General features: G+C 44.7%; 1 protein-coding gene across 3 annotated transcripts; it reads left to right on the top strand.

Annotated features, from left to right (window-relative positions):
- The first annotated feature begins 36,674 nt into the window (after positions 1-36,674).
- Positions 36,675-140,171, top strand: LOC115207228 (sarcolemmal membrane-associated protein). Of its 3 annotated transcripts, XM_029774201.1 has the most exons (22): positions 36,675-38,277; positions 51,963-52,110; positions 61,998-62,070; positions 68,107-68,143; positions 75,308-75,370; positions 82,961-83,056; positions 86,651-86,722; positions 93,599-93,739; positions 97,632-97,769; positions 98,087-98,255; positions 98,510-98,560; positions 105,177-105,236; positions 110,608-110,682; positions 114,030-114,110; positions 114,621-114,680; positions 116,594-116,794; positions 120,137-120,442; positions 128,564-128,681; positions 129,414-129,585; positions 130,386-130,520; positions 131,753-131,840; positions 137,386-140,171. In XM_029774201.1, the coding sequence occupies exons 1-21, from the start codon at positions 38,080-38,082 to the stop codon at positions 131,834-131,836; spliced, it is 2,478 nt and encodes an 825-aa protein (XP_029630061.1). In that variant the 5' UTR covers positions 36,675-38,079; the 3' UTR covers positions 131,837-131,840; positions 137,386-140,171. The 3 variants fall into 3 exon arrangements, with proteins under 3 accessions (XP_029630061.1, XP_029630062.1, XP_029630063.1); XM_029774202.1 differs by lacking the exon at positions 105,177-105,236 and having other exon boundaries at positions 36,676-38,277; XM_029774203.1 differs by lacking the exons at positions 105,177-105,236; positions 110,608-110,682 and having other exon boundaries at positions 36,676-38,277.
- Positions 140,172-144,179: the final 4,008 nt, after the last annotated feature.

Raw genomic sequence — 144,179 nt, 5'->3', positions numbered from 1 at the left:
TCTCATGCTATGACTCTCACAGCTGACTCTCCTCTCATGCTATGACTCTCACAGCTGACTCTCCTCTCATGCTATGACTCTCACAGCTGACTCTCCTCTCATGCTATGACTCTCACAGCTGACTCTCCTCTCATGCTATGACTCTCACAGCTGACTCTCCTCTCATGCTATGACTCTCACAGCTGACTCTCCTCTCATGCTATGACTCTCACAGCTGACTCTCCTCTCATGCTATGACTCTTACAGCTGACTCTCCTCTCATGCTATGACTCTCACAGCTGACTCTCCTCTCATGCTATGACTCTCACAGCTGACTCTCCTCTCATGACTCTTCTGTTTGTCTGCTCTGTGGTTCTCTCCGTCTCTTCTCATCTCTACTTACATAGTAGTATGTTAATATAAAAGTATATACATATCAGAGTACTTACATAGTAGTATATTAATATAAAAGTATATACATATCAGAGTACTTACATAGTAGTATATTAATATAAAAGTATATACATATCAGAGTACTTACATAGTAGTATATTAATATAAAAGTATATACATATCAGAGTACTTACATAGTAGTATATTAATATAAAAGTATATACATATCAGAGTACTTACATAGTAGTATATTAATATAAAAGTATATACATATCAGAGTACTTACATAGTAGTATATTAATATAAAAGTATATACATATCAGAGTACTTACATAGTAGTATATTAATATAAAAGTATATACATATCAGAGTACTTACATAGTAGTATATTAATATAAAAGTATATACATATCAGAGTACTTACATAGTAGTATATTAATATAAAAGTATATACATATCAGAGTACTTACATAGTAGTATATTAATATAAAAGTATATACATATCAGAGTACTTACATAGTAGTATATTAATATAAAAGTATATACATATCAGAGTACTTACATAGTAGTATATTAATATAAAAGTATATACATATCAGAGTACTTACATAGTAGTATATTAATATAAAAGTATATACATATCAGAGTACTTACATAGTAGTATATTAATATAAAAGTATATACATATCAGAGTACTTACATAGTAGTATATTAATATAAAAGTATATACATATCAGAGTACTTACATAGTAGTATATTAATATAAAATTATATACATATCAGAGTACTTACATAGTAGTATATTAATATAAATGTGTGTATATATATATATATATATATATATATATATATATATATATATATATATATATATATAGATATATATATATATATACAGATATAGCCCGTGGTTCACTCCAGACCTGACTGCCCTTGACCAGCACAAAAACATCCTGTGGCATAAGAATTTAGCTTCAAATAGCCCCCGCGATATGCAACTTTTCGGGGAAGTTAGGAACCAATATATACACAGGCAGTTAGGTTAGCCAAGGCAAGCTTTTTCAAACAGAAATTTGCATCCTGCAGCACAAACTCCAAAAAGTTCTGGCACACTGTAAAGTCCATGGAGAATAAGAGCACCTGCTCCCAGCTGCCCACTCCACTGAGGCTAGGAAACACTGTCACCACCGATAAATCCACAATAATTGAGAATTTCAATAAGCATTTTTCTACTGCTGGCCATGCTTTTCACCTGGCCACACCCCTACCCTGGTCAACACCCCTGAACACCCCACAGCAACTTGACCAAGCCTCCCCCATTTCTCCTTCACCCAAATCCAGATAGCTGATGATCTGAAAAAGCTGCAAAATCTGGACCCCTACAAATCAGCCAGGCTAGACAATCTGGACCCTCTCTTTCTAAAATGATCAGCTGAAATTGTTGCAATCTCTATTACTAGCCTGTTCAAACTCTCTTTTGTGTTGTCTGAGATTCCCAAATATTGGAAAGCTGCCGCAGTCATCCCCTCTTCAAAGGGAGAGACACTCTAGACCCAAACTGCTACAGAGCTATATCTATCCTACCCTGCCTTTCTAAGGTCTTCGAATGCCAAGTTAACAAACAGATCACCGACCATTTCGAATCACACCGTACCTTCTCCGCTATGCATTCTGGATTCCGAGCTGGTCATGGGTGCACCTCAGCCACGCTCAAGGTCCTAAACGATATCATAACCGCCATCAATAGGAGACAATAACTTGCAGCTGTATTCATCTACCTGGCCAAGGCTTTCGACTCTGTCAATCACCACATTCTCATCGACAGACTCAACAGCCTTGGTTTTTCAAATGACTGCCTCGCCTGGTTCACCAACTACTTCTCAGACAGAGTTCAGTGTGTCAAATCGGAGATCCTGTTGTCCGGACCCCTGGCAGTCTCTATGGGGGTGCCACAGGGTTCAATTCTCGGGCCGACTCTTTTCTCTGTATACATTAATGATGTCGCTCTTGCTGCTGGTGATTCTCTGATCCACCTCTACGCAGACGACACCATTCTGTATACTTCTGGCCCTTCTTTGTACACTGTGGTAACAAACCTCCAGATGAGATGCAATGCCATACAACACTCCTTCTGTAGCCTCCATCTATATATTTCACTGGTCACCCCCAAAGCCAATTCCTACTTTGGCTGCCTTTCCTTCCACTTCTCTGCTGGCAATGACTGGAACGAATTGCAAAAATCGCCGGAGACTCATATATCCCTCTCTAACTTTAAGCACCAGCTGTCAGAGCAGCTCACAGATCACTGCAGCTGTACATAGCCCATCTGTAAATAGCCCATCCAACTACCTCATCCCCATACTTTATTTATTTATATTGCTCCTTTGCACCCCATTGCTGCTCTTAAATGCAAGTAAAACTAAATGCATGCTCTTCAACCGATCGCTTCCAGCACCCGCCCACCTGTCCAGCATCACTACTCTGGACAGTTCTGACTTGGAATATGAAGACAACTACAAATACCTAGGTGTCTGGTTAGACTGTAAACGCTCCTTCCAGACTCATATTAATCATCTCCAATCCAAAATTAAATCTAGAATCGGCTTCCTATTTTGCAACAAAGCATCCTTCACTCATGCTGCCAAACATATCCTCGTAAAACTGACTATCCTGCCGATCCTTGACTTCGGCAATGTCATTTACAAAATAGCCTCCAACACTCTCCTCAGCAAATTGGATGCAGTCTATCACAGTGCCATCCGTTTTGTCACCAAAGTACCATATACTACCCACCACTGCAACCTTTACGCTCTCGTTGGCTGGCCCTCGCTTCACATTCGTCACCAAACCCACTGGCTCCAGGTCATCTATAAGTCTTTGCTAGGTAAAGCCCCGCATTTTCTCAGCTCACTGGTCACCATAGCAGCACCCACCTGTAGCACGCACTCCAGCAGGTATATTTCACTGGTCACCCTGAAAGCCAATTCCTCCTTTGGCCGCCTTTCCTTCCAGTTCTCGGCTGCCAATGACTGGAACGAATTGCAAAAATCATTGAAGCTGGAGATCCATATCTCCCTCACTAACTTTAAGCACCAGCTGTCAGATCACTGCACCTGTACATAGCTCATCTGTAAATTCCCATCCAACTACCTCATCCCCATACTGTATTTATTTTATTATCTTGCTCCTTTCACCCAAGTATCTCTACTTGCACATTCATCTTTTGCACATCTATCACTCCAGTGTTTATTTGCTAAATTGTCATTTTTTCGCCACTATGGCCTATTTATTGCCTTACCTCCCTTATCTTACCTCATTTGCACACACTGTATATATACTTTTTCTCTATTGTGTTATTGACTGTATGTTTGTTTATTCCATGTGTAACTCTATGTTTTTTTTTGTTTTTTTTTGTGTCGCACTGCTTTGTGTCGCACTGCTTTGCTTTGCTTTATCTTGGGCGCAGTTGTAAATGAGAACTTGTTCTCAACTAGCCTACCTGGTTAAATAAAGGTGAAATTAAACTATTTTTAAAAATTGGCAAATCTGACCATATTTCTATCCTACTGATTCTCACAAACAAAAACTTAAGCAGGAAGCACTAGATCTATAAAAAAAAGTGGTATGATGAAGCAGATGCTAAACTACAGGACTGTTTTGCTATCACAGACTGGAATATGTTCTGGGATTCTTCCGATGGCATTGAGGAGTAGCCAGTCAACTAGCCATCCGGCCTGTGCACTGACCTAAAGGCTAGAGCTGCCACTTTCAAGATGCGGGACTCTAACCTGGAAGCTTATAAGAAATCCTGCTATGCCCTCCGATGAACCATCAAAAGGCAAAATGTCAACACAGGACTAAGATTGAATCGTACTACACCGGCTCTGACGCTCGTCGTATGTGGCAGGGCTTTCAAACCATTACAGACTACCAAGGGAAGCACAGCCAAGAGCTGCCTAGTGACACGAACCTACCAGACAAGCTAAACTACTTCTATGCTCGCTTCAAGGCAAATAACACTGAAACATGCATGAGGGCACCAGCTGTTCCGGAAGACTGTGTGATCACGCTGTCCGCAGCCGATGTGAGTAAGACGTTTTAAACAGGTCAACATTCACAACACCGCAGGGACAGACGGATTACCAGGACCTGTACTCTGAGCATGCGCTGACCAACTGACAAGTGTCTTCACTTACATTTTCAACCTCTCCCTGACCGAGTCTGTAATACCAACATGTTTTAAGCAGACCACCAAAGTGCCTGTGCCCAAGAATACTAAGGTAACCTGCCTAAATGACTACCGGCCCGTAGCACTCATGTCTGTAGCCATCAAGCGCTTTGAAAAGCTGGTCATGGCTCACATTAACACCATTATCCCAGAAACCCTAGGCCCACTCCAACTTGCCTACCTCCTTAACAGATCCACAGATAATGCAATCTCAATTGCACTCCACACTGCCTTTTCCCACCTGGACAAAAGGAATACATATGTGAGAATGCTATTCAATGACTACAGCTTAGCGTTCTTCACCATAGTGGCCTTAAAGCTCATCAATAAGCTAAGGACCCTGGGACTAAACACCTCCCTCTGCAACTGGATCCTGGACTTCCTGACGGGTCGCCCCCAGGTGGTAAGGGTAGGGAACAACACATCTGGCACGCTGATCCTCAACACAGGGGCCCCTCAGGGGTGCGTGCTCAGCCCACTCCTGTACTCCCTGTTGACTGCATGACCACGCACGACTCCAACACCATCATTCAATTTGCTGATGACACAACAGTGGTAGGTCTGATCACAGACAACGATGAGACAGCCTATAGGGAGGAGGTCAGAGACCTGGCCGTGTGGTGCCAGGATAACAACCTCTCCCTCAACATGATCAAGACAAAGGAGATGATTGTGGACTACAGGAAAAAGAGGACCGAGCACGCCCTCATTCTCATCGACGGGGCTGCAGTGGAGCAGGTTGAGATCTTCAAGTTCCTTGGTGTCCTCATCAATAAGAATCTAACATGGTCCAAGTACACCAAGACAGTCGTGAAGAGGGCACGACAAAACCTATTCCCCCTCAGGAAACTGAAAAGATTTGTCATGGTCCTCAGATCCTCAAAAGGTTCTACAGCTGCACCATCAAGAGCATCCTGACCGGTTGCATCACTGCCTGGTACGGCAACTGCTCAGCCTCCGACCGCAAGGCACTACAGAGGGCAGTGCGAACGGCCCAGTACATCACTGGGGCCAAGCTTTCTGCCAACCAGGACCTCTATACCAGGCGGTGTCAGAGGAAGGCCCTAAAAATTGTCAAAGACTCCAGCCACCCTAGACGTAGCCTGTTCTCTCTGCTACCGCATGGCAACCGGTACCGTACAGCCAAGTCTAGGTCCAGGAGGCTTCTAAACAGCTTCTACCCCCAAGCCATAAGAATCCTGAACATCTAATCAAATGGCTACCCAAACTATTTGCATTGCCTCCCCCCGCCCCTCTCCCCCTCTTTACACCGCTTCTACTCTCTGTTGTTGCCATCTATGCATAGTCACATAATAACTCTACCTACATGTACATACTACCTCAACTAACCAGTGCCCCGACACATTGACTCTGTACTGGTACCCCCTGTATATAGCCTCACTATTTCTGTTTTACTGCTGCTCTTTAATTACTTGTTACTTTTATCTCTTAGTCTTATCCCTATTTTTTGAAACTGCACTGTTGGTTAGGGACTCGTAAGTAAGAATTTCACTGTAAGGTCTACACCTGTTGTATTTGGCGCATGTGACAAATACAATTTTATTTGATTTGATTTATCATGAAGCCTGTTCACTGGGACACAAACCTGACCTATATTATGAAGCCTGTTCACTGGGACACAAACCTGGCCTATATTATGAAGCCTGTTCACTGGGACACAAACCTGGCCTATATTATGAAGCCTGTTCACTGGGACACAAACCTGGCCTATATTATGAAGCCTGTTCACTGGGACACAAACCTGGCCTATATTATGAAGCCTGTTCACTGGGACACAAACCTGGCCTATATTATGAAGCCTGTTCACTGGGACACAAACCTGACCTATATTATGAAGCCTGTTCACTGGGACACAAACCTGGCCTATATTATGAAGCCTGGTCACTGGGACACAAACCTGGCCTATATTATGAAGCCTGGTCACTGGGACACAAACCTGACCTATATTCTCTTCTATTGAAATTATTTCTTCTTCTTCTGTGTTCAGGATTTAAAATCAGTGCTTTACTTTTCTTCATTGGATTGGAGTAGTTCAAAATGGAAAATAAAATATTACAGTTTGTTGTTATGCTTTAGATTGAGATTGTGTGAGTCGGAGTCTCTCTCCTGTTTCCCTGAGCATTTAAAGACTAATAAAACTAACACACTCACTCACTCTCTTTTCTCACACGTCATCAAATCTCATCTGCTCTGAAACCTTGGGTTTTCGAAGTGCAGTATGGCGTGAACACCTCCGGGAATGAGTATTGTGTTTTCGTACGAGGTGAGGTATGCTATTGGTTGTTCAGACTATTCAGGTGTAAAATCTTCCTAGCATGCGATGTTTAGTCTGATGTTCTCTCTCTAAGCAGGATGTGTCTGGGTGTTTCGTATCACACTGTGTGCACGTTTTGGTGCTGAAACTGTCTGACCTCATTTCAGATCAAACAGAGATGGTCAGAGGTGACTGGCTGACTCATTGGCTGACTGGCTGCATAACTGGCTGACTGACTGACTAACTGGCTGCTGACTGGCTGATTGACTGGCTGACTGACTGACTAACTGGCTGGCTGGTTGACTGGCTGACTGACTAACTGGCTGGCTGGCTGACTGGCTGATTGACTGGCTGACTGACTAACTGGCTGGCTGGTTGACTGGCTGACTGACTAACTGGCTGGTTGGCTGACTGGCTGGCTGACTGGCTGACTGACTAACTGGCTGGCTGGCTGACTGGCTGATTGACTGGCTGACTAGCTAACTGGCTGGCTGGTTGACTGGCTGACTGACTAACTGGCTGGCTGGTTGACTGGCTGACTGACTAACTGGCTGGCTGGTTGACTGGCTGACTGACTAACTGGCTGACTGACTAACTGGCTGGCTGGCTGACTGACTAACTGGCTGGTTGACTGGCTGACTGACTAACTGGCTGGCTGGCTGACTGGCTGACTGACTAACTGGCTGGCTGGCTGACTGACTAACTGGCTGGCTGGTTGACTGGCTGACTGACTAACTGGCTGGCTGGCTGGTTGACTGACTGACTGGCTGACTGACTGGCTGACTGGCTGGCTGACTGGCTCAATGACAGGTAAATCATGGGATGTGAAGTTGTGTTATTATTGCCATTGCTGCTTTTCAGATTAAGATGAATTCTGTTAATTTACCATGAATGTGATTTCTGAGGATGTGGTCCTGTACAACAGTCTATATGTCCCTGTATGTTTCTGTCTTTCAGCAGGTCAAATTAAATCAAACTTTATTCGTCACATGAGCCAAATACAACAACCTTACCGTGAAATCCTTACTTACAAGCCCTTAACCCACAATGCACTCCAATTCGCATACCACCCCAACAGATCCACAGATGATGCAATCTCAATCACACTCCACACTGCCCTTTCCCACCTGGACAAAAGGAACACCTATGTGAGAATGCTGTTCATTGACTACAGCTCAGCATTCAACACCATAGTGCCCTCAAAGCTCATCACTAAGCTAAGGACCCTGGGACTAAACACCTCCCTCTGCAACTGGATCCTGGACTCTGCCCCCAGGTGGTGAGGGTAGGCAACAACACATCTCTCTCACAGCCACGCTGATCCTCAACACTGGGGCCCCTCAGGGGTGTGTGCTTAGTCCCCTTCTGTACTCCCTGTTCACCCATGACTGCATGGCTAAGCACGACTCCAACACCATCATTAAGTTTGCTGACAACAACAGTGGTAGGCCTGATCACCAACAACGACGAGACAGCCTATAGGGAGGAGGTCAGAGACCTGGCAGTGTGGTGTCAGGACAACAACCTCTCCCTCAATGTGTGCAAGACAAAGGAGCTGATCGTAGACTACAGGAAAAGGAGGGCCGAACAGGCCCCCATTAACAACGACGGGGCTGAAGTGGAGCGGATCGAGAGTTTTCAAGTTCCTTGTCCACATCACCAACGAACTATCATGGTCCAAACACACCAAGACAGTGGTGAAGAGGCCACGACAACAACTTTTCCACCTCAGGAAACTGAAAAGACTTGGCATGGGTCCCCAGATCCTCAAAAGGTTCTGCAGCTGCACCATCGAGAGCATCCTGACTGGTATGGCAACTGCTTGGCATCTGACTGTAAGGCGCTACAGAGGGTAGTGGGAACGGCCCAGTACATCACTGGGGCCAAGCTTCCTGACATCCAGGACCTATATACCTGGCAGTGTCAGAGGAAGGCCCAAAAAATTGTCAGACTCCAGTCACCCAAGTCATAGACTGTTTTCTCAAGTGATACCAAGTCTAGGACCAAATGGCTCCTTAACAGCTTCTACCCCCAAGCCATACGACTGCTGAACAATTAATCAAATGGCCACCTGGACTATTTACATTGACATCCCTTTGTTTTTACACTGCTGCTACTCGCTGTTTATCATCTATGCATAGTCACTTTACAAATTACCTCGACTAACCTGTGCCCCCGCACATTGACTTGGTACCGGCACCCCCTGTATATCGCCTCGTAATTGTTATGTAATTTTCTTGTGTTACTTATTTTTTTATTTTTTTTCACTTTACTTTATTTAGAAAGTATTTTCTCTGTTTCTTGAACTGCATTGTTGGTTAAGGGCTAGGAAGTAAGCATTTCACAATAAGGTCTACACCTGTTGTGTTTGGCGCATGTGACAAATACAATTTGATCCAACAAGACTCCAGCTATAAATCCTTTGGCAGGTGCCCTGCTCCGTAGTTCAATTGTATCTGCTCAAGTCGGACTTCGGCTGCATATTTTCCGCCATTTTCTTCAAATCTGAAAACGTTGTGAAGCCACGGCCATTTTCTGAATTGCATTATGGGCCCTAAAAGCACGGAAATAGTGTCCACTGCTTGTATACTTTGTGTTTTGGCGAACATCCTGGAACTTTTGGCATACAAACTATATCCATACCATGACCAATAAGCAGACTCTACATACTCTATTGTTAGTGTGGTTCGTATGAGTATTCGTACACAGCTTAGGTTTTGTATTGCTACTACTCTATGGATTGAGATTATGGTTAATTCTTTAGCTAGCTAGCTGGCTACATGTCTAAACAAAAGACCCGAAGTTAAAGTGTACTGTTAGCTCGCCTGCTAATGTTATGTGCATGTAATATTATCTCAAAAAGCCATTTCCATTGCTAGTTATAGCCTAATGTTAACTAGCTAATTAATATTAAACGTAGCTGGTTAGCTTTAGCTAGCTTTGACAATCGGTTTGTATTGCTAGTACTGTATGGGTTAAAGTGCTTAGATGTCCACACACAATGTGTTATGGTTGTGACCAGGGTTAGGTGTTATGGTTGTGACCAGGGCTAGAGTCAGGGGCATGGTTAGGTGTTATGGTTGTGACCAGGGTTAGAGTCAGGGGCATGGTTAGGTGTTATGGTTGTGACCAGGGTTAGAGTCAGGGGCATGGTTAGGTGTTATGGTTGTGACCAGGGTTAGAGTCAGGGGCATGGTTAGGTGTTATGGTTGTGACCAGGGTTAGAGTCAGGGGCATGGTTAGGTGTTATGGTTGTGACCAGGGTTAGGGGTTATGGTTGTGACCAGGGTTAGAGTCAGGAACATGGTTAGGTGTTATGGTTGTGACCAGGGTTAGGGGTTATGGTTGTGACCAGGGTTCGGTGTTATGGTTGTGACCAGGGTTAGAGTCAGGGGCATGGTTAGGTGTTATGGTTGTGACCAGGGTTAGGTGTTATGGTTGTGACCAGGGTTAGGTGTTATGGTTGTGACCAGGGTTAGGGGTTATGGTTGTGACCAGGGTTAGGGGTTATGGTTGTGACCAGGGTTAGAGTCAGGGGCATGGTTAGGTGTTATGGTTGTGACTGGGGTTAGGTGTTATGGTTGTGACCAGGGTTAGAGTCAGGGGCATGGTCAGGTGTTATGTTTGTGACCAGGGTTAGAGTAAAGGGCATGGTTAGGTGTTATGGTTGTGACCAGGGTTAGAGTCAGGGGCATGGTTAGGTGTTATGGTTGTGACCAGGGTTAGAGTCAGGGGCATGGTTAGGTGTTATGGTTGTGACCAGGGTTAGGTGTTATGGTTGTGACCAGGGCTAGGTGTTATGGTTGTGACCAGGGTTAGAGTCAGGGGCATGGTTAGGTGTTATGGTTGTGACCAGGGTTAGGTGTTATGGTTGTGACTGGGGTTAGGTGTTATGGTTGTGACCAGGGTTAGGTGTTATGGTTGTGACCAGGGTTAGAGTCAGGGGCATGGTTAGGTGTTATGGTTGTGACCAGGGTTAGGTGTTATGGTTGTGACTGGGGTTAGGTGTTATGGTTGTGACCAGGGTTAGAGTCAGGGGCATGGTTAGGTGTTATGGTTGTGACCAGGGTTAGGTGTTATGGTTGTGACCAGGGTTAGGTGTTATGGTTGTGACCAGGGTTAGAGTCAGGGGCATGGTTAGGGGTTATGGTTGTGACCAGGGTTAGGTGTTATGGTTGTGGCCAGGGTTAGAGTCAGCAGCATGGTTAGGTGTTATGGTTGTGACCAGGGTTAGAGTCAGGGGCATGGTTAGGTGTTATGGTTGTGACCAGGGTTAGGTGTTATGGTTGTGACCAGGGTTAGGTGTTATGGTTGTGACCAGGGTTAGAGTCAGGTGCATGGTTAGGTGTTATGTTTGTGACCAGGGTTAGGTGTTTTGGTTGTGACTGGGGTTAGGTGTTATGGTTGTGACTGGGGTTAGGTGTTATAGTTGTGACCAGGGTTAGAGTCAGGGGCATGGTTAGTGGTTATGGTTGTGACCAGGGATAGGTGTTATGGTTGTGACCAGTGTTAGGGGTTATGGTTGTGACCATGGTTAGGTGTTATGGTTGTGACCAGGGTTAGGTGTTATGGTTGTGACCAGGGTTAGGTGTTATGGTTGTGACCAGGGTTAGGTGTTATGGTTGTGACCAGGGTTAGAGTCAGGGGCATGGTTAAGTGTTATGGTTGTGACTGGGGTTAGAGTCAGGGGCATGGTTAGGTGTTATGGTTGTGACTGGGGTTAGGTGTTATGGTTGTGACTGGGGTTAGGTGTTATGGTTGTGACCAGGGTTAGAGTCAGGGGCATGGTTAGGGGTTATGGTTGTGACCAGGGTTAGGTGTTATGGTTGTGACCAGGGTTAGGTGTTATGGTTGTGACCAGGGTTAGGTGTTATGGTTGTGACCAGGGTTAGGTGTTATGGTTGTGACCAGGGTTAGAGTCAGGGGCATCGTTAGGTGTTATGGTTGTGACCAGGGTTAGGTGTTATGGTTGTGACCAGGGTTAGGTGTTATAGTTGTGACCAGGGTTAGAGTCAGGTGCATGGTTAGTGGTTATGGTTGTGACCAGGGATAGGTGTTATGGTTGTGACCAGTGTTAGGGGTTATGGTTGTGACCATGGTTAGGTGTTATGGTTGTGACCAGGGTTAGGTGTTATGGTTGTGACCAGGGTTAGGTGTTATGGTTGTGACCAGTGTTAGGTGTTATGGTTGTGACCAGGGTTAGGGGTTATGGTTGTGACCAGGGTTAGGGGTTATGGTTGAGACCAGGGTTAGGTGTTATGGTTGTGACCAGGGTTAGGTGTTATGGTTGTGACCAGGGTTAGGTGTTATGGTTGTGACCAGGGTTAGGTGTTATGGTTGTGACCAGGGTTAGGGGTTATGGTTGTGACCAGGGTTAGGGGTTATGGTTGAGACCAGGGTTAGGTGTTATGGTTGTGACCAGGGTTAGGTGTTATGGTTGTGACCAGGGTTAGGTGTTATGGTTGTGACCAGGGTTAGGTGTTATGGTTGTGACCAGGGTTAGGTGTTATGGTTGTGACCGGGGTTAGGTGTTATGGTTGTGACCAGGGTTAGAGTCAGCAGCATGGTTAGGTGTTATGGTTGTGACCAGGGTTAGAGTCAGGGGCATGGTTAGGTGTTATGGTTGTGACCAGGGTTAGGTGTTATGGTTGTGACCAGGGTTAGGTGTTATGGTTGTGACCAGGGTTAGAGTCAGGTGCATGGTTAGGTGTTATGTTTGTGACCAGGGTTAGGTGTTTTGGTTGTGACTGGGGTTAGGTGTTATGGTTGTGACCAGGGTTAGAGTCAGGGGCATGGTTAGGGGTTATGGTTGTGACCAGGGTTAGGTGTTATGGTTGTGACCAGTGTTAGGGGTTATGGTTGTGACCAGGGTTAGGTGTTATGGTTGTGACCAGGGTTATGTGTTATGGTTGTGACCAGGGTTAGGTGTTATGTTTGTGACCAGGGTTAGGTGTTATGGTTGTGACCAGGGTTAGGGGTTATGGTTGTGACCAGGGTTAGGTGTTATGGTTGTGACCAGGGATAAGGGTTGTGGTTGTGACCAGGGTTAGAGTCAGGGGCATGGTTAGGTGTTATGGTTGTGACCAGGGTTAGTCAGAGGCATGGTTAGGTGTTATGGTTGTGACCAGGGTTAGAGTCAGGGGCATGGTTAGGTGTTATTGTTGTGACCAGGGTTAGGTGTTATGGTTGTGACCAGGGATAGGTGTTATGGTTGTGACCAGGGCTAGAGTCAGGGGCATGGTTAGGTGTTATGGTTGTGACCAGGGTTAGGTGTTATGGTTGTGACCAGGGTTAGGGGTTATGGTTGTGACCAGGGTTAGGTGTTATGGTTGTGACCAGGGTTAGAGTCAGCAGCATGGTTAGGTGTTATGGTTGTGACCAGGGTTAGGGGTTATGGTTGTGACCAGGGATAGGTGTTATGGTTGTGACCAGGGCTAGAGTCAGGGGCATGGTTAGGTGTTATGGTTGTGACCAGGGTTAGGTGTTATGGTTGTGACCAGGGTTAGAGTCAGGTGCATGGTTAGGTGTTATGTTTGTGACCAGGGTTAGGTGTTTTGGTTGTGACTGGGGTTAGGTGTTATGGTTGTGACTGGGGTTAGGTGTTATAGTTGTGACCAGGGTTAGAGTCAGGGGCATGGTTAGTGGTTATGGTTGTGACCAGGGATAGGTGTTATGGTTGTGACCAGTGTTAGGGGTTATGGTTGTGACCATGGTTAGGTGTTATGGTTGTGACCAGGGTTAGGTGTTATGGTTGTGACCGGGGTTAGGTGTTATGGTTGTGACCAGGGTTAGAGTCAGCAGCATGGTTAGGTGTTATGGTTGTGACCAGGGTTAGAGTCAGGGGCATGGTTAGGTGTTATGGTTGTGACCAGGGTTAGGTGTTATGGTTGTGACCAGGGTTAGGTGTTATGGTTGTGACCAGGGTTAGAGTCAGGTGCATGGTTAGGTGTTATGTTTGTGACCAGGGTTAGGTGTTTTGGTTGTGACTGGGGTTAGGTGTTATGGTTGTGACCAGGGTTAGAGTCAGGGGCATGGTTAGGGGTTATGGTTGTGACCAGGGTTAGGTGTTATGGTTGTGACCAGTGTTAGGGGTTATGGTTGTGACCAGGGTTAGGTGTTATGGTTGTGACCAGGGTTAGGTGTTATGGTTGTGACCAGGGTTAGGTGTTATGTTTGTGACCAGGGTTAGGTGTTATGGTTGTGACCAGGGTTAGGGGTTATGGTTGTGACCAGGGTTAGGTGTTATGGTTGTGACCAGGGATAAGGGTTGTGGTTGTGACCAGGGTTAGAGTCAGGGGCATGGTTAGGTGTTATGGTTGTGACCAGGGTTAGTCAGAGGCATGGTTAGGTGTTATGGTTGTGACCAGGGTTAGAGTCAGGGGCATGGTTAGGTGTTATTGTTGTGACCAGGGTTAGGTGTTATGGTTGTGACCAGGGATAGGTGTTATGGTTGTGACCAGGGCTAGAGTCAGGGGCATGGTTAGGTGTTATGGTTGTGACCAGGGTTAGGTGTTATGGTTGTGACCAGGGTTAGGGGTTATGGTTGTGACCAGGGTTAGGTGTTATGGTTGTGACCAGGGTTAGAGTCAGCAGCATGGTTAGGTGTTATGGTTGTGACCAGGGTTAGGGGTTATGGTTGTGACCAGGGATAGGTGTTATGGTTGTGACCAGGGCTAGAGTCAGGGGCATGGTTAGGTGTTATGGTTGTGACCAGGGTTAGGTGTTATGGTTGTGACCAGGGTTAGAGTCAGGTGCATGGTTAGGTGTTATGTTTGTGACCAGGGTTAGGTGTTTTGGTTGTGACTGGGGTTAGGTGTTATGGTTGTGACTGGGGTTAGGTGTTATAGTTGTGACCAGGGTTAGAGTCAGGGGCATGGTTAGTGGTTATGGTTGTGACCAGGGATAGGTGTTATGGTTGTGACCAGTGTTAGGGGTTATGGTTGTGACCATGGTTAGGTGTTATGGTTGTGACCAGGGTTAGGTGTTATGGTTGTGACCAGGGTTAGGTGTTATGGTTGTGACCAGGGTTAGGTGTTATGGTTGTGACCAGGGTTAGAGTCAGGGGCATGGTTAAGTGTTATGGTTGTGACTGGGGTTAGAGTCAGGGGCATGGTTAGGTGTTATGGTTGTGACTGGGGTTAGGTGTTATGGTTGTGACTGGGGTTAGGTGTTATGGTTGTGACCAGGGTTAGAGTCAGGGGCATGGTTAGGGGTTATGGTTGTGACCAGGGTTAGGTGTTATGGTTGTGACCAGGGTTAGGTGTTATGGTTGTGACCAGGGTTAGGTGTTATGGTTGTGACCAGGGTTAGGTGTTATGGTTGTGACCAGGGTTAGAGTCAGGGGCATCGTTAGGTGTTATGGTTGTGACCAGGGTTAGGTGTTATGGTTGTGACCAGGGTTAGGTGTTATAGTTGTGACCAGGGTTAGAGTCAGGTGCATGGTTAGTGGTTATGGTTGTGACCAGGGATAGGTGTTATGGTTGTGACCAGTGTTAGGGGTTATGGTTGTGACCATGGTTAGGTGTTATGGTTGTGACCAGGGTTAGGTGTTATGGTTGTGACCAGGGTTAGGTGTTATGGTTGTGACCAGTGTTAGGTGTTATGGTTGTGACCAGGGTTAGGGGTTATGGTTGTGACCAGGGTTAGGGGTTATGGTTGTGACCAGGGTTAGGTGTTATGGTTGTGACCAGGGTTAGGTGTTATGGTTGTGACCAGGGTTAGGTGTTATGGTTGTGACCAGGGTTAGGTGTTATGGTTGTGACCAGGGTTAGGGGTTATGGTTGTGACCAGGGTTAGGGGTTATGGTTGTGACCAGGGTTAGGTGTTATGGTTGTGACCAGGGTTAGGTGTTATGGTTGTGACCAGGGTTAGGTGTTATGGTTGTGACCAGGGTTAGTTGTTATGGTTGTGACCAGGGTTAGGTGTTATGGTTGTGACCGGGGTTAGGTGTTATGGTTGTGACCAGGGTTAGAGTCAGCAGCATGGTTAGGTGTTATGGTTGTGACCAGGGTTAGAGTCAGGGGCATGGTTAGGTGTTATGGTTGTGACCAGGGTTAGGTGTTATGGTTGTGACCAGGGTTAGGTGTTATGGTTGTGACCAGGGTTAGAGTCAGGTGCATGGTTAGGTGTTATGTTTGTGACCAGGGTTAGGTGTTTTGGTTGTGACTGGGGTTAGGTGTTATGGTTGTGACCAGGGTTAGAGTCAGGGGCATGGTTAGGGGTTATGGTTGTGACCAGGGTTAGGTGTTATGGTTGTGACCAGTGTTAGGGGTTATGGTTGTGACCAGGGTTAGGTGTTATGGTTGTGACCAGGGTTAGGTGTTATGGTTGTGACCAGGGTTAGGTGTTATGGTTGTGACCAGGGTTAGGTGTTATGGTTGTGACCAGGGTTAGGGGTTATGGTTGTGACCAGGGTTAGGTGTTATGGTTGTGACCAGGGATAAGGGTTGTGGTTGTGACCAGGGTTAGAGTCAGGGGCATGGTTAGGTGTTATGGTTGTGACCAGGGTTAGTCAGAGGCATGGTTAGGTGTTATGGTTGTGACCAGGGTTAGAGTCAGGGGCATGGTTAGGTGTTATTGTTGTGACCAGGGTTAGGTGTTATGGTTGTGACCAGGGATAGGTGTTATGGTTGTGACCAGGGCTAGAGTCAGGGGCATGGTTAGGTGTTATGGTTGTGACCAGGGTTAGGTGTTATGGTTGTGACCAGGGTTAGGGGTTATGGTTGTGACCAGGGTTAGGTGTTATGGTTGTGACCAGGGTTAGAGTCAGCAGCATGGTTAGGTGTTATGGTTGTGACCAGGGTTAGGGGTTATGGTTGTGACCAGGGATAGGTGTTATGGTTGTGACCAGGGCTAGAGTCAGGGGCATGGTTAGGTGTTATGGTTGTGACCAGGGTTAGAGTCAGGGGCATGGGTAGGTGATATGGTTGTGACCAGGGTTAGGTGTTATGGTTGTGACCAGGGTTAGGGGTTATGGTTGTGACCAGGGTTAGGGGTTATGGTTGTGACCAGGGTTAGGTGTTATGGTTGTGACCAGGGTTAGGTGTTATGGTTGTGACCAGGGTTAGGTGTAATGGTTGTGATCAGGGTTAGGTGTTATGGTTGTGACCAGGGTTAGAGTCAGGGGCATGGTTAGGTGTTATGGTTGTGACCAGGGTTAGAGTCAGCAGCATGGTTAGGTGTTATGGCTGTGACCAGGGTTAGGTGTTATGGTTGTGACCAGGGTTAGGTGTTATGGTTGTGACCAGGGATAGGTGTTATGGTTGTGACCAGGTTTAGGTGTTATGGTTGTGACCAGGGTTAGGTGTTATAGTTGTGACCAGGGTTAGAGTCAGGGGCATGGTTAGGTGTTATGGTTGTGACCAGGGTTAGGTGTTATGGTTGTGACCAGGGCTAGGTGTTATGGTTGTGACCAGGGTTAGAGTCAGGGGCATGGTTAGGTGTTATGGCTGTGACCAGGGTTAGGTGTTATGGTTGTGACTGGGGTTAGGTGTTATGGTTGTGACCAGGGTTAGGGGTTATGGTTGTGACCAGGGTTAGGTGTTATGGTTGTGACCAGGGTTAGGTGTTATGGTTGTGACCAGGGATAGGTGTTATGTTTGTGACCAGGGTTAGGGGTTATGGTTGTGACCAGGGTTAGAGTCAGCAGCATGGTTAGGTGTTATGGTTGTGACCAGGGTTAGGTGTTATGGTTGTGACCAGGGTTAGAGTCAGGGGCATGGTTAGGTGTTATGGTTGTGACCAGGGTTAGTCAGGGGCGTGGTGTTAGAAACTGTCATGAGTGAAAAGCCCAGGAAGACTGTCGTTTCTGAGACACTGGATCCGGCGTGCCTGGCCCCGACTAGCGGGGAACCTAACTAACTGGCATGTATGTATGTGCAACATGTAAAGTGTTTGTCTCATGTTTCATGAGCTGAAATAAAAAAATCCCATACATTTTCCATTCGTACAAAAACCTTATTTCTCTCAAATTTTGAACACAAATTTGTTTATCGCTGTTAGTGAGCATTTCTCCTTTACCAAGATAGTACACCTGACAGGTGTGGCATATCCAGAAAATGATTAAACAGCATGATCATTACACAGGTGCACCTTGTGCTGGGGATGTTAAAAGGCCACTTTAAAATGTTCTGTTTTGTCACAGAACACAACAGGTTTTGAGGAAGTGTACAATTGGCATACTGACTGCAGAAATGTCTGTAATAAACCCCTTTTGTGGGGAAAAACTGATTCTGATTTGCTGGGCCTGGCTGCCAAGTGGGTAGGCCTATCCCCTCCCAGTCCCACCCATGGCTGCACCCATGCCCAGTCATGAGAAATCCATAGATTAGAGCCAAATTCATTTATTTCAATAGACTGATTTCCTGATATGAACTGTAACTCTTTAAAATATTTTAAATGGTTGCATGTTGTGTTTATTTTTGTTCAGTATTGCAATACTGATACAGTATACACTGAGTTTACCAAACATTAGGAACACCTTCCTGTGATGGACTAGACAAGACAGAATAGGGTTAACACTGCCATCTGCTGGTCATGTGGTGGTACTGACCTTCACTCGTCGCCCTTAGAAGAGCCTCAATTAGTCAGGGCATGTACTCGACAAGGTGTTGAAAGTGTTCCAACATGAGATGCTGTCCCATGTGGACTCCAATGCTTCCCACAGTTGTCAAGTTGGCTGGATGTCCTTTGGGTGGTGGACCATTCTTGATACACACAGGAAATTGTTGAGCTTGAAAAACCCAGCAGCGTTGCAGTTCTTGACACTAACCGGTACGCCTGGCACCTACCATACCCCGTTCAAAGGCACTTAAATCTTTTGTCTTGCCCATTCACCCTCTGAATGACACACATACACAATCCATGTCTGAAGGCTTATTAAAAATCCTTCTTTAACCTGTCTCCTCCCCTTCATCTACACTGATTTGAAGTGGCTTTAACAAATTACATCAATAACGGATCATAGATTTCAACTGGATTCACCTGGTCAGTCTGTCATGGAAAGAGCAAGTGTTCTTAATGTTTTGTATACTCCGTGTGTGTGTATGTGTATATATATTTACAGTTGAAGTCGGATGTTTACATACACCTTAGCCAAATACATTTAAACTCACGTAGCTAGCTAGCTATCTAGCCAACTTTACAGTTTTATCTCAATCTCTTCATTCAAAGACTCAATCATGGACACTTACTGACAGTTATGGCTGCTTTGTGTGATGTATTGTTGTCTCTACCGTCTTGCCCTTTGTGCTGTTGTCTGTGCCCAATAATGTTTGTACCATGTTTTGTGTTGCCACCATGTTGTGCTGCTACCATGCTGTGTTGCTACGATGTTGTTGTCAGTCTGTGTTGCTACCATGCTGTGTTGTTGTTGTCTTAGGTCTCTCTTTATGTAGTGTTGTGTTGTCTCTCTTGTTGTGATGTGTGTTTTGTCCTATATTTTTATTTAATTTATTTTAATTTTAATCTCAGCTCCCTGCAGGAAGCCTTTTGCCTTTTGGTAGGCCGTCATTGTAAATAAGAATTTGTTCTTAACTGACTTGCCTAGTTAAATAAAGATTACATTAAAAAAAGACATACTGTATAGATAGGTAGCTGTTGATATTTAATTATCTTAGCTAGCTAACTTCATTTTAGCTAGCTATCATAATGTATTTATCACTGTAAAACAAACTCCAAATGCATTTGTACATAGCTAGCTAACAGCCATGGAGAGTGAAAGGTTAGCAGCACCAACTGTCAGTGAGAGAGGAGGCTGTTCTGGATAGGGCAGGTACTTGTGTAGTTCCTGTCCCTAGAAGTGAGGACAGAGATAATAGTAACATAATATTCAGTGTGGTGTAATTTGACTATAATGAAGGTCTGTTTCTTGTGATGTTTTCTGTCCTCAGATACAGAGAGCTGTGAAAGCCTGTCTACAGACGAAGAGGTCGCAATTAAGAGCAGTGGTTCTCAGTCTTGGTCCTGGGGACTCAAAGGGGGGCACATTTTTGTTACACAGCTAATTCAAATGATCAACTCATCATAAAGCTTCGAGTGGTATTTATGTATTCATTTGTGATGTTATCCTTGATATGATCCTGTCACGACTTCCACCGAAGGCGGCTCCTCTCCCTGTTCGGGCGGTGCTCGGCGGTCGTCGTCGCCAGGCCTACTAGCTGCCACCGATCCCTTTTTCCTTTTTCGTTTAGTACTGTCTGGTTTTATACACCTGTGTCTTGTTGTACTGGTTTAGGTGGGTTTATATTTCCCCGCTGCAGGTTAGGCTGTGTGCGGGATTGTTACTGATTAGTACTATAAAGGGGTGCGTGCCTGCACCACGGGATTCGTTTCGTTTTGTGCGGTATGTGTTTACCCAGGGGCGGAAATCCCAGGGGGGACGGGGGGGACACGACCCCCCCATCCTGGGAAAAATATGATTTGTCCCCCCCAATATATCACTGTAAACATAACTATGTAATTTAAATAATATGAATAATACGCAATGAAAGCAATTGTGCTGATTATAGACACTTAATAGCGCATTTTTAAGTTTCAAAAGATTGCGACCCCCCCCCCCCCGCCCTTTGCCTCACAATGGTTTGATCCACTGCCAGTTCCTTAGTTGGCCAGGTAACAGAGTGTTAGTATCTACTGTCTGAAAGGCACTCTATGCACGTAACTGACGTGAGGTTAATCCAGTCAATCGCGCACACACACTAGCTGAATATGCAGAGCTAGCGCGCAAATATGAACTATTAAGCTAGCTAGTACCTATTCCATTTATGTGGCGTCGTCAAAGATGGAATCTTTGCTATCGTCAATTTATTCCAAGATCAGCATGCATGTAAATTAGTGCTTCAAAGTCCCTGTGATAAGGTTAGTGATAAACTGAACAGAACTACACTCTCTTCTACCATTGTTTTAAATATATTTAATGGTCTCGTTGCAAAAGCTAAATTGTCGCAAGGGAACTTTTATTTATTTATTTTATTTCACCTTTATTTAACCCGGGTAGCAAAGATTATAGCAAACACCACTGAATTGGTGCTCGCTAGCTTTGCAAATTCAGCTATTGTTGGAAGCCAGCCAATATGAAGCAAACGATTAAAATTACAAAAGGTTGCAGCATATGTTGTGTAAATGGTGAACTCATACAGCTGTCAACTCTTGTCACTGCAATCCGTTTCACATTTGCTAGCTACCTTTTAGATCGAAGCCCATATAGAATGATAGAAGATAAGATGATAGAAGCCCATCTCCTACTGTAAATAACCTACACACTGTGTGTGTGTGTGTGTGTGTGTAGCCAGCCAGCCAGCCAGCCAGGTAGAAAAATGGCAGAAAAAAGACGGACATCAGAGTATTTTTCAGTACACCAAAAAGCAAAGTAAGAACCCTAGTAGCCTAATATCTCAGACTAGTTGATAAAATGTTCATAAGAAAGAAATGAAATGCTAATGGAAATGTTTCACAATGATGTCATTAGGCAGAGCAGGCAACAGATGGCACACAGACAGCAGAGTTGGGGACAGATATGCAGGGACAGACTGGCAGAGACAGGGAGTCTCAGGTCAGTTTGTTGAGTCTTTGTTTGGCAACATTATGAAAGGTTCTCCATTTTTTTTCAAAAGGTTCTCAAACACCTTATTTCTTTGGTTCCTCAATATACATTTACCATATTACAACGTAGGCTATGTGTTACAGCACTACTTTTGGTGTCCCCCTCAGGAATTGCTCTTGAGAAAATTTCATGTAATTGTCCCCTCCAAAGTTGATATCAGATTTTCGCCCCTGTGTTTACCGTGGACATTTTTGCTCGATAGTTAGCGGAGTCGGGGTTTCTCCTCTGTGCGTAACTAATTCCTTCCCTGTGGGTGGATGCTACATTTGTACGGTTTCCCTTTGTGTTTAGAGGCATTGTTACAGATCCTGGTATTGATTCCACCCCCCTCTTGCTAGAGGCATTGTTACAGATCCTGGTATTGATTCCACTCCTCTCTTGCTAGAGGCATTGTTACAGATCCTGGTATTGGTTCCACCCCCCCCCCCCCTTGCTAGAGGCATTGTTACAGATCCTGATATTGATTCCACCCCCCCCCCCCCCCCCCCCCCCCCTTGCTAGAGGCATTGTTACCGATCCTGTTATTGGTTCCACCCCCCTCTTGCTAGAGGCATTGTTACCGATCCTGTTTATGTCACATACACATGTGTGTGTGCACATGCATCTATCAATCCAATGTTATCATAATTTGTTATCAGGGATATTATATTTTAGTAATCCACACTGACCTGGTGATGTAAAAGTCTAATAATGTCATTATGTTCCATATTCCTACAGATACCTTGTAACTGGAGATTCCTTCAAAACGATTGCCTACAGTTACCGTGTAGGGCACTGCAAGGTTGTGTGACCAGGGCCATCTGGGACTGCCTCCTGGAGGAATTCAGGTGTGTGAAGGCTACCTGTGTCCTGTATAACTTCATGAGGACACAAGGACCAGGAGAGGATCTGCAGCTCGCCGCCGTGTGCCAGAGGAGAAGTCTGATGCTCTACAGGATGTTTCAAAGATGAGGTCCAACAACGCGACAAGAGAGGCAATCCGTGTGCGGAAGATCTTCACCTCCGACTTCTTCGAATAGGGTGCTGTTCCCTGGCAACACCACAGACTACACTATGCACAACCAAAGACTCTTTCAAGAGCCAGTCACATTGCAATAAGAGTATTCTTCCATTTACTTAGCTATGTCAATCGCCGCTGGTGATTTTAATAAAATAGGAAATGTTTTACTTTTTCACCGCCTCCCACGCCACATTCCTTTCTGCTTCTCACCACCTTCCTTCTAAAATTAATGGGAAGCTGTGTTTCACCGCACGGCAAGCTGGCGTTGTCCAGGACATGCTACAATGTCTAAAAAAAATTTATATTACCTTTATTTAACTAGGCAAGTCAGTTAAGAACAAATTCTTATTTTCAATGACAGCCTAGGAACAGTGGGTTAACTGCCTTGTTCAGTGGCAGAACAACAGATTTGTACCTTGTCAGCTCGGGGATTCGATCTTGCAACCTTTCAGTTACTAGTCCAACACTCTAACCACTAGGCTACGCTGCCTCTAACCGCTAGGCTACGCTGCCTCTAACCGCTAGGCTACGCTGCCTCTAACCGCTAGGCTACGCTGCCTCTAACCGCTAGGCTACGCTGCCTCTAACCGCTAGGCTACACTGCCACCCCAAATTTGCTGATTCTGGACGTCCAGCTCAGAGATATATTCCTCAATAAGCTGACAGTTTCCACATTGGAAATTTGTCCAGACAATATTATCCCGGAACAGTGAAAAATAGGTGCAGCTCCTACATGGGATGAAATGTTCACCGTAGTCTCTGAAGGTGGTTGCTGCCAATCAGGAAGAAGTCCGTTTCCCCGTATGGCAGAAAGTGGAAAACGCCATTTTGGAACAATTCTGTTAAAATCCATGCAAATAAAATAGGTTGTTGGGGAATCAGCTAAAAGTCAATCAATCCACAGTGTGATAGTCAGTTAGATTGAATCACACAGTTTGTAGGAGTCACCACAGTCACCACAGTGTAAGGGACCTTTAGGTGGACTGGATCTTTACCACTTGTATCCTGTTTCTGTCACGTCCTGGCCAGTAGAAGGGTTAATTGTCATTGTAGTTTGGTCAGGACGTGGCAGAGGGTATTTGGTTTATGTGGTTCAGGGTGGTGTTTTTGTAGTAAGGGCATTTGATTTAAGTATTCCGGGGTTTTTGGGCACTGTTTGAGATTGATGTAATTCTATGTTTAGTCTAGGTAGTCTGGTTCTATGTTTAGTTAATTGGGGTGGGGACTCTCAATTGAATGCAGGTGTGGTCTATTTGCCTTTGATTGAGAGTCCCATATATTAGGGTGTGTTTGTCATTTGTGGGAGATTGTTCTTGTCTAGCGTATGTGAGCCTGAGAAGACTGTCTGTAAATCGTGAGTTCGTTTTGTTATTTTTGTATGTTCATTTTGAGTTTATTAAATGTTCAAGATGAACAATCTCAATCCTGCTGCATATTGGTCCTCCTTTTCCGACGATGATTTCGCCATATCGTCTGACGACGATAAGTGTGACAGTTTCAGTAAAAGTGAAATCCGACCTTATTGCTGATTATCTAATAGTCTACCATAGGAGTAGTTAAAACATGTTAATAACTGACTTTCGAGTACATGGAGAAATTTTTTTTGAAATACTGTCAGCTTTTATGACGCTTTTTTTTAATGATGAAGACAGATGGTATCTGAGCATTGCATTCTTTCAAGATGCAGAAATAAATCAATCATATTTCTCCACTCCTGTTCTCAAGTCCAAACTTGGCCTACTTTTGGTGTATAATTTTACTGCAAGAAATGCTTAATTGTGCAGGAGTTCATTATTATTATTTTGTTTTATTTCACCTTTATTTAACTAGGTAGGCCAGTTGAGAACAAGTTAATAATAAGGGTATGTGAAAGGATATGAGCGGCAAACTCAAAACACAACACTAAACAACACATGAATTATATGATGACAAACGGTGCCCACAAACTGTTAGGGCCTACATAAAGCTGTCCCCACAGCATAACTTTCTTTTCAGCACCATGGAGTGAATACTTACCACTGCTACACCTGGCTATCAGCAGAGCCTTGTCTGGCAGCAAGACAGTTAATTCAGCCTCATTTACTGCCTTTTTAAAAAAACATAGCTGATATGGCTGACTTGCTTAAACAAATGTGGTGGATAAGAGGCAATACTTAATTTCGATTAAGGCATTAATGAGCAAGCTAAGACGGATGTAGTCAATATAAACATTTGTTCAGCACTTTTGAAATGTACCGCGACAGAATTCCGAACATGGGCCGTTCTTAGAGTATTCTCCCTGTACACCAAGTCAGAACCATAGGAAAAACGGCGGCATATAAGCAGACAATGAAAGCTCTTACAATATTCAACAATTACATTTCTCTAAAACAGGCTATAGGCTACATGTGCACCACCAAGTCAGAACAGTTGGCTAAATTCTGAAGGGGAAAGGGACCAAATTATTAGGGTGAAGCACATGGGATAGTAACAGCTTACCACACAACATACACTTCGTATGACTTTCTTAGCTACAGTATACATATCTCCCTGGCAAATTCCATCCTTTATGCAGCAGCATACAAGACATGATTGGACTCCCCTTGAGGCGTGGCAGTCCTTCTTGTGGGTAAATTTTCATCAAAGTCCGGCATTCTCTAGATTTATGGTGCTTTGAAGAATCATGATGACGTCAGTGATCTTCAGGTCGGAGCTCTAGTAAGAAGCCCGAGTTCCCGACTTGGAATTCTGAGTTGGATGACCGTTCACAACATATTTTCCCAGTCGGAGCTCGTTTTTTTCAGAGTTCCCAGTTGTCTTGAACTCAATGAAGTCTGATATTTCCCAGTACTGAGTTTCCAGTTGTTTTGAACTCAGCAGAAGTCATGCTGGATTGAAAGCATGGCCAATGTATTCAACCTTTTCTGGCCTATGGTGTTTCGTGTAAATGCTTATCCTTTACAGCTTGGAAAAGAGACCTTTTCAGATAGATGATTTAAACCCAGAGTTGGACCACACACCCTCTCCACCGAATAGCAGAAAGGTGAAGCAAAATAAGGATTACTTTGCGACACTTGCAGTTAGCCATTGATTCCTTCCAAACCGCTCATTGTTGAATTTATGATTTCCGACTTGTTGTGTAATGTTTATGTCCAATCGCCGATGAGCACCAATACGTTTTATCTATAATTTCTCTTCATATGACAAGGACTGAAAAGGATTTGCCAGTAGATTGTCAACATGATTCATGATGACAACTGCTTGTCTAGCTTGCTAGCTGAGATTTGTAAGTATGATGTTGACATGATCAGTCCAATCAAAGCTGAGGCAGATATAATGTGATTTGACGTCATTTTATCTGTGGCCAATGACCTTGAGCCTTCTTGGATGGGCACTTCTAATGTAAATCTATGACAGCAGCCAAAGGGGCTTGAATTTTCTAGCTCTCCCTGTAGATTTTGCGGTGACGTCCCCATGAGTGACAGAACACTGAGCCAATCAGGCCGCAACTAGAGAAGATTACCAACCCCTACGCTCTGTATTTTCCGCTAGTTGCCCCATATATAAATATATGGATGAGCGGGTGATACCAGCCAGGGGAGTAGATTCATTTTAATCACAGCAATACGTCCTAACCAAGAGAGTGACGATGACAACCAACTAGTCAAATCATCCTTAATCTGTTGCAAGATTGAATTTAGATTAGATTTAACCATATCGTCATGGCAGTATGGAACCCGTATTCCTAAATATTTAAACCCATTGTATGAGAGCTGAAAGGGTGATGTCACTGGATTTTCTGGGTCCTTACATATGCCCAATGGTAGGGCCACAGATTTCACTGTTTTCATTTATACTCTGAGAAGGAACTTCATGAATGAAAGACCTCCAGGACAGCTGGGACAGACTCGTTTGGGTCAAGAACAGTAATACATCATCAGCATATAATATAAAATGTTATGCTCCTTCTTTTTACTCTCAATACCCTTGATGCTACGATGGGTTCTGATGGCTTCTGCCAGGGGTTTCATGACTAGGGCAAACAGCAAGGGTGGTTGTTCTACTGGATATTATAGGTGAATGCACCAATTTGTAAGTCGCTCTGGATAAGAGCGTCTGCTAAATGACTTAAATGTAATGTAAATGAAAAGGGACAGCCTGGTCATGTGCCCCTTTCCAGAGAGAAGGGGGCAGATGTTGTTCCATCAACCATAATAGTAGCCTTAGGGGAAGAGTACAGAAGTCTAACCCTGTCTATAAATGTTTTACTAAGCGAGAAACGGTTGAAGACATTGAATAAGTACGGCCACTCTATTCGGTCAAAAGCTTTCTCTGTGTCGAGTGACACCACAACAGATTTTAACTGCTTTTATTTTAGAATATTGAATTACTCTAAGAAGCTCCATGAATGAAGCCAGTCTGATCTGGGTCAACAATGGACGGGAGAATTGTCACGTTTGTGTGTAGGAACGGACCAAGTCGCAGCGTGTGTATCGTTCCACATCTTTATTAATATGTGAAACTATGCAAGACAATACAATACAACAAACCGTGACGACAGAGGTGCAACATGCACTAACTCAAAATAATCTCCCACAAACACAGGTGGGGAAAAACAACTACATAAATATGATCCCCGATTACAGACAACGATGACCAGCTGCCTCTAATTGGGGATCATCCAAAAAACCCAACATAGAAAAACAGAAACTAGACCCAAACAACATAGAAAAATTTAACTAGAATAAACCCCCCAGTCATGCCCTGACCTACTCTACCATAGAAAATAAGAGCACACAATGGTCAGGACGTGACAAGAATAGGATCCAATCTTTTAGCTAAGACCTTGGCAAGGATTTTCTCATCAACTTTCAGTAGGGAAATGGGTCTATAGGAAGAAGTCTCTTCCAGGGCTTTATTTTCTTTAGGTATTAACGTAATTGAGGCATTCTGAAGAGTCAGAGATAGAGATTCCACTAAGAGTGAGAATACATTCTGGTTAATAATGAGGCAAGGCTATTTTTAAACACTTTAAATATTTCAGGGGGAAACCCATCTGGCCCTAAAGCTTTTCCAGAGGGTAATTCATCGATTGATTCAGCTACTTCCGTACTAGTTGTTGGCATGTTCAGGATTGAGCTGTCATGCTCCGAGACCTGACAAAGTTTTAAGCGATCAATATATTTATCCGGCAGGTAGTTATGGCTTGAGAATTCTAAAGAGTATAGTAATTTATAGAACTGAGTAAACGTACTGTTAATCTCAGAGCTGAAACATTGGTTGCCTGATGCATCTTTAACGCATGCAATAGAGTTGTGATTAAGGCGACAACAACTCAGATTAGCTGAGAGACTTCCATATGTATTACCATGCTCATAGATTATTTCAGATACTTCCAGATGTACCATGTTTATAGATTAGCTCAGAGACTTCCAGATGTACCATGTTTATAGATTAGCTCAGAGACTTCCAGATGTATTACCATGCTCATAGATTAGCTCAGAGGCTTCCAGATGTACCATGTTTATAGATTAGCTCAGAGGCTTCCAGATGTACCATGTTTATAGATTAGCTCAGAGACTTCCAGATGTACCATGTTTATAGATTAGCTAAGAGGCTTCCAGATGTACCATGTTTATAGATTAGCTCAGAGGCTTCCAGATGTACCATGTTTATAGATTAGCTCAGAGACTTCCAGATGTACCATGTTTATAGATTAGCTAAGAGGCTTCCAGATGTACCATGCTCATAGATTAGCTCAGAGACTTCCAGATGTACCATGCTCATAGATTAGCTCAGAGACTTCCAGATGTACCATGCTCATAGATTAGCTCAGAGACTTCCAGATGTATTACCATGCTCATAGATTAGCTCAGAGACTTCCAGATGTATTACCATGTTTATAGATTAGCTAAGAGGCTTCCAGATGTATTACTATGCTCATAGATTAGCTCAGAGACTTCCAGATGTATTACCATGTTTATAGATTAGCTAAGAGGCTTCCAGATGTACCATGTTTATAGATTAGCTCAGAGGCTTCCAGATGTACCATTTTTATAGATTAGCTCAGATGCTTCCAGATGTACCATTTTTATAGATTAGCTAAGAGGCTTCCAGATGTATTACTATGCTCATAGATTAGCTCAGAGATTTCCAGATGTACCATGTTTATAGATTAGCTCAGAGGCTTCCAGATGTATTACCATGCTCATATAGTTTGCTACTACTGAATAGCTTTTTTATGCTCTTTAGTGTGTTAGTGTGTAGTTTAGTGTGTTAAGAGCTGTCCTTGCCACTGTCGTTCAATGCATTTCTATTGGCTAATAGCAGTAAAGCCAAATTCAATGTTTCATCCAATATTTTTCTTTCTTTCAATCATTTTTTTGAAAAATTCTAAATCAAATAGCAAAATGATCCTTGGTATGACCATCTTAAAACAATTCCATGTGTTGGCTTAGAACCTCCCCCCCAGGCTCAGACAGGGCCTGCTGGGGCGGCAGGTAGCCTAGTGGTTAGAGCGGCAGGTAGCCTAGTGGTTAGAGCGGCAGGTAGCCTAGTGGTTAGAGCGGCAGGTAGCCTAGTGGTTAGAGCGGCAGGTAGCCTAGTGGTTAGAGCGGCAGGTAGCCTAGTGGTTAGAGCGGCAGGTAGCCTAGTGGTTAGAGCTGCAGGTAGCCTAGTGGTTAGAGCGTTGGACTAGTAACCGAAAGGTTGCAAGATTGAATCCCTGAGCTGACAAGGTACAAGTCTGTCGTTCTGTCCCTAAACAAGGCAGTTGTTAACCCACTGAAACAGTTAACCCACTGTTTCTAGGCTGTCATTGTAAAATAAGAATTTGTTCTTAACTGACTTGTAAAATAAATTTAAAAAACAGCGCTCAGATAGGGCTTGGACTCTAGGGTTAAGAGCTGTCTTTGCCACCACCGTTGTCCTTGGATGGGTATTTTATGTTCCTGTTCTAAATTAGAAAGTTGTAATTCCAGATATATTGGTTCAGACCTAAAAAATATATATTTATGCACAATAATATGATATCAGGCCACGCAAATAGTCTTTGGTGGTTTTCAATAACATAGTGTCGTTGTCAATCTCTTTCACAAAAAGTATCATGTCTTTACGTATGCTCTCACGGAAGTCAGGATAGCGTGATTACAAAGCCAGTTTGCTCTTTGGGGAGTCGTGTTCTTAAAGAAAAACTCCATAGAAATTAATGCGTGATAAGAAATATGGATTGAACCTATTGTACATCTCCTGACCAGACCAACAAGGTGTAAAGAGAAATAAGTCTCACCTCCAATATGAACCATGAGGGTTAGAGAACAATGAGAAAGTAGTCTCACCTCGAATATGAACCATGAGGGTTAGAGAACAATGAGAAAGTAGTCTCACCTCCAATATGAACCATGAGGGTTAGAGAACAATGAGAAAGTAGTCTCATCTCCAACATGAACCATGAGGGTTAGAGAACAATGAGAAAGTAGTCTCACCTCGAATATGAACCATGAGGGTTAGAGAACAATGAGAAAGTAGTCTCACCTCCAATATGAACCATGAGGGTTAGAGAACAATGAGAAAGTAGTCTCATCTCCAACATGAACCATGAGGGTTAGAGAACAATGAGAAAGTAGTCTAACCTCCAATATGAACCATGAGGGTTAGAGAACAATGAGAAAGTAGTCTAACCTCCAATATGAACCATGAGGGTTAGAGAACAATGAGAAAGTAGTCTCACCTCCAATATGAACCATGAGGGTTAGAGAACAATGAGAAAGTAGTCTCACCTCCAATATGAACCATGAGGGTTAGAGAACAATGAGAAAGTAGTCTCACCTCCAATATGAACCATGAGGGTTAGTCTTTGGTTGAGGGATGTGTTAAATGTTAAATATCAACCAGCCTTATTTCATTAGTAATTTTGCCCAAAACTTGAGAGCTTTTACCTATTGACTTTAGCTATTGGAGAATTAAAAGATTATACAAATAAGAAGGGTCATCTTCTCCCCATATAGATATCCCTGTGTTAATACATAGCAACCATCCTAATCAGTCATCTTCTCCCCATATAGATATCCCTGTGTTAATACATGGCAACCATCCTAATCAGTCATCTTCTCCCCATATAGATATCCCTGTGTTAATACATGGCAACCATCCTAATCAGTCATCTTCTCCCCATATAGATATCCCTGTGTTAATACATAGCAACCATCCTAATCAGTCATCTTCTCCCCATATAGATATCCCTGTGTTAATACATAGCAACCATCCTAATCAGTCATCTTCTCCCCATATAGATATCCCTGTGTTAATACATAGCAACCATCCTAATCAGTCATCTTCTCCCCATATAGATATCCCTGTGTTAATACATAGCAACCATCCTAATCTGTCATCTTCTCCCCATATAGATATCCCTGTGTTAATACATAGCAACCATCCTAATCAGTTATCTTCTCCCCATATAGATATCCCTGTGTTAATACATAGCAACCATCCTAATCAGTCATCTTCTCCCCATATAGATATCCCTGTGTTAATACATAGCAACCATCCTAATCAGTCATCTTCTCCCCATATAGATATCCCTGTATAAATACATGGCAACCATCCTAATCAGTCATCTTCTCCCCATATAGATATCCCTGTATAAATACATGGCAACCATCCTAATCAGTCATCTTCTCCCCATATAGATATCCCTGTATTAATACATAGCAACCATCCTAATCAGTCATCTTCTCCCCATATAGATATCCCTGTATTAATACATAGCAACCATCCTAATCAGTCATCTTCTCCCCATATAGATATCCCTGTGTTAAAACATAGCAACCATCCTAATCAGTCATCTTCTCCCCATATAGATATCCCTGTATTAATACATAGCAACCATCCTAATCAGTCATCTTCTCCCCATATAGATATCCCTGTATAAATACATGGCAACCATCCTAATCAGTCATCTTCTCCCCATATAGATATCCCTGTATAAATACATGGCAACCATCCTAATCAGTCATCTTCTCCCCATATAGATATCCCTGTATTAATACATAGCAACCATCCTAATCAGTCATCTTCTCCCCATATAGATATCCCTGTATTAATACATAGCAACCATCCTAATCAGTCATCTTCTCCCCATATAGATATCCCTGTGTTAAAACATAGCAACCATCCTAATCAGTCATCTTCTCCCCATATAGATATCCCTGTATTAATACATAGCAACCATCCTAATCAGTCATCTTCTCCCCATATAGATATCCCTGTATTAATACATAGCAACCATCCTAATCAGTCATCTTCTCCCCATATACAGTGCCTTCAGAAAGTATTCAGACCACTTGATTTTTCCACATTTTGCATTATTCTAAATTTGATTTAAAAATATATATATTCCTCATCAATCTACACACAATCAAAAACAGGTTTGTAGAATTTTTTTGCTAATTTATAAAAAATGAAAAACTGAAATGTCACAATTACATAAGTATTCAGACCGTTTACTCAGTACTTTGTTCAAGAACCTTCGGCAGCGATTACAGCCTCGAGTCTTCTTTGGTATGACGCTACAAGCTTGGCACACCTGTATTTGGGGAGTTTCTCCCATTCTTCTCTGCAGATCCTCTCAAGCTCTGTCAGGTTGGATGAGGGCATTGCTGCACAGCAATTTTCAGGTCTCTCTATAGATGTTAGATTGGGTTCAAGTCCGGGCTCTGGCTGGGTCACTCAAGGACATTCAGAGACTTGTCCCAAAGCCACTCCTGCGTTGTCTTGGCTGTGTGCTTAGGGTCGTTGTCCTGTTGGAAGGTGAACCTTCACCCCAGTCTGAAGTCCTGAGCGCTCTTGAGCAGGTTTTCATCAAGGATCTCTCTGTACTTTCCTCCGTTCATCTTTGCCTCTATCCTGACTAGTCTCCCAGTCCCTGCCGCTGAAAAACATCCCCACAGCATGATGCTGCCACCACCATGCTTCACCGTAGGGATGGTGCCAGGTTCATCCAGACGTGACACTTAGCATTCAAGCGAAAGAGTTCAATCTTGGTTTCATCAGACAAGAGAATCTTGTTTCTCATGGTCTGAGAGTATTTAGGTGCCTTTTGGCAAACTCCAAGTAGACTGTTATGTGCCTTTTACTGAGGAGTGGCTTCCGTCTGGCCACTCTACCATAAAGTCCTGATTGGTGGAGTGCTGCAGAGATGGTTGTCCTTCTGGAAGGTTCTCCCATCTCCACAGAGGAACTCTGGAGCTCGGTCAGAGTGACCATCGGGTTCTTGGTCACCTTCCTGACCAAGGTCCTTCTCCCCCGATTGCTCAGTTTGGCCGGGCGGCCAGCTCTAGGAAGAGTCTTGGTGGTTCCAAACTTATTTCATTTAAGAATGATGGAGGCCACTGTGTTCTTGGGGACCTTCAATGCTGCAGAAATATTTTGGTACCCTTCCCCAGATCTGTGCCTCGACACAATCCTGTCTCGGAGCTCTATGGACAATTCCTTCGACCTCATGGCTTGGTTTTTGCTCTGACACGCACTGTCAACTGTGGGACCTTATATAGACAGATGTGTGCCTTTCCAAATCATGTCCAATCAATTGAATTTACCACAGGTGGACTCCAATCAAGTTGTAGAAACATTTCAAAGATGAACAATGGAAACAGGATGCACCTGAGCTCAATTTCTAGTCTCATAGCAAAGGGTCTGAAAACTTCTGTAAATATTTCAGTTGTTTTTTTTATACCTTTTGTTTGTCATTATGGGGTATTGTATGTAGATTGATGAGGAATTTTGTTAATTTAATAGATTTTAGAATAAGGTTGTAACGTAACAAAATGTGGAAAAAGTCAAAGGGTCTGAATACTTTCCAAAAGCACATTTTAGTCATTTAGCAGACGCTCTTATCCAGAGCGACTTACAGTAGTGAATGCATACATTTCATACAATTTTATTTTTTTCGTACTGGTCCCCCGTGGGAATTGAACCCACAACCCTGGCGTTGCAAACACCATGCTCTACCAACTGAGCCACAGGGGACTGTATGAGAGTTGAATGAACCAATGATCTGCTATCATACCGGCAGTAATTTACATAATGAGAGAATATCTTTTTCCATAATAAGACCACATAGACTTGTACTCCAGTTATTTAATTTTTTTTGTTTTTGTTTCACACATGGTCATTATGATCCGTTCTGCATGTAGGCTGCTGCAAATTATGAGATAGGCCTTATCATGCCCACAAGTGAGTCTCGCTTGTCATCACAAGCGGGAAAAAGAGTCATTACTTGCCGTGCAGAGTTGGTTTGATGGAATTGTTGTAATAGGCCTCTGCGTTTTGATGGTTAAAAAAGGTTTTGGTAGTTCCTTGGAAGGTGATGATCAGTCTGGCAGGAGTGAATTATCCCGTTCTGTATTTCTGCCTCACGTAGGTATGTTCTGATATGATTGAACATGGCTCTCATTCTGGACGTTTCGACAGTCATGTTGGGAAATATCTTCACCTTCATCCCACGGAAGTTCATAGCTCCTTTTTTTCTTCACAGATGTATGATTGGATGTTTGATCTGGTACCGCTGCATCCTCACGATCAAGGGGTCTGTCAGCATGTCTAGATGGTTTCGGTCCAATTCGATGTGCTGGTTCACCGGGAAGCTCCTCAGCCTGGATAAGTTCTGTGAGAAAACCTGTCATATCGGATTTCCTTGTTCGATGTTATTATCAAGTCCTATGACACGAAGATTACATTTATGACTGTGCATTTCCAAAACGTCAAGCTTGCTAGATGACTAAAATGTAAAAATTGTCGCGAAGTTTGGCGTTTTCTTCTGAGAAAAGCATGGGATTCTTCAGATTCAGACACCCTGTCATCCACTTTAGACATGGCTTTATCGACTATGGCTATATTCTCATTACACTCCACGACTGATATCGGAGTGGTTTCCAGACTTGGTTGGAGCTTGTTGTCTATTGCTGTCAGGCGTGAAAGCAGATGTAATTTCTTCTGCAATAGCCTAGAGTTTTTTAGGCATGTTGTATTCATTGTTTTACCAGTACGGCGTACCCCCACTATTTATTTTACTGGGATGCGGAACAGGTGTTGTGCCGAAAAGTTCCCCCCTTGCCGAAATCAACCCCCCCCCTTCTAATTTCCTTAATTTTGTGGTTAGAGTCAAATACTTTCTGTGGCAAAGACTACTGGTCAACATGAGCTACCAACATGGTTCAGAAGTGTGCCAGGCCTTGCAGTCCCAAGATAGAAGGGGGGGATTTCGGTAGGGAATAAAATAGCCCTGCCGAAATCCTACCCTACCATTCTAATTTCCTTAATTTTGTGGCTAGAGACAAATACTTTCTGTGGCACACATCAGAGTCAAATACTTTCTATAGAACAAACTTCACATCAGGATAGGCAACCGAAATGAATAATTCATGAATGTGTGTTATATTAAACATAGAGGAGGGAGTGAAATGTAGGCAAGCAATAAACATTTCAGAACAACTACTAGTCGAATAAGACATGGGAGAGATGACGAATTTTGGCAAAGATATTTATTTATAGACTAATACACTTGAAACAAATGGCCAAACCGAAAACTGCAGACATTACTAGTGCCTCCCCCTGCGATCAAACCGACGTAAAATATAAAATGAAACGCAGCCTGACGTGATCAGAAATCTCAACTAGCAAGCAAGTCGCAGCGCGTTCACACGAAGGGGGGGCTTTTCGGTACAACCCCGGACCATACCACCTTACCACCGGACCATACCACCTTACCACCGGACCATACCACCTTACCACCGGACCATACCACCGGACCATACCACCTTACCACTGGACCATACCACCTTACCACCGTACCATACCACCGGACCACCTTACCACTGGACCATACCACCTTACCACCGGACCATACCACCTTACCACTGGACCATACCACCTTCCACCGGACCATACCACCTTACCACCGGACCATACCACCTTACCACTGGACCATACCACCTTACCACTGGACCATACCACCTTACCACCGGACCTTACCACCGGACCATACCACCTTACCACCGGACCATACCACCGGACCATACCACCTTACCACCGGACCATACCACCTTACCACTGGACCATACCACCTTCCACCGGACCATACCACCTTACCACCGGACCTTACCACCGGACCATACCACCTTACCACCGGACCATACCACCTTACCACCGGACCATACCACCTTACCACTGGACCATACCACCTTACCACCGGACCTTACCACTGGACCATACCACCTTACCACCGGACCATACCACCTTACCACTGGACCATACCACCTTACCACCGGACCATACCACCTTACCACTGGACCATACCACCTTACCACCGGACCTTACCACCGGACCATTCCACCTTACCACCGGACCATACCACCTTACCACCGGACCATACCACCGGACCATACCACCTTACCACTGGACCATACCACCTTACCACTGGACCATACCACCTTACCACTGGACCATACCACCTTACCACTGGACCATACCACCTTACCACCGGACCTTACCACCGGACCATTCCACCTTACCACCGGACCATACCACCTTACCACCGGACCATATCACCTTACCACCGGACCATACCACCTTACCACCGGACCTTACCACCGGACCATTCCACCTTACCACCGGACCATACCACCTTACCACCGGACCATACCACCTTACGTTCACCCTTGATTGCTGTGCCTATCTCTTCACTTATGATAGAGCGGGTGAGGATTCATTCAACTCATGTTGTCCCCCTGCAAATTGTAAACCCGATTCGGTGCACGCCATTGCATCGACAGTGCAGTTTCTCCGTTTTCTCGCTGATCTTTGTTCTTTCTTCTGTTTTGTCGCGTTAACGCGGTGACATCACCACATCAACTCGTTAATGTTACCTACATTCAGATAATGAAAGATTAGAATATTCTTGTAAATTCAAATTTAAGCAGGGGCTCAACATTCCGTGCTGACTTCATCTTACCCTAACATTAAATTAAGACCAACATTTTTTTTTTTTATCTCATACATTTAAAAAAAAAATAAAAATATTTAGCAAAGTCTGACTTTGTGCTTGTGGTAACTAGTGACAACGGAAAACCGGATGTATGCACTTTAGCGCGTCATTAATGTCTATTTTGATTGGATCCCAGTCTGTCAATCTGTTTGTCAAGTTCCCGCCTCCAATTACGTTATGGGCATGTCGCGTGCGCTAATGGCGGTTGCGCTGTCCGGTTCGGTTTTGTGTATATTGTTATGAGTATGGCGGCGGATACTTACGGAGGACGGCAACTTGTTAGAAATGTTCAGTTCAACTGAAGAAAGCTTTAATTCAAACTTTTTTTGTTTTGTTTGTTGGACTCTTCAGAAGATTACTGGACAGGTGATGAGAGAGTGTAGCTAAACTTGTCTCCCTTTTCCGAAGTCTGCTGTCAGTCAGCTAACTACCTAGTCTTCCTATGTAAACTCTTTCCGACTCGGCTAACGAACTTTTTACAATGAGGACAGTTTATTATCTACATGTTTTGAGTTGCTTGTCAAAAAATAACACAAGTTTACCTGAAGTAGCACCATAGAGCCGTTCCAGAGCTAGTTGATCACGACTTTTCACCCGAAGAGGCCCGACTACTATTCCAGCTAAATGACAAGTTGTTAGCGCGTTAGCATAACTAGCCATATAGCTAGCTAGTTTTTATAACAGTGTTATTGCACAAGGCCTGTCCAGCTCTACTTACCTCTACAATAGTCGTTTTAAGGCGTGTCTTTGAACCTGTTTGGAACATTATGCTTCACGATTAGAAGGATTTGTTGCTGTTTGGGGCCCTGAAAGTAAATATTAGCCTGTTAGCCTTCCTAAGTTGGGAGTGGCTAGAGGTTGCATTAGCTAGTTAGACATTTAGCTAGCAAACAACCTCAGATACACACTCTCTTTAGCACCCGTCCATAGTGAGTATGATAAACAACTTAATGTTAACTCGGCCTCTATGGGGAAAAAAACACTTATTGATGACATATTAAACCACGGTCAAATTGTCAGCGGGTGTGTTTCAATGGCTAGCGGTATCATCAGCAGGCACAGTGATAGGAAACCGCGCAATGGTCAGATTGTGTAATATAGCTATCTGGATTTATCCGATGGGCTAAAGATTAGCTGCCTGCCGCTAACTTGCGCGGCATAATATAGCTTCTCTCGCTATACATGTTGATGGACGTGGGAAAATATTTTCTAGATTACTACTGTTGCTATCGTCAAATGGTTTTGGCTGTACTGTATTGTGGCCTGTACTTAGTCGTATTGAGTCATTCACTGGACGTAATGTAGCTCTGTAGAAAGAGACCATAAATATATGTTTATTTTGTAATTTTTACATTAATACAGGAGGTTTTACGTGTCTCTTTGAATCAAAAGAATAAAAAACGTCCAAATAAATGGCTAGCTAGCAGTACCTAAGTTAAAAAAGAAGAGCCAGACAGCGAATAGCCAGGTTACATGGTTTAACACAACAGCCGAGGAGTGAAGACTGAAGTTAGTCAATCTGGATCAAGAAACCTTGTCTTTCGTCGCTGATTGGAGTAACACTCCCAAGCCATCATCAATGCCTTCAGCGCTGGCCATCTTCTCCTGCCGTCCGAATTCACACCCTTTTCAGGAACGTCATGTCTACCTGGACGAGCCAGTCAAGATCGGACGCTCTGTGGCGCGATGCCGACCCGCTCAGAACAACGCGACGTTCGACTGCAAGGTTCTGTCACGGAACCATGCCCTGGTCTGGTTTGATCACAAGACTGGCAAGGTGAGTCTGACTCTCAACCAGTCGGCTAACTACTGGCTTTTACCTTGCATGGTACAGCTTTTACCTAGCATGGTACAGCTTTTACCTTGCATGGTACAGCTTTTACCTTGCATGGTACAGCTTTTACCTTGCATGGTACAGCTTTTACCTAGCATGGTACAGCTTTTACCTTGCATGGTACAGCTTTTACCTTGCATGGTACAGCTTTTACCTAGCATGGTACAGCTTTTACCTTGCATGGTACAGCTTTTACCTTGCATGGTCATTGTACTTTTTTAAATTTTTTTAATTTCACCTTTATTTCACCAGGTTAGCCAGTTGAGAACAAGTTCTCATTTACAACTGAGACCTTGCCAAGATAAAGCAAAGCAGTGCGACACAGACAACAACAGTTACACATGGAATAAACAAACGTACAGTCAATAACACAATAGAAAAAGTCTATACACAGTATGTGCAAATGAGGTAAGATTAGGGAGGTAAGGCAATAAATAGGCCGTAGTGGAGAAGTAATTACAATGTAGCTATTAAACACTGGAGTGATATAAATGTGCAAGTAGAGATACTGGGGTGCAAAGGTGCAAAAAAAACAAAAAAAAACAATATGGGGATGAGGTAGATTGGATGGGCTATTTACAGATGATCTATGTGCAGGTGCAATGATCTGTGAGCTGCTCTGACAGCTGATGCTTAAAGTTAGAGAGGGAGATATGAGTCTCCAGCTTCAGTGATTTTTGAAATTCGTTCCAGGCATTGGCAGCAGAGAACTGGAAGGAAAGGCAGCCAAATGAGGAATAGGCTTTGGGGGTGAGCAGTGAAATATACCTGCTGGAGCGCGTGCTACGGGTGGGTGTTGCTATGGTGACCAGTGAACTGAGATAAGGCGGGGCTTTACCTAGCAGAGACTTATAGACGACCTGGAGCCAGTGGGTTTGTCAACGAATATGTAGCGAGGGCCAGCCAACGAGAGCATACAGGTCGCAGCGGTGGGTAGTATTGGGGCTTTGGTGACAAAACGGATGGCACTGTGATAGACTGCATCCAATTTGCTGAGTAGGGTGTTGGAAGCTATTTTGTAAATGACATCGCCGAAGTCAAGGATCGGTAGGATGGTCTGTTTTACGAGGGTATGTTTGGCAGCATGAGTGAAGGATGCTTTGTTGCGAAATAGGAAGCTGATTCTAGATTTAATTTTGGATTATAAATGCTTAATGTGAGTCTGGAAGGAGAGTTTACAGTCTAACCAGACACCTAGGTATTTGTAGTTGTCCACATATTCTAAGTCAGAACCGTCCAGAGTAGTGATGCTGGACGGGCGGGCAGGTGCGGGCAGCGATCGATTGAATAGCATAGATTGTCTAGCCCTGCTGATTTGTAGGGGTCCAGATTTAGCAACTCTTTCAGAACATCAGCTATCTGAATTTGGGTGAAGGAGAAATGGGAGAGGTTTGGGTAAGTTGATGTGGGGGGTGCAGGGCTGTTGACTGGGGTAGGGATGTAGCCAGGTGGAAGGCATGGCCAGCTGTAGAAAAATGCTTATTGAAATTCTCTATTATTGTGGATTTATTGGTGGTAACAGTGTTTCCTAGCCTCAGTGCAGTGGGCAGCTGGGAGGAGGTGCTCTTATTCTCCATGGACTTTAGTGTTCCAGAACTTTTTGGCTTTTGTGCTGCAGGATGCATATTTCTGATTGAAAAATCTAGCCTTTGCTTTTCTAACTGCCTGTGTATTTTGGTTCCTGACTTCCCTGAAAAGTTTCATATCGCGGGGGCTATTCGATGCTAATGCAGTACCCCACAGGATGTGGAGAATTTGTTCTTAATTAACTGACTTGCCTAGTTAAATAAAGGTTAAATAAATGGTGGTCTCCCTCAATTTCACCCCTCACCCCTTCCTCTCCCTCCTCACCTCTTCCTCCCCGTCAGGTCTGCCTATGACAGTCTTTCTCAATAGCAAGGCTGTGGTCACTGAGTCTATACATAGTCAAAGATTTCCTTAAGTTTGGGTCAGTCACAGTGGTCAGGTATTCTGCCACTGTGTACTCTCTGTTTAGGGCCAAATAGCATTCTAGTTTGCTCTGTTTTTTTTTTGTTAATTATTTGACACATTGGAAGTAATTATCTTTTTGTTTTCTCATGATTTGGTTGTGTCTAATTGTGTTGCCGTCCTGGGGCTCTGTAGGACCTGCTTGCTTAGGGGACCCTTCTCCAGGTTCATCTCTCTGTAGATGATGGCTTTGTTATGGAAGGTTTGGGAATCGCTTCCTTTTAGGTGGTTGTAGAATTGAACTGCTCTTTTCTGGATGTTGATAATTAGCGGTTATCGGCCTAATTCTGCTCAGCATGCATTATTTGGTGTTTTATGTTGTACACAGGATATTTGCAGAATTCTCAACTTGCTGTTTGTTCCTTTTTGTGAATTCTTGGTTGGTGACCCCAGGCCTCAACCATAAAGGGCAATGGCTTCTATAACTGATTCATGTATTTTTAGCCAGATCCCTAATTGGTATGTCAAATTGTATGTTCCTTTTGATTGAGGTAGAATGCCCTTCTTGCCTTGTTTCTCAGTTGGTTCACAGCTTTGTGGAAGTTACCTGTGGCTCTGATGTTTAGGCCAAGGTATGTATCGTGTTTTTGTGTGCTCTAGGGCAACGATGTCTAGATGGAATTTGTATTTGTGGTCCTGGTAACTGGACCTTTTTTGGAACACCATTATTTTGGTCTTACTGAGATTTACTGTCAGGGCCCAGGTCTGACAGAATCTGTGCAGAAGATCTAGGTGCTGCTGTAGGCCCTCCTTGGTCGGGGACAGAAGCACCAGATCATCAGCAAACAGACATTTGACTTCAGATTCTAGTAGGGTGAGGCCGGGTGCTGCAGACTGCTCTCTCTCTCTTTCTCTCTCTCCTGCCTGAACACTCACTGCCAGACAGGCATGTTGAACAGGCTTGTAATCAGCCGCAGGTAACTCCATGGAATCGGTCAGTCTGCCACTTTACGAGAAATAATGGATCATAGCTGTTGACACACAATGACAGCCAGCTATGGCAACTGTACTGAGATGGAATATGAAACCATTGGTCCAAGTTCTGTTTTGTATAGGGTTATAGGGACAGTGCTTTTTGTGTCTACTTGTCTGTCTCAAATCAAATGTTATTTGTCATATGCTTCGTAAACAATAGTCTGGCTTACAGTGAAATCCTTACTGACAGGTCCCAACAATGTTACAAATACACACTAATAACATGGCTATATACAGGGTACCAGTACTGAGTCAATGTGCAGGGGTACGAGGTAATAACATGGCTATATACAGGGGACCAGTACTGAGTCAATGTGCAGGGGTGGGTACGACATCATAACATGGCTATATACAGGGTACCAGTACTGAGTCAATGTGCAGGGGTATGACGTAATAACATGGCTATATACAGGGTACCAGTACTGAGTCAATGTGCAGGGGTATGACGTAATAACATGGCTATATACAGGGTACCAGTACTGAGTCGGTACTGAGTCGGTACTGAGTCAATGTGCAGGGGTACAACGTCATAACATGGCTAAATACAGGTTACCAGTACTGAGTCAGTACTGAGTCAATGTGCAGGGGTACGAGGTAATAACATTGCTATATACAGGGTACCAGTACTGAGTCAGTACTGAGTCAATGTGCAGTGGTACGACGTCATAACATGGCTATATACAGGGTACCAGTACTGAGTCAATGTGCAGGGGTACGAGGTAATAACATTGCTATATACAGGGTACCAGTACTGAGTCAGTACTGAGTCAATGTGCAGGGGTATGACATAATAACATGGCTATATACAGGGTACCAGTACTGGGTGGATGTGCAGGGGTACGAGGTAATAACATGGCTATATACAGGGTACCAGTACTGAGTCAGTACTGAGTCAATGTGCAGGGGTATGACATAATAACATGGCTATATACAGGGTACCAGTACTGAGTCAATGTGCAGGGGTACGAGGTAATAACATGGCTATATACAGGGTACCAGTACTGAGTCAATGTGTAGGGGTATGAGGTAATAACATGGCTATATACACAGGGTAACAGTACTGAGTAGATGTGTAGGGGTATGAGGTAATAACATGGCTATATACACAGGGTAACAGTACTGAGTAGATGTGCAGGGGTATGAGGTAATGACATGGCTATATACACAGGGTAACAGTACTGAGTGTTTGTAGGGGTATGAGGTAATTGAGGTAGATGCTGTATGTACAGTTGAAGTGGGAAGTTTACATACACCTCAGCCAAATACATTTTAAACTCAGTTTTTCACAATTCCTGACATTTAATCCTAGTAAAAATTCCCTGTTTTTAGGTCAGTTAGGATCACCACTTTGTTTTAAGAATGTGAAATGTCAGAATAATAGTTGAGGGATTTTTCTTTTTTTTCACCTTTTATTTCTTTCATCACATTCCCAGTGGGTCAGAAGTTTACATACAGTCAATTAGTATTTGGTAGCATTGCCTTTAAATTGTTTAACTTGCGTCAAACCTTTCGGGTAGCCTTCCACAAGCTTCCCACCATAAATTGGGTGAATTTTGGCCCATTCCTCCTGACAGAGCTGGTGTAACTGAGTCGGGTTTGTAGGCCTCCTTGCTTGCACACGCTTTTTCAGTTCTGCCCACACATTTTCTATAGGTTTGAGGTCAGGGCTTTGTGATGGCCACTCCAATACCTTGACTTTGTTGTCCTTAAGCCATTTTGCCACAACTTTTGAAGTATGCTTGGGGTCATTGTCCATTTCGAAGACCCATTTGCGACCAAGCTTTAACTTCCTGACTGATGTCTTGAGATGTTGCTTCAATATATCCACATCATTTTTGTACCTCATGATGCCATAAATTTTGTGAAGTACACCAGTCCCTCCTGCAGCAAAGCACCCCCACAGCATGATGCTGCCACCCCCGTGCTTCACGGTTGGGATGGTGTTCTTCGGCTTGCAAGCCTCCACCTTTTTCCTCCAAACATAACAATGGTAATTATGGCCAAACAGTTCTATTTTTGTTTCATCAGACTCCAAAAAGTACATTGCTCCAAAAAGTACAATCTTTGTCCCCATGTGCAGTTGCAAACCGTAGTCTGGCTTTTTTATGGTGGTTTTGGAGCAGTGGCTTCTTCCTTGCTGAGCGACCTTTCAGGTTATGTCGATATAGGACTTGATTGATTTGCACTTTTCGCACCAAAGTACGGTTCATCTCTAGGAGACAGAATGCTTCTCCTTCCTGAGTGGTATGGAGGCTGCATGGTCCCATGGTGTTTATACTTGTGTACTATTGTTTGTACAGATGAACGTGGTACCTTCAGGCATTTGGAAATTGCTCTCAAGGAGGAACCAGACTTGTGGAGGTCTACAATTTTTTTTTTCTCTGAGGTCTTGGCTGATTTCTTTTGATTTTCCCATGATGTCAAGCAAAGATGCACTGAGTTTCGAGGTAGGCCTTGAAATGCATCCACAGGTACTCTTCCAATTGACTCAAATTATGTCAATTAGCCTCTAAAGCCATGACATCATTTTCTGGAGTTTTCCAAGCTGTTTAAATGCACAGGCAACTTAGTGTATGTAAACTTCTGACCCACTGGAATTGTGATACAGTGAACTATAAGTGAAATAATCTGTCTTTAAGCAATTGTTGGAAAAATGACTTGTGTTATGCACAAAGTAGATGTCCTAACCGACTTGCCAAAACTATAGTTTGTTAACAAGAAATTTGTGGAGTGGTTGAAAAACAAGTTTTAATGACTCCAACCTATATGTTTGTGAACTTCGGACTTCAACTGTACATATACCTATGAATAAAGTGGCTAGTCAACAGGATGGATAAATAACAGTAGCAGCAGTGTATGTGATGAGTCAAAGTTAGTGCAAAAAGGGTCAATGCAAATAGTCCGGATAACTATTTAGCAGTTTTATGGCTTGGGGTTAGTAGTTGTTCAGGATCCTGTTATTTCTAGATTTGGTGCATCGCTACCACTTGCCGTGTGGTAGCAGAGAGAACACTCTATGACTTGGCAGCAAGTCTTTGACATTTTTTAGGGCCTCCCTCTGACACCGCCTGGTATAGAGGTCCTGGATGACAGGGCGCTCGGCCCTAGCAATTTACTGGTCCGTACGCGCTACCCTCTGTAGCGCCTTGCGGTCGGATGCCAAACAGTTGCCATACCAAGTGGTGATGCAGCCAATCAAGATGCTCTCAATGGTGCAGCTGTATAACTTTGAGGTCTGAGAGCCCAGTCAAATCTTTTCAGCCTCCTGAGTGGAAGAGGTGTTTTTTGTTCACGACTGTGTTGGTGTAATGGATCCTTAGTGATTTGGACACCGAGGAGCTCTCAACCTGCTCCACTACAGCCCTGTCAATGTGACTGGGGCGTGCTCAGTCCTCCGTTTCGTGTAGTCCAAGATCTGCTCTTTTGCCTTGCTGACGTTGAGGGAGCAAGACTACACTGCCAAGCCTCTGACCTCCTTCCTATAGAGACTGTCTTGTTGTTGGTGATGAGGCCTACCACCGTTGTGTTGTCTGCAAACTTAATGATGGTGTTGGAATCGTGCGCGGCCGTGCAGTCGTGAGTGAACGGAGTACAGGAGGGGACTAAGCACGCTCCCCTGTGGGGCCCTCGTGTTGAGTGGCAGATGTGTTGTCACCTACCCTCACATACCCTCACCACCTGGGGGTGGTCCGTCAGGAAGTCCAGGATCCAGTTGCAGAGGGAGGTGTTTAGTCCCAGGGTCCTTGACTTAGTGATGCGCTTGGAGGGACCTGTGGTGTTGAACGCTGAGCTGTAGTCAATGAACAGCATTCTCACGTAGGTGTTCCTTTTGTCCAGGTGGGAAAGGGCAGCGTGGAGTGCAATAGAGATGCGTCATCTGTGGATCTTTTGGGGCAGTATGTAAATTGGATTGGTCTGGGATGATGGTGTTGATGTGAGCCATGACCAGCCTTTTATAGCATTTCATGGCCACAGATGTGAGTGCTATGGGGTGATGGTGATTTAGACAGGTTACCTTGGTATTCTTGGGCACGTGGCTGTCAACTGTTGGTGAGTAAAGAATCCACCCTCCATTCTATTGGCGAACGTATGATCACTGGAGAACAAACTGGATGAGCTCCGTTCAAGACTCTTATCAACGGGACCTGAAGAACTGCAATATCCTATGTTTCTCTGAGTCGTGGCTGAACAAGGAAATAGATAATATTCAGCTAGCTGGTTTTTCAATGCATCTTCAAGACCGTACAGCAGCGTCGGGCAAGGTTAGGGCAAGGGGTGTTAACAACAGCTGGTGCACAATCTCTAATGTTAAGGCGGTCTCGATGAGTTCGCCTGAGTTAGAATACCTCATGATAATCTGTAGACCATACTAAACAAAAATATAAACGCAACTTACATTACTTTTTTTTTTTTTTACATTTTAGTCATTTAACAAACTCTTATCAAGAGCGATTTACAGTAGTGAATACATACATTTCATTTTCTTTTTTGTACTGGCCCCCCGTGGGAATCGAACCCACAACCCTGGCATTGCACACACCATGCTGGCGTTGCAAACACCATGCTCTACCAACTGAGCCACAGGGAAGGCCAATCTGACCAACTTGAAAGTGTTGGTCCCATGTTTCATGAGCTGAAATATAACATCCCAGAAATGTTCCATATGCACAAAAAGCTTATTTCTCACAAATTTTGTGCGCAAATTTGTTCACGTCCCTGCTAGTGAGCAATTCTCCTTTGCCAAGATAATCCATCCACCTGGGAAGTGCTACATATCAAATTCATATTCTGATTAGTCATCCATGGCTGTCTCCCTGCCCAGTAATGTGAAATCCATCAATTAGGGCCTAATTCATTCATTTATTTAAATTGATTAATTTCCTTATGTGAGCTGTAACTCAGTAAAATAATTGACATTTTTACATGTTACGTTTTTATATATTTGTTCAATATATTTACCATGAGTTTATCTATATTTTTCGTAGCTGTCTATTTACCACCACAAACCGATGCTGGCACTAAGACCGCCCTCAACGAGCTATATAGGACCATAAGCAAACAAGAGAATGCTCACCCAGAGTCTCCTAGTGTCCGGGGTCTTTCATGTAGGGAAACAAATCTATTTTACCTCATTTCTACCAGGTCACAACTCTAAATCACCTTCACTCCACACACAGAAATGCATACAAAGCTCTCCCTTGCCCAACGTTTGGCAAATCTGACCATAAATCTGTCTTCCTGATACCTCCTTACAAGGGAAAACTCACACAGGAAGTACCACTCAAGCACTCAATACGGAAGTGGTCTGATGAAGCGGCTGCTAAGCTACAGTGCCTTGCTAAAGTATTCATCCCCCTTGGCGTTTTTCCTACAACCTGCAATTGAAATTGATTTTTTGGGGATTTCATGTAATGGACATACAAAAAATAGTCCTAATTGGTGAAATGAAATGAAAAAAAGAACTTGTTTAAAAAAAAATAATCTAAATATAAAAAACAGAAGTGGTGCGTTCATATGTATTCATCCTCTAAATAAGATCTGGTGCAACCAATTACCTTCAGAAGTCACATAATTAGATTGCACACAGGTGGACTTTATTTAACTAAGTGTCACATGATCTGTTACATGATCTCAGTGTATATATACACCTGTTCTGAAAGGCCCCAGAGTCTGAAACACCACTAAGCAAGGGGCACCACCAAGCAAGCGGTACCAAGGAGCTCTCCAAACAGTTCAAGGACAAAGTTGTGTAGAAGTACAAATCAGGGTTGGGTTATTAAAAATATCAGAAACTTTGAACATCCCACAGAGCACCATTAAATCCATTATTAAAAAATGGAAAGAATATGGCACCACAACAAACCTGCCAAGAGAGGACCGGCCACCATAACTCACAGATCAGGCAAGGAGGGCATTAATCAGAGAAGCAACAAATAGACCAAAGATAACCCTGAAGGAGCTGCTAAGCTCCATAGCGGAGATTGAAGTATCTGTCCATAGGACTGCTTTAAGCCGTACACTCCACAGAGCTGGGCTTTACGGAAGAGGGGCCAGAAAAAAGGCAATGCTCAAAGAAAAAAAAATAAGCATACATGTTTTGTGTTCACCAAAAGGCATGTGGCAGACTCCCCAAACATATGGAAGAAGGTGCTCTGGTCAGACGAGACTAAAATTCAGCTTTTTGGCCATCATGGAAAACGCTATGTCTGGGGCAAACCCAACACCTCTCATCACCCCGAGAACATCCATCCCCACAGTGAAGCATGGTGGTGGCAGCATCATGCTGTGGGGATGTTTTTCATCAGCAGGGACTGGGAAACTGGTCAGAATTGAAAGAATGATGGATGGCACTAAAAACAGAGAAATTCTTGAGGGAAACCTGTTTCAGTCTTCCAGAGATTTGAGACTGGGACGGAGGTTCACCTTCCAGCAGGACAATGACCCTAAGCATACTACTTAAGCAACACTCAAGTGGTTTAAGGGGAAACATTTAAATGTCTTGGAATGGCCTTGTCAAAGCCCAGACCTCAATCCAATTGAGAATCTGTGGTATGACTTGAAGTTTGCTGTACACCAGCAGAACCCATCCAACTTGAAGGAGCTGGAACAGTTTTGCCTTGAAGAATGTGTAAAAATGTCCCAGTGGCTAGATGTGCCAAGCTTATAGAGACATACCCCAAGAGACTTGCAGCTGTAATTGCTGCAAAAGGTGGCTCTACAAAGTATTGACTTTGGGGGGGGTGAATAGTTATGCACGCTCAAGTTTTCAGTTTTTTTGTCTTATTTCTTGTTTCACAATAAAATATATTTTGCATCTTCAAAGTGGTAGGCATGTTGTGTAAATCAAATGATACAAAAAAAAAAAAAAAAATTATTCCAGGTTGTAATGCAGCAAAATAGTAAAAATGTGAAGGGGGGGGGGTGAATACTTTTGCAAGCCACTGTACAGGACTGTTTTGCTTGTGCAGACTGGAATATGTTCCGGGATACATCCGATGGCGTTGAGGAGGGTACCACATCAGTCACCAGCTTCCTGTTTGCCAAACTCTGCCCTCCTAAATAATAAATAATGTTGGGCATTCAGGGGAGGTTTTAGCGTGCTTCCCAAATGGCACTCTATTCCCCATAGGGCTCTGGTCAAAAGTAGTGCACTATGTAGGGAATAGGATGCCATAGGGCTCTGATCAAAAGTAGTGCATTATGTAGGGAGTAGGGTTCCATAGGGCTCTGGTCAAAAGTAAGGAAGTTAATGAGCCTCGATTAAAAAGACTGTTTTGTGTCTTGCATTAACAACAACCCCCCCCCCCCCCAGCTGCCTCAAGGCGACACCCCACCCGACATGCATTACATACCTCCCCCAAGGCCTTTCTCATGTACCCACATGCACATCAATCCAGTTCTGTAGTAGAATTGGCACGTTTCCTTGATGAAAAGGTCGTCTGTTTTTGTCAGGCAGTAATGCTAGTAGGTTACTTTCACAGGGCTGGTATTGGTTCATCTCACCGGACTTCCTGTTCAACTGAGAAACCCATCAGATCAGTGAGTCCTGGACTGGGTACAGTATAGCACAGTTGGCACAGACCAGCCTACCTAAGAAGCCCTGGGCTTCAGTTGCACTAGGTCATGTATCAGGAGTTCAATGTGACAAAAACTTTGGCAGACAGATAATGTGTGGTTTTCTCTGGATGTTTACCAAACCAGTTTCTGTCCTCCACCCACTCCATATCAGTAGGCCTACAGTTCATCATGAACTAGTAAGTTTTCCTAACTGATTTCAGTGCTGCTGTAACCGGTTCTCTCCCTCAAATCCCTGGAGGACTAAATGGCTGTTTTATAAGCTAAGTGTCGATGTGCTATGTGCTTCCTGTTGCTATTAACCAGGCCTCTTTGAACGTCTTAGTTTGAACAGCGTTATAGGTGCAGCAGACAGCGTCTGGAGTTGAATATAGACAGATTACACACCCCTTACTTGCAATGCAAGTCTTGCTCTTCCTACTTATACACTACATCCCCCTCGCTGCTTGACGGACAAACCAGATCGTGCTGATAAAGCAGCGGGTGTCCTGTCTTCCCCGACCCCAGAACATCAGCCGTAACGTCCTGTCTTCCCCGACCGCAGAACATCAGCCGTAACGTCCTGTCTTCCCCGACCGCAGAACATCAGCCGTAACGTCCTGTCTTCCCCGACCGCAGAACATCAGCCGTAACGTCCTGTCTTCCCCGACCGCAGAACATCAGCCCTAACGTCCTGTCTTCCCCGACCGCAGAACATCAGCCCTAACGTCCTGTCTTCCCCGACCGCAGAACATCAGCCCTAATGTCCTGTCTTCCCCGACAGCAGAACATCAGCCCTAACGTCCTGTCTTCCCCGACCGCAGAACATCAGCCCTAACGTCCTGTCTTCCCTGACCGCAGAACATCAGCCCTAACGTCCTGTCTTCCCTGACCGCAGAACATCAGCCCTAACGTCCTGTCTTCCCTGACCGCAGAACATCAGCCCTAACGTCCTGTCTTCCCTGACTGCAGAACATCAGCCCTAACGTCCTGTCTTCCCTGACTGCAGAACATCAGCCCTAACGTCCTGTCTTCCCTGACTGCAGAACATCAGCCCTAACGTCCTGTCTTCCCTGACTGCAGAACATCAGCCCTAACGTCCTGTCTTCCCTGACTGCAGAACATCAGCCCTAACGTCCTGTCTTCCCTGACTGCAGAACATCAGCCCTAACGTCCTGTCTTCCCTGACTGCAGAACATCAGCCCTAACGTCCTGTCTTCCCTGACTGCAGAACATCAGCCCTAACGTCCTGTCTTCCCTGACTGCAGAACATCAGCCCTAACGTCCTGTCTTCCCTGACTGCAGAACATCAGCCCTAACGTCCTGTCTTCCCTGACTGCAGAACATCAGCCCTAACGTCCTGTCTTCCCTGACTGCAGAACATCAGCCCTAACGTCCTGTCTTCCCTGACTGCAGAACATCAGCCCTAACGTCCTGTCTTCCCTGACTGCAGAACATCAGCCCTAACGTCCTGTCTTCCCTGACTGCAGAACATCAGCCCTAACGTCCTGTCTTCCCTGACTGCAGAACATCAGCCCTAACGTCCTGTCTTCCCTGACTGCAGAACATCAGCCCTAACGTCCTGTCTTCCCTGACTGCAGAACATCAGCCCTAACGTCCTGTCTTCCCTGACCGCAGAACATCAGCCGTAATTCTATACTGAACAAAAATATAAACACAACATGTAAAGTGTTGGTCCCATGTTTCATGAGCAAAGATAAAAGTTCTCTCTGAAATGTTCCATACGCACAAAAAGCTTTTCTCATTTTGTGCACATTTGTTTACATCCCAAAGCATTTCTCCTTTGCCAAGATATGCCACACCTGTCAGCATGGTCATTACACATGTGCACCTTGTGCTGCGGGGAAAAAAGGCCACTCTAAAATGTGTGGTTTTGTCAACACAATGCAATTGGCTTGCTGACTGCAGGAATATCCACCAGAGCTGTTGCCGGAGAATTGCATTTAAATTTCTCTACCACAAGCCGCCTCCAACGTCGTTTTAGAGAATTTGGCAGTATGTCCAACCGGCCTCACAACCGCAAACCACGTGTAACCACGCCATCCCAGGACCTCCACAACCGGCTTCTTCACCTGCGGGATCGCATGCGCTCCAGCAGGTATATCTCACTGGTCAACCCCAAAGCCAACACCTAGTTTGGCCGCCTTTCCTTCCAGTTCTCTGCTGCCAATGACTGGAACGAACTGCAAAAATCACTGAAGTCTCTAACTTTAAACATCAGCTATCAGAGCAGCTTACCGATCGCTGCAGCTGTACACAGCCCATCTGTAAATAGCCCATCCATCCAACCGACTACCTACCTCATCCCCATATTTGTTTTTGTTTTCTGCTCTTTTGCACATTTCTACCTGCACATCGTCATCTGCACATCTATCACTCCAGTGTCAATTGCTAAATTGTAATTACTTCGCCACTATGGCCTATTTATTGCCTTACCTCCTTACTTCATTTGCACACACACTGTATACAGATTTACTATTGTGTTATTGACTGTACGTTTGTTTGTTGTGTAACTCTGTGTTGGGTCGCACTGCTTTGCTTTATCTTGGCCAGGTCGCAGTTGTAAATGAGAACTTGTTCTCAACTGGCCTACCTGGTGAAATAAAAAATTAAAGTCTGAGGGGGGTGGGTGCTGAGGAGTATTTCTGTCTGTAATAAAGCCCCTTTGTTGGGATAAACTAATTCTGATTGGCTGGTCCTGGCTCCCCTGTGGGTGGGAATGTGCCCCTGCCTCGTCATGTGAAATCTATAGATTAAGGCCTAATGAATTTATTTCTTCATATGAACTGTATCTCAGTAAATTCTTTGAAGGTTTTTGCATGTTGCGTTTTATATTTTGGTTCAGTATATTTCCAAATGTGTGTTCTCATGGCTCTCTAATCCCTCTGCAGCAGACCTATAGTGAGCAATGTGTTTGGAACATCGCAATGCACATGGAATTGTGAAAATCGCAATGCATATTCTATCGGCACCAAAGTATCGTGATAATATCGTATCATAAGGTCCCTGGAAATTCCCAGCCCTAAACTATAGTATTGTAACTTGTTCTATAGTATTGTAACTGTGTATTCCTCCTCTCTGTATTTCAGTTCTACCTGCAGGACACTAAGAGTAGTAACGGGACGTTCATCAACAGCCAGCGTCTGAGCCGGGGGTCCGAGGAGAGTCCTCCCTGTGAGGTCCTCTCTGGTGACTTCATCCAGTTCGGTGTGGACGTCACAGAGAACACCCGTAAAGGTACACACACACACACACACACACACACACACACACACACACACACACACACACACACACACACACACACACAACGATGATGTCTGGTATACAGTCGAAGTTGGAAGTTAACATACACTTAGGTTGGAGTCATTAAAAGTCGTTTTTCAACTCTCCACAAATTTCTTGTTAACAAACTATAGTTTTGGCAAGTCGGTAAGGACATCTACTTTGTGCATGACGCAAGTAATTTTTCCAACAATTGTTTACAGACAGATTATTTCACGTATAATTCACTATCACAATTCCAGTGGGTCAGAAGTTTACATACGCTAAGTTGACTGTTCCTTTAAACAGCTTGGAAAATTCCAGAAAATGATGTCATGGCTTTAGAAGCTTCTGATAGGCTAATTGACATCATTTGAGTCAATTGGAGGTGTACCTGTAGATACATTTCAAGGCCTACCTTCGAACTCAGTGCCGCTTTGCTTGACATCATGGGAAAATCAAAAGAAATCAGCCAAGACCTCAGAAAGAAAATTGTAGACCTCCGTAAGTCTGGTTCATCCTTGGGAGCAATTTCCAAAAGCCTGAAGGTACCGCGTTCATCTGTACAAACAATAGTACGCAAGTATAAACACCATGGGACCACGCAGCCTCCATACCGCTCAGGAAGGAGACACGTTCTGTCTCCTAAAGATGAACGTACTTTGGTGCGAAAAGTTCAAATCAATCCCAGAACAGCAGCAAGGGTCCTTGTGAAGATGCTGGAGGAAACGGGTACAAAAGTATCTATATCCACAGTAAAACGAGACCTATATCGACATAACCTGAAAGGTTGCTCAGCAAGGAAGAAGCCACTGCTCCAAAACCGCCATTAAAAAAGCCAGACTACGGTTTACAACTGCACATGGGGACAAAGATCATACTTTTTGTAGAAATGTCCTCTGGTCTGATGAAACAAAATAGAGCTGTTTGGCCGTAATGGTAATTGTTATGTTTGGAGAAAAAAGGGGGAGACTTGCAAGCTGAAGAACACCATCCCAACCGTGAAGCACGGGGGTGGCAGCATCATGTTGTTGGGGTGCTTTGCTACAGGAGGGACTGGTACACTTCACAAAATAGATTGCATCATGAGGATGGAAAATTATGTGGAAGTTGAAGCTTGGTCACAAATGGGTCTTCCGACTGGACAATGACCCCAAGCATACTTGGGGGCGGCAGCGTAGCCTAGTGGTTAGAGCATTGGACTAGTAACCGAAAGGTTGCAAGATCTAATCCCCGAGCTGACAAGGTACAAATGTGTCATTATGCCCCTGAACAAGGCAGTTAACCCACTGTTCCTAGGCCGTCGTTAAAAATAAGAATTTGTTCTTAATAACTGACTTGCCTAGTTAAATAAAGGTTAAATAAATACTTCCAAAGTTTAGGCAAAATGGCTTAGGAACAGCAAAGTCAAGGTATTGGAGTGGCCATCACAAAGCCCTTACCTCAATCCTATAGAAAATGTGTAGGCAGAACTGAAAAAGCACGTGTGAGAAAGGAGGCCTACAAACCTGACTCAGTTACACCAGCTCGGTCAGGAGGAAGGGGCCAAAATTCACCCAACTTATTGTGGGAAGCTTGTGGAAGGCTACCCGAAACGTTTGACCCAATTTAAAGGCAATGCTACCAAATACTAATTGACTGTATGTAAACTTCTGACCCACTGGGAATGTGATGAAAGAAATATAAGCGGAAATAAATCATTCTCTACTATTATTCTGACATTTCACAACCTTAAAATAAATAGGATTAAATGTCAGGAATTGTGAAAAACTGATTTTAAATGTATTTGGCTACGGTTGTATGTAAACTTCCGATTTGTATGTGGGTTATGTAGTATATGGGTACACACAGTTGGAAAGAGACCCCTAATTATGGCTTCTCCTGTGACAGCATGGGCAGGGCCTTATTCCTAACCAAACTGAAAAGGTGCATACTGCCACCTACTGTGCTGGAGTTTGTGTGTAGTCTAAAAGCCTTCAACAGTGCAAGTACGTCCATCTCAATGGTACACATAGGGTGCCTACAAAACAAGGGCTGCATCCAAATGACCTGTTCTTCTTCCCAACGTGTGCACTCGTTCACTTCCATTCACTGATTCGAAAGGAAATGCCTGGTGTAAGAAAAGGTGGAAACTCCCCAGTCTATTCCTCCACCAATCCAATTCTTTTAGATTTATGGGAAGTAGTGAACGAGTGTACAATTCAAGAGAAAGGAGCCATTATTGGGTGGGTTTTGAGGTTAGTTTGCACTGCAGAAGAATGCCAACAGAGATGTAGTAGAACTTGCTATCAGCTTTTTTTTGTCCCACACAGGATTCAATCCGATCGCTCTTTGTCGGCTTTGGGTTGTTTTTAAAGGTAATTTCCAATTGAGCTATGAGGTGTTTTTACTGTTTAAAGGGATACTTCAGGTTTAGCGTGCTAGCAGATAACCATAGACTTCCAGTCATTGCGCTGATGCTAGTTAGCATCGGCTCTTCAAACTACCTCTAACTTCCTTCACACTGGACACTGAGACATACCAGTGGTATCAACTATTTATCTGACTCTGGGGAACGTGATGCTTCCAGGCTCTGCACATTAAACTGACATGTCTGGAGGTGAGCCCACTACAATGTTTAGATGTCTGGACCAGGAGCCCACTGGAATGTTTAGATGTCTGGACCAGGAGCCCGCTACAATGTTTAGATGTCTGGATCGGGAGCCCACTACAATGTTTTAGATGTCTGGACCGGGAGCCCACTACAATGTTTAGATGTCTGGACTGGGAGCCCACTACAATGTTTAGATGTCTGGACCGGGAGCCCGCTAGAATGTTTAGATGTCTGGACCAGGAGCCCACTACAATGTTTAGATGTCTGGACCGGGAGCCCACTACAATGTTTAGATGTCTGGACCGGGAGCCCACTACAATGTTTAGATGTCTGGACCGTGAGCCCACTACAATGTTTAGATGTCTGGACCGGGAGCCCACTACAATGTTTAGATGTCTGGACCGGGAGCCCACTAGAATGTTTAGATGTCTGGACCGGGAGCCCACTAGAATGTTTAGATGTCTGGACCGGGAGCCCACTGGAATGTTTAGATGTCTGGACCGGGAGCCCACTGGAATGTTTAGATGTCTGGACCGGGAGCCCACTGGAATGTTTAGATGTCTGGACCGGGAGCCCGCTAGAATGTTTAGATGTCTGGACCGGGAGCCCGCTGGAATGTTTAGATGTCTGGACCGGGAGCCCGCTGGAATGTTTAGATGTCTGGACCGGGAGCCCGCTGGAATGTTTAGATGTCTGGACCGGGAGCCCGCTGGAATGTTTAGATGTCTGGACCGGGAGCCCGCTAGAATGTTTAGATGTCTGGACCGGGAGCCCGCTGGAATGTTTAGATGTCTGGACCGGGAGCCCGCTGGAATGTTTAGATGTCTGGACCGGGAGCCCGCTGGAATGTTTAGATGTCTGGACCGGGAGCCCGCTGGAATGTTTAGATGTCTGGACCGGGAGCCCGCTGGAATGTTTAGATGTCTGGACCGGGAGCCCGCTACAATGTTTAGATGTCTGGACCGGGAGCCCGCTACAATGTTTAGATGTCTGGACCGGGAGCCCGCTGGAATGTTTAGATGTCTGGACCGGGAGCCCGCTGGAATGTTTAGATGTCTGGACTGCGAGCCCGCTAGAATGTTTAGATGTCTGGACCGGGAGCCCACTGGAATGTTTAGATGTCTGGAACGGGAGCCCTCTAGAATGTTTAGATGTCTGGACCGGTAGCGCTCCTCCCATTTGCCGTTCAAGTGCATGGGCAACAGTAGGAAGGCTATCAGTGATTTACCCACCACTTTGCAATGTGAGTTGGAGGCAGAATTCATTTTGAAAACATACTGTACAGTCGTGGCCAATAGTTGAGAATGACACAAATATTAATTTCCACAAAGTTTGCTGCTTCAGTGTCTTTAGATATTTTTGTCAGATGTTACTATGGAATACTGAAGTATAATTACAAGCATTTCATAAGTGTCAAAGGCTTTTATTGATAATTACATGAAGTTGATGCAAAGAGTCAATATTTGCAGTGTTGATCCTTCTTTTTAAAGACCTCTGCAATCCGCCCTGGCATGCTGTCAATTAACTTCTGGGCCACATCCTGACTGATGGCAGCCCATTAATGTATAATCAATGCTTGGAGTTTGTCAGAGTTTGTGGGTTTTTGTTTGTCCACCCACCTCTTGAGGATTGACCACAAGTTGTCAATGGGATTAAGGTCTGGGGAGTTTCCTGGCCATGGACCCAAAATATCAATGTTTGGTTCCCCGAGCCACTTAGTTATCACTTTTGTCTTATGGCAAGGTGCTCCATCATGCTGGAAAAGGCATTGTTTGTCACCAAACTGTTCCTGGATGGTTGGCAGAAGTTGCTCTTGGAGGATGTTGGTACCATTCTTTATTCATGGCTGTGTTCTTAGGCAAAACTGTGAGTGGGCCCACTCCCTTGGCTGAGAAGCAACCCCACACATGAATGGTCTCAGGATGCTTTTACTTTTGGCATGCCACAGGACTGATGGTAGCGCTCACCTTGTCTTCTCCGGACAAGCTTTTTTCCGGATGCCCCAAACAATCGTAAAGGGGATTCATCAGAGAAAATAACCCCAGTCCTCAGCAGTCCAATCCCTGTACCTTTTGCAGAATATCTGTCTGTCCCTGATGTTTTTCCTGGAGAGAAGTGGCTTCTTTGCTGCCCTTCTTGACACCATGCCATCCTCCAAAAGTCTTCGCCTCACTGTGCGTGCAGATGCACTCACACCTGCCTGCTTCCATTCCTGAGCAAGCTCTGTACCGGTGGTGCCCCGATCCCGCAGCTGAATCAAATTTAGGAGACGGTCCTGGCGCTTGCTGGACTTCCTTGGGCGCCCTGAAGCCTTCTTCACAACAATTGAACATCTCTCCTTGAAGTTCTTGATGATCTGATAAATGGTTGATTTAGGTGCAATCTTACTGGCAGCAATATCCTTGCCTGTGAAGCCCTTTTTGTGCAAAGCAATGATGACGACACGTGTTTCCTTGCAGGTAACTATTGTTCTTCCTCTGTTAACCATGATTCCAAGCACCACACTCCTTTTGAAGCTTCCAGTCTGTTATTTGAACGCAATCAGCATGACAAAAGTGATGTCCAGCCTTGTCCTCGTCAACACTCTCAGCTGTGTTAACGAGAGAATCACTGACATGATGTCAGTTGGTCCTTTTGTGGCAGGGCTGAAATGCAGTGGAAATGTTTTTTGGGATTCAGTTCATTTGCATGGCAAAGAGGGACTTTGCAATTAATTTCAATTCATCTGATCACTCTTCATAACATTCTGGAGTATATGCAAATTGCCATCATACAAACTGAGGCAGCACACTTTGAAAATTAATATTTGTGTCATTCTTAAAACTTTTGGCCACTACTATACATATACAGAACCAGTCAAAAGTTTGGACACCTCATTCCAGGGTTTTTCTTTATTTTTTTGTATTTTCTACATTGTAGAATAACAGTGAAGACATCACAACTTTGAATGAACACATGGAATTGTGCAGTAACCAACAAAATAGTTATATTTCAGATTCTTCTATGTAGCCACCATTTGCCCTGATGACAAGTTTGCACACTCTTGGCATTCTCTCAACCAGCTTCAAGAGGTAGTCACCTGGAATACATTTCAATTAGCAGGTGTGCCTTGTTAAAGTTAATTTGTGGAATTTCTTTCCTCAATGCGTTTGAGCCGATCAGTTGTTGGGATGGCTCTATTTGGTGAAACACCAAGTCCATATTATGGCAAGAACAGCTCAAATAAGCAAAGAGAAATGAGAGCAAGTTTCATCATTGTGCTTGGTTTTTGCGGCTGCACTTAAACATTCAGTTCTTAAAAAAATTAGGATTGACTGACCTTCATGTCTTTTATAGTAATGATCATAATGAACATTTCTTCAAGTGCAGTCACAAAAACCATCAAGCGCTATGATGAAACTGGCTCTCATGAGGACCGCCACAGGAAAGGAAGACCCAGACTTACCTCTGCTGCAGAAGATGAGTTGATTAGTTACCAGCCTCAGAAATTACAGCCCAAATAAATGCTTCACAGAGTTCAAGTAACAGACATCTCAACATTAACTGTTCAGAGGAGACTGTGTGAATCAGGCTTACATGGTCAAATTGCTGCAAAGAAACCACTACTAAAGGACACCAGTAAGAAGAAGAGACTTGGTTGGGCCAAGAAACATGAGCAATGGACATTAGACCGGTGGAAATCTGTCCTTTGGTCTGAATCCAAATTTGAGATGTTTGGTTCCAACCGTCGTGTCTTTGTGAGATGAAGAGTAGGTGAACGGATGATCTCCACATGTGTTGTTCCCACCGTGAAGCATGGAGGAGGAGGTGTGATGGTGTTGGGATGCTTTGCTGGTGACACTGTCTGGGATTTATTTAAAATTCAAGGCACACTTAACCAGCATCCCATCCATCCCATCTTGTTTGGGCTTAGTGAGACTATCATTTAGTTTTTCAACTGGACAATGACCCAAAACACACCTCCAGGCTGTTTAAGGGCTATTTGAACAAGGAGTGTGGGGAGTGCTGCATCAGATGACCTGGCCTCCACAATCACCTGACCTCAACTCAATTGAGAGGGTTTGGGATGAGTTGGACTGCAGAGTGAAGGAAAAGCAGCCAACAAGTTCTCAGCATATGTGAGAACTCCTTCAAGATGGTTGGAAAAGCATTCCAGGTGAAGCTGGTTGAGAGAATGCCAAGAGTGTGCAAAGGATGGCTACTTCGAAGAATCTCAAATATAAAATATATTTTGATTTGTTTAACACTTTTTTTGGTGTGTGTTATGCTGCTGGCCATTTTCAAATGCACGGTTAGGCCATGATGTAAGGATCTTGGCAGGGAGTCCAGGGGGGGGGGTGTGTGTGTGTGTGTGTGTACATGCGCGCTCTCTGAGGAGAGAAGTGTTTTGGAGAGTTGACAGACTGCAGTAGTGTCTGATTGCACCTCTAGAAGTGTTGAAACCAGAACACATGAAATGGCTGCTTGCTTCATAATGCAAAAATAGCTTCTTAGTAACTCAAATACACTATATTAGGTTTTGGTGCGACCCAGATTTCCATACCGTTTCTGGACTATTCCGGGGTATACGATATTACCGAATGTGCACACAAGGGATGCTATTTTGGCAACAGGGATCCTGATCCAGGAGGTGCTTTGAATGTTTCTGCTGTAACCAAGAATCTTGACATTAATATGTAGCCATTTAGCTAGCAAGTTAGCAAACCAAATGCACAGCTGGAGCCCTGAGTTGGATATAATTGGACACTTCTTAGATTTCTTATACTTACACTTCATAGTTATAAGCAGTTCTGTATCATGCACACTGCCTCAAATGTATTTATTCTTTTAAACGGTATTGTCCATTTTGAAATACTCTGGTGTATGGTTTAACCAGTATATTGCCCTTTTCATCACAGCGTCTTGGTAACTGACGGGTGAAGTCTGCATCAGAGTGGTTGTTTCTCCACTATGAATAAATTAGTTGGAAGTTTACATACACCTTAACCAAATACTTTTTAAACTCCAGTTTTTCACAATTCCTGACATTTAATCCTAGTAAAAATTCCCTGTCTTAGGTCAGTTAGGATCACAACTTTATTTTAAGAATGTGAAATGTCAGAATAATAGGAGAGAGAATGATTTATTTCAGCTTTTATTTCTTTCATCACATTCCCAGTGGGTCAGAAGTTTACATACACTCAATTAGTATTTGGTAGTATTGCCTTTAAAATTGTTTAACTTGGGTCAAACGTTTCAGGTAGCCTTCCATTAGCTTCCCACAATAAGTTGGGTGAATTTTGTCCTATTCCTCCTGACAGAGCTGGTGTAACTGAGTCAGGTTTGTAGGCTTCCTTGCTCGCACACTCGCTTTCAGTTCTGCCCACAAATTTTCTATAGGATTGAGGTCAGGGCTTTGTGATGGCCACTCCAATACCTTGACTTTGTTGTCCTGACGCCATTTTGCCACAACTTTGGAAGTATGCTTGGGGTCATTGTCCATTTGGAAGACCCATTTACGACCAAGCTTTAACTTCCTGACTGATGTCTTGAGATTTTACATTTACATTTTAGTCATTTAGCAGACGCTCTTGACCAGAGCGACTTACAGTAGTGAATGCATACATTTCATACATTTTTTTTCTTCTCCGTACTCCGTCGATATATACACATAATTTTCCTCCATCATGAAGGAAGTGCACCAGCCCCTCCTGCAGCAAAGCACCCCCACAACATGATGCTGCCACCCCCGTGCTTCACGGTTGGGATGGTGTTCTTCGGCTTGCAAGCCTCCCCCTTTTTCCTCTAGACATAACGATGGTTATTATGGCCAAACATTTCTAATTTTGTTTCATCAGACCAGAGGACATTGCTTCAAAAAGTATGAGCTTTGTCCCGATGCGCAGTTGCAAACGGTAGTCTGGCTTTTTTTATGGTGGTGTTGGAGCAGTGGCTTCTTCCTTGCTGAGTGGCCTTTCAGGTTATGTCAATATAGGACTCGTTTTACTGTGGATATAGATACTTTTGTACCTGTTTCCTCCAGCATATTTACAAGGTCCTTTGCTGCTGTTCTGGGATTGATTTGCACTTTTCGCACCAAAGTACATTCATCTCTAGGAGACAGAACGCGTCTCCTTCCTGAGCGGTATGTCGGCTACGTGGTCCCATGGTGTTTATACTTGCGTACTATTGTTTGTACAGATGAACGTGGTACCTTCAGGCCTTGAAATACATCCACAGGTACACCTCCAATTGACTCAAATGATGCCAATTAGCCTATCAGAAGCGTCTAAAGCCATGAAATCATTTTCTGGAATTTTCCAAGCTGTTTAAAGGCACAGTCAACTTAGTGTATGTAAACTTCTGACCCACTGGAATTGTGATACAGTGAATTATAAGTGAAATAATCTGTCTGTAAACAATTGTTGGAATAATGACTTGTGTCATGCACAAAGTAGATGTCCTTACCGACTTGCCAAAACTATAGTTTGTTAACAAGAGAATTGTGGAGTGGTTGAAAAACGAGTTTTAATGACTCTGACCTAAGTATGTAAACTTCCGACATCAACTGTATATGACACTTATAGCTCCGTCTCCCCTTACAGACCTTTTTGTAGTACTGCCCGTAGGTACCCCCCTGTCAAGAATTCAGTCGGACGCAACTCTTTTAGCTAGACGGCTAATACTCCAGCACTGGAAGGTGGCAGTTCCCCCATCTGGTAAATATTGGGTGGGAGTGTTGTGCTCTCTGAAATTAGACGAACCCCAAACTGTTTTATGAGGCTTGTGCTCCGTTCCGGTCTCACTTTAAACAGTCCATCTTCTGATGGAATTCATATTAAAACCAAAATCAGTCTGTATTTGACCCCCCCGGTGACTTAAGGGCTGGATGAGCATTTCTTTGTGTTTTTTGGGGGGGGGATTAAGGTTAATGATGTGACTATTGATTCTTATTGAATGTGACTTGCGGATGCCTTGTTCATCTTGCCTTGTCGGAGACTAATGTGACATTGTTTTTCCCTGTTTTTTAAAATTTGTTTACACTTACATAAAAAATGTTTTACAATTTATTTGTACATCTGCAAACGTTTCTAATAACCTGTTTTTACTTTGTTATTATGGAGTATTGTGTAGGTTGATGAGAAAATAACTATCTATTTTAGAATAAGGTTGTAAGGTAACAAAATGTGGAAAAAGTCAAGGGGTCTGAATACTTTCCGAATGCTCTGTAGGAATGGGTCGTGACATGAGGGTGTATAATGAAGCGTGTTCTGTGGGTGTGTTGCAGTCACCCATGGCTGCATAGTGTCTACAATCAAGCTGTTTCTACCGGACGGCACGGAGGCACGACGACGATCAGAGTAAGTACTTAGTTACGTTGGTTAATACTAGTCAGGCAAACAACCAGGAAAACAGACTGTATAATTCCCGGTTTCTGCCCATTCTGCCCAGATGTAAAATACATTTTACACCGTAGTGTAGACTCCTCTGTAGTGCAGTAGACTGGATGAGGTCTCCTCTCCTCTGTAGTGCAGTAGACTGGATGAGGTCTCCTCTCCTCTGTATTGCAGTAGACTGGATGAGGTCTCCTCTCCTCTGTAGTGCAGTAGACTGGATGAGGTCTCCTCTCCTCTGTAGTGCAGTAGACTGGATGAGGTCTCCTCTCCTCTGTAGTACAGTAGACTGGATGAGGTCTCCTCTCCTCTGTAGTACAGTAGACTGGATGAGGTCTCCTCTCCTCTGTAGTGCAGTAGACTGGATGAGGTCTCCTCTCCTCTGTAGTGCAGTAGACTGGATGAGGTCTCCTCTCCTCTGTAGTACAGTAGACTGGATGAGGTCTCCTCTCCTCTGTAGTGCAGTAGACTGGATGAGGTCTCCTCTCCTCTTAGAGCCCATCTGTAGTGCAGTAGACTGGATGAGGTCTCCTCTGCAGCCCATCTGTAGTACAGCAGACTATTTAAGGTTGTGTTTGTTTGCTTGTCTTTTACAAGGTGTGTGTGGTTATGGGACACATGACTTGCCCACAGAATGTTTCCCTTGGCAGACCAGACCTCTCGCCCCCTCCTTTTTCTCGCTCACCCACCCTCTCTCCCTCTCTCTCTCCCTCTCTCCCTCCCTCTCTCTTTCCCTTGGCTCCATCACAGGAGAGGTCTGATTTGCCAACTGTAACCACATGGAAACCGTGTGGAAACAGGCCAGCCACCCAGACCATGCTTCAGCAGCGGGTTGTAGTCAGTCAGCCAGCAGGTTATAGAGTAGAGAGAAATAATACCCATGCAGGACCGGAATCTGCAGTATGAGGCCTGCCTGCCTGGCTGGCTGCAGCAAGAGGCCTGCCTGCCTGGCTGGCTGCAGCAAGAGGCCTGCCTGCCTGGCTGGCTGCAGCAAGAGGCCTGCCTGCCTGGCTGGCTGCAGCAAGAGGCCTGCCTGCCTGGCTGGCTGCAGCAAGAGGCCTGCCGGCCTGGCTGGCTGCAGCAAGAGGCCTGCCGGCCTGGCTGGCTGCAGCAAGAGGCCTGCCTGCCTGGCTGGCTGCAGCAAGAGGCCTGCCTGCCTGTCTGGCTGCAGCAAGAGGCCTATCCCTCTCCCTCCCTCTGCTGGCTCAGACTTCGACAACACTATTTAAAACCCTCAGGGAGTGTAGGGCCCTATGAAATCTGTTGGGGAGAATGCGGACGGAATCTCGGAATAAACAGACAATGAAATGGAATTAATCAAATTTAGTAGGAAATCAACAAGGTATTGAACTAATTAGAAAATTAATTAATTTGCCCAAGATTACCAAGTTATGGTGGTAGTTAAAAAAAAATATATATCTTTCTACTTTACCCATCCATTATATTATTGGTGGACAGTTACAGTATATTAGTATTGTCTATGTGGTCAGTTAAGTGAAATGGCCACCACAAATATTTGACTACTTACCAGATTTCCTATGGAATCTCAGGAAACTTACCTCTGGTTCATCACATCAACGAGAAGAAATGTCTTTAAAAACCATGTTCTGCCAACTAGAAGCCGTCCCTGAGGAATCCAGGCTGGCCGATGGTGCATCTATCAGGCCTACCAAAACTGTCAGTCATGTAGAAGAGTCTTAACTGCAATAAAGAAAGCAGAATATACAAAAGCTTCCCACTCTCTGCCAAATATCCTAATCTGCAATTACAGATTCCTGCTAAAAAAAAAGTTTGAACTTGTCCTCCGATCATCCAGGGCAGAAATTGGTGATGTAATGAAAACATTTCAGATTCCCTAAAACATAGAGAGTATTCAGGTGTGACAGAATATGGAAGGAGGAGGGCTGGTCATGTATGTAGAGGAGTCTCCAGGTGTGACAGAATATGGAAGGAGGAGGGCTGGTCATGTATGTAGAGGAGTCTCCAGGTTAGGAGACGGGATGACGTCGAGGAGTCTCCGGGTTAGGATACGGGATGGCGTCGAGGAGTCTCCGGGTTAGGAGACGGGATGGCGTCGAGGAGTCTCCGGGTTAGGAGACGGGATGGCGTCGAGGAGTCTCCGGGTTAGGAGACGGGATGGCGTCGAGGAGTCTCCGGGTTAGGAGACGGGATGGCGTCGAGGAGTCTCCGGGTTAGGAGACGGGATGGCGTCGAGGAGTCTCCGGGTTAGGAGACGGGATGGCGTCGAGGAGTCTCCGGGTTAGGAGACGGCATGGCGTCGAGGAGTCTCCGGGTGAGGAGACGGCATGGCGTCGAGGAGTCTCCGGGTGAGGAGACGGCATGGCGTCGAGGAGTCTCCGGGTGAGGAGACGGCATGGCGTCGAGGAGTCTCCGGGTGAGGAGACGGCATGGCGTCGAGGAGTCTCCGGGTGAGGAGACGGCATGGCGTCGAGGAGTCTCCGGGTGAGGAGACGGCATGGCGTCGAGGAGTCTCCGGGTGAGGAGACGGCATGGCGTCGAGGAGTCTCCGGGTGAGGAGACGGCATGGCGTCGAGGAGTCTCCGGGTGAGGAGACGGCATGGCGTCGAGGAGTCTCCGGGTGAGGAGACGGCATGGCGTCGAGGAGTCTCCGGGTGAGGAGACGGGATAACGTTGAAAGTTGAGTTTGAGGTGTATGTGGATCCAGTTGCATTCAGAGCGGCTTCCATGATCTCAACAGATGTTGACACTTTACCATCCTCTATGGTGTTGTGACTTTACTTTCATTAATCTGATGACTTATCTAATCAACTATGTTTAATTGTTACCGATTTAAAAAAATAAAAAAAAAAAAAAAAAAATTAATTAAAAAAAAATATATATATATATATTATAAATATATTTTTTTGTATATTTTTAACATTTTTTTATTTTTTATTAATCATGTAACAATTAACTCATTAGGAATTTGTGGCACCACGAGAGCTGTTTTAAACTTTAATGCTCTTTACCTATCACAACCATAAAACAGTAAACGTATTAATTATAACCTCTTATCATCATTCTGAACAGTCGTAATCTTGGATTTGCAAAAAACCCAACCTTACTTGTGGTTCAGTACTACACATTGGTTTAATTATTTATTTACTAGGTAACTAAATAATAACACAGAATAAACATACACACTTAACTGACTTGCCTTGTTAAATAAAGGTAAAATAACTGAGACATAAAGGTCAGTCAATACAGAACATTTCAAGAACTTTGAAAGTTTATTCAAGTGCAGTCGTATAAACCGTCAAGCGCTGTGATGAAACTGGCTCCCACAGGAAAGGAAGACCCAGTGTTACCTCTGCTGCAGAGGATAAGTTCATTAGAGTTACCAGACTCAGAAATTGCAGCCCAAATGAGTGCTTCACAGAGTTCAGGCAACAGACACATCTCAACATCAACTGTTTCAGAGGAGACTGTGTGAATCAGGCCTTCATGGTCGAATTGCTCCAAAGAAACCACAACTAAAGGACACCAATAAGAAAAGACTTGCTTGGACCAAGAAACACGAGCAATGGACATTAGACCGGTGGAAATGTGTCCTTTTTGTCTGTAGTCCAAATTGGTGAGTTTCTTCTTTGTGAGACTCTTTGTGGGTGAGCTGATCTCCACATGTGTGGTTCCCACCGTGAAGCATGGAGGAGAAGGTGTGATGGTGTGGGGCTGCTTTGCTGTGACACTGTCAGTGATTTATTTAGAGTTCAAGGCACACTTAACCAGCATGGCTACCGCAGCATTCTGCAGCGATACGCTATCCGGTTTGGTCTTAGTGGGACTGTCATTTGTATTTCAGCAGAACAATGACCCAACACCGTTTCAGGCTGTGTAAGGGCTATTTTTTACAAAGATGGAGAGTGATGGAGTGCTGCATCAGATGACATGGCCTCCACAATCCCCCACCTCAACCAACTTGAGATGGTTTGGGATGAGTTGGACCACAGAGTGAAGGAAAAGCAGCCTTCAAGTTCTCAGCATATGTGGGAACTCCTTCAAGACTGTTGGAATTCCTGGTGAAGCTGGTTGAGAGAATGCCAAGAGTGTGCAAAGGGTGGCTGTTTGAAGAATGTCGGAAACCCTGGACCCACTCCAATTCGCATACCGCCCCAACAGATCCACAGATTACGCAATCTCAATCGCGATCCGCACTGCCCTTTCCCACCTGACCTGGACAAAAGGAACAACTACGTTAATTGACTACAGCTCAGCATTCAACACCATAGTTCCACCAAACCTCATCACTAAGCTAAGGACCCTGGGACTAAACATCTCAGTCTGCAAATGGAGGGCCGAACAGGCCCCTATTAACATCGACTGGGCTGAAGTGGAGCGGGTCGAGAATTTCAAGTTCCTTGGTGTCCACATCACCAACAAACTATCATTTTCCAAACACACCAAGACAGTTGTGAAGAGGGCGCGACAAAACCTATTCCCCCTCAGGAGACTGAAAAGATTTGGCAGGGGTCCCCAGATCCTCAAAGTTCTTCAGCTGCACCATTGAGAGCATCTTGACCGCTTGCATCACTGCCTGGTACTGCAACTGCTCGGGCTCCGACCACAAGGCACTGCAGAGGGTAGTGCGTACTGCCCAAACTCCCTGACATCCGGGACAACTATACCAGGCGGTGTCAGAGGAAGGCCCCAAAAAATTGTCGGAGACTCCAGTCACCCCAGTCATACACTGTTTCTCTGCCACCGCACGGCAAGTGGTACCGGAGTGCCAAGTCTAGGACCAAAAGGCTCCTTAACAGCTTATACCCCCAAGCCATAAGACTGCTGAACAATTAATTAAATGGCCACCTAGACTATTTACATTGACCTTTTTTGTTTTTACACTGCTGCTACTCACTGTTTATAATGAATGCATAGAGGACCAGAGCTGTTTTGCTATTTGCTTTTATTATCTATTATCTATGCATAGTCACTACAAATTACCTTGACTAACCTGTACCCCCCGCACATTGACTCTGTCCCGGAACCCCCTGTATATACAGTTGAAGTCGGAAGTTTACATACATCTTAGCCAAATACGTTTAAACTTAGTTTTTCACAATTCCTGGCATTTAATCCTGTTTTAGGTCAGTTAGGATCACCACTTTATTTTAAGAATGTGAAATGTCAGAATAATAGTAGAGTGATTTCTTTCATCACATTCCCAGTGGGTCAGAAGTTTACATACACTCAATTAGTATTTGGTAGCATTGCCTTTACATTTTTTTTTACTTGAGTCAAACTTTTCGGGTAGCCTTCCACAAGCTTCCAACAATAAGTTGGGGGAATTGTGGCCCATTCCTCCTGACAGAGCTGGTGTAACGAAGTCAGGTTTGTAGGCCTCCTTGCTCGCACACGCTTTTTCAGTTCTGCCCACAATTGTCTATAGGATTGAGGTCAGGGCTTTGTGATGCAGTGGCTTGTGAGGCCGGTTGGACGTACTGCCAAATTCTCTAAAACGACAATTGAGGCGGCTTATGGTAGAGAAATGAACATTCAATGCTCTGGTGAACATTCCTGCAGTCAGCATGCCAATTGCATGTTCCCTAAATTTGAGACATCTGTGGCATTGTGTTCTGTGACAAAACTGCACATTTGAGTGGCCTTTTATTGTTAGCAGCACAGGTTCATGCTGTTTAATCACTTTCTTCGTATGCCAGACCAAGCAGATGGATGGATATATTTTGGCAAAGGAGAAATGCTCACTTATAGGGATGTAAACAAATGTATGCACTACATTTAAGAGAAATACCCTTTTTGTGCATTTGGAGCATTTCTGGGATCTTTGAATTTCAACTCATGAAACATGGAACCAACACTTTACATGTTGCGTTTTCTATTTTAGTTCAGTGTTGAATTACATTATTTTGAATGTTGCCATTCAGACACAGACTATGTTAAATGTTGAATTACTGTTTGTTATAAACTGTTGAATGAGCTTTATCATCCTCCTGAACTGAACTCTGATCTCTGTCCTCTCCACAGTGTCATCCAAGCACCTTTACCACTTCCTGTTGATAAGGTAGGCGATTCGTCTGTTTGTCTGTCTGTCTGTGGTGACAGGTGTGTGTGTGTGTGTGTGTGAGATGTGCATCACACCTTGTCTGCACGTCATCAGATGTATGTTTGTTGTTGTTGAAACGCTGAAACCTGAACTACAGACCTCGGTTTAAATCTGACATCGTTTTGAAATACTTTTATTTTGGATCCTACGGTTCTGTTGGGCTAAATTGCTGTGAGCGCTGCTATCTGTCCCGGGATCCTGCCAGTTTCCGCATAGGGGGAGAGACGTGAAAGCCCAGCTAGCCTAGCTGGCTCACCAGTCTCAAATGGAGGCTGCTATTGAACGTTTCCAGTGCTGCAGGAGCTGTGTTTACTTTGCTTTGTTCCGGGACGATGTGGACCTCGCTGACTTTAATTGTAGCAACTACTTGTAGCCGGACGCCGCTCTGGTCTGGTTTAAGTTTCGCCGCAGTGTCAGCTCTCCACAGCCAACTGGCTGGCAGGGTTCCATCCCCAAAGGGGTCTCCCCCTTCCCTGGAGAACGGAGCTGTTCTCGACCAAACCAACCAGTTATGGAGGTACGTCACTCGCCGTGGAAGTCGAAGAAAGCCTCCTCTGGCAACGGGGGGGCCCTTGATCCAGAGGTTCTGGCGCCGCCTTCGTTGTGGGCTTCCCATTCAAGATCGGATCCGGAGGTACATGCGTCTTCGTCCTCGGTTTTGTCTCCTTCTCCGGTGGCTTCTACCTCGGGTTCAGATCCTCGGAGCTCCCAGCCTCACCAGACCGTGAGGCTTCCTGAGTGACCGGCCCATTCAGCATCACCAGCTGTCATCATAGGCAGCTCTATGGTGAGAAACATCTTGGTTCCCAAGGTAAAAACACTGTGCTACCCAGGAGCACGAGTACAGGACATCGCAAGGCTGCTTCCAACTGTTCTACCCAGGAGCACGAGTACAGGACATCGCAAGGCTGCTTCTGACTGTTCTACCCAGGAGCACGAGTACAGGACCTCACAAGGCTGCTTCCAACTGTTCTACCCAGGAGCACGAGTACAGGACATCGCAAGGCTGCTTCTGACTGTTCTACCCAGGAGCACGAGTACAGGACATCACAAGGCTTCCAACTGTTCTTGGTCAGATACCACACTGTGGTAGCCCTTGTGATGTCGTTGGACACCACATGGACTAACTCAGAACATTTTGAAAAAGGATTTTAAAGAACTGATTTTAGCTTTAAAAGACTCCAAAAAATGGCCAATAATTTCATGTCCAGTACCATCGTTGGGCCGCGGGTGTGAAAGATTCAGCAGACTGCTGGTGTTACACATCTGGCTGAAAGACTACTCTAGCTCTGCTGGAGTCTCTTTTATAGGTAACTTTGACACCTTCCGACATGCCAGCAACAAACGCTGACGCCACATCCTAGCATATCGGACCATTTTATGAAAGACAAGAATTGTAACTTTTGAATTCCGTTAAGTCTGTGTGGAGAGGTGAAAAAAATTGTCTATCAACTATGACAAGCCACCTGGGTCTTACAATCTGGATGGAAAATTACTGAGGATAATAGCAGACGATATTGCCACTCCTATTTGCCACCTCTTCAATTTAAGCTACTAGAAACTGTGTGCCCTCAGGCCTGGAGGGAAGCTAAACTCATTCCGCTACCTAAGAATAGTAAATCCCCCTTTACCTCCTCAAGTAGCCGACCAATCAGCCTGTTACCAACCATTAGTAAACTTCAAGAAAACATTATTTGACCAGATACAATGCTATTTCACAGTAAACAAATTGACAACAGACATTTCTAGCACGCTTATAGGGAAGGACGCTCAACAAGCACTTAAACAAATGACTGACTGAGAGAAATTGATGATAAAATGGTTGTGGGGGCTGTCTTGTTAGATTTCAGTGTGGCTTTTGACATTATTGATCATAGTCTGATGCTGGAAGAACGTATGTGTTATGGCTTTACACCCCCTGCTATAATGGCTTTACACCCCCTGCTATAATGACTTTACACCCCCTGCTATAATGTGGGTAAAGAGTTACCTGTCTATCAGAACACAGAGGGTGTTCTTTAATGGAAGCCTCTCCAACACAATCCAGTTAGAATCAGGAATTCCCCAGGGTAGCTGTTCCCCTAGGCTCCTTTTTCAATTTTTACTAACGACATGTCACTGGTTTTGAGTAAAGCCAGAGAGTCTATGTATGTGGATGACTCAACACTATACACGTCAGCTACTACAGCGACTGAAATGACTCCAACACTTAACAAAGAGCTGCAGTTTGTTTAGTCCTAAATATTTCAAAAACTTAAAGCATTGTATTAGGGATAAATCATTCACTAAACCCTAAACATCAACTACATCTTGTGATAAATAATGTAGAAGTTGAGCAAGTCGAGGAGACTAAACTGCTTGGAGTAACCCTGGATTCTAAACTGTTATGGTCAAAACATATTGATACAACAGTAGCTAAGATGGGGAGAAGTCTGTCCATAATAAAGCGATGCTCTGCCTTCTTAACAACACTATCAACAAGGCAGGTCCTACAGGCCCTAGTTTCTACCTTAACAACACTATCAACAAGGCAGGTCCTACAGGCCCTAGTTTCTACCTTCTTAACAACACTATCACCAAGGCAGGTCCTACAGGCCCTAGTTTCTACCTTCTTAACAACACTATCAACAAGGCAGGTCCTACAGGCCCTAGTTCTGTCGCACCTGGACTACTGTTCAGTCGTGTGGTCAGGTGCTACAAAGAGGGACTTAGGAAAATTGCAATTGGCTCAGAACAGGGCAGCATGGCTGGCCCTTGGATGTACACAGAGAGCTAACATTAATATGCATGTCAATCTCTCCTGGCTCAAAGTGGAGGAGAGATTGACTTCATCACTAATTGTATTTGTGATAACATACATGATAACATACACACTAAGACCACCTGGCTGGCCCTTGGATGTACACAGAGAGCTAATATTAATAATATGCATGTCAATCTCTCCTGGCTCAAAGTGGAGGAGAGATTGACTTCATCACTACTTGTATTGGTGAGAGGTATTGACATGTTGAAAGCACCGAGCTGTCTGTTTGAACTACTGGCACACTGTTCGGACACCCATGCATACCCCACAAGACATGTCACCAGAGGTTTCTTCACAGTCCCCAAGTCCAGAACAGACTATGGGAGGCGCACAGTACTACATAGAGCCATGACTACATGGAACTCTATTCCACATCAGGTAACTGACGCAAACAGTAGAATCAGATTATTAAATAAAAAAATACACCTTATGGAACAGCAGGGACAGTGAAGCAACACAAACATAGGCACAGACGCGTTCGTACGCAAACGATAACATAGGCACTATTCACACACGTACACATGGCTTTTTTGTTGTAGATATGTGGTAGTGGCGTATGGGCCTGAGGGCGCACACTCAGTGTGTTGTGAAATCTGTTCTGAATATATTGTATTGTTTTTAAAATTGTCTAACTGCCTTAATTTTGACGGACGCCAAGAAGAGGAGCTGCTGCCTTGACAGGAACTAATGGGGATCCATAATAAACCCCAGGAAGAGTAGCTTCTGCCTTGGCAGGAACTAATGGGGATCCATAATAAACCCCAGGAAGAGTAGCTGCTGCCTTGGCAGGAACTAATGCGGATCCATAATAAACCCCAGGAAGAGTAGCTGCTGCCTTGGCAGGAACTAATGGGGATCCATAATAAACCCCAGGAGGAGTAGCTGCTGCCTTGGCGGGAACTAATGGGGATTCATAATAAACCCCAGGAAGAGTAGCCGCTGCCTTGGCAGGAACTAATGGGGATCCATAATAAACCCCCAGGAAGAGTAGCTGCTGCCTTGACAGGAACTAATGGGGATCCATAATAAACCCCAGGAAGAGTAGCTGCTGCCTTGGCAGGAACTAATGGGGATCCATAATAAACCCCCAGGAAGAGTAGCTGCTGCCTTGGCAGGAACTAATGGGGATCCATAATAAACCCCCAGGAAGAGTAGCTGCTGCCTTGGCAGGAACTAATGGGGATCCATAATAAACCCCAGGAAGAGTAGCTGCTGCCTTGGCAGGAACTAATGGGGATCCATAATAAACCCCCAGGAAGAGTAGCTGCTGCCTTGACAGGAACTAATGGGGATCCATAATAAACCCCAGGAAGAGTAGCTGCTGCCTTGGCAGGAACTAATGGGGATCCATAATAAACCCCAGGAAGAGTAGCTGCTGCCTTGCCAGGAACTAATAAGGATCCATAATAAACCCCAGGAAGAGTAGCTGCTGCCTTGCCAGGAACTAATAAGGATCCATAATAAACCCCAGGAAGAGTAGCTGCTGCCTTGGCAGGAACTAATGGGGATCCATAATAAACCCCAGGAAGAGTAGCTGCTGCCTTGGCAGGAAGTAATGGGGATCCATAATAAACCCCAGGAAGAGTAGCTGCTGCCTTGGCAGGAACTAATGGGGATCCATAATAAACCCCAGGAAGAGTAGCTGCTGCCTTGCCAGGAACTAATAAGGATCCATAATAAACCCCAGGAAGAGTAGCTGCTGCCTTGGCAGGAACTAATGGGGATCCATAATAAACCCCAGGAGGAGTAGCTGCTGCCTTGGCGGGAACTAATGGGGATTCATAATAAACCCCAGGAAGAGTAGCCGCTGCCTTGGCAGGAACTAATGGGGATCCATAATAAACCCCCAGGAAGAGTAGCTGCTGCCTTGACAGGAACTAATGGGGATCCATAATAAACCCCAGGAAGAGTAGCTGCTGCCTTGGCAGGAACTAATGGGGATCCATAATAAACCCCCAGGAAGAGTAGCTGCTGCCTTGGCAGGAACTAATGGGGATCCATAATAAACCCCCAGGAAGAGTAGCTGCTGCCTTGGCAGGAACTAATGGGGATCCATAATAAACCCCAGGAAGAGTAGCTGCTGCCTTGGCAGGAACTAATGGGGATCCATAATAAACCCCCAGGAAGAGTAGCTGCTGCCTTGACAGGAACTAATGGGGATCCATAATAAACCCCAGGAAGAGTAGCTGCTGCCTTGGCAGGAACTAATGGGGATCCATAATAAACCCCAGGAAGAGTAGCTGCTGCCTTGCCAGGAACTAATAAGGATCCATAATAAACCCCAGGAAGAGTAGCTGCTGCCTTGCCAGGAACTAATAAGGATCCATAATAAACCCCAGGAAGAGTAGCTGCTGCCTTGGCAGGAACTAATGGGGATCCATAATAAACCCCAGGAAGAGTAGCTGCTGCCTTGGCAGGAAGTAATGGGGATCCATAATAAACCCCAGGAAGAGTAGCTGCTGCCTTGGCAGGAACTAATGGGGATCCATAATAAACCCCAGGAAGAGTAGCTGCTGCCTTGCCAGGAACTAATAAGGATCCATAATAAACCCCAGGAAGAGTAGCTGCTGCCTTGGCAGGAACTAATGGGGATCCATAATAAACCCCAGGAAGAGTAGCTGCTGCCTTGGCAGGAAGTAATGGGGATCCATAATAAACCCCAGGAAGAGTAGCTGCTGCCTTGGCAGGAACTAATGGGGATCCATAATAAACCCCAGGAAGAGTAGCTGCTGCCTTGGCAGGAACTAATGGGGATCTATAATAAACCCCAGGAAGAGTAACTGCTGCTTTGGCAGGAACTAATGGGGATCCATAATAAACCCCAGGAAGAGTAACTGCTGCCTTGGCAGGAACTAATGGGGATCTATAATAAACCCCAGGAAGAGTAGCTGCTGCCTTGGCAGGAACTAATGGGGATCCATAATAAACCCCAGGAAGAGTAGCTGCTGCCTTGGCAGGAACTAATGGGGATCCATAATAAACCCCAGGAAGAGTAGCTGCTGCCTTGGCAGGAACTAATGGGGACCCATATTAAATACAAGTCTCCATTCTCTCGTCATTGTGTGCTTGTAAACAAGCACCACATGACTGCGGACTACCGCTAAGTTTCATAATGAAAAATTTGACAGGTGAAATGAAGAATCTAATCTAATCTCCTAACGTGTTGCACACAATTCAAATAAATTGTTTGACAGTATTGAAAAACAATCCTGTGGCTATTTCCAAATACCCCGGTATACTGCCCTGCTCTATACATACACGGGATACTGCCCTGCTCTATACATACCCTGGGGTGCTGCCCTGCTCTATACATACCCCGGGATGCTGCCCTGCTCTATACATACCCCGGGATGCTGCCCTGCTCTATACATACCCCGGGATGCTGCCCTGCTCTATACATACCCCGGGATTCCGCCCTGCTCTGAAAATACCCCGGGATGCTGCCCTGTTCTGTACATACCCCGGGATGCTGCCCTGCTCTATACATACCCCGGGATGCTGCCCTGCTCTATACATACCCCGGGATGCTGCCCTGCTCTATACATACCCCGGGATTCCGCCCTGCTCTGAAAATACCCCGGGATGCTGCCCTGTTCTGTACATACCCCGGGATGCTGCCCTGCTCTATACATACCCCGGTATGCTGCCCTGCTCTATACATACCCCGGGATGCCGCCCTGCTCTATACATACCCCGTGATGCTGCCCTGTTCTGTACATGCCCCGGGATGCCGCCCTGCTCTGTACATACCCCGGGATGCCGCCCTGCTCTGTACATACCCCGGGATGCCGCCCTGCTCTATACATACCCCGGGATGCCGCCCTGCTCTATACATACCCCGGGATGCCGCCCTGCTCTGTACATACCCCGGGATGCCGCCCTGCTCTGTACATACCCCGGGATGCCGCCCTGCTCTGTACATACCCCGGGATGCCGCCCTGCTCTGTACATACCCCGGGATGCCGCCCTGCTCTGTACATACCCCGGGATGCCGCCCTGCTCTGTACATACCCCGGGATGCCGCCCTGCTCTGTACATACACCAAGGCACATATTGGCTGGAACAGTGACATCCAGCTATTCAGGAAAATTGTCAGGGCCCTCCCTACCTATTTATCATAATACATGAAATTTCACTTGTTATTATTTCACTCTGAGTAGGTTGTGAGCATGTCGTGATCTCGCTGCCCTTTCCAGTTATGAGCCTAGGTAGTAGGCTGCCTGATAAGGTGTGTGTTCAGTGTGTGCGTAGACCCAGTGTTCCTGTCTTACCTTGTGTGTGTGTGTGTGTGTGTGTGTGTGTGTGTCCTCCTCCTGCAGGTTGCGGCCAACACCCCCATTATGTACTCTCAGGAACTCTTCCAGCTCTCCCAGTATCTGCAGGTATGTATGGAATAACAGGGACACCTACTGGCCACACAGTGCTACTGCATGGCACTGTGCTTTTTATGTCTACTTTACTTTATCTGAAGATTTGAACTGTTCGCTCTTGCGATCAGCTCTGTCTTATGCTGACGGGCCCTACGTGTTATTATGCTGACGGGCCCTACGTGTTATTATGCTGACGGGCCCTAGAGCTAGGCCTAGGCTACCTGGCCTGATTATGCATAGAGCTAGGCCTAGGCTACCTGGCCTGATTATGCATAGAGCTAGGCCTAGGCTACCTGGCCTGATTATGCATAGAGCTAGGCCTAGGCTACCTGGCCTGATTATGCATAGAGCTAGGCCTAGGCTACCTGGCCTGATTATGCATAGAGCTAGGCTACCTGGCCTGATTATGCATAGAGCTAGGCTACCTGGCCTGATTATGCGTAGAGCTAGGCCTAGGCTACCTGGCCTGATTATGCATAGAGCTAGGCTACCTGGCCTGATTATGCATAGAGCTAGGCTACCTGGCCTGATTATGTGTAGAGCTCGGCCCAGGCTATGTGGTCTGATTATGCATAGAGCTAGGCCTAGGCTACCTGGCCTGATTATGCATAGAGCTAGGCCTAGGCTACCTGGCCTGATTATGCATAGAGCTAGGCCTAGGCTACCTGGCCTGATTATGCGTAGAGCTAGGCCTAGGCTACCTGGCCTGATTATGCATAGAGCTAGGCTACCTGGCCTGATTATGCATAGAGCTAGGCTACCTGGCCTGATTATGTGTAGAGCTCGGCCCAGGCTATGTGGTCTGATTATGCATAGAGCTAGGCCTAGGCTACCTGGCCTGATTATGCATAGAGCTAGGCCTAGGCTACCTGGCCTGATTATGCATAGAGCTAGGCCTAGGCTACCTGGCCTGATTATGCATAGAGCTAGGCCTAGGCTACCTGGCCTGACTATGCATAGAGCTAGGCTACCTGGCCTGATTATGCATAGAGCTAGGCTACCTGGCCTGATTATGCATAGAGCTAGGCCTGGTATCAGATCCCCAAATGGGCACATTATATATTTCTGATTGTCTTAACTCCCCATCACTGGAGCTTCTCAAAGTAATTTTATCTTTGCCTCAAAAAGCAAGTAAACAAAGTGTGTTTTTACATCCATTGAGAATGACAATAGTTCCTCAATTTTGTCCTATTTAAAAACCTCTTTCCAGTCCTCTCCCTTTCCATAACCACACGGCATGACAGGGGAAATATGTAATCTGGTGGTAATGTCATAAAATAGGCCTACCTGGTTACTCCTTATCCCTTGCAAATAGCCTACAGATGTTTCTGTCCAGACCTCACTGGCACAGGGAAACTCTGATACCATGTTGCAAGTTTGCTAGCCAGAGCTTCAGGCACAAGTTAATAGTTGACACAATGTTTCAAGTACCTTGTGGACAGGCCATGCATAGCCAATGTGATTTATGGGATATTTATTTTTATCAGGATATTTTCTACCTGCAGGCTGCAATGTTTTTAATTTGTTGGCTTTATGAAGGCTATTTTTACATGTTGTCAATGGTTACTATTTAGGTTTTTCACTTTCATTTAGATTTGAATAGAATTTTGATTAACTACATGACAATGATTTTGACATATGGAGACGTTATTATAAATGAAATTAAACTGTTCCAAGAAATATGTGCATATGAAAATCATAACTGGCAGGAACATCAGTAGAAATGGTCATTTCTAGGCCTAGCTGACCTGATAAAATGGAAAGGCTGCCGACAGCCTATTACCTGCAACTTCAGGAGCGTAAGTGCAGAATCTGTGAAGGCCGGGAGGAGGAGGAAGGAGGAGGAGGGTCGATGAGGAGGGTCGAGGTCCGGAACAGGTTTTTTTTCTTCTGGTTAGGTATCTTGATCTCTGGCTCCCTCTTTTTAGTAATGCGTCTTAATTTTTAATCACAGTGCTTAAAGCATCAGGCAAGCTCATTAGATGGATGACTGACGATGGATACAGCTTGGTGTGTGTGTGTGTGTGTGTGTGTGTGTGTGTGTGTGTGTGTGTGTGTGTGTGTGTGTGTGTGTTAGAGGTCGACCGATTATGATTTTTCAACGCCGATGCCGGTTATTGGAGGACCAAAAAAAGCCGATGCTGATTAATCGGCCGATTTTTCTTTTTTTATTTTTTTTATTTGTAATAATGACAATTACAACGATACTGAATGAACACTTATTTTAACTTAATATAATACATCAATAAAATCAATTTAGCCTCAAATAAATAATGAAACATGTTCAATTTGATTTAAATAATGCAAAAACAAAGTGTTGAAGGAGAAAGTAAAAGTGCAATATGTGCCATGTAAAAAAGCTAACGTTTAAGTTCCTTGCGCAGAACATGAGAACATTTGAAAGCTGGTGGTTCCTTTTAACATGAGTCTTCAATATTCCCAGGTAAGAAGTTTTAGGTTGTAGTTATTATAGGAATTATAGGACTATTTCTCTCTAAACGATTTGTATTTCATATACCTTTGACTATTGGATGTTCTTATAGGCACTTTAGTATTGCCAGTGTAACAGTATAGCTTCCGTCTCTCTCCTCGCTCCTACCTGGGCTCAAACCAGGAACACATCGACAACAGCCACCCTCGAAGCAGCGTTACCCATGCAGAGCAAGGGGAACAACTACTCCATGTCTCAGAGCGAGTGACATTTGAAACGCAATTAGCGCGCACCTGCTAACTAGCTAGCCATTTCACATCGGTTACACCAGCCTAATCTTGGGAGTTGACAGGCTTGAAGTCATAAACAGCGCAATGCTTGAAGAAGAGCTGCTGGCAAAACGCACGAAAGTGCTGTTTGAATGAATGCTTACGAGCCTGCTGGTGCCTACCACCGCTCAGTCAGACTGCTCTATCAAATATCAAATCATAGACTTAATTATAATATAATAAACACGGAAATACGAGCCTTAGGTCATTAATATGGTCGAATCCGGAAACTATCATCTCGAAAACAAAACGTTTTTTTCTTTCAGTGAAATACGGAACCGTTCCGTATTTTATCTAACGGGTGGCATCCCTAAGTCTAAATATTCCTGTTACATTGTACAACCTTCAATGTTATGTCATAATTAATTACGGCCTTTGTTAGGAATAAATGGACTTCACACAGAGAAGTGACACAATTTCCCTAGTTATAAGAAATTCATGTTAGCAGGCAATATTAACTAAATATGCAGGTTTAAAAATATATACTTGTGTATTGATTTTAAAGAAAGGCATTGATGTTTATGGTTAGGTACATTGGTGCAACGACAGTGCTTTTTTTCGTAAATGCGCTTGTTAAATCATCACCCGTTTGTCGAAGTAGGCTGTGATTCGATGAGAAATTAACAGGCACCGCATCGATTATATGCAACGCAGGACACATTAGATAAACTAGTAATATCATCAACCATGTGTAGTTAACTAGTGATTATGTTAAGATTGATATTTTTTTATAAGATAAGTTTAATGCTAGCTAGCAACTTACCTTGGCTTCTTGCTGCCCTCGCGTAACAGGTAGTCAGCCTGCCATGCAGGCTCCTCGTGGAGTGCAATGTAAGGCAGGTGGTTAGAGCGTTGGACTAGTAACCAGAAGGTTGCAAAAACGAATTCCCCCTGAACAAGGCAGTTAACCCCCGTTCCTAGGCCCTCATTGGAAATAAGAATGTGTTTTTAATCTGACTTGCCTAGTTAAATAAAGGTGTAAAAAAAAAAAAAAAAAATCTGCAAATCGGTGGCCAAAAATAGCGATTACCGATTGTTATGAAAACTTGAAATCGGCCCTAATTAATCGGCCATTCCAATTAATCGGTTGACCTCTAGTGTGTGTGCAGCTGAAATCGGAAGTTTACATACACTTAGGTTGGAGTCATTAAAACTCTTTTTTTCAACCACTCCACAAATTTCTTGTTAACAAACTATAGTTTTGGCAAGTCGGTTAGGACATCTACTTTGTGCATGACACAAGTAATTTTTCCAGCAATTGTTTACAGACAGATTATTTCACTTATAATTCACTGTATCACAATTCCAGTGGGTCAGAAGTTTACGTACACTAAGTTGACTGTGCCTTTAACCTCTCTGGGCCAGTGGGACGCTTGCCACCTACTCAACAGCCAGTGTAATCCCGTGGCGCGATATTCAAATACCTTAGAAATGCTATTACTTCAATTTCTCAAACATATGACTATTTTACACCATTTTAAAGACAAGACTCTCGTTAATCTAACCACACTGTCCGATTTCAAAAAGGCTGTACAACAAAAGCAGAACATTAGATTATGTCAGCAGAGTACCCAGCCAGAAATAATCAGACACCCATTTTTCAAGCTAGCATATAATGTCACATAAACCCAAACCACAGCTAAATGCAGCACTAACCTTTGATCTTCATCAGATGACAATCCTAGGACATTATGTTATACAATACATGCATGTTTTGTTCAATCAAGTTCATTTTTATATCAAAAACCAGCTTTTTACATTAGCATGTGACTAGCATTCCCACCGAACACTTCCGGTGAATTTACTAAATTACTCTTGATAAACGTTCACAAAAAACATAACAATTATTTTAAGAATTATAGATACAGAACTCCTTTATGCACTCGCTATGTCCGATTTTAAAATAGCTTTTCGGTGAAAGCACATTTTGCAATATTCTGAGTAGATAGCCCGGCCATCACAGGCTAGCTATTTTGACACCCACCAAGTGTGGTACTCACCAAACTCCGATTTACTATTAGAAAAGTTTGATTACCTTTGCTGTTCTTCGTCAGAATGCACTCCCAGGACTTCTACATCAATAACAAATGTTGGTTTGGTTCCAAATAATCCATAGTTAAATCCAAACAGCGGCGTTTTGTTCGTGCGTTCAAGACACTATCCGAAGGGTAAAGAAGGGTGACGCGCCTGACGCGTTTCGTGACAAAAAACTTCAAAATATTCCATTACCGTACTTCGAAGCATGTCAAACGCTGTTTAAAATCAATTTTTATGCTATTTTTCTCGTAAAAAAGCGATAATATTCCGACCGGGAGTGGTTGTTTTCGTTCAAAGAGAGAGAAAGTAAACATGGTGTCGGCTCGTGCACGCGCCTCCAGTCTCATTGTCCCCAGATCGACCACTTACCAAATGCGCTAATGTTTTTCAGCCATGGCCTGCAAAGCCACCATTCATTGTTCTGGCGCCTTCTGAGAGCCTATGGGAGCGTTAGAAAATGTCACGTTATGCCAGAGATCCCCTGTTTTGGTTACAGATGATCAAGAAGGCCAAGAAATAGTCAGAGAGAGCGCTTCCTGTTTGGAATCTTCTCAGGTTTTGGCCTGCCAAATGAGTTCTGTTATACTCAGACACCATTCAAACAGTTTTAGAAACTTTAGGGTGTTTTCTATCCAAATCAAACAATTATATGCATATTCTAGTTACTGGGCAGGAGTAGTAACCAGATTAAATCGGGTATGTTTTTTATCCGGACGTGCAAATACTGCCCCCTATCCCCAACAGGTTAAACAGCTTGGAAAATTCCAGAAAATTATGTCATGGCTTTAGAAGCTTCTGATAGGCTAATTGACATAATTAGAGTCAATTGGAGGTGTACCTGTGGATGTATTTCAAGGCCTACCTTCAAACTCAGTGCCTTTTTGCTTGACATCATGGGAAAATCAAGAGATCAGCCAAGACCTCAGAAAAACAATTGTAGACTTCCACAAGTCTGGTTCATCCTTGGGAGGATTTTCCAAACGCCTGAAGGTACCACGTTCATCTGTACAAACAATAGTACGCAAGTATAAACACCATGGGACCACGCAGCCGTCATACCGCTCAGGAAGGAGACGTGTTCTGTCTCCTAGACAGAACGTACTTTGGTGTGAAAAGTGCAAATCAATCCCAGAACAACAGCAAAAGACCTTGTGAAGATGCTGGAGGAAACGGGTACAAAAGTATCTATATCCACAGTAAAACGAGTCCTATATCGACGTAACCTGAAAAGCCGCTCAGCAAGGAAGAAGCCACTGCATCACAAAGCCCTGACCTCAATCCTGTAGACAATTGTGGGCAGAACTGAAAAAGCATGTGCGAGCAAGGAGGCCTACAAACCTGACTTAGTTACACTAGCTCTGTCAGGAGGAATGGGCCACAATTCACCCAACTTATTGTTGGAAGCTTGTGGAAGGCTACCCCAAACGTTTGACCCAAGTTAAGCAATTTAAAGGCAATGCTACCAAATACTAATTGAGTGTATGTAAACTTCTGACCCACTGGGAATGTGATGAAATAAATAAAAGCTGAAATAAATCATTCTCTCTTCTATTATTCTGACATTTCACATTCTTAAAATAAAGTGTTGATCCTACCTGACCAAAAACAGGGAATTTTTACTAGGATTAAATGTCAGGAATTGTGAAACTGAGTTTAAATGTATTTGGCTAAGGTGTATGTAAACTTCTGATTAACTGTATGTTATGTTTCCTCATAGTTATGCGTTATTCACTGTATATTTATTTATGTGCATTTCATCATTAGTGTCCAGGACCCAGTTGTACAGGGCGGGGTGCAGACCCAGTGCCCTGGGTGTAATAATGAGCTTGGAGAGTACTATGGTGTTGATGGCTGACCTATAGTCAATGAACAGTGTTTTGATGTAGGTATTCATCTTGTTGGGATGGGATAGGGCAGTGTGTAGTGTGATGGTGATTGCATCGTCTGTGGATCTATTAGGGCGGTAAGGAAATTGGAGTGGGTCCAGGGTGTTAGGTAAGATGGAAGGTGATATGATCCTTGACTAGTCTCTCAAAGAACTTCATGATGACAGAAGTGAGTGCTATGGGATGATAGTCATTTAGTTCAGTTACCTTTTGCTTTCTTGGGTACAGGAACAATGGTGGTCATCTTGAAGCAGGTGGGGACAGCAGACTGGGATAGAGAGAGATTGAATATGTACGTAAACACTCCAGACAGCTGGTCTGCGCATGCTCCTAGGACGCGGCTAGAGATGCCGGACCAGCCCTGCGACGGTTAACGCTCTTACATGTCTTACTCACTTCGGCCACAGAGAAGGAGAGCCCACAGTCCTTGGTAGCGGACCGCGTCGGTGGCGCTGTGTTATCCTCAAAGCGGGCAAAGAAGGTGTTTAGCTTGTCCGGAAGCAAGACGTGGGTGTCTGTGACGTGGCTGGTTTTCCCTTTATAATTTCTGACTGTCTGGAGTCCCTGCCACATGTGTCTCGTGTCTGAGCTGTTGAATTGCGACTCCATGTTGTCTCTGTACTGACATTTTGCCTGTTTGATTGCCTTACAGAAGGAATAACTACACTGTTTGTATTCAACCGTATTACCAGTCACCTTGCCATGCTTAAATGCGATGGTTCGCGCTTTGTTTTGCGTGAATGTTGCCATCTATCCACAGTTTCTGGTTTGGGTAGGTTTTAATAGTTTCTTTACCTCGCCCCGCTCTCTCCTTCCCTCTCCTCTCTCGCCCTTTCTCTCCTGGTCTCCTTCTCTCTCTCCCCCTCCTCTCTCCCCCTCCTCCTCTCTCCCTCCCTCGCCCCTCTCTCCCCCCCGGCAGGAGGCCCTACACAGAGAGCAGATGTTGGAGCAGAAGTTGGCAACGCTGCAGTGCCTACTGGCCACCACGCAGGAGGCTTCAGAGAGCAGCTGGCAGGTACTGTTAGTGTTTTGGAATTTTATTGACAGATATAGGTTAAAATGGTGAGATGATGCAACACAGGAAGTTGGCGGAATAGAATGTAACCACTGCCTCCAGTGCCAATATGTGGTCCTGAGTCGTTAGCAGTACCACCAGACCCTGATACTTAAGCCCTGTGTTGTATCCAGCCCTGTGTTGTATCCAGCCCTGTGTTGTATCCAGCCCTGTGTTGTATCCAGCCCTGTGTTGTAACCAGCCCTGTGTTGTATCCAGCCCTGTGTTGTAACCAGCCCTGTGTTGTAACCAGCCCTGTGTTGTAACCAGCCCTGTGTTGTATCCAGCCCTGTGTTGTAACCAGCCCTGTGTTGTAACCAGCCCCGTGTTGTATCCAGCCCCGTGTTGTATCCAGCTACTGAATCTGCACCACAACTGACCTTTTACTGCTTTGTAAAACGCAGTTGCATTTCCTTACACAGAGGAGAGCATGATTTGCGTGAATTTGTACGTCCCATGTAATGGAAGTGGTAACGATGAGTAGAAATTCTTTGTTTTCTGGCATGTCTACATCCTCTTATCCTAATTGTTTTCTGACGCGGCTAAATGCTCTGTTTTCAGACGCGGCTAAATGCTCTGTTTTCAGACGCGGCTAAATGCTCTGTTTTCGGACGCGGCTAAATGCTCTGTTTTCGGACGCCGTTAAATGCTCTGTTTCCGGACGCGGCTAAATGCTCTGTTTCCGGACGCGGTTAAATGCTCTGTTTTTGGACGCGGCTAAATGCTCTGTTTTTGGACGTGGCTAAATCATACATAATGTTGCTGCCACCGTCTCTTATGACCGAAAAGAGCTTCTGGACATCAGAACTGGGATTACTCTCCTCAAACTGGACGAGGAGTTCTTCTTCGATGAGTCGGATGGTAGGGATATACTACGGACACCAGGCCCAGATCCCCGTGATTCTCTGGAAAAGGAAACGTAGGTTTCGCGGAAAGAGATCAGGATGCCTTGTGAGGATAAGACAATGAGTTTTGCCAGCTAACGTTCAATCGCTAGAAAACAAATCGGACGAACTGAAAGCACATATATCCTACCAACGGGACATTCTGTAATATCTTATGTTTCACCGATTCGTTGCTGAACGACGACACTAAGAACATACAGAAGGCTGGTTATACACTCCATCGGCAGGATAGAGCAGCAGCCTCTGGAGACACGGGGCCTTTTTTTTGTAAACAATAGCTGGTGCACGATATCTAAGGAAGTCTCAAGGTTTTGCTCGCCTGAAGTAGAGTATCTCATGATAAGCTGTAGACCACACGATCTACCTAGAGAGTCTGTATTTTTCGTAGCTGTTTACATACCACCACAGACTGAGGCTGGCACTAAGGCAGCATTGATTGAGCTGTATTCCACCATAAGCAAACAGGAAAACGCTCATCCAGAGGCGGCGCTCCTAGTGGCAGGGGACTTTAATGCAAGGGAACTCACATCAGTTATACCAAATTTCTGTCAGCATGTTAAATGTGCAAACAGAGGGAAAAAAAATTCTAGACCACCTTTACTCCACACACAGAGATGCATACAAAGCTCTCCCTTGCCCTCCATTTGGCAAATCTGACCATAATTATATCCTCCTGATTCCTGCTTACAAGCAAAAACTAAAGCAGGAAGTACCAGTGACTCGGTCTATAAAAAAGTGGTCAGATGAAGCAGATGCTAAACTACAGGACTGTTTTGTTATCACAGACTGGAACATGTTCTGGGATTCTTCCGATGGCATTGAGGAGTACACCACATCAGTCACTGGCTTTATCAATAAGTGCATCGAGAACGTCGTCCCCACAGTGACTGTACGTACATACCCCAACCAGAAGCCAAGGATTACAGACAACATCCGCACCGAGCTAAAGGCTTGAGCTGCAGCTTTCAAGGAGCGTGACACTAACCCGGAAGCTTATAAGAAATCCCGCTATGCCCTCAGACGAACCATCAAACAGGCAAAACGTCAACACAGGACTAAGATCGAACCATACTACACCGGCTCTGACGCTCGTCAGATGTGGCAGGGCTTGCAAACTATTACAGACTACAAATGGAAGCACAGCCGAGAGCTGCCCAGTGACAGGAGCTTACCAGCTCCTGTCACTGGGCCTAGTCACTTCTATGCTCGCTTCGAGGCGAGTAACACTGAAATATGCATGAGAGCACCAGGCGTTCCGGACGACTGTGTGATAACACTCTCGGTAGCCGATGTGAGCAAGACCTTTAAACAGGTCAACATTCACAAAGCTGCGGGGCCAGATGGATTACCAGGACGTGTGCTCAAAGCATGCACTGACCAACTGGCAAGTGTCTTCACTGACATGTTCAACCTCTCCTTGATTGAGTCTGTAATACCTACATGTTTCACATAGACCACCATAGTCCCTGTGTCCAAGGAAGCGAAGGTAACCTGCCTATATGATTACCGCCCCGTAGCACTCACTTCGGTAGCCATGAAATGCTTTGAAAGGCTGGTCATGGCTCACATCAACAGCATCCTCCCGGACACTCTCCATAGCAGAGTAGCCGCACACAAGCCTAAGATCACCATGCGCAATGCCAAGCGTCAGCTGGAGTGGTGTAAAGCTCGCCGCCATTGGACTCTGGAGCAGTGGAAACGCATTCTCTGGAGTGATGAATCACGCTTTACCATCTGGCAGTCCTGACGGAAGAATCTGGGTTTGGTGGATACCAGCAGAACGCTACCTGTCCGAAATGCATAGTGCCAATTGTAATGTTTGGTGGAGGAGGAATAATGGTCTGGGCTGTTTTTCATGGTTCAGGCCCCTTAGTTCCAGTGAAGGGAAATCTTAACGCTACAGCATGAAATTACATTATAGACGATTCTGTCCTTCCAACTTTGTGGCATCAGTTTGGGGAAGGCCCTTTCCTGTTTCAGCATGACAATGCCCCCGTGTCCAAAGCAAGGTCCATACAGAAATGGTTTGTCTAGATCGATGTGGAAGAACTTAACTGTCCTGCATAGAGCCCTGACCTCAACCCCATCGAACACCTTTGGATGAATTGGAACGGCAACTGCGAGCCAGGCCTAATCGCCCAACATCAGTGCCTGACCTCACTAATGCTCGTGGTTGAATGGAAGCAAGTCCCCGCAGCGATGTTCCAACATCTAGTGTAAAGTCTTCCCAGAAGAGTGGAGGCTGTTAGAGCAGCAAAGGGGGACCAACTAAATAGTAATGGCCATGATTTTGTAATGAGATGTTCGACGACCAGGTGTCCACATACTCTTGGCCATGTAGTGTATGTAAAACACTGGAAAATCACATCTTTGACTGCAGTGGGCCTTAATCTCAAGAGAAGACAGGTTAAAGACTCAATGTTCTCTTACATATAGGCCTAGACAATGTCCAAAACAACTAACACACTGAATTCAATGTTCAGTCATTTTAATTGTAAAGTCATGTCTTTCTACACAATACCACAACACATTTTATTCCAATCTGGGAGGTAAACTCGATTAAGAATTCAATAATTTTGCTATGTATTTACTGTATTTATTGTACTGACCCATCTCTCTCTCTCTCTTTCTCTCTCTCTCTCCCTGCTAGGCTCTGATAGATGAGGACCGGCTTCTCTCCAGACTAGAGGTGATGGGCAACCAGCTACAGTCCTACTCTAAAGTAAGAACATTTAAATGATAAATACTGATAAATACTGAAGTAAGAACATTTTTTAAATAAATCTGACCAAGACAATATATACTGAACAAAAATATAAACGCAACATGTAAAGTGTTGGTCCCATGTTTCATGAGCTGAAATAAAAAAATCACAGATTATTTTTCAGATGCACAAAAAAAAATGTATTTCTCTCAAATTTTTGGCACAAATTTGTTTACATCCCTGTTATTGAGCATTTCTCCCTTTGCCAAGATAATCCATCCACCTGACAGGTGTGGCATATCAAGAAGCTGATTAAACAGCATGGTCATTACACAAGCCTTCCAGGGCCAACCCATGGCCACGGCCCAGTCATGGGATAGCCATAGATTAGGCCTAACGAATTGACTGATTTCTTTATATGAACTAAATCAGTAATATCGTTGAAATTGATGCTTTTATATTTTTGTTCAGTATGTACAGTATGTGTGTACAGTGCATTTGGAAAGTATTCAGACCCCTTGAATTCTACACATTTTATTACATTACAGCCTTAACCTGAAATTGATTTAAATTGTTTTATTTCGTCATCAATCTATACAGAATACCCCATAATGACAAAGCAAAAACAGACCCTATACTCAATACTTTGTTGAAACACCTTTGTCAGCGATTACAGCCTCGAGTCTTCTTGCGTATGATGCTACACGCTTGGCTCACCTGTACTTGAGATGTTTTATTTGATCTATTTTAGAATAAGGCTGTAAGGTAACAATATGTGGAAATAGGCAAGGGGTCTGAATACTTTACGAATGCAGTGTGTGTACAGTACCTGTCAAAAATGTAGCCACACCTACTCATTCAAGGGTTTTCCTTTATTTTTACTATTTTCTACATTGTAGAATAATAGTGAAGACATCAAAACTATGAAATAACACACATGGAATCATGTAGTAACCAAAAAAGTGTTGAGGAAAGTTTATTCAAGTGCAGTCGCAAAAACCATCAAGAGCTATGATGAAACTGGCTCTCATGAGAACCACCACAGGAAAGGAAGACCCAGAGTTTTTATTTATTTATTTTATTTCACCTTTATTTAACCAGGTAGGCAAGTTGAGAACAAGTTCTCATTTATAATTGCGACCTGGCCAAGATAAAGCAAAGCAGTTCGACAACATACAAAAACACAGAGTTACACATGGAGTAAAACAACATACAATCAATGATGCAGTAGAAAAAATAAGACTATATACAATGTGAGCAAATGATGTGAGATAATGGAGGTAAAGGCAAAAAAAATGCCATGGTGGCAAAGTAAATAAAGTATGGCAAGAAAAACACTGGAATGGTAGATTTGTAGTTTGAAGAAAGTTAAAAGTTAAAATATAAATAATATGGTGCAAAGGAGCAAAATAAATAAATACAGTAGGGGAAAAGGTAGTAGTTTGGGCTCAATTAAAGATGGGCTATGTACAGGTGCAGAGATCTGTGAGCTGCTCTGACAGCTGGTGCTTAAAGCTAGTGAGGGAGATAAGTGTTTCCAGTTTTAGAGATTTTTGTAGTTCGTTCCAGTCATTGGCAGCTGAGAACTGGAAGGAGAGACGACCAAAGGAGGAGTTGGCTTTAGGGGTGACCAGAGAGATATACCTGCTGGAGCGCGTGCTACAGGTGGGTGCTGCTATGGTGACCAGTGAGCGGAGATAAGGGGGGACTTTACCTAGCAGGGTCTTGTAGATGACCTGGAGCCAATGTGTTTGGCGACGATTATGAAGTGAAGGCCAGCCAACGAGAGCATACAGGTCGCAGTGGTGGGTTGTATATGGGGCTTTGGTGACAAAACGGATGGCACTGTGATAGATTGCATCCAGCTTGTTGAGTAGGGTATTGGAGGCTATTTTGTAAATGACATCGCCGAAGTCGAGGATTGGTAGGATGGTCAGTTTTACGAGGGTATGTTTGGCAGCATGAGTGAAGGATGCTTTGTTGCGAAATAGGAAGCCAATTCTAGATTTCACTTTGGATTGGAGATGATTGATGTGAGTCTGGAAGGAGAGTTTACAGTCTAACCAGACACCTAGGTATTTGTAGTTGTCCACAAATTCTAAGTTAGAACCGTCCAGAGAAGTTATGCTGGATGGGCGGGCAGGTGCAGGCAGCGATCGGTTGAAGAGCATGCATTTAGTTTTACTTGTGTTTAGGAGCAGTTGGAGACCACGGAAGGAGAGTTGAATGGCATTGAAGCTCGTCTGGAGGGTTGTTAACACAGTGTCCAAAGAAGGGCCAGAAGTATACAAAATGGTGTCGTCTGCGTAGAGGTGGATCAGAGATTCACCAGCAGCAAGAGCGACATCATTTATGTATACAGAGAAAAGAGTTGGCCCAAGAATTGAACCCTGTGGTACCCCCATAGAGACTGCCAGAGGTCCAGACAGTAGGCCCTCCGATTTGACACACTGAACTCTGTCAGAGAAGTAGTTGGTGAACCAGGCGACGCAATCGTTTGAGAAACCAAGGCTACTAAGTCTGCCGATGAGGATGTGGTGATTAACAGAGTCAAAAGCTTTGGCCAGGTCAATGAATACGGCAGCACAGTAATGTTTCTTATCGATGGCGGTTACGATGTCGTTTAGGACCTTGAGCGTGGCTGAGGTGCACCCATGACCAGCTCTGAAACCAGATTGCATAGCGGAGAGGGTGCGGTGGGATTCAAAATAGTCGGTAATCTGTTTGTTGACTTGGCTTTCGAAGACCTTAGAAAGGCAGGGTAGGATGGATATAGGTCTGTAGCAATTTGGGTCAAGAGTGTCACCTCCTTTGAAGAGGGGGATGACAGCAGCTGCTTTCCAATCTGTGGGAATCTCAGACGACACGAAAGAGAGGTTGAACAGGCTAGTAATAGGGGTTGCAATAATTTCGGCAGATAATTTTAGAAAGAAAGGGTCCAGATTGTCAAGCCCAGCTGATTTGTAGGGGTCCAGATTTTGCAGCTCTTTCAGAACATCAGCTGAATGGATTTGGGAGAAGGAGAAATGGGGGAGGCTTGGGCGAGTAGCTGTGGGGGGTGCAGTGCTGTTGAATGCAGTAGGGGTAGTTAGGTGGAAAGCATGGCCAGCCGTAGAAAAATGCTTATTGAAATTCTCAATTATAGTGGGCTTATCGGTGGTGACAGAGTTTCCTATCCTCAGTGCAGTGGGCAGTTGGGAGGAGGTGTTCTTATTCTCCATGGACTTTACAATGTCCCAGAACTTTTTAGAGTTGGAGTTGCACGAAGCAAATTTCTGTTTGAAAAAGCTAGCCTTGGCGTTTCTAACTGCCTGTGTGTATTGGTTTCTAACTTCCCTAAAAAGTTGCATATCGCGGGGGCAGTTCGATGCTAATGCAGAACGCCACAGGATATTTTTGTGTTGGTTAAGGGCAGTCAGGTCTGGGGAGAACCAAGGGCTATATCTGTTCCTGGTTCTAAATTTCTTGAAAGGGGCATGCTTATTTAAGATGGAGAGGAAGGCATTTTAAAAAAATAACCAGGCATCCTCTACTGACGGGATGAGGTCAATATCCTTCCAGGATACCAGGGCCAGGTCGATTAGAAAGGCTTGCTCGTTGAAATGTTTCAGGGAGCGTTTGACAGTGATGAGTGGAGGTCGTTTGACCGCTGACCCATTACGGGTGCAGGCAATGAGGCAGTGATCGCTGAGATCTTGGTTGAAAACAGCAGAGGTGTAATTAGAGGGCACATTGGTTAGGATGATATCTATGAGGGTGCCAGTGTTTGCGGCTTTGGGGTTGTACCTGGTGGGTTCATTAATAATTTGTGTGAGATTGAGGGCATCAAGCTTGGATTGTAGAATGGCTGGGGTGTTAAGCATGTCCCAGTTTAGGTCGCCTAGTAGCACGAGCTCTGAAGATAGATGGGGGGCAATCAGTTCACATATGGTGTCCAGAGCACAGCTAGGGGCCGAGGGGGGTCTATAGCAGGCGGCAACTGTGAGAGACTTGTTTTTGGAGAGGTGGATTTTTAAAAGTAGAAGTTCAAATTGTTTGGGTACAGACCTGGATAGCAGGACAGAACTCTGCAAGCTATCTCTGCAGTAGATTGCAACACCGCCCCCTTTGGTCGTTCTATCTTGTCTGAAAACGTTGTAGTTAGGGATGAAGATTTCACAGTTTTTGGTGGACTTCCTAAGCCAAGATTCAGACACAGCTAGGACATCCGGGTTGGCAGAGTGTGCTAAAGCAGTGAATAAAACAAACTTAGGGAGGAGGCTTCTAATGTTAACATGCATGAAACCAAGGCTATTACGGTTACAGAAGTCATCAAAAGAGAGCGCCTGGGGAGTAGGTGTGGAGCCAGGCACTGCAGGGCCTGGATTCACCTCTACATCCCCAGCGGAACAGAGAAGAATAAGTATGAGGGTACGGCTAAAAGCTATAAGAATTGGTCGTCTGTGACGTCCAGAATAGAGAGAAAAAGGAGCAGGTATCTGGGGGCGATAAAATAGCTTCAAGGTATAATGTACAGACAAAGGTATGGTGGGATGTGAGTACAGAGGAGGTAAACCTAGGCATTTAGTGATTATGAGAGAGATATTGTCTCTAGAAACATCATTGAAACCAGAAGATGTCATAGCATGTGTGGGTGGAGGAACTGAGAGGTTGGATAAGGTATAATGAGCAGGGCTAGAGGCTCTACAGTGAAATAAGCCAATAAACACTAACCAGAACAGCAATGGACAAGGCATATTGACATTAAGGAGAGGCATGCTTAGCCGAGTGATCAGAGGGTCCAGTGAGATTCAGACAGCTAGCCGGGCCATAGGTAGCAAGCTGGTGGAAGATGGGAGGGAGGTCTGTTTTTAGCAGCCTCGTGCGTTTCCGTCTGTGGGTTAGTGGGGTTCCGTGTGGAAGGGGGGACCTGTCCAAGTTGGCAAAATAGTTAGTTATAGTGGCCCAAGAAAAGTGTCCGACAGACCTATTCAGATCGCAGCCGAAAAGACAGCTAACGATTAGCTGGCCGCAGATGGGCGATCAGGTTACGTCGCGACGGAGGGGCCAGTTGGACAACTCCCTCGGGCAGATAACGTCGGTGATCCAGTCGTGAAGACCCAATGGGGCTCCGCATCGGCAGTAAAACGGGTCAGGATAGGTGAGTTGTAGCCCAGGAGACACTTCAGCTGGCTAGCTCAGGAATAGCCCACGAGTGGCTGACGGAATTCTTCAGCTGGCTAGCTAGCTAGCTCCGTAATAGTGTGTGTTAATTCCGAGACCGACGTTGCCAATAGTCACTCAGGTAGCAGCTAGTTAGCTGCAAGATCCAGGTGTAAATGTCCAGAGCCTGCGGTAGAAATCGAGGAAAGGAGAGAGAATAGGTCCGATATGCTCTGGTCTGAGTCGCGCTGTACAAAAACTGGCGATAGCTTTTCGAGCTAATGGATAGCTGAGGACAGCTAACCGTAGCTAGCTGAACTTCAACGTTAGCCAGTGAAAATGGCTAACCTCTGGCTAGCTTCTGTCGTGGAATTCAGATGAGGTAAATAATACTTTCTTTTTTTTTTTTAAATTGATGAGGCGGGTTGCAGGAGAGTGCTTTGAGGTTGAGTATTTAGAATAAAAAAAAATGTAAAAAGATAAGTGAAGAAAAAATATGTAAATATATATATATATATACACGGGACACGACAGGACGTCTGAACTGCTACGCCATCTTGGAAGCCATCTAGTTACCTCTGCTGCAGAAGATAAGTTCATTAGAGTTACCAGCCTCAGAAAATGCAGCCCAAATAAACACTTCACAGAGTTCAAGTAACAGACACATCTCAACATCATCTGTTCAGAGGAGACTGTCTGAATCAGGCCTTCATGGTCAAAATGCTGCAAAGAAACCACTGCCAAAGGACACCAATAATAAGAAGAGACTTGCTTGGGCCAAGAAACACGAGCAATAGACATTAGACCGGTGGAAATCTGTCCTTTGTTCTGAGGAGTCAAAATTTGAGATTTTTGGTTCCAACCGCTGTGTCTTTGTGAGACGCGGTGTGGGTGAGCGGATGATCTCCGTATGGAGGTGGAGGTGTGATGGTGTGGGGGTGCTTTGCTGGTGACAGTGATTTATTTAGAATTCAAGGCACACTTAACCAGCATGGCTACCACAGCATTCTGCAGCGATACGACATCCATCTGGTTTACGCTTAGTGGGGACTATCATTTGTTTTTCAACAGGACAGTGACCCAACACACCTTTAGGCTGTGTAAGGGCTATTTGACCAAGAAGGAGAGTGATGGAGTGCTGCATCAGATGACCTGGCCTCCACAATCCCCTGACCTCAACCCAATTGGGATGAGTTGGACCGCGGAGTGAAGGAGAAGCAGCCAGCATGTGTGGGAACTCCTTCAAGACTGTTGGAAAAAATATTCCAGGTGAAGCTGGTTGAGAGAATGCCAAGAGTGTGCAAGCTGTCATCAAGTCAAAGGGTGGCTACTTTGAAGAATCTCTTTGTTTAACACTTTATTTATTTTTTATTTTTTTACCTTTTATTTAACTAGGCAAGTCAGTTAAAAACAAATTCTTATTTACAATGACGGCCTACCGGGAATTGTAAGAATGACAGATTTTTACCTTGTCAGCCCGGGGATTTGATCCAGCAACCTTTGTTACTGGCCCAAAGTTCTAACCTCTAGGCTACCTGCCGCCCCAAACTACATGATTCCATATGTGTTATTTCATAGTATGACTTTGACATACTAATAGACAAGTAGAACTATGGACATACTAATAGACATGCATCTTTTGTCATGTATTTGGTTAAGAGTTATTTTGAGGGGACGTCTTTTTCTCTCTCCCTCTTTTTCTCTCTCCCTCCCTCTCTCTCTCTCTCTCTCTCTCCCTCTCTCTCTCTTCAGAACCAAACGGAGGATGGGATGCATAACGAGCTGGTAACTCTGCAGGAAGACAAACACAACTATGAGATTACTGCCAAAGAGTCCCTGAGGAGGGTCCTACAGGAGAAGATAGAGGTGGCTAGGAAGCTGTCAGAGGTTGAGGTGAGACTGACCTACCTGTTCAATCCACCTTATTTTCTAGCGCTTTTAAAGCACGGAAGCCAAACGTGGAAACAGCGGATACAACCTATTCCATGCAAATGCGTTGTTTTAATGAATATGCGCCTCTAGAAATTAGCTGATATACCGTATTATTGTCCTGCTTATGTGCCTGGACCTGTTTTAGGCTAAACTGCTGAGGAAAAAACCCATAACCCGCCCGATTGGTTGCCCAATCAGGCGATCTAGATGCACTTATTTCTAAATGAATATGCATTCAAAACACCAGACTTATTCAAAACACCAGACTTATTCAAAACACCAGACTTATTCAAATGACATGGGTTATTCACTGCAGTTTCCAGCCTAGAGTAGAGTTTTGTACTCACTTGAAAATGATTCAAACATTCTTCAGTACATTGTTTTTGTAGCCTGGGTAGGATACATTTGTTGGCCCTAAATTATGGTAGCTTTTGGACCTTGAACCTGGGGCCTGGGAGGGAGACCACTCAGCCTGGGGAGAGCACATGGAGCTACCTTGGACCCCTTGGCCTGGGAGGGAGACCACTCAGCCTGGGGAGAGTACATGGAGCTACCTTGGACCCCTTGGCCTAGGAGGGAGACCACTCAGCCTGGGGAGAGTACATGGAGCTACCTTGGACCCCTTGGCCTGGGAGGGAGACCACTCAGCCTGGGGAGAGTACATGGAGCTACCTTGGACCCCTTGGCCTGGGAGGGAGACCACTCAGCCTGGGGAGAGCACATGGAGTAGCTACCTTGGATTTCATGATCTGATCAGCGTTTTTTTCTGTCACTGTGTAAATTGACTGGATATATTCTTTGCAGTATTAAGCCAAACATTGAGCTTTTCTGGGATAATTCTGGGATAATATGCGTATCATATCCTGAATAAGAAGCATATAGGCTACGTCTGTCTTCATTTTTCTGTTGCGCAATTACCATGTTCGTTAGCCTGCTAACAGCCTATTGGAGGAGAGATGCATGCTTTCTCTTGCTCGCTGAATGTAGAATACGCTACAGCATTAACAGGCGGGGAGTTGGAAAGAAGAAGCCCATATTTTCCTGTAGTTAACACTGGCCTACATCCTGACAAAATACACCATATGAGTTTCCTGCTACTGTAGCTTTCTGGACCTTCTGAACTGTGGAGAACGGACCCAGACTGATCTGAATGGTTGCGTGACCAGGCCCAGTGAGAACGGACCCAGACTGATCCGGATGGTTGCGTGACCAGGCCCAGTGAGAACGGACCCAGACTGATCCGGATGGTTGCGTGACCAGGCCCAGTGAGAACGGACCCAGACTGATCCGGATGGTTGCGTGACCAGGCCCAGTGAGAACGGACCCAGACTGATCCGGATGGTTGCGTGACCAGGCCCAGTGAGAACGGACCCAGACTGATCCGGATGGTTGCGTGACTTGGCTGTAGGCAGTTCAGCATGAAACCAAACAAGATGTGTGAGTGGTTATTCAAGTGATCCTGCATCAGTTTACAGCGTATTGACAGTAATTGTGTGTTCACTTGAAAACAATACATTTCTCATTGGACTGTGTTATTGTAGCCATTTCTCATTGGACTGTGTTATTGTAGCCGTTCCTCATTGGACTGTGTTATTGGTAGAATACATTTTAGAGTATTTAATACATTGTAAATTGGGGACTACAGTAGCCGAGCTGTTAGACTCACCAACCTATACAAGAGGACAGTCTATTGTCCTGCTAATAGCTCATCATGGAAACGTCGTTTTCAAAATTCACAGCCTGCTACGCTTGTGAAAAACAAAATGCCTCGAGCTGTCATCACTACTGTAAATAAACACCGTATCTAGTGGTACAAATATATTATTGTATTCTATTTTTTTTAATTACGCACATCATTTTACATTTTTTCCTAACAAGTGGTTGCCATGGTGAATAATCCAATAATAATTGGAATGACACGGCTCTCAGAACTGATTTAAGAGGCGGATTTTAAAATGAAAATACTTGCAGAGCAATAAAATGTCCCTGTAGATCTAATTAAATTTAGAGGGTTGAAGGATTCTAAATTTAATATCCATGGGGGCAAATCTGGTTTGTGATATTGATTTAGAAATGTGAAACCTTACAGGGAATATCTAAGGGGCTTTTATATAATTATAATGCAGGGTTAATAATATAATAACAGATGGGCTCTCGGATCTCATTAAGAGGCTGCTTCTATCTTCAATATAATCATTCATTCAGAAGGTTAAACACACAGGTTTTAGACCTGCGGTAGGTTATAATAATCTGCCTTCTGGGAATGTTAAAAAGTTATGGTTGGAGTTAGAAATTTGTCTATCCAGAAGTATTAAAATCAACCAATGTCAGCCTTTCAATGCTTTATTATCCAAATGTTTAAAGTGCGTGTGGGCGACGGAGTGAAACAAAATGGTGCAGTTTGAGGCCATGAGGTGGAGAGTGATGCTGGAGATAAAATGAGTACAAAAAAAGGGAAATGAAGCTTGCAACACACATCTGATTCATTATGAATAGGATTTATTTTGTTTACATTCTTCATTGTAACCACAATGTCACAAATAAATAATTGAACACACACACGAGCAGATGAACTTGGTCAAAACATTTCTTTATTCAAGACTATCAGAAAGAATGTTGGTACTTAATTATTTTGATCCAAAGCCAAGAATGAGGGAGTTACTCAGCTTTATGCTGACAAATCCTCGCTGGACTCTTTCATTCAGTTTCTTCTTCAAGTCAGCAAAGAAGGACTCCGTGTTTCAGAAACTCACTTTATATAGAGGGGCTATCACTCTTTCACTCTGTGGTAAATACAGACAGTTTGTTATTTAGAATGATTTCTTTCTGTTTTTAGTGGGAGAGAAACCAAAAGCACACTGTGCCTATTTTTCAAAAATCGTCAGTCCACATGTCAAGTGACATTCCCCCATTTGTATTTACCCAAGCTCTCTTAATTCCAGGACCACTGACAGTTTGTTATTGTTGCCCGATGCTGGACTCTAGTGCCAGAAGAGAGATTCTCAGACTGAAAACACCTCCATTAATTTATGAAAAGATCATTTGTGCCACAGTTTAGACTACTGATAGATCAGCGTTCTAACTCCCCCTTGTGATAGTGTGGTGCAATGACAGAATGCCACCATCTACCACTAACGGTCGCGGCATAAACTCAAAACTTTTTCATGCCAACTTCAATTCAATTAATATAAAATGACACTTAGACTTGTATATTTGACCCTTTATAATCTAGAAATTGACTCTTTCTAATAATTGACTCTTGGTAAGTTTGCCACTGGCACTGCAGTAAGGAAGTAAAGTCGAATCCATTGCTTCCGTTGTTTGGCTGTGCCCACAGCAATGTTCCAAAATGAACTGGATTAGATTTAGAGTTAGATTTCGGGTTAGATTTGAGACTAGGTAGAGGTGGTCAGGAAGCTGTCAGAGGACGAGGTGAGACAGACCTTCATACCTGGCTGGGGCCTGTTCAGTACAGCACAATGTTGCTAAACATTTTCCAACATTTGTCTATTAGACATGGTAAAATACATGATTAAGCTTGTCCTGGCTGACTGTAGGCTAGGTGGAGTGGTTAAAAACATGATTAAGCTTGTCCTGGCTGACTGACTGCGGGCTGGGTGGAGTGGTTAAATACATGATTAAGCTTGTCCTGGCTGACTGCGGGCTGGGTGGAGTGGTTAAATACATGATTAAGCTTGTCCTGGCTGACTGCGGGCTGGGTGGAGTTCCATATTTATGATGGGTCTCCTGTGATTTTTTTTCCTTTTAGCGAAGCCTCAGTAACACGGAGGATGAGGGTTCCCACCTGAAGGAGATGAATGAATGTGTTGTGTATCTGATGTGATTCCTCCAGAGATCTCTCAGTAACACGGAGGATGAGTGTTCCCATCTGAAGGAGATGAAGGAGAGGAACCATGAAGAGCTGAGAGAACTGGCTAATAAATACAACGGAGCCATCAACGAGATCAAGGACCTCACTGACAAGATAAAGGTAGTGGTCAGAGGCCTCTATCTCAATTCGCTTTATTCCTCACTTCCTATCTCCTTGCCTCCTTCTCACCTGTACTGGAGAGAAGGTACAGGGTCCTTCCCCTATGATCTTCTCCTATGGGTTTTGGAGAAAGAGACGAGGAGATAGGATCCAGGAAATGGAGTAAGGATTCCTTGAGAAAAGTGCCAGGGTTTGGGGATGTGGAATAAGCCTTGACTTGATGTGGCAGAGATGAGTGATATTGCTATTTTAGTGACCAACCCCAACCAAAAAGTACCCATAGCATAATTTCGTGTGTGTTTTGTTTCTGTGTGTAGCTGGCGGAGGGTCGTCGGGAGGAGTTGAATCAGAAGGGTCAGCTGGAGAAGAAGGATCTCCAGCTTTGTATTGATGAGCTGGAGGAGAAGGAGCTGGCTCTGCAGGCCCGTATCGAGGCCTTACAGGCTGATAACGACTTCTCTAACGAACGCCTCACCGCCCTGCAAGGTGATATAACACACACACACACACACACACACACACACACACACACACACTGGTGCTGCAGACCTTTGCTGCGTAGTCATGAAAGATGCCATGGGTTATGGGTTAAATCTCCTCTCGATTTATGACTGCTGAAATGTCACTGTGTGGGGAAGAGTTTTCCCTAACCAAACCCAGCAGGGGAAACGGGTGATCTAGGATTGGCTTGTTTTAGTCACTCCACATTCTCTCTAATCTATTGTTGTTGTTGTTTCCAGTTGGTTTAGAACAGCTGCAAGAGAAAAGCATCAAGGACAACAACAGTTTAGGTGAGTGGCGGTCTGGGTGGGCCGGCGGTCTGGGTGGGCCGGCGGTCTGGGTGGGCCGGCCTTTTCCGTCAGTCTTGCTTCTTGTGTTCTGTGTGAACATTAGCTAGCTGCTGGTTACTGTAGATATTGGTTGTTTATCAAGCATGTAAGAATCCTGCTGTACCCAGGCTCTGTGTTTCTGTGTTGGGAGATCTGATACTGTATGGGGTGTGCAGTAGGAGTAACCATGATACTGTATGGGGTCGGCAGTAGGAGTAACCATGATACTGTATGGGATATGCACTAGGAGTAACCATGATACTGTATGGGATGGGCAGTAGGAGTAACCATGATACTGTATGAGATATGCAGTAGGAGTAACCATGATACTGTATGGGATATGCAGTAGGAGTAACCATGATACTGTATGGGATATGCAGTAGGAGTAACCACGATACTGTATGGGATATGCAGTAGGAGTAACCACGATACTGTATGGGATGGGCAGTAGGAGTAACCATGATACTGTATGGGATATGCAGTAGGAGTAACCATGATACTGTATGGGATATGCAGTAGGAGTAACCATGATACTGTATGGGATATGCAGTAGGAGTAACCATGATACTGTATGGGATGGGCAGTAGGAGTAACCATGATACTGTATAGGATATGCAGTAGGAGTAACCATGATACTGTATAGGATGGGCAGTAGGAGTAACCATGATACTGTATGGGGTGTGCAGTAGGAGTAACCATGATACTGTATGGGATATGCAGTAGGAGTAACCACGATACTGTATGGGATGGGCAGTAAGATACATGAGCTGAAATAAAAGATCCCATCAATTTTGCAGTAGCACAAAAACCTTTGGTTACAAATTTGTTTACGTCCCTGTTAGTGAGCATGTCTCCTTTGCCAAGATAATCCATCCACCTGTGGCATATCCAGAAGCTAATTTAACAGCGTGATCATTACACAGGTGCACCTTGTGCTGGGGACAATAGAAGGCCACTCTAAAATGTGAAGTTTTTACACCACAATGCCACAGATGTCTCAAGTTGAGGGAGCGTGCAAATGGCATGCTGACTGAAGGAATGTCCACCAGAGCTGTTGCAAGAGAATTTGTTCATTTCTCTACCATAAGCCGCCTCCAACGTTGTTTTAGAAAATGTAGCAGTACGTCCAACCGGCCTCAGTACCGCTGACCACGTGTAGCCACGTCAGCCCAGGACCTCCACGTCTGGCTTCTAAACCTGCGGGATCGTCTGGTCGGGGGAGTATAAAGCCCTTTGCTTCGAAAAACTCATTCTGATTGTCTGGGCCTGGCTCCCAAGGGCTGGGCCTATGGCTGCGTCCCTGCTCAGTCATGTCAAATCTATAGATTAGGGCCTAATATATATTTATTTCAATTCACTTGTATGAATTGTAAAATCGTTGAAATTGTTGCATGTTGCATTGATTTTTGTTGAGTATTGCATACAAATATAGGTTCTGCAATAGGATGTTTTAATAGGGTTCTGCTGGTCTAGACCGGGGTACTGTATACTAATATAGGGTTCTGCTGGTCTAGACTGGGGTACTGTATACTAATATAGGGTTCTGCTGGTCTAGACCGGGGTACTGTATACTAATATAGGGTTCTGCTGGTCTAGGGTGGGGTACTGTATACTAATATAGGGTTCTGCTGGTCTAGACTGGGGTACTGTATACTAATATAGGGTTCTGCTGGTCTAGACTGGGGTACTGTATACTAATATAGGGTTCTGCTGGTCTAGACTGGGGTACTGTATACTAATATAGGGTTCTGCTGGTCTAGACTGGGGTACTGTATACTAATATAGGGTTCTGCTGGTCTAGACTGGGGTACTGTATACTAATATAGGGTTCTGCTGGTCTAGACTGGGGTACTGTATACTAATATAGGGTTCTGCTGGTCTAGGGTGGGGTCTGTACTAATATAGGGTTCTGCTGGTCTAGACTGGGGTACTGTATACTAATATAGGGTTCTGCTGGTCTAGGGTGGGGTACTGTATACTAATATAGGGTTCTGCTGGTCTAGACCGGGGTACTGTGTAATAATATAGGGTTCTGCTGGTCTAGACCGGGGTACTGTATACTAATATAGGGTTCTGCTGGTCTAGACTGGGGTACTGTATACTAATATAGGGTTCTGCTGGTCTAGACTGAGGTACTGTATACTAATATAGGGTTCTGCTGGTCTAGACTGGGGTACTGTATACTAATATAGGGTTCTGCTGGTCTAGACTGGGGTACTGTATACTAATATAGGGTTCTGCTGGTCTAGACTGGGGTACTGTATATTAATATAGGGTTCTGCTGGTCTAGACTGGGGTACTGTATACTAATATAGGGTTCTGCTGGTCTAGACCGGGGTACCGTATACTAATATAGGGTTCTGCTGGTCTAGAATGGGGTACTGTATACTAATATAGGGTTCTGCTGGTCTAGACTGGGGTACTGTATACTAATATAGGGTTCTGCTGGTCTAGACTGGGGTACTGTATACTAATATAGGGTTCTGCTGGTCTAGACTGGGGTACTGTATACTAATATAGGGTTCTGCTGGTCTAGACTGGGGTACTGTATACTAATATAGAGTTCTGCTGGTCTAGGGTGGGGTACTGTATACTAATATAGGGTTCTGCTGGTCTAGGGTGGGGTACTGTATACTAAAATAGGGTTCTGCTGGTCTAGACCGGGGTACTGTATAATAATATAGGGTTCTGCTGGTCTAGACTGGGGTACTGTATATTAATATAGGGTTCTGCTGGTCTAGACCGGGGTACTGTATAATAATATAGGGTTCTGCTGGTCTAGACTGGGGTAATGTATACTAATATAGGGTTCTGCTGGTCTAGGGTATGGTACTGTATACTAATATAGGGTTCTGCTGGTCTAGACTGGGGTATTGTATATTAATATAGGGTTCTGCTGGTCTAGACTGGGGTACTGTATATTAATATAGGGTTCTGCTGGTCTAGACTGGGGTACTGTATACTAATACAGGGTTCTGCTGGTCTAGACTGGGGTACTGTATACTAATATAGGGTTCTGCTGGTCTAGACCGGGGTACTGTATACTAATATAGGGTTCTGCTGGTCTAGACTGGGGTACTGTATACTAATATAGGGTTCTGCTGGTCTAGACTGGGGTACTGTATACTAATATAGGGTTCTGCTGGTCTAGGGTGGGGTACTGTATACTAATATAGGGTTCTGCTGGTCTAGGGTGGGGTACTGTATACTAAAATAGGGTTCTGCTGGTCTAGGGTGGGGTACTGTATAATAATATAGGGTTCTGCTGGTCTAGACTGGGGTACTGTATACTAATATAGGGTTCTGCTGGTCTAGGGTGGGGTACTGTATACTAATATAGGGTTCTGCTGGTCTAGACTGGGGTACTGTATACTAATATAGGGTTCTGCTGGTCTAGGGTATGGTACTGTATACTAATATAGGGTTCTGCTGGTCTAGACTGGGGTACTGTATAATAATATAGGGTTCTGCTGGTCTAGACTGGGGTACTGTATACTAATATAGGGTTCTGCTGGTCTAGACTGGGGTACTGTATACTAATATAGGGTTCTGCTGGTCTAGGGTGGGGTACTGTATATTAATATAGGGTTCTGCTGGTCTAGGGTGGGGTACTGTATACTAATATAGGGTTCTGCTGGTCTAGGGTGGGGTACTGTATATTAATATAGGGTTCTGCTGGTCTAGACTGGGGTACTGTATATTAATATAGGGTTCTGCTGGTCTAGGGTGGGGTACTGTATACTAATAGAGGGTTCTGCTGGTCTTGACCGGGGTACTGTGTAATAATATAGGGTTCTGCTGGTCTAGACCGGGGTACTGTATACTAATATAGGGTTCTGCTGGTCTAGACTGGGGTACTGTATATTAATATAGGGTTCTGCTGGTCTAGACTGGGGTACTGTATACTGATATAGGGTTCTGCTGGTCTAGACTGGGGTACTGTATACTAATATAGGGTTCTGCTGGTCTAGGGTGGGGTACTGTATACTAATATAGGGTTCTGCTGGTCTAGGGTGGGGTACTGTATACTAAAATAGGGTTCTGCTGGTCTAGGGTGGGGTACTGTATAATAATATAGGGTTCTGCTGGTCTAGACTGGGGTAATGTATACTAATATAGGGTTCTGCTGGTCTAGACTGGGGTACTGTATACTAATATAGGGTTCTGCTGGTCTAGGGTAGGGTACTGTATACTAATATAGGGTTCTGCTGGTCTAGACTGGGGTACTGTATAATAATATAGGGTTCTGCTGGTCTAGACTTGGGTACTGTATACTAATATAGGGTTCTGCTGGTCTAGACTGGAGTACTGTATACTAATATAGGGTTCTGCTGGTCTAGACTGGGGTACTGTATAATAATATAGGGTTCTGCTGGTCTAGACTTGGGTACTGTATACTAATATAGGGTTCTGCTGGTGTAGACTGGGGTACTGTATATTAATATAGGGTTCTGCTGGTCTAGACTGGGGTACTGTATACTGATATAGGGTTCTGCTGGTCTAGACTGGGGTACTGTATACTAATATAGGGTTCTGCTGGTCTAGGGTGGGGTACTGTATACTAATATAGGGTTCTGCTGGTCTAGGGTGGGGTACTGTATACTAAAATAGGGTTCTGCTGGTCTAGGGTGGGGTACTGTATAATAATATAGGGTTCTGCTGGTCTAGACTGGGGTAATGTATACTAATATAGGGTTCTGCTGGTCTAGACTGGGGTACTGTATACTAATATAGGGTTCTGCTGGTCTAGACTGGGGTACTGTATAATAATATAGGGTTCTGCTGGTCTAGACTTGGGTACTGTATACTAATATAGGGTTCTGCTGGTCTAGACTGGAGTACTGTATACTAATATAGGCCACAGGTGCATGTTCATTAATTGTTTATGGTTCATTGAACAAGCATGGGAAACAGTGTTTAAACCCTTTACAATGAAGATCTGTGAAGTTATTTGGATTTTTAGGAATTATCTTTGGAGACAGTCCTGAAAAAGGAACGTTTACTATCCAGTCTCTCTTGGCTCAGAGTTGAGGAGAGACAGACTGCATCACTTCTTATTTTTATAAGAAACATTAATATGTTGAAAATCCCAGTTTGTTTGCATAGTCAATTTACACACAGCTCTGACACACACACTTACCCCACCAGACATGCCACCAGGGGTCTTTTCACAGTCCCCAAATCCGGAATAAATTCAAGAAAGCGTACGGTATTATGTTTAGCCATTATTGCATGGAACTCCGTACCATCTCATATTGCTCAAATGAACAGCAAACCTGGTTTAACAAAACAGATAAAGCAACACCTCACGGCACAACGCAGCTCCCCTATTGGACCCAGAGTGTTTGTATGTATTGATACTGTAATGCTATGTGAGCCGCTTTTAAATGGAAATGTAGTTTTGTCCTTGAGCTGTTCTTGTCTATTAATGTTCTATATTATGTCATGTTTTGTGTGGACCCCAGGAAGAGTAGCTGTTGCTTTAGTGGGGATCCATAATAAAATACCAAATACCATGATGATCGAACCAGTGTTCTCCTGTTGTCAAGGGAACTGCAGTGTTCTCAGGGCTACCCTCTGTCAGTGGATCTGAGGCCAGGCTACTGGAGTAGTTCAACGGTGGAGGACTATCCAGAAATGAAGTCGTCCTTTCATTGTCTCAAACATGCTTCCCCCATTTTTTTTTTTTTTTTTTTTTTTTTCTTCTTCATATAATTGCATAGGCTTATTCTCTTCTGTTGAGACATTCACAATAGCACGTCGTTTTCTGCATGCCAACACCATCTTTCTAGCTTTTCACCAGATATTAGCTTTAACTGTTTGGTTCCTCTCTTGTACTTGTTTAACTTCCCTGTTGCATGTTTGGTGCTGTAGTTTATCCGCTAATGATGACGCTCTCTGCACCGGTCTGTAACACTACATTCTGACAGCTTTGTGTCATGTTCAGGAGAGAATTATAGCATGATGAATTACTTTGGATAATTAATCCATGATCAGTGATTGCCCTGAGCCATGACTGTAGACCTCACCATATAGACTACAGCCATTTCACAGGCCGTGATAAACATTGTTTTGCTGTTCTTATTAAAATGACTACCTACTGCTCCTCAGAAGCTGTCTAGAGGTGACATGCCAGATACTGCTCCTCAGATACTGCTCCTCAGATACTGCTCCTCAGATACTGCTCCTCAGATACTGCTCCTCAGATACTGCTCCTCAGATACTGCTCCTCAGATACTGCTCCTCAGAAGCTGTCTAGAGGTGACATGCCAGATACTGCTCCTCAGATACTGCTCCTCAGAAGCTGTCTAGAGGTGACATGCCAGATACTGCTCCTCAGAAGCTCTCTAGCGGTGACATTCCAGATACTGCTCCTCAGAAGCTCTCTAGAGGTGACATGCCAGATACTGCTCCTCAGATACTGCTCCTCAGAAGCTCTCTAGAGGTGACATGCCAGATACGGCTCCTCAGAAGCTCTCTAGAGGTGACATGCCAGATACGGCTCCTCAGAAGCTCTCTAGAGGTGACATGTCAGATGTCATGACGTTGATCTTTGTTTTTTTTTATCTCACTGCAGCTGTGAAGCAGTTGAAAGAAGCAGTGGGTTCGTCGTTGCACAAGCTAGCTAACTTTGATGGTAAGTTACGCGTGTCTCTAAGGCAGTTGTTGGCAACCTTTTTTTGTGTGGAGTGCCAATTTACAATTTATCCTAACATTTCTTAAGATCTGCGTGCCGGTAATGATTTTCATATGTGCATTACAACTAATTGTCTAGTTAATTGTCTAATAATTCCATAGCCCACTAAACAGAGGCGCTGTCCATTAGCACCAGTGGCTTGATCTTGTAACACAGATTCTGTTGGTGAACGATAGTGACGTTTAGCCACAGGGTGGCCAAGCTTATCTTCAATCAGCTTTGAGAATCTTTTGTTTCCCCACCATAGCGGGGAACCGTCAGCTGTAATAGCCAATATGTTTTTAATATTGACACCTCTCTCCTCAAAATGATCTGTGAAGGCTTTTGCATCTAGTAGTACCATGCATTGGTTTTAGACACGGCAGCTCATCACGTACCTGCTCTGAGTCCCAGTGGGTTTTAACCTCTCTAGGGTATGTGGGACGAAATCGTCCCACCTACTCAACAGCCAGTGGAATCCCGTGGCGCGATATTCAAATACCTTAGAAATGCTATTACTTCAATTTCTCCAACATATGACTATTTTACACCATTTTAAAGACAAGACTCTCGTTAATCTAACCACACTGTCCTATTTCAAAAAGGCTTTACAACGAAAGCAAAACATTAGATTATGTCAGCAGAGTACCCAGCCAGAAATAATCAGACACCCATTTTTCAAGCTAGCATATAATGTCACAAAAACCAAAACCTCAGCTAACCTTTGATGATCTTCATCAGATGACATTCCTAGGACATTGTTATACAATACATGCATGTTTTGTTCAATCAAGTTCATATTTATATCAAAACCAGCTTTTTACATTAGCATGTGACGTTCAGAACTAGCATACCCACCGCAAACTTCCGGTGAATTTACTAAATTACTCACGATAAACGTTCACAAAAAACATAACAATTATTTTAAGAATTATAGATACAGAACTCCTTTATGCAATCGCGGTGTCCGATTTTAAAATAGCTTTTCGGCAAAAGCACATTTTGCAATATTCTGAGTAGATAGCTCGCCATCACGGGCTAGCTATTTTGACACCCACCAAGTTTGGCACTCACCAAACTCAGATTTACTATAAGAAAAATTGGATTACCTTTGCTGTTCTTCGTCAGAATGCACTCCCAGGACTTCTACTTCATCCACAAATGTTGTTTTGGTTCAAAATAATCCATAGTTATGTTCAAATATCCTCTGTTTTGTTCTTGCGTTCAAGACGCTATCCGAAGGGTGACGCGCCGGCGCGTATCGTGACAAAACATTTCTAAATATTCCATTACCGTACTTCGAAGCATGTCAAACGCTGTTTAAAATCAATTTTTATGCGATTTTTCTCGTAAAAAAGCAATAATATTCCGACCGGGAAACCCTGTTTTTGTTCAGACTCAAAATCTAAAATGGACTCTTCACGTGCACGCGCACACCCGTCTCATTGTTCTCAGATCGACCACTTACCAAATGCGCTACTGTTTTTCAGCCTGGGGCTGCAAAGTCATCATTCAACGTTCTGGCGCCTTCTGAGAGCCTATGGGAGCCTTAGGAAGTGTCACATTACAGCAGAGATCCTTTGTTTTCAATTAAGAGAGTGTAGAAGGCCAAGAAATGGTCAGAGAGGGCACTTCCTGTATAGAATCTTCTCAGGTTTTTGCCTGCCATATGAGTTCTGTTATACTCACAGACACCATTCAAACAGTTTTAGAAACTTTAGGGTGTTTTCTATCCAAATCAAACAATTATATGCATATTCTAGTTTCTGGGCAGTAGTAATAACCAGATTAAATCGGGTAGGTTTTTTATCCGGATGTGAAAATACTGCCCCCTACCCTAGAGAGGTTAAACAAGGTAGCTCCTCACGTACCTGCTCTGAGTCCCAGTGGGTTTTAAACTGTCTTGTGTATGTGGGACGCTAGCGTTCTCAAACATACAATTATTATATCCCATTTTAAAGATAATCTTCTCATTAATCCAACCACATTGTCCGATTTTCAAAAAGGCTTTACGGCAAAAGCATAGCATTAGATTATGTAGGACAGCACCTAGACAAGAAAAACCACACAGCCATTTTCCAAGCAAGGAGAGGCGTCACAAAAACCAGAAATACAGCTAAAATTAATCACTAACCTTTGATGATCTTCATCAGATGGCACTCATAGGACTTCATGTTACACAATACATGTATGTTTTGCTCGATAAAGTTCATATTTATATAAAATAAAAAAAATTTTACATTGGCGTGTAATGTTCAGAAATGTTTTGCCTCCCAAAAGGTCCGGTGAATGAGCACATCAATTTACAAAAATACTCATCATAAACGTTGATAAAATATTAAACTGTTATTCAATGAATTATCGATACACTTCTCCTTAATGCAACCGCTGTGTCAGATTTCAAAAACCTTTACAGCGAAAGCACACTTTGCAATAATCTGAGTACAGCGCTCAGAGACGAAACCAAACCCGCCATTTTGTGGAGTCAACAAAACTCAGAAATAATATTATAAATATTCACTTACCTTTGATGATCTTCGTCGGAATGCACTCCCAGGAATCCCAGTTCCCCAATAAATGTAAATTTGTTTCGATAAAGTCCATATGTCCAAATACCTCTTTTTGTTTGCGCGTTCAGTCGATTTCTCAAAATGCGCTGTGCTCTCGCATTAAGTTCAGACGAAAAATCTAAAAAGTTATTACAGTGCGTAGAAACGTCAAACGATGTATAGAATCAATCTTTAGGATGTTTTTATCATAAATCTTCCATAATATTCCAACCGGACAAGAGCTTTGTCTTCAGAAAAGGAACACAGCTTATATTTTTGTGATGTCTTGTTTCAAAATGACGCCGTACACTTAATGTCCGTTAACAGACCGGTCCTTCAGTTAAACTAATCCACATTCCTTTGTCCAAGAGGCAATAAATTAGAGAATATATTCCTTATTTTTCTTTGCTGATTATATTTTGTAAATAATGTAATCACCATAATATTGCCATAATTATAGACTTGGTATTTTACCAAATAGGGCTATCTTCTGTATACCAACCCTACCGTGTCACAACACAACTGATTGGCTCAAACACATTAAGAAGGAAATAAATTCCACAAATTAACTTTTTAACAAGGCACACCTGTTCATTGAAATGCATTCCAGGTGACTACCTCGTGAAGCTGGTTGAGAGAATGCCAAGAGTGTGCAAAGCTGTTATCAAGGCAAAGGGTGGCTACTTTGAAGAATCTCACTTTTTTTTGGTTACTACACGATTCCATGTTATTTCAGTTTTGATGTCTTCACTTTTATTCTATAATGTAGAAAATAGTAAAAATAAAGAAACGCTTGAATGATTAGCACATTTTGTTACATTACAGCCTTATTCTAAATTGGATGAAATGTTTTTTTCCCTCATTAATCTACACACAATACCCCATAATGACGAAGCAAAAACAGATTTTTAGATATTTTGCAAAAGTATTAAAAATAAAAAAACAGAAATTACCTTTATGTAGGTATTCAGACCCTTTACTCAGTACTTCATTGAAGCACCTTCGGCAGCAATTACAGCCTCAAGTCTTCTTGGGTATGACACTACAAGCTTGGCACACCTGTATTTGGGGAGTTTCTCCCATTCTTCTCTGCAGATCCTCTCAAGCTCTGTCGGTTTGGATGGGGAGTGTCGCTGAACTGCAATTCTCAGCTCTCTTAAGAGATGTTAGATCGGATTCAAGTCTGGGCTCTGGCTGGGCCACTCAAGGACATTCAGAGACTTGTCCCGAAGCCACTCCTGCGTTGTCTTGGCTGTGTGCTTAGGGTCGTTGTCCTGTTGGAAGGTGAACCTTCACCCCAGTCTGAGGTCCTGAGTAAAGGGTCTGAATACTAAACCTAAACATTTCTAAACCTGTTTTTGCTTTGTCATTATGGACTATTGTGTGTAGATTGAATATTTGTCTTATTCCATTTTAGAATAAGGCTGTAACTTAACAAAATGTAGAACAAGTGAAGGAGTCTTTTCAGAATGTATATGGCTGAGTCAACTCTCATAATAGGATGCCTGTATATATGGCTTAGTCAACTCTCATAATAGGATGCCTGTATATATGGCTGAGTCAACTCTCATAATAGGATGCCTGTATATATGGCTGAGTCAACTCTCATAATAGGATGCCTGTATATATGGCTGAGTCAACTCTCATAATAGGATGCCTGTATATATGGCTGAGTCAACTCTCATAATAGGATGCCTGTATATATGGCTGAGTCAACTCTCATAATAGGATGCTTGTATATATGGCTGAGTCAACATGTCTAGAGGAGTTGTCTGGGGGTCGATATTAAACTGCCACGGTAAAGATGTGGTTTGACGTCTGGGGGTCGATATTAAACTGCCACGGTGAAGATGTGGTTTGACGTCTGGGGGTCGATTATTAAACTGCCACGGTGAAGACGTGGTTTGACGTCTGGGGGTCGATTATTAAACTGCCACGGTGAAGACGTGGTTTGACGTCTGGGGGTCGATATTAAACTGCCACGGTGAAGACGTGGTTTGACTGGAGATGTTGCTCAGCTGTTAGTTTAACCTGTTCCATGAAGTAAAGCAGAGCATATCCTACACTGAGTCATCGATCAGCTCTGATGATCCAAACACAGCTGATCTCTGATTAAAAGGCCCGCGACCCCCTGAGCCATTACGTACACCAAGGTGAAGTCTAGTCCTATTCTGGCCAAACCAGAAATAACCTGGACAGGTAGCCAATTGGGAGCCAGTTGAATGAGTTGCTACCTCCTTAATGATATCCAGGCCAAGGTGCTTGAAACAAGGACAACGGGTTTATTATCGTCTGACGAAGGGTCAATGTTTCAGTTCTCTTACCTTTCAGAACCTGCATGAGACCCAATTTGAGGGGCGGCATGCCCGGCATGCACTGGTTTGCAGTGGTATGAGCCTGGTCGTTCCCACTGGTTTGTAGTGGTATGAGCCTGGTCGTTCCCATTGGTATGTAGTGGTATGAGCCTGGTCGTTTGTAGTGGGATGAGCCTGGTCGTTCCCATTGGTATGAGCCTGGTCGTTGGTAGTGGTATGAGCCTGGTCGTTCCCACTGGTATGTAGTGGTATGAGCCTGGTATGTAGTGGTAGGAGCCTGGTATGTAGTGGTAGGAGCCTGGTATGTAGTGGTAGGAGCCTGGTATGTAGTGGTAGGAGCCTGGTATGTAGTGGTAGGAGCCTGGTATGTAGTGGTAGGAGCCTGGTATGTAGTGGTAGGAGCCTGGTATGTAGTGGTAGGAGCCTGGTCGTACTATGTTAGTAACGGAATCTCCATGTCTTTGTCAGAGGTGATAGATGCCCACCTGCAGAACAGCCAGACAGCAGCAGGAGACCGCCTTGCCAATCCTGACAGACTCAAAGGTAAGGGAAGCTTTTGGTTCAACATCAGTCAGCAGGTAGCCTAGTGGGGCCATAGTGGTTAGAGCTTTGGGCTAGGAACCAAAAGGTTGCTGGTTAGAATGATCTGTCTGTGCCCTTGAGCAAGGCACTTAATCCTAATTTGTGCCGTCCTACTTTGGCTGACCCTGTAAAACAACACATTTCACTGCACCTGTAAAACAACACATTTCACTGCACCTATCCAGTGTATGTGACAATGCAACATCTATAGATGGATAAGCTCCAGTCTGACCAGCAGCACCACCCTGTGAACATACCAGATATAGCCTGGCACAGTGTTAGTTTCAGCTGTGGTCTCTTTGGCCTGGGTCAGCTGATATCATGTCTCTGTAGGCTAAACCAGTTTAAACTACAGCTGTAGTCTCGTTGACCTGGGTCAGCTGGTATTATGTCTCCTGAATGCTAAACCAGTTTAAACTACAGCTGTAATCTTGTTGGCCTGGGTCAGCTGGTATCATGTCTCTGTAGGCTAAACCAGTTTAAACTGCAGCTGTAGTCTCTTTGGCCTGGGTCAGCTGGTATCATGTCTCTGCAGGCTAAACCAGTTTAAACTGCAGCTGTAGTCTCTTTGGCCTGGGTCAGCTGGTATCATGTCTCTGCAGGCTAAACCAGTTTAAACTACAGCTGTAGTCTCGTTGGCCTGGGTCAGCTGGTATCATGTCTCCTGTATGCTAAACCAGTTTAAACTGCAGCTGTAGTCTCTTTGGCCTGGATCAGCTGGTATCATGTCTCCTGTAGGCTAAACCAGTTTAAACTGCAGCTGTAATCTCTTTGGCCTGGATCAGCTGGTATCATGTCTCTGCAGGCTAAACCAGTTTAAACTGCAGCTGTAGTCTCTTTGGCCTGGGTCAGCTGGTATCATGTCTCTGCAGGCTAAACCAGTTTAAACTGCAGCTGTAGTCTTTTTGGCCTGGGTCAGCTGGTATCATGTCTCTGCAGGCTAAACCAGTTTAAACTGTAATAGAGAGGCAACCAATGTAATTTGCTGGGTCATTGTTACCAAATGATGCTCATAGTCTCATTCATTGGTCGGAGCGGGAGAAGCTAAATGCCGTGCTAATTTCTGAAGATTTAATATTGACATAGCACTGGCTCCCCAAGAAACTGCTGCAGCAATGACAACGTAATCAGTGGGTGAGGGGGATTTCAGATAAAGTGGGGGGACAAAAAGCATACAATTCCCCCATCCATAATCTGATAGTGGGGTGGTAGATACTCAGTCTGCTCTATGAGGATCATTTTAAATGGGAAATGAATGTAAATGCAAAAAAAGTGCATAGAACCGAATCTCATCGCATCACTTTGTTCCCCTTCTCAAACCGAATCGCATCACTTTGTTCCCCTTCTCAAACCGAATCGCATCACTTTGTTCCCCTTCTCAAACCGAATCGCATCACTTTGTTCCCCTTCTCAAACCGAATCGCATCACTTTGTTCCCCTTCTCAAACCGAATCGCATCACTTTGTTCCCCTTCTCAAACCGAATCGCATCACTTTGTTCCCCTTATCAAACCGAATCGCATCACTTTGTTCCCCTTATCAAACCGAATCGCATCACTTTGTTCCCCTTATCAAACCGAATCGCATCACTTTGTTCCCCTTCTCAAACCGAATCGCATCACTTTGTTCCCCTTCTCAAACCGAATCGCATCACTTTGTTCCCCTTCTCAAACCGAATCGCATCACTTTGTTCCCCTTCTCAAACCGAATCGCATCACTTTGTTCCCCTTCTCAAACCGAATCGCATCACTTTGTTCCCCTTATCAAACCGAATCGCATCACTTTGTTCCCCTTATCAAACCGAATCGCATCACTTTGTTCCCCTTATCAAACCGAATCGCATCACTTTGTTCCCCTTCTCAAACCGAATCGCATCACTTTGTTCCCCTTATCAAACCGAATCGCATCACTTTGTTCCCCTTCTCAAACCGAATCGCATCACTTTGTTCCCCTTATCAAACAGTTGCACCAAATCATTTAGGATTAAAACGTATGGTTCCTGTATGTTATCAGAGCCCATCTACACCAAACAACAATATAAACACAACATGTAAAGTGTTGGTCCCATGTTTCATGAGCTGAACTTTTCCACATGCGCCAAAAGCTTTTTTCTCTCAAATTTTGCACACAAATTTGTTTACATCCTTGTTTAGTGAGCATATCTCCTTTGCCAAGATAATCCATCCATTTGACAGTTGTGGCATATCAAGAAGCTGATTTAAACAGCATGATTATTACACAGGTGCACCTTGTGCTGGGGACAATAAAAGGCTACTCTAAAATGTGTAATTTTGTCACAACACAAAGCCATAGATGTCTCACGTTTTGAGGGAGCGTGCAATTAGCATGCTGACTGCAGGAATGTTCACCAGAGCTGTTGCCAGATTATTGAATGTTAATTTCTCAACCATAAGCCGCCTCCAACTTCTTTTTAGAGAATTTGGCAGTACGTCCAACCGGCCTTAGTACCGCAGACCACGTGTAACCACGCCAGCCCAGGACTTCCACTTCTGTCTTCTTCACCTGTGGGATCGTCTGAGACCAGCCACCCGGACAGCTGATGAAACTGATTTTACACAACCAAAGATTTCTGCACAAACTGTCAGAAACCGTCTCAGGGAAGCTCTTCTGCGTACTCGTCGTCCTCACCGATTCAGCGTTGTAACAGACTTCAAATGCTCACCTTCGATGGCCACTGGCACACTTGAGACATGTGCTCTTCACAGATGAATCCCGGTTTCAATTGTACCTGGCAGTATGGCGTCGTGTGGGCGAGTGGTTTGCTGATGTCAACGTTGTGAACAGAGTGCCCCATGGTGGAGGTGGGGTTATGGTGTGGGCAGGCATAAGCTACGGACAACAAACACAATTGCATTTTATTGATGGTAATTTGAATGCACAGAGATACCGTGACGAGATCCTGAGGCCCATTGTGGTGCCATTCATCCACCGCCATCACCTCATGTTTCAGAATGATAATACACGGCCCCAATGTCACAAGGATCTGTACACAATTCCTGGAAGCTGAAAATGTCCAAGTTCTTCCATGGCCTCCATACTTACCAGACATGTCACCCATTGTGCATGTTTGGGATGCTCTGGATCGACCTGTACGACGGCGTGTTCCAGTTCCCACCAATATCCAGCAACTACACACAGCCATTGAAGAGGAGTGGGACAACATTCCACAGCCTGATCAACTCTACATTTGTAGACATGTTATTTCATGTGATTTTATTTGAAGTTCAGTGTTCTGAGAGTGTTTTTTATAGTAGTTGTCCCCTGTTGTAACTTCCTGTCTCTCTGTAGAACACCAACTGGATGCTAAAGACTCTGAAATGTCAGATACACTGAGTCCCAGCAAGGACCGTAGCAGTGACGACATGTCGGGTAACAACACCTCATAAATAGTCAAATGTTGAAATCTATAAACAAGACATCTTTTTTTTGGCTAAAAGATTAACAATTGTGAAGTTGTCAGAGTTATGTAGATATTTTCTATTCATTTATGAGGACTGACGAAGTGAAATAATTTGACTTTGTATATTAATTCATGAAGTTAATGAATTAGTCTTCGTGTTTATGAACTAAAAACGTGTACATAAATGTACAATATTAACATTGTAACGTTGTAAATGTATTCTTGTATTATTTGAACCCTGAATGATGAAATGATATAAGCAGTATTGTGTCCAGACCAGAGCCATGGAATAACTATAGATCTACTGTCACTCGTTTAGTTTTCTTGTTTGTCCTGGTCTGGTCCTAGCGCACTGTTAATCCTCTCTCACTTGCTCTGTTCACTCTTCCTCTCCTCTTCCTCTCTTCTCTCTTTCTCTTCTTTCTCTCTGTCTCTCTGTGTGTGTGTGTGTGTGTGTGTGTGTGTGTGTGTGTGTGTAGATGGAAACATGGATGATCATGAGCTGAACGAGCCACAGAACAGGGTCGCCCTGCTCAAAGGTAATACATATTTAATGTTTTATTGCGTCTCGTTGCCATAAAATCTGTTGTCAAGAGGTAGCTGGATGGATCAACAGTGCCAAACCTGGCTAGTGCCTGGGGGACTATTGAATATATATATGGAGGTTAGGGGGTGGAGTGGGATGACGGAGTGGCTGCTGGAGGGGTTGGGGTGGTGGACCCTGACGGAGTGGCTGCTGGAGGGGGTGGGGTGGTGGACCCTGATGGAGGGGGTGGGGGGGTGGGGTGGTGGACCCTGATGGAGTGGCTGTTGGAGGGGGTGGGGTGGTGGACCCTGATGGAGGGGGTGGGGGGGTGGGGTGGTGGACCCTGATGGAGTGGCTGTTGGAGGGGGTGGGGTGGTGGACCCTGATGGAGGGGGTGGGGGGGGGGGGGGTGGTGGACCCTGATGGAGTGGCTGTTGGAGGGGGTCGGGGTGGTGGACCCTGATGGAGTGGCTGCTGGAGGGGGTGGGGTTACAGGGGGGTGGAAACGCTCTTCCAACATATTCCCCAAGTGCAAAAATTGTCATGAAAGGACTGGAGTGGGTTAGAATGGGCTGGTCGAGGAGTGGCTCCCCATCTGAAAGGACTGGAGTGGGTAAGGGTTAGAATGGGCTGGTCGAGGAGTGGCTCCCCATCTGAAAGGACTGGAGTGGGTTAGAATGGGCTGGTCGAGGAGTGGCTCCCCATCTGAAAGGACTGGAGTGGGTAAGGGTTAGAATGGGCTGGTCGAGGAGTGGCTCCCCATCTGAAAGGACTGGAGTGGGTTAGAATGGGCTGGTCGAGGAGTGGACCCTCATCTGAAAGGACTGGAGTGGGTTAGAATGGGCTGGTCGAGGAGTGGCTCCCCATCTGAAAGGACTGTAGTGGGTTAGAATGGGCTGGTCGAGGAGTGGACCCCCATCTGAAAGGACTGGAGTGGGTAAGGGTTAGAATGGGCTGGTCGAGGAGTGGACCCTCATCTGAAAGGACTGTAGTGGGTTAGAATGGGCTGGTCGAGGAGTGGACCCCCATCTGAAAGGACTTAATATACTCCCACACCTACCGGTAGTAATTAGGGTCTGAGGCAGAGCCATGGTTGATTATTCATCACTGTAGCGTGTCACAAATCATTTGAGCAACAGGCAGCCAGCCACGTGTGGTGGTTATACAGATACGGTGCAGATGTCCGTATTTAGGCTTGGCGATATACCGTATGCTGGGGTGTTTAGAGCGTTGGACTGGTTAGAGCGTTGGACTGGTTAGAGCGTTGGCGATATATTGTATGCTGGGGTGTTTAGAGCGTTGGACTGGTTAGAGCGTTGGACTGGTTAGAGCGTTGGACTGGTTAGAGCGTTGGACTGGTTAGAGCGTTGGAGATATACCGTATGCTGAGGTGTTTCGAAACGTCTCGTAGAGATGTTTGCTACGCCAGTGCGTATAGCTATTCAGTGAAGTATAACTAAGAAATCTAACTGGTGGGAAATTATCCCGCTCAGGGCTCCAGCTATGCGTGTGGTTTGCTAACTTCCCAGCTGTGAAGATCGAGCTTCTTGGTAACAGCTGAGACCTTCAACCCCCTCCTGGATCCAGATCCCGGTCTTTTATTTTAAATAGCGCTTCTTCTGTGCACATTGGGGAATACCATATACCCCTGTATGGTACAGAAATGGTATGAACATCTGCATACTGCCCAACCCTATCCATAACTTCCTGATCAATTATGAAAACATAAATAAACAACTGACTTTGATTAGAAGTTTTTCTGTGGCTTGGGTGGCCTTTCAATCTAAGCCCAAGCCTTTGCATTCCATGTACTCTGTACAGCTACCAGCATGGGTTCAGATCCCACCCACCGCTCTATCACCCTCATCTCCATAGTTTCCTCTATGCCTATATCTAACTATATCCCGCCTGTCCGTCCCGGTCTAGATGAGCTGCGGATGGCCAACCTGGAGCCTGGGGACAGAGAGCAGGTGATTCACCACCTCCACAAAGAGCTGCTGGAGACCCAGGAGTTGGCCAACACAGGCAAGCAGAAGTGTCTGGAGCTCCAGGCCTTACTGGAAGAGGAGAGGAGGAGCAACAGGCAGCAGACTGAGGAGTCAGCCAAGCAGATCCACTACCTACAGAGTGAGTATAGTACCGATCGGTACCTGCAAGAGGGACTTAACTAGAGTTAACCATGGGGCGGCAGGTAGCCTAGTGGTTAGAGCGTTGGACTAGTAACCGAAAGGTTCCTAGATCGAATCCCCGAGCTGACAAGGTAAAAATCTGTCGTTCTGCCCCTGAACAAAGCAGTTAGCCTAGGAACAGCTGTCATTGAAAATAAGAATTTGTTCTTAACTGACTTACCTATTTAAATAAAGGTGAAATAAAAAAAACTGACTTGGATCACACACACACACACACACACACACACACACATATATATAAAAAAAATAAAGAACACTTAAACAACACATCCTAGATATGAATGAAAGAAATAATCTTATTAATTACTTTTTTCTTTACATAGTTGAATGTGCTAACAACAAAATCACACAAAAATAATCAATGGAAATCCAATTTATCAACCCATGGAGGTCTGGATTTGGAGTCACACTACAGGCTGATCCAACTTTGATGTAATGTCGGAAAGTATTCAGACCCCTTGACTTTTCCACATTTTGTTATTCTAAAATTATTATTATTTATTTCTCATCAATCTACACACAACACCCCAAAATGACAAAGCGAATACATGTTTTTAGAAATGTTTGCAAATGTATTAAATATAAATAAACAAACCTTATTTACATAAGTATTCAGACCCTTTGCTATGAGACTCTAAATTGAACTCAGGTGCATCCTCTTTCCATTGATCATCCTTGAGATGTTTCTACAACTTGATTGGAGTCCAGCTGTGGTAAATTGAATTAATTGGACACGATTTGGAAAGGCACACACCTGTCTATATGAGGTCCCACAGTTGACAGTACATGTCAGAGAAAAAACCAAGCCATGAAGTCAAAGGAATTGTCCATAGAGCTCCGAGACAGAGTTGTGTCGAGGCACAGATCTGGGGAAGGGTACCAAAAAAATGTCTGCAGCATTGAAGGTCCCCAAGAACATAGTGGCCTACATCATTCTTAAATGGAAGAAGTTTGGAACCACCAAGACTCTTCCTAGAGCTGGCTGCCCGGCCAAACTAAGTAATCGGGGTAGAACGGCCTTGGTAAGGGAGGTGACCAAGCATCTGATGGTCATTCTGACAAAGCTCCAGAGTTCCTCTGTGGAGATGGGAGAGCCTTCCAGAAGGACAACCATCTCTGCAGCACTCCACCATTCAGGCCTTTATGGTAGAGTGGCCAGACGGAAGCCACTCCTCAGTAAAAGGCACATGACAGCACGCATGGAGTTTGCTAAAAGGCACCTAAAGGACACTGTGAGAAACAACATTCTCTGGTCTGATGAAACCAAGATTGAACTCTTTGGCCTTAATTCAAAGTGTCACGTCTGGATGAACCTGGCACCATCCCTATGGTGAAGCATCATGGTGGCAGCATCATGCTGTGGGGATGTTTTTCAGTGGCAGGGACTGGGAGACTTGTCAGGATTGAGGGAAAGATGAACAGAGCAAAGTACAGAGAGATCCGTGATGAAAACCTGCTCCAGAGCGCTCAGGACCTCCGACTGGGGTGAAGGCTCACCTTCCAACAGGACAATGACCCTAAGCACACAGCCAAGACAATGCAGGAGTGGCTTCGGGACAAGTCTCTGAATGTCCTTGAGTGGCCCATCAAGAGCCCAGACTTGAACCTGATCGAACATCTCTGGAGAGATCTGAAAATAGCTGTGCCGTGACGCTCCCCATCCAACCTAACAGAGCTTGAGAGGATCTGCAGAGAAGAATGTGAGAAACTCACCAAATACAGGTGTGCCAAGCTTGTAGCGTCATACCCAAGAAGACTCAAGGCTGTAATCACTGCCAAAGGTGCTTCAACAAAGTACTCAGTAAATTATGTTTCAGTTGTTTAGTAAAACATTTTAATTAAACAATTATACATTTCTGCCATGCTAGAGTCAACTGTAAGTGCTGTTATTGTGAAGTGTAAACGTCTAGGAGCAACAACGGCTAAGCCGCGAAGTGGTAGGCCACACAAACTCACCGAACGGAACCGCCGAGTTCTGAAGCGCGTAGCTCGTAATAATCGTTTGTCTTCGGGTTGGAACACTCACTACCGAGTTCCAAACTGCCTCGTGCTGACGTTGCTTCCAAAGCATTGTTCGTTGGGAGCTTCATGAAATGGGTTTCCATGGCCAAGCAGCCGCACACAAGTCTAAGATCACCATGCGCAATGCCAAGCGTCAGCTGGAGTGGTGTAAAGCTCGCCACCATTGGACTCGGGAGCAGTGGAAACGTATTCTCTGGAGTAATGAATCACTCACCATCTGGGTTTGGCGGATGCCTGGTGAATTCTACCTGCCCGACTGCATAGTGCCAACTGTAAAGTTTGGTGGACTAGGAATAATGGTCTGGGGCTGTTTTTCATGGTTCGGGTTAGGCCCCTTGGTTCCAGTGAAGGGAAATCTTAACTCTTCAGCATGAAATTACATTATAGACGATTCTGTGCTTCCAACTTTGTGGTAACAGTTTGGGGAAGGCCCTTTCCTGTTTCAGCATGACAATGCCCCTGTGCACAAAGTGAGGTTGTCTAGTGGAAAGCCTGAAGAGTGAAGGCTGTTATAGCAGTAAAGGGGGACCAACTCTATGTTAATGCCAAGATTTTGGAATGAGATGTTCGAAAAGCAGGTGTCAACATACTTTTGGCCATGTAGTGTACAAAACATTAAGGACACCTTCCTATTAATGACTTTCCCTCAGAACAGCCTCAGTTCATCAGGGTCATGGACTCTACAAGGTGTCAAGCGTCCCACAGGGATGCTGGTCCATGTTGACTCCAATGCTTCCCCACAGTTGTCCAGTTGGCTGGATGTCCTTTGGGTGGTGGACCATTCTTGATACACACTAGAAACTGTTGAGCGTTATAAACCCAGTAGCGCTGAAACAAACCGGTTCGCCTGGCACCTACTTCCATCCCCTGTTCAAAGGCACTTAAATCTTTTGTCTTGCCCATTCACCCTCTGAATGGCACATGTACACAATCCATGTCTCAATTATCAAAAGGCAAAAAAAATCCTTCTTTAACCTGTCTCCTCCCCTTCATCTACACTGATTGAAGTGGATTTAACAGGTGACATCAATAAGGGATCATAGCTTTCACCTGGTCAGTCCATGTCATGGAAAGAGATGTTCTATATTATATAGTGTATATGAAAGTATATACCATCTGTTTCCAGGTCAGTTGGGGAAGAGATGTTCTATATTATATAGTGTATATGAACGTATATACCATCTGTTTCCAGGTCAGTTGGGGAAGAGATGTTCTATATTATATAGTGTATATGAATGTATATACCATCTGTTTCCAGGTCAGTTGGGGAAGCTAGCGGTAGACATGGAGGAGCTGAAGGAGCGAAGAGAGAGCAGCGTCAGCAGCACACAGGAGGAGCTGTACTCGACTCAGGAGGAGGTGCTCGTTCTCCACCACGCCATGGAGGCCGCCACGGCCGAGAGGGAGCGTGACATCGCCGCCCTGCAGAGGGACCTGGGAGGTGTCACGGCCGAGCTGGAGAAGTGGCGTCAGGCTGCGTCCAAATACGAACAGGAGATCAACTCCCTGCAGGCCACCTTCCAACAGCAGAGCCTGCACCAGCAGAGTACTAACGATCTACAAGGTACGATACTAAACCTAATCACTGACCCCTAAACCCATCATCACTAGACTCTAGTGATGATGTAGAACACGTCGGCACTAGACTCTCTAGTGATGATGTAGAACACGTCGGCACTAGACTCTCTAGTGATGATGTAGAACACGTCGGCACTAGACTCTAGTGATGATGTAGAACACGTCGGCACTAGACTCTCTAGTGATGATGTAGAACACGGCACTAGACTCTCTAGTGATGATGTAGAACACGTCGGCACTAGACTCTCTAGTGATGATGTAGAACACGTCGGCACTAGACTCTCTAGTGATGATGTAGAACACGTCGGCACTAGACTCTCTAGTGATGATGTAGAACACGTCGGCACTAGACTCTCTAGTGGTGATGTAGAACACGGCACTAGACTCTCTAGTGGTGATGTAGAACACGTCGGCACTAGACTCTCTAGTGATGATGTAGAACACGTCGGCACTAGACTCTCTAGTGGTGATGTAGAACACGTCGGCACTAGACTCTAGTGATGATGTAGAACACGTCGGCACTAGACTCTCTAGTGATGATGTAGAACACGGCACTAGACTCTCTAGTGATGATGTAGAACACGTCGGCACTAGACTCTCTAGTGATGATGTAGAACACGTCGGCACTAGACTCTCTAGTGATGATGTAGAACACGTCGGCACTAGACTCTAGTGGTGATGTAGAACACGGCACTAGACTCTCTAGTGGTGATGTAGAACACGTCGGCACTAGACTCTCTAGTGGTGATGTAGAACACGGCACTAGACTCTAGTGATGATGTAGAACACGTCGTCGATCGACTCTGGGGAGGGGTTAAAGAAGGCTTCGATTCCACCGCGTTTCATTGTTGTTCTTGATGGCTAGCTAAGAAATGGGAAAAGTTCTGAGGGAAAGCGCGAAAAGGGATTGGTTGTGCCTGGCATGTGATTGGTTTAATTTGTTACATGTAAACATTTGTAGCATTATCATTGGTTACGAGTAAACATTTGTAGCATTATGATTAGTTACGATTTGTAAACGATGTATCAGCCTGTCTGGTTTGAGCAGTGAAGTGGTGAAATATTGTGCGCACTTTAGACCCTCCCCTAAAACTTCCAACTGCAGAGCCAGCACCAGCAGAGAGCTACAAGTTACGTTACGATTAGAAGTTCACCGATTATGATTTTTCAACACCGATACCGATTATTGGAGGACCAGAAAAGCCGATACCGATTAATCGGCCGTTTTTTTAAAAACATTTTTTTATTATTATTATAATGACAATTACAACAATGCTGAAGGAACACTTATTTTAACTTAATATAATACATCAATAAAATCAATTTAGCCTCAAATAAATAATGAAACATGTTCAATTTGGTTTAAATAATGCAGAAACAAAGTGTTGGAGAAGAAAGTAAAAGTGCAATATGTGCCATGTAAAAAAGCTAACGTTTAAGTTCCTTGCTCAGAACATGAGAACATATGAAAGCTGGTGGTTCCTTTTAACATGAGTCTTCAATATTCCCAGGTAAGAAGTTTTAGGTTGTAGTTATTATAGGACTATTTCTCTCTATACCATTTGTATTTCATATACCTTTGACTATTGAATGTTCTTATAGGCACTTTAGTATTGCGTAAAACTGACTATCCTACCAATCCTCGACTTCGGCGATGTAATTTTTACAGTATACCTCTCCTCGCCCCTACCTGGGCTCGAACCAGGAACACATCAACAACAGCCACCCTCGAAGCATCGTTACCCATCGCTCCACAAAAGCCGCGGCCCTTGCAGAGCAAGGGGAACAGCTACTCCAAGTCTCAGAGCGAGTGACGTTTGAAACGCTATTAGTGCGCACCCGCTAACTATCTAGCCTTTTCACATCGGTTACACCAGCCTAATCTCGGGAGTTGATAGGCTTGAAGCACAGCGACGAGCTGCTGGCAAACGCATGAAAGTGCTGTTTGAATGAATGCTTACGAGCCTGCTGCTGCCTACCGTCGCTCAGTCAGACTGCTCTATCAAATATCAAATCATAGACTAAATCATAACATAATAACACACAGAAATACGAGCCTTTGGTCATTGATGTGGTCGAATCCGGAACCTATCATTTTGAAAACAAAACATTTATTCTTTCAGTGAAATACGGAACCGTTCCGTATTTTATCTAACGGATGGCATCCCTAAGTCTAAATATTCCTGTTACATTGTACAACCTTCAATGTCATAATTATGTACAATTCTGGCAAATGAATTACAGGCTTTGTTAGGAATGAATGGACACAAATGCACACAGTTCGCAATGAGCCAGGCGGCCCAAACTGCTGCATATACCCTGACTGCTTGCACGGAACGCAAGAGAAGTGACACAATTTCCATAGTTATAAGAAATTCATGTAAGCAGGCAATATTAACTAAATATGCAGGTTTAAAAATATATACTTGTGTATTGATTTTAAAGAAAGGCATTGATGTTTTTGATTAGGTACACATTGGTGCAACGACAGTGCTTTTTTTCGCGAATGCGCTTGTTAAATCATCACCTGTTTGTCGAAGTAGGCTCTGATTTGATGAGAAATGAACAGGCACGGCATCGATTATATGCAACGCAGGACACGCTAGATAAACTAGTAATATCATCAACCGTGTGTAGTTAACTAGTGATTATGTTAAGATTGTTTTTTATAAGATAAGTTTAATGCTAGCTAGCAACTTACCTTGGTTTTTTGCTGCCCTCGCGTAACAGTTAGTCAGCCTGCCACGCAGGCTCCTCTTGGAGTGCAATGTATGGCAGGTGGTTAGAGCATTGGACAAGTAACCGGAAGGTTGCAAAAACAAATCCCTGAGCTGACAAGGTAAAAATCTGTCGTTCTGCCCTGAACAAGGCAGTTAACCCACCGTTCCTAGGCCGTCATTGAAAATAAGAATGTGTTCTTAACTGACTTGCCTAGTTAAATAAAGGTTCAATCAAAATATATTTATTTTTTTAAATCTTCAAAACCTGTGTATAATTTAGTCAGACTAAAGTTTGTTTTGGGTACGAGGGGCTTTTTAATGGGTCTGGATACCATATGTTTTTTGGGCAATCATCTCAACAACTTTTACCTTGTAGCTCGGTATCTCTCTGCTGGTGCAGTCGGAAGGGGTCAGGGTTAGTATATTATCGTAACTAGAGGTCGACCGATTAATCGGAATGGCTGATTAATTAGGGCCGATTTCAAGTTTTCATAACAAATCGGTAATCGGTATTTTTGGACACCGATTTTGTACACCTTTATTTAAACTAGGCAAGTCGGTTAAGAAAGGATAGCCTTTAGCCGTACCCTCATCCTACTCTGTGTGTCCCCAGGCGCTGTCATTTGTTGACTTCTGTAACCGTAAAAGCTTTGGGTTCATGCATGTTAACATCAGAAGCCTCCTCCCTAAGTTTGTTTTACTCACTGGTTTAGCACTGTCAACCCTGATGTCCTTGCCGTGTCTGAATCCTGGCTTAGGAAGGCCACCAAAAATTCTGAGATTTCCATCCCCAACTACAACATTTTCCGTCAAGATAGAACTGCCAAAGGGGGAGGAGTTAGCCTGTAAAGTTCTGTCATACTATTCAGGTCTGTCCCCAAACAGTTCGAGCTTCTAATTAAATTTTTTTTATCCTTCCAGAAATAAATCTCTCAATGCTAGTGCCTGCTATAGACCCCCGTCAGCTCCCAGCTGTGCCTTGGACACCATATGTGAATTGATTTCCCCCCATCTATCTTCAGAGTTCGTTCTGTTAGGTGACCTAAACTGGGATATGCTTAACACTCCGGCCGTCCTCAATCTCACACATATTATCAAGGAACCTACCAGGTACAACCCTAAATCCGTAAACATGGGCACTCATAGATATCATCCTGACCAACTTGCCCTCTAAATACACCTCTGCTGTTTTCAATCAGGATCTCAGCGATCACAGCCTCATTGCCTGCATCCGTTATGGGTCCGCGGTCAAATGGCCGCCCCTCATCACTGTCAAACGCTCCCTAAGACACTTCTGCAAGCAGGCCTTTCTAATCGACCTGGCCCGGGTATCCTGGAAGGATATTGACCTCATGGCGTCAGTTGAGGATGCCTGGTTGTTAAAAGTAATTTCCTCACCATCTTAAATAAGCATGCTCCATTCAAAAAATGTAGAACTAAGAACAGATATAGCCCTTGGTTCACTCCAGACCTGACTGCTCTCGACCAGCAGAAAAACATCCTGTGGCGTACTGCTTTAGCATCGAATAGTCCCAGCGATATGCAACTTTTCAGGGAAGTCAGGAACCAATACACACAGTCAGTTAGGAAAGCTAAGGCTAGCTTTTTCAAACAGAAATTTGCATCCTTTAGCTCGAACTCCAAAAAGTTTTGGGACACTGTAAAGTCCATGGAGAACAAGATCACCTCCTCCCAGCTGCCCACTGCACTGAGGCTAGGAAACACGGTCACCACCGATAAATCCATGATAATTGAACATTTCAATAAGCATTTCTCTACGGCTGGCCATGCTTTCCTCCTGGCTACCCCTACCCCGGCCAACAGCCCTGCACCCCCCACAGCAACTCGCCCAAACCTCCCCATTTCTCCTTTACCCAAATCCAGATAGAAGATGTTCTGAAAGAGCTGCAAAACCTGGACCCCTACAAATCAGCTGGGCTGGACAATCTGGACCCTCTCTTTCTAAAACTATCCGCCGCCATTGTTGAAACCCCTATTACTAGCCTGTTCAACCTCTTTCGTATCATCTGAGATCCCCAAAGATTGGAAAGCTGCCGCGGTCATCCCCCTCTTCAAAGGGGGAGACACTCAATATCCAAACTGTTACAGACCAATATCCATCCTGCCCTGCCTTTCTAAAGTCTTTGAAAGCCAAGTTAACAAACAGATCACTGACCATTTCAAATCCCACTGTACCTTCTCCACTGTGCAGTCCGGTTTCTGAGCTGGTCATGGGTGCTCCTCAGCTACATTCATAACCGCCATCGATAAAAGACAGTACTGTGCAGCCGTCTTCATTGACCTGGCCAAGGCTTTTGACTCTGTCAATCACCACATTCTTATCGGCAGACTCAACAGCCTTGGCATCTCAAATGACTGCCTCGCCTGGTTTACCAACTACTTCTCTGATAGAGTTCAGTGTGTCAAATCGGAGGGCCTGTTGTCCGGACCTCTGGCAGTCTCTATGGGGGTGCCACAGGGTTCAATTCTCAGGCCGACTCCTTTCTCTGTATATATCAACGATGTCGCTCTTACAGCGGGTGATTCTCAGATCCACCTCTACGCAGACGACACCATTCTGTATACATCTGGCCTTTTCTTTGGACACTGTGTTAACAAACCTCCAAACGCGCTTCACTGCCATACAACACTTCTTCCGTGGCCTCCAACTGCATGATCTTCAACTGATTGCTGCCCGCACCCTTCCGCCCGACTAGCATCGCTACCCTAGACGGTTCTGACCTAGAATATGTGGACAACTACAAATACCTAGGTGTCTGGCTAGACTGTAAACTATCCTTCCAGACTCATATCAAGCATCTCCAATCCAATATTAAATCTAGAATCGGCTTCCTATTTCGCAACAAAGCCTCCTTCACTCATGCTGCCAAACATACCCTCGTAAAACTGACCATCCTGCCGATCCTCGACTTCGGCAATGTAATTTACAAAATAACCTCCAACACTCTACTCAGCAAACTGGATGCAGTCTATCACAGTGCCATCCGTTTTGTCACCAAAGCCCCATATACTACCCACCGCTGCGACCTGTATGATCTCGTTGGCTGGCCCTCGCTACATATTCGTCGCCAGACCCACTGGCTCCAGGTCATCTATAAGTCTATGTTAGGTAAAGCTCCGCTTTATCTCAGCTTACTGCTCACTGGTCACCATAACACCCACCCGTAGCACGCGCTCTAGCAGGTATATCTAACTGGTCATCCCCAAAGCCAACACCTCCTTTGGCCGCCTTTCCTTCCAGTTCTCTTCTGCCAATGACTGGAACGAATTGCAGAAATCACTGAAGCTGGAGACTTATATTTCCCTCGCTAACTTTAAACATCAGCTATCAGAGCAGCTTACCGATCGCTGCAGCTGTACATAGTCCATCTGTAAATAGCCCATCCATCTACCTACCTCATCCCCATATTGTTTTTATTTACTTTTCTGCTCTTTTGCACACCAGTATTTCTACTTGCATATCATCATCTGCACATCTCACTCGTGTTAATTTGATAAATTGTAATTACTTCGCTACAATGGCCTATTTGCCGTACCTCCTTACCTCATTTGCACACACTGTATATAGATTTTTTCTACTGTATTATTGGCTGTATGTTTCTTTATTCCATGTTTAACTCTGTGTTGTTGTTTCTGTCGCACTGCTTTGCTTTATCTTGGCTAGGTCGCAGTTATAAATGAGAACTTGTTATTAACTAGCCTACCTGGTTAAATAAAGGTGCAAAAAAATAAAACATTCTTATTTACAATGACGGCCTACCAGAAGGCAAAAGGCCTCTGACGGGGACCTGGGATTTAAAAAAAATAAATAAATACAATATAAATTATAGGACAAAACACGCATCACAAGAGAGAGAACTCTACATAAAGATAGACCTAAGACAACAGCATGGTAGCAGCACAACATGGTACAAGCACCTACTACCATATCCCGTACCATACTACCATATCCCGTACCATACTACCATATCCCGTACCATACTACCATATCCCGTACCATACTACCATATCCCCTACCATACTACCATATCCCGTACCATACTACCATATCCCGTACCATACTACCATATCCCGTACCATACTACCATATCCCGTACCATACTACCATATCCCCTACCATACTACCATATCCCCTACCATACTACCATATCCCCTACCATACTACCATATCCCGTACCATACTACCATATCCCCTACCATACTACCATATCCCGTACCATACTACCATATCCTGTACCATACTACCATATCCCCTACCATACTACCATATCCGGTACCATATCCCGTACCATACTACCATATTCCCTACCATACTACCATATCCCCTACCATATCCCCTACCATACTACCATACCCCGTACCATACTACCATACCCCGTACCATACTACCATACCCCGTACCATACTACCATACCCCGTACCATACTACCATACCCCGTACCATACTACCATATCCCGTACCATACTACCATATCCCGTACCATACTACCTACTACCATATCCCATACCATGCTACCATATCCCCTACATACTACCATATCCCCTACCATACTACCATATCCCCTACCATACTACCATAACCCCTACCATACTACCATATCCCCTACCATATCCCTACCATATCCCCTACCATACTACCATATCCCCTACCATACTACCATATCCCGTACCATATCCCCTACCATACTACCATATCCCGTACCATACTACCATATCCCGTACCATACTACCATATCCCTACCATACTACCATATCCCGTACCATACTACCATATCCCGTACCATATCCCCTACCATACTACCATATCCCCTACCATATCCCGTACCATATCCCCTACCATACTACCATATCCCTACCATACTACCATATCCCCTACCATACTACCATATCCCCTACCATACTACCATATCCCGTACCATACTACCATATCCCGTACCATACTACCATATCCCCTACCATACTACCATATCCCCTACCATACTACCATATCCTGTACCATACTACCATATCCCGTACCATACTACCATATCCCTACCATACTACCATATCCCGTACCATACTACCATATCCCGTACCATACTACCATATCCCGTACCATACTACCTACTACCATATCCCCTACCATACTACCATATCCCCTACCATACTACCATATCCCGTACCATACTACCATATTCCGTACCATACTACCATATCCCCTACCATACTACCATATCCCCTACCATACTACATACTACCATGTTGCCTTCATCCTGTCTGTTACATGTGAACTAATGGCTCAAGAATAAATGTTATGAATGTTTTTAAGGCTGAGCACAATGACTGTTCAAAGAGGATTGTAACCTGTCTACATCTCCTCTCTGTAGGAGAGTTGGAGAGTCTTCAGAAGGGCTGTTCCAGTCTGCAGCAGGAGTGTGACTGTCTCCGTTCTGAGAAGACTACCCTGGTGAACAGACTACACAGACTGGAGACTGACCTGGACAGGTGGGTCTACACACTGCAGATTGGGGGAGGGGAGGGGGGGTAGCTCTGTCAACTGAACACCTTAGGCGTCACACTAGACCTGTTAGGTGGTGGGATGAGGTCACTCCCACCCCTGCCTGTACAATGACATCCAACTAAAGGAAGGTGTCTGTTCTGAAAAGTGTTGCTTTTTTTCAGATTGAGTGTTTTTATAGTCGCATGTACAGGGTTGTAGGTGTGATTGCAGAGTACAGTGAAAATATTAGGTTTCGAGCTCCAACATGCAGTGAAATAAAATAATGAAAATGGTAATAAAAATAATAGTATGGGGGGATGACCATAGGGGGAACAGCAGCATGATCATTGAGGAGGTGGGGGGGGTGACCATAGGGGGAACAGCAGCATGATGTGGATGGAAGGGGGAGTGTGTTCACTCTGCAGAATGAGATCAAAGTACCTCTCTCTGAGATACAACATTTACAAAGACTTCAGACTTCTGTCCATGTGCTGAACCTTATCCTGACGTGATCTGCTGCTGTCCTCCCCTTCTCTTCCAGGGAGCAGACTGATGTGTTCAGACAATCCACTGGGCCCTGTTTGGACTATATCACAGTTCTGGACATGGTTTTATATGGTCTCTTTGTCCCCTTCTCTTCCAGGGAGCAGACTGATGTGTTCAGACAATCCACTGGGCCCTGTTTGGACTATATCACAGTTCTGGACATGGTTTTATATGGTCTCTTTTTCCCTCAGTTCCAGGGAGCAGACTGCCAGTCTGAACAGAAGTCTTCAGTTACTGGAGAAGTCCCAGGGAGAGATGCAGAGTAGACTGGGTTCACTGCAGGACCAACACCTCCTGGACGCTAACAAGCTGCATTCACAGCTGGCCCAGGCTGCTAGTAGGACACAGAGCCTGCAGAGAGAGGTAGGATATGGGTCTCATACTGCAGTCACAGCTAACCCAGGCTGCTAGCAGAGAGAGGTAGGATATGGGTCTCATACTGCAGTCACAGCTAACCCAGGCTGCTAGCAGAGAGAGGTAGGATATGGGTCTCATACTGCAGTCACAGCTGGCCCAGGCTGCTAGCAGAGAGAGGTAGGATATGGGTCTCATACTGCAGTCACAGCTGGCCCAGGCTGCTAGCAGAGAGAGGTAGGATAGGGGTCACATACTGCAGAGAGAGGTAGGATATGGGTCTCATACTGCAGTCACAGCTAACCCAGGCTGCTACCAGAGAGAGGTAGGATATGGGTCTCATACTGCAGTCACAGCTAACCCAGGCTGCTAGCAGAGAGAGGTAGGATATTGGTCTCATACTGCAGTCACAGCTAACCCAGGCTGCTAGCAGAGAGAGGTAGGATATGGGTCTCATACTGCAGTCACAGCTGGCCCAGGCTGCTAGCAGAGAGAGGTAGGATATGGGTCACATACTGCAGTCACAGCTAACCCAGGCTGCTAGCAGAGAGAGGTAGGATATGGGTCTCATACTGCAGTCACAGCTAACCCAGGCTGCTAGCAGAGAGAGGTAGGATATGGGTCACATACTGCAGTCACAGCTAACCCAGGCTGCTAGCAGAGAGAGGTAGGATATGGGTCTCATACTGCAGTCACTGTCTCTCCCCCCTTCTCTCTCTCTCTCTCTCTCTCCCTCTCTCTCTCCCTCTTTGTCTCTCCCCCCTTCTCTCTCTCTCCCTCTCCCTCTCTCTCTGTCTATCCCCCCATAGTATGAGGACACTCAGAACTTGCTATCTGATCTGAGGCAGCGTTATGAGAGGACTGAGCAGGAGAAACGCTCCATCAACGAGGAGCTGGAACAGTGTAAAATGAACCTCAAACTGCTGCAGGACAAGGGCAAGAATGTGAGTAGTGACCCTCTGACCCTAAACACAGGCCACCGATCTCTCTCTTGTCTGTGGTTCAGAGCCTGTACTGGATATGCTAAAGGAATCACAGTGGGTGCTCTGGGACATCTATGTCTGTTTTATAAGAACCATTTAATGATGTTCCCAATGAAATGTTCTTTTTTTGCAAGACATTTGATTGTAAGTCTTGGACAAGTAAGCATTGCCTGAGCCAGAATGTCCCATAGGGCATTTGATTGTAATTTATTTCAATCAGTCTTCACACATATATACCTTTTTATGAGATCTACAAAGACAGGTGAAAGTAGCTGACCAGAGTGTTGGGATGCCAGAAGACTATATACTACTACTACCATTCAGAGTTCCCAGCCGGAGAGATGACCAGAATAACCAAATGAATAATGAATAAATAGGGTGGAACTCCCTCTAGCCTAGGCTACATCCACTCTAACGGCATAATGCTTTTATATCTAAGATGGAGGGTGAGCAAGCATACACCTCAGGGAGTTATAACTGGTTCTCACTGTTACTAGACCTCCCTGAACAAAAATAACACCTGTGTTCAGCTTCTAGATGTGGTGTGACATATATCTATACCTGTGTTCAGCTTCTAGATGTGGTGTGATGTGTATCTATACCTGTGTTCAGCTTCTAGATGTGATGTGATGTGTATCTATACCTGTGTTCAGCTTCTAGATGTAGTGAGACATGTTCCCTGTGTTCCCCCCCTCCTGCCTCCAGTCCCCCCCTCCTGCCTCCCGCCCCCCCCCTCCTGCCTCCCGTCCCCCCCCTCCTGCCTCCCCCCCCTGCCTCCAGTCCCCCCCCTCCTGCCTCCAGTCCCCCCCCTCCTGCCTCCAGCCCCCACCTCCTGCCTCCAGCCCCCCCCTCCTGCCTCCAGCCCCCCCCTCCTGCCTCCAGTCCCCCCCTCCTGCCTCCAGTCCCCCCCTCCTGCCTCCAGTAACCCTCTCCTGCCTCCAGTCCCCCCCTTCTGCCTCCAGTTCGCCCCCTCCTGCCTCCAGTCCCCCCCGTCCCCCCCTCCTGCCTCCAGTCCCCCCCCCCTCCTGCCTCCAGTCCCCCCCTCCTGCCGTTACTATCCCCATGGCCCCACCATTCAGGTTTTTTGTTAATTGATTAGTTTTCATTTTTTATTAGTTTTCATTTCTTTGATTAGTTTACAATATTTGTTATTCTGTTTGATTATTCTCTCTGATTGATCCCCCCTCCTTTAGCCACCCATATTGCAGCCTGTCCAGGCCATTTTCATCGGCCTTATCCTGGCTTTGCTGTATTGGTGCTTCAGCCAGTTGTGGTAGAAAGGTACACAGTGTTCCTGTTGTGTTGATGTTGTCTGTCATCTGTCTGTTATCTTCATCATCAGTATCATCCTCTCTATAATTCTCTTCATCAGTATCATCCTCTCTAACCAATCAATCAAATGTATTTATAAAGCTCTTCTTACATCAGCTTATATCTCAAAGTGCTGTACAGAAACCCAGCCTAAAACCCCAAACAGCAAGCAATGCAGGTGTAGAAGCACGGTGGCTAGGAAAAACTCCCTAGAAAGGCCAAAACCTAGGAAGAAACCTAGAGAGGAACCAGGCTATGAGGGGTGGCCAGTCCTCTTCTGGCTGTGCCGGGTGGAGATTATAACAGAACATGGCCAACATGTTCAAATGTTCATAGATGACCAGCAGGGTCAAATAATAATAATCACAGTAGTTGTCGAGGGTGCAACAGGTCAGCACCTCAGGAGTAAATGTCAGTTGGCTTTTCATAGCCAAACATTCAGAGTTAGAGACAGCAGGTGCGGTAGAGAGAGTCCAAAACAGCAGGTCCGGGACAGGTAGCACGTCCGGTGAACAGGTCAGGGTTCCATAGTCGCAGGCAGAACAGTTGAAACTGGAGCAGCAGCACGGCCAGGTGGACTGGGGACAGCAAGGAGTCATCATGCCAGGTAGTCCTGAGGCATGGTCCTAGGGCTCAGGTCCTCCGAAAGAAAAAGAGAGAATTAGAGAGAGCATACGTAAATTCACAAAGGACACCGGATAAGACAGGAGAAATACTCCAGATATAAGACTGACCCTAGCCCCCCGACACATAAACTACTGCAGCATAAATACTGGAGGCTGAGACAGGCGGGGTTGGGTGACACTGACTCTAACTACCTTCATCCTCTATCTTCGGCGGTATCATCCTCTCTAACTGCCTTTGTCGGTATCGTCCGCTCTAACTCTCCTCGTCGGTGTCGTCCGCTCTAACTCTCCTCGTCGGTGTCGTCCGCTCTAACTCTCCTCGTCGGTGTCGTCCGCTCTAACTCTCCTCGTCGGTGCCGTCCGCTCTAACTCTCCTCGTCGGTGCCGTCCGCTCTAACTCTCCAGTGCATGGCTATAATTGAACCTCTCCTGCTGCTTGGCGAGAACCAACACTGGGGAACTACACTAAACCAGGGCTGGTCAACTCTGGTCCTGGAGGGCAAATTCACTTCTGGTTTTTGTTTCGACCTGGTAGTTGCACTAACCTGGTGTCCCAGGTCTGAATCAGTCCCTGATTAGAGGGAGAGGATGAAAACCAGAAGTGTTTTGTCTCTCCAGGACTGGAGTTGACCAGCCCTGCACTAAATTAACCTGTCAGCATTATCAGTCTATATTATCACAGTTGACCAGCCCTGCACTAAACTAACCTGTCAGCATTATCAGTCTATTATCACAGTTGACCTGCCCTGCATTAAACTAACCTGGCAGCATTATCAGTCTATTATCACAGTTGACCAGCCCTGCACTAAATTAACCTGTCAGCATTATCAGTCTATTATCACAGTTGACCAGCCCTGCACTAAATTAACCTGTCAGCATTATCAGTCTATTATCACAGTTGACCAGCCCTGCACTAAACTAACCTGTCAGCATTATCAGTCTATATATTATCACAGTTGACCAGCCCTGCACTAAACTAACCTGTCAGCATTATCAGTCTATATATTATCAGTTGACCAGCCCTGCACTAAACTATCCTGTCAGCATTATCAGTCTATATATTATCAGTTGACCAGCCCTGCACTAAACTAACCTGGCAGCATTATCAGTCTATATATTATCAGTTGACCAGCCCTGCACTAAACTAACCTGTCAGCATTATCAGTCTATATATTATCACAGTTGACCAGCCCTGCACTAAACTATCCTGTCAGCATTATCAGTCTATTATCAGTTGACCAGCCCTGCACTAAACTAACCTGTCAGCATTATCAGTCTATTATCACAGTTGACCAGCCCTGCACTAAACTAACCTGTCAGCATTATCAGTCTATATATTATCAGTTGACCAGCCCTGCACTAAACTAACCTGTCAGCATTATCAGTCTATATATTATCAGTTGACCTGCCCTGCACTAAACTATCCTGTCAGCATTATCAGTCTGCAGTGCATTCGGAAAGTATTCAGAACCTTTGACTTTTTCCACATTTTGTTACGTTACAGCCTTATTCTGAAATGGATTAAATAAAAAGATTTCCCTCATCAATCTACGTACAATAGCCCATAATGACAAAGCATTTTTTTTTATTTTGCAAATGTATTAAAAATTAAAAACAGAGATGAGACTTGAAATTGAGCTCAGGTGCATACTGTTTCCATTGATCATCATTGAGATGTTTCTACAACTTGATTGGAGTCCACCTGTGGTAAATTCAATTAATTGGACATGATTTGGAAAGACACACACCATCATTCTTCAATGGAGGAAGTTTAGAACCAAGACTCTTCCTAGAGGTTGACACCCGGCCAAACTGCCCAATCAGGGGGAGAAGGGCCTTGGTCAGGGAGGTGACAGAGCTCCAGAGTTCCTCTGTAGAGATGGGAGAGCCTTCCAGAAGGACAACCATCTCTGCAGCACTCCACCAATCAGGCCTTTATGGTAGAGTGGCCAGACGGAAGCCACTCCTCAGTAAAAGGCACATAACAGTCTGCTTGGAGTTTGCCAAAAGGCACCTAAAGACTCTGACCGTGAGAAACAAGATTCTCTGGTCTGATGAAACCAAGATGGAACTGTTTGGCCTGAATACCAAGCGTCGCATCTGGAGGAAACCTGGCACCATCCCTACGGTGAAGCATGATTGTGGCAGTATTAAGCTGTGGGGATGTTTTTCAGTGGCAGGGACTGGGAGACTAGTCAGGATCAAGGGAAAGAGGAACGGAGGAAAGTACAGAGAGATCCTTGATGAAAACCTGCCCCAGAGCACTCAGGACCTCAAACTGGAGTGAAGGTTCACCTTCCAACAGGACAATGACCCTAAGCACACAGCCAAGACAACGCAGGAGTGGCTTCGGGACAAGTCTCTGAATGTCCTTGAGTGGCCCATCAAGAGCCCAGACTTGAACCCGATCGAACATCTTTGGAGACACCTGAAAATAGCTGTGCAGCGACGCTCCCCATCCAACCTGACAGAGCTTGAGAGGATCTACAGAGAAAAATGGGAGAAACTCACCAAATACAGGTGTGCCAAGCTTGTAGCGTCATACCCAAGATGACTCGAGGCTGTAATCGCTGCCAAAGGTGCTTCAACAAAGTACTGAGTAAAGGGTCTGAATACTTATGCAAATGTGATTACATTTTTTTATTTTTTATTAATCAATTTGCCAAAATGTTCATCTCTTTTTGCTTTGTCATGGAGTATTGTGTGTAGTTTGACAGAAAAAACAAAGATATAATCCATTTTAGAAGAAGGCTGTAAAAGTCAATGGTCTGAATACTTTCCGAATGTACTATATATGTTATCACAGTCATTGATGCCCTCTGTCTGTCTTGGATCACTCTATGCTAATTGATGCCTGCTGCCTGTCTGTCTTGGATCACTCTATGCTAATTGATGCCTGCTGCCTGTCTGTCTTGGATCGCTCTATGCTAATTGATGCCTGCTGCCTGTCTGTCTTGGATAACTCTATGCTAATTGATGCCTGCTGCCTGTCTGTCTTGGATCCCTCTATGCTAATTGATGCCCTCTGTCCGTCTGTCTTGGATCACTAACACAATGCCACCAACGCTTATTCTTTGGTTTCAAGTTGTTGTTTTTTTTGTATTTTGTTGTCATTATTGCTTTATGACATCATACTTCTGCAGCTAAATGTTTTCCTGTTTTTAAAACAAATGAGCATGTATTGTTCCTTGTTCCCTCAGTCAGAACAGTCGCGTTTGATTTTCTGATTCTTTTTGTCCCGTGAGGTAACTGAACTGTCTCTCTCCCAGTAACTGTTGTTTCTCGCCCGCTTTTATTTTTCACTCTCTCTTTCACTTTCCTACACCCCACCTCTCCCTCTCTCCCTCTCTCCCTCTCTCCCTCCTCTCTCTCTATCTCTCTCTCTCTCTCTCTCTCTCTCTCTCTCTCTCTCTCTCTCTCTCTCTCTCTCTCTCTCTCTCTCTCTCTCTCTCTCTCTCTCTCTCTCTCTCTCTCTCTCTCTCTCTCTCTCTCTCTCTCTCTCTCTCTCTCTCTCTCTCTCTCTCTCTCTCTCTCTGTTCCTCTCTCTCTCTGTCTCCTCCTCTCCTCTGTCTCTCTATCTGTCTCTCCTCTGTCTCTATGTCCTCTCTCTATGTCTCTCTCTCTTGTCTCTGTCCTCTGTCTCTCCTGTCTCTATCTTGTCTCTCGCTCTCTCTCTGTCTCTCCTCTTCTCTCTCTTCGTATATGTCTCTGTCTGTCTCTCTCTATGTCTCTCTCTTGTCTCCTCTCTCTCTATCTCTTCTATTATATCTCCTCTCTCTATCTCTCTCCTGTCTCTCTCTATCTCGTCTCTCTCTCTGTCTCTCTATCTTGTCTATCTCTCTGTATCTCTCTCTCTGTCTCTCTCTCTTGTCTCTCTCTCTCGTCTCTATCTCTCTGTCTCTCTCTCTCTGTCTCTCTCTCTCTGTCTCTCTCTCTCTGTCTTATCTCTCTTGTATCTCTCTATCTCTCTCTCTATGTATCTCTCTCTCTCTCTCTGTATCTGTCTGTCTGTCTGTATGTCTCTCTCTCTCTCTCTCTCTCTGTCTCTCTCTGTCTCTTCTTGTCTCTCTGTCTCTCTGTCTCCTCTCTCTGTGTCTCTGTCTCTCTCTGTCTCTATCTCTGTCTCTCTCTCTGTCTTCTCTCTCTGTCTCTCTCTCTTGTCTCTGTCTCTCTCTTGTCTCTCTCTCTGTCTCGTTTTGTCTCTCTCTCTGTCTCTCTATGTCTCTGTCTATCTCTCTGTCTATCCTCTCTGTCTACTCTCTCTGTTCTCTCTCTCTGTCTCTGCTCTCTCTGTCTCTGTCTCTCTCTCGTCTCTCTCTCTCGTCTCTGTCTCTGTCTCTCTCTCTGTCGGTCTCTCTGTCCTCTGTCTCGGTCTCCTCTCTGTCTCTGTCCTCTGTCTCCTCTCTGTCTCTATCTGTCTCTCTGTCTCTCTCTCTATCTGTCTTCTCTGTCTCTATCTCTATATCTCTGTCTGTATGTATCTTGTCTCTCTCGTCTCCTGTATCTCGTCTCTCTGTCCTCTCTCTCATCCTCTCTCGCTCTCGCTTCTCTCTCTCTCGGTCTCTCTATCTCTCTGTCTCGGTATCTCTCTCTCTATCTATCTGTGTCTCTCTGTCTCTCTCTCTATGTTCTCTCTCTCTCTCTCTCTGTCTCTCTCTCTCTCTGTCTCTCTCTCCTCTCTGTCTCTGTCTCTCTGTCTCTCTATCTCTGTGTCTCCTAGTCCTCTCTCTCTGTCTCTCTCTCTCTCTCTCTGTCTCTCTCTCTCTGTCTCTCTCTCTCTCTCTCACCCACCCACCCACCCACCCACCCACCCGTGGCCTCAATCTCAGCCCTGGTGTAGGCTAGCTGACAGCCTAGACTAACCCAGTCCTTCTCTCTGTCTCCTGTAGACCGGTTGGGGCCCCTGGATGCCAGTTGTAGCAGTGATGGTAGCAGTGACTGCTGCAGTGCTTTATCCCAACTTCTCCAAGAGCACCTCCACCTGAGACCTTACCTGCTACATGTCCTGTACCACGTGGTCTTCTGGCCTGGCATCTCTACCTCTGCCCACAATTCATTAATTAATCTATTGATGAATTGATTACCTCTGGTCGATTCCCCTACAGAAAGTCCCTCTGCTTTAAACTGTACAAAGTATAACTGTATATATATAGAGAGAGAGATCAAGGGAAGAAGAGAAGTAGTATTTCTACCGTAGATCTAGTAGTATTTCTACTGTAGATATAGTATTTATCAGCAGTTCTTAATCAGTTTGAGGATGGGAATATTGGTATTATTGTTAAAGTGGCCTAAACTAGGCTTTGGTTTAGTTTTTCTGATGGGTACCAAACCTTATTTTTTTTTTCATTTTGGCTCCAGGTTGTTTTAGCTGAGTTGACTTCCTGTGTGATTGGGTGTTAATGTTCTATTACATAACAGGGTTTATTATTAAAGCCTAATCATCAATCTGATTATTCTGAGGTTACGTCCCTAATTACACCCAATTTCCTGTATAGTGCCCTCGGCCCTGGTCAAAAGTAGTGCACTATATAGGGAATAGGGTGCCATTTGGCTGGTGTAAAGTAGTGCACTATATAGGGAATAGGGTGCCATTTGGCAGGTGTAAAGTAGTGCACTATATAGGGAATAGGGTGCCATTTGGCACGTGTAAAGTAGTGCACTATATAGGGAATAGGGTGCCATTTGGGAATCATCTTACGTTCATTGTGCACAAGGGGTTAAGTGCCTGTGGTAAGGAACAGCAGAGGTGAGTTTGTGAAGACAGTGCCACTCCTACAGAGGCAGGTATTGAACTAAAACAACAACCCAGTTAATCACTTAAATAACTTTGTTGATAGATGACTATGTTCAGAGTAACTTTTATTCACCACATGATGGTACTGGTATGTCTGTACTAATGTCTTGTCTCAGCTGTGTGTTGTAAACAACTAGGACTAAATAATCCGAATGTTTCAAGAGAACACTACAGAACATAGATGTGTCATTAAAATTGATAGTTTGATGTGCTACTTAGATGATTTTTGGTCATTTTGGAGCTTGTTGACTTGAACACCAGTTTTTTGGTCACTGGTTTGAGACCATGGACACTGGAAGACATTATGGCCCACAAACCCCTTCAGGTTGAACGTCTGTGAAGGCTGTAGTGGACTGAACCAATTGTCTGTCTATGCTTTAAACTCTAGCCTGCTAACTCTGCTTTCTAGTCTCTGGGTTCTAGTCCCAGACTCTGTTCGCTGTACTCTCTGGGTTCTAGGCTCTCTGAACTCTGGGTTCTAGTCCCAGACTCTGTTCTCTGTACTCTGGGTTCTAGTCACAGACTCTGTTCGCTGAACTCTCTGGGTTCTAGTCCCAGACTCTGTTCTCTGTACTCTGGGTTCTAGTCACAGACTCTGTTCGCTGAACTCTCTGGGTTCTAGTCCCAGACTCTATTCACTGTACTCTGGGTTCTCGTCCCAGACTCTGTTCTCTGCAGTCTCTGGGTTCTAGACCCATACCAGTACGTTGTTGGTTTTAGTCCCCAGCCAGCCCACAGAAAGCCCTCCGTAGCGCGGATCAGATCACTACTACAGACTCATCAAAGGCTCTGGGATGATTCTGCTGCCTTACCTGTCTGTCTACCTGTCTGTCCACCTGTCTGTCTCCCACCTGGACTATCTGTCTGACCAGTCTGTCTCACCTCCAGACTGAATCTGGAGCAGAAAACATGATGGACTGGTTGGTTTCGTATCATTTGTGATCCTACCCCTACTAAGGACAGATCAATATTCACTGAAACCAGTGCTGTGTGGTTTAATATGAGGTGAAAGGGCAGAGGTGAACCTCTGTGTGGAGAGACTGGATCTGATGATTGGGTTATGAGACTGAATGTGAATCAGGAAGTGCTGAGAGGAAGACAACCGAATTAACTGTGGGGTGAAGGAAGGCTTAAGGATTCACCTCGTGTGTGCAGACTAAGTGCTGCCATCACCTTTGTTCTCACTGATTTGTCTGGTTTTACCACATTACTGTCGGTGCTGTTGCTGTAAATAAACACAGAGTCACTCCAAGAACAAACAAGCTATTCATCATGTTCCACCGTGTCAATACATTGTCAACACTTTAACCTGACCCTGATCTAAACCTTTTCCTGTTGAGCCACCACAAAGCACAGGACTGGACAGAACTGTTCTATACACAGGAGGGAAGACAAACTACTATCAAGTAGACTGGAGGATGTGACTATAAGGTTAACGCGTCTGTCCTTTAACAGCCGGCAGGCCACTTTGAACTAGAACCATGTTATGTTATTCACAGGGACACCCTGCAGCGTTCACATGCTAGTCGGAACTAGGAAACGCTGAAATGTCTTGACTTCCTAACTGGTTGAACGCAGCACGTGTATAACTACAACCAGTTAGCAAGTTGGACATTTCACAGTTTCCTAGTTCCGACGAGTACGCGAACGCAGAAGTCTTAACACAGAGGCGTCCCTCAGTAATTGTGTGCTACATCGCAAGATCATCTAGAAGGACAAGACAAAATATTTCCTTTTCATGCTTTTGGAAATGTGATGTTTTAACATTGCTACTATTGCTATAATATGGAGAAGAATTCAGTTGTAAATCAGACACAATGTTTCTATGTTTGTGTGTAAATATAGACATTCTATACAACAAATAAAAGTTGAGTAACAGTGGTATTGGTAATGTCCAGCTGGAGATCATTAACAGTGGTATTGGTGATGTCCTGCTGGAGATGAGTAACAGTGGTATTGGTGATGTCCAGCTGGAGATGAGTAACAGTGGTATTGGTGATGTCCAGCTGGAGATGAGTAACAGTGGTATTGGTGATGTCCGGCTGGAGATGAGTAACAGTGGTATTGGTGATGTCCAGCTGGAGATGAGTAACAGTGGTATTGGTGATGTCCAGCTGGAGATGAGTAACAGTGGTATTGGTGATGTCCAGCTGGAGATGAGTAACAGTGGTATTGGTGATGTCCAGCTGGAGATGAGTAACAGTGGTATTGGTGATGTCCAGCTGGAGATGAGTAACAGTGGTATTGCTGATGTCCGGCTGGAGATGAGTAACAGTGGTATTGGTGATGTCCAGCTGGAGATGAGTAACAGTGGTATTGCTGATGTCCAGCGTGCTGCTGGAGATGAGTAACAGTGGTATCGGTGATGTCCAGCTGGAGATTAGTAACAGTGGTATTGGTGATGTCCAGCTGGAGATGATTAACAGTGGTATCGGTGATGTGCAGCTGGAGATGAGTAACAGTGGTATTGGTGATGTCCTGCTGGAGATGATTAACAGTGGTATCGGTGATGTGCAGCTGGAGATGAGTAACAGTGGTATTGGTGATGTCCTGCTGGAGATGAGTAACAGTGGTATTGGTGATGTCCTGCTGGAGATGAGTAACAGTGGTATTGGTGATGTCCGGCTGGAGATGAGTAACAGTGGTATTGGTGATGTCCGGCTGGAGATGAGTAACAGTGGTATTGGTGATGTCCGGCTGGAGATGAGTAACAGTGGTATTGGTGATGTCCAGCTGGAGATGAGTAACAGTGGTATCGGTGATGTCCAGCTGGAGATGAGTAACAGTGGTATTGGTGATGTGCAGCTGGAGATGAGTAACAGTGGTATTGGTGATGTCCAGCTGGAGATTAGTAACAGTGGTATTGGTGATGTCCAGCTGGAGATGAGTAACAGTGGTATTGGTGATGTCCAGCTGGAGATGAGTAACAGTGGTATTGGTGATGTCCAGCTGGAGATGAGTAACAGTGGTATTGGTGATGTCCAGCTGGAGATGAGTAACAGTGGTATTGGTGATGTCCGGCTGGAGATGAGTAACAGTGGTATTGGTGATGTCCAGCTGGAGATGAGTGGTATTGGTGATGTCCAGCTGGAGATGAGTAACAGTGGTATTGGTGATGTCCAGCTGGAGATTAGTAACAGTGGTATTGGTGATGTCCAGCTGGAGATGATTAACAGTGGTATCGGTGATGTGCAGCTGGAGATGAGTAACAGTGGTATTGGTGATGTCCTGCTGGAGATGAGTAACAGTGGTATTGGTGATGTCCTGCTGGAGATGAGTAACAGTGGTATTGGTGATGTCCGGCTGGAGATGAGTAACAGTGGTATTGGTGATGTCCAGCTGGAGATGAGTAACAGTGGTATTGGTGATGTCCAGCTGGAGATTAGTAACAGTGGTATTGGTGATGTCCAGCTGGAGATTAGTAACAGTGGTATTGGTGATGTCCAGCTGGAGATTAGTAACAGTGGTATTGGTGATGTCCAGCTGGAGATGAGTAACAGTGGTATTGGTGATGTCCAGCTGGAGATGAGTAACAGTGGTATTGGTGATGTCCAGCTGGAGATTAGTAACAGTGGTATTGGTGATGTCCAGCTGGAGATTAGTAACAGTGGTATTGGTGATGTCCAGCTGGAGATGAGTAACAGTGGTATTGGTGATGTCCGGCTGGAGATGAGTAACAGTGGTATTGGTGATGTCCAGCTGGAGATGAGTGGTATTGGTGATGTCCAGCTGGAGATTAGTAACAGTGGTATTGGTGATGTCCAGCTGGAGATGAGTAACAGTGGTATTGGTGATGTCCGGCTGGAGATGAGTAACAGTGGTATTGGTGATGTCCGGCTGGAGATGAGTAACAGTGGTATTGGTGATGTCCGGCTGGAGATGAGTAACAGTGGTATTGGTGATGTCCGGCTGGAGATGAGTAACAGTGGTATTGGTGATGTCCGGCTGGAGATGAGTAACAGTGGTATCGGTGATGTCCAGCTGGAGATGAGTAACAGTGGTATCGGTGATGTGCAGCTGGAGATGAGTAACAGTGGTATTGGTGATGTCCAGCTGGAGATTAGTAACAGTGGTATTGGTGATGTCCAGCTGGAGATGAGTAACAGTGGTATTGGTGATGTCCAGCTGGAGATGAGTAACAGTGGTATTGGTGATGTCCAGCTGGAGATGAGTAACAGTGGTATTGGTGATGTCCAGCTGGAGATGAGTAACAGTGGTATTGGTGATGTCCGGCTGGAGATGAGTAACAGTGGTATTGGTGATGTCCAGCTGGAGATGAGTGGTATTGGTGATGTCCGGCTGGAGATGAGTAACAGTGGTATTGGTGATGTCCAGCTGGAGATGAGTAACAGTGGTATTGGTGATGTCCAGCCTGTTAGTCTGAAATTGGTAAATTCACATTTTACCCCCACATTTACAGTATCTTCATGTTCTCATGTTATAAAATACAGTTCGCAGTTTAGATTTTTACCTGCCCTCTGACTACCAGGTAAGTGTGAATAACAACGAATAGACATGAAACATGAACACACACGGATCGGGCCCTCCTCCCCACACGGATCGGGCCCTCCTCCCCACACGGATTGGGCCCTCCTCCTCCTCCCCACACGGATCGGGCCCTCCTCCTCCTCCCCACACGGATCGGGCCCTCCTCCTCCTCCCCACACGGATCGGGCCCTCCTCCTCCCCACACGGATCGGGCCCTCCTCCTCCTCCCCACACGGATCGGGCCCTCCTCCTCCTCCCCACACGGATCGGGCCCTCCTCCTCCTCCCCACACGGATCGGGCCCTCCTCCTCCTCCCCACACGGATCGGCCCCTCCTCCTCCCCACACGGATCGGCCCCTCCTCCTTATATAGAGGGGTCCGGCTGTAGGGTTACATAGAGGGGTCCGGCTGTAGGGTTACATAGAGGGGTCCGGCTGTAGGGTTACATAGAGGGGTCCGGCTGTAGGGTTACATAGAGGGGTCCGGCTGTAGGGTTACATAGAGGGGTCCGGCTGTAGGGTTACATAGAGGGGTCCGGCTGTAGGGTTACATAGAGGGGTCTAGAATAGGATATGGGGAGAGACACCAGACAAGACACAGAGACAGCAACAGAATAGGGCAGGTGGAGAGAGAACAGAGAACACACTAGACAAGACATAGACAGCAACAGAAGAATAGGATATGATGGAGAGAGACACCAGAAGAACCGAACATGCCATAACAGAAGACAGTAACAGACAAGACAGAGATGGCGGCAGACAAGATACAGAAAATTGACAGAAGAGGGTTGATGAAGAGAGAACAGAGGTGGGTTGAGCACACAGTAGACTATCACTACAAGCTGCTCTATATATTCAAATGTTGATTTGCACAAATTATAGCAGATGAAATACAGACAGTGAAGAAGTAAAACATGGCGTACAAAGAATTTGCTGGTGAGGTCAAAAGGCCTGTGAAATCACTAAAACAATTTACATTTACACCTTTTACAACTATGACAAGACTAGAGAGGGGAGGGTAGATGAGACGGCAACATAGAGACTAAGAGTGACGGCCACAGAAGACACTTGGCTAATGGGCAGGAGTTCAAGCAGTTCATTGTTGATATGCCAGCTAAGCCTGGGATTATTTTTGTGCAGGAAACATGGCTCAAACCGAATGTGGAGTTTATCATATAGGGATATGTAGTGGTTCGTAGGGAAAGAATTTGTGGAGGTGTGGTTGAGAGGAGGGGTGGTAGTGAACTACTATAATCCCTGTCAGATATTGGACCTGGAAGTGCTGGAGAGGGTGGAGGGCCAGGATAGAAGTAATGTGGTGTGGGGATGTTAATGCCGACAACACACTCTGGGGGGTGGGGCGATGGATGGAAATGTCCAAGTGATGGAAAATCTGATAGAA

Source organism: Salmo trutta, chromosome 14 (genome assembly GCF_901001165.1).
Source record: "Salmo trutta chromosome 14, fSalTru1.1, whole genome shotgun sequence".
Lineage (NCBI taxonomy): Eukaryota > Metazoa > Chordata > Actinopteri > Salmoniformes > Salmonidae > Salmo > Salmo trutta.
Note: the sequence above shows the minus strand (reverse complement) of the source record. Positions and strands in the feature narration are given on the sequence as shown.

What these genes read in the sequence shown, in the direction of transcription:
- LOC115207228 (XM_029774201.1), top strand. Translation starts at nt 38,080, where the DNA reads ATGCCTTCAGCGCTGGCCATCTTCTCCTGCCGTCCGAATTCACACCCT. An exon ending in CTTCAGAGAGCAGCTGGCAG is followed by an intron (nt 83,057 to 86,650) that starts GTACTGTTAGTG and finishes TCTCCCTGCTAG; the next exon opens with GCTCTGATAGATGAGGACCG. An exon ending in GAGTACTAACGATCTACAAG is followed by an intron (nt 120,443 to 128,563) that starts GTACGATACTAA and finishes TCCTCTCTGTAG; the next exon opens with GAGAGTTGGAGAGTCTTCAG.